The sequence below is a fragment of the Canis aureus genome, chromosome 6 (assembly GCF_053574225.1).
Source record: "Canis aureus isolate CA01 chromosome 6, VMU_Caureus_v.1.0, whole genome shotgun sequence".
NCBI lineage: Eukaryota > Metazoa > Chordata > Mammalia > Carnivora > Canidae > Canis > Canis aureus.
This window is the reverse complement of record NC_135616.1, coordinates 80,688,873-80,809,029: the sequence shown is the minus strand read 5'-3', so window position 1 is coordinate 80,809,029 and position 120,157 is coordinate 80,688,873. Positions and strand designations below refer to the sequence as shown.

The following is a 120,157-nucleotide window of genomic DNA, read 5'->3' as shown; positions in this document are numbered from 1 at the left end:
TCTTTTCAATTCGATATGATTCCAATCGATTATTTTCGATTCGATTCGATTCGATTCTTTACGATCGATTCGATTCTTTTCGATTCGATTCTTTTGGATTCGATTCGATTCAATTCTTTTCAAATCTATTCTATTCGAGTCAATTCTTTTTGATTCGATTCGATTCTTTTCGATTCCATTCTATTTGATTCTTTTCGATTCGACTGGATTCGTTTCTTTTTTATTTGATTCGATTTGATTCTTTTTGATTAGATTCTTTTCGATTCGAATTTTTTGGATTCAATTCGATTCAATTCGTTTCGATTCGATTTGATTTGATTCGATTCGATTCTTTTCGATTCAATTCGATTCGATTCTTTTCGATTCATTACATTTGATTCGATTCTTTTCGATTCGATTCGATTTTTGATTCGATTCAATTTGATTTTTTTCGATTCAATTTGATACGATTCTTTTCATTTCGATTCGATTCGATTGTTTTCGATTGGATTTGATTATTTTCGATTTGATTCTTTCGATTCGATTCAATTCGATTCGATTGAATTCAACTCTTTAATTCTATTCGATTCGATTCTTTTAGATTCGATTCGATTCGATTCTTTTCTATTCGATTCGATTCTTGTCGCTTCTATTCAATACGATTCTTTTCTATTCGAATCGATTTGATTTGATTGAATTCAAGTCTTTTCAATTCTATTTGATTCGATTCTTTTAGATTCGATTTGATTCGATTCTTTTAGATTCGATTCGATTCGATTGTTTTCATTTCGATTCGATTCTTTTCAATTCGATTCTTTTCAATTCAATTCAATTTGATTCTTTTCAATTCTATTCGATTCAATTTTTTTCGATTCTATTCGATTCTCTTCGATTTTTTCGATTCGATTCAATTCGATTCTTTTCAATTTGATTCTATTTGATTGTTTTTGATTCGATTCGATTTTTTTGTTTCGATTCGATTTTTTGATTCCTTTCTTTTCGAATCGATTCGATTCGATTCTTTTCACTTCGATTCGATTCTTTTTTATTCAATTCTTTTCGATGCGATCAATTCGATTCTTTTCGATTCTATTTGTTTCGATTCTTTTTGATTCTATTTGATTTGATGCTTTTCGATTTGTTTCGAACCGATTCGATTCTTTTCATTACGATTCGATTTGATTCTTTTCGTTTCGATTTAATTCGATTCATTTGGATATGATTCTTTTCAATTCGATTCAATTCGATTCTTTTCGATTCATTTCGATTCTTTTAGATTCTATTTGATTTGATTCTTTTTGATTCGATTCAACTGATTCAATTCTTTATGATTCGATTCTATTCTATTCTTTTCCTTTCATTTCGATTCGATTCTTTTCGATTCTGTTATTTTCGATTCGATTCGATTAAATTCTATTCTTTTCGATTCATTTTGATTCCATTGTTTTCGTTTCAATTCAATTCTTTTCGATTCGATTCTTTTCGAATCGATCGAATCGATTCTTTTCAATTCTATTCGATTCGATTTTATTCTTTTCTATACAATTCGATTAGATTCTTTTTGATTTGGTTCGTTACAATTCTTTCAATTCGATTGGATTCGATTCTTTTTGATCCGAATCTATTTGATTCTTTTGATTCGATTCGATTCTTTTCGATTCCATTCGATTCGATTCGATTCTTTTTGATAAGATTCAATTTTTTCGATTCGATTCGATTCTTTTCGTTTCAATTTGATTCTATTCTTTCGATACTTTTCGAATCGTTTCAATTTGATTCTTTTGATTTCGATTCGATTCATTTCGATTAGATGCTTTTCAATTCAATTCGATTCTTTTCGATATGATTCGATTCGATTCTTTTCGATTCGATTCAATTCTTTTCAATTTGATTCGATTCTTTTCTATTTGATTCGATTCTTTTCGATTCGATTCGATTCTTTTCAATGCGATTTGATTCTTTTCCATACGATCTCATTTGATTCCTTTTGATTCTTTTCGATTCGATTCTTTTTGATTCAGTTCGATTCGATTCTTTTCGATTCCATTAAATGTGATTCGATTCCATTCAATTCGATTCTTTTCGAATCGATTCAATTTGATCTTTTCGATTCGATTCTATTCTTTTCGATTTGATTCTTTTCGATTCAATTCGATTCTTTTTGATACAATTCGATTCTATTCTTTTCGATTCCAATCTATTGTTTTTTTATTCGATTCGATTCTTTTCGATGTGATTCGATTCTTTTCCGTTCGATCTCATTTGATTCGTTGCGATTCTTTTCGATTCGATTCTTTTCGATTCAGTTCGATTCGATTCTATTCTTTTCGATTCCATTAAATGTGATTCGATTCTTTTCGATTCAATTCGATTCGATTCCATTCAATTCGATTCTTTTCGATTCAATTCAATTTGATTCTTTTCGATTCGATTCTTTTCTATTCTATTTAATTTAATTCTTTTTTATTCGATTCGATTCTTTTGATTCGATTCAATTCTTTTCGATTCGATTCGATTCTTTTCCATTCTTTTTATTTCGATTCGATTCTTTTCGATTCAATTCTTTTCGATTCGATTCTACTCGATTCGATTGTTTTCGATTCAATTCGCTTCTTTTCTATTCTATTCAATTTGATTCTTTTCGATTTGATTTGATTCGATTCTTTTCGATTCAATTCAATTCAATTCTTTTCGATTCAATTCAATTCTTTTCGATTCGATTCAGTTCGTACTATTTGATTTGATTCTTTTTGATTCGATTCGACCGATACAATTCTTTTCGATTAGATTCGATTCGATTCTTTTCGTTTAGATTTGATTCTTTTCGATTCGATTCTTTTCGATTCAATTCAACTCGTTTCTTTTTGATTCGATTCGATTGTTTTCATTTCCATTCGATTCTTTTCGATTCGATTCAATTCTTTTCAATTCTATTCTATTCTTTTCTATTCGATTCGATTCCATTCTTTTCAATTCGATTCGTTACGATTCGTTTCAATTCGATTCGATTCGATTCTTTTTTATTCGAATCTATTCGATTCTTTTGATTCAAATCGATTCTTTTCGATTCGATTCTTTTCGATTCGATTCGATTCGATTTTTTCGTTTCAATTCGATTCTATTCGATTCGGTTCTTTTCGATTCGATTCGATTCAATTCTTTTCATTTCGATTCGATTCTTTTCGATTCGATTCGATTCTTTTCCATTTGATTCAATTCTTTTCCATTCGATTCAATTCTTTTCCATTCAATCTGATTCGATTCATTTCGATTCTTCTCGATTGGATTCTTTTCGATTCAATTCGATTCGATCGATTCTTTTCGATTCAATTCAATTCTATTCTTTTCGATTTGATTCATTTCGATTCTTTTCGATTCTCTTTGATTTGATTCTTTTCTATTCGATACAATTTGATTCTTTTCGATTCGATTCGATACAATTTTTTTCATTTTGATTCGAATCGATTCTCTTCAATTCGATTCGTTTTGATTCTTTTAGTTTCTATTCGATGCTATTCAATTTTATAGATTCTATTTGATTTTATTCTTATCAATTCGATTCAATTCGATTCTTTTCGATTAGATTACATTAGATTCTTTTCGATTCATTTTGATTCAATTCTTTTCGATTCGATTCGATTCTTTTCAATTCTATTCGATTCAATTCGCTTTTTTCAACTTCGATATGTTTTGATTCTTTTCGATTTGAATTGATTCGATTCGATTCTTCGATTCGTTTCGATTCAATTCTTTTCGCTTTGACTCGATTTTTTTGATGCGATTTTTTGATTCTATTCTTTCCTATTTGATTCGATCAATTTTTTTCACTTCGATTCCATTCTTTTTGATTCGATTCTTTTTGATTCGATTCAATTCGATTCTTTTCGATTCGATTCGTTTCGATTCTATTTGATTTGATTCTTTTCGATTCGATTCGAAACGATTCGATTCTTTTCGTTACGATTCGATTAGATTCTTTTCATTTCGATTCGATTCGATTCTTTTCGATTCGATTCTTTTCGATTTGATTCAATTCGATTCTTTTCGATTCAGTTCGATTCTTTTCGATTCTATTTGATTCCATTGTTTTCGTTTCAATTCGATTCCTTTCTATTCGTTTAGATTCTTTTCAATTCGATTCTATTCGATTCTTTTTGATTCGAATCTATTGGATTCTTTTGATTCGATTCGATTCTTTTCGATTCGATTCAATTCGATTCTTTTCAATTCAGTTCGATTCTTTTCGATTCTATTTGATTCCATTGTTTTCGTTTCAATTCGATTCCTTTCGATTCGATTCGATTCTTTTCGATTCGATTCGATTCTTTTGATTCGATTCGATTCTTTTCGATTCGATTCGATTCTTTTCGATAAGATTCGATTCTTTTCAATTCGATTCAATTCTTTTCGTTTCAATTCGATTCTATTCTTTCGATTCTTTTCGAATCGTTTCAATTCGATTCTTTTGATTTCGATTCAATTCTTTTCGATTAGATGCTTTCGATTCAAGTCGATTCTTTTCGATACAATTCGATTCTTTTCGATTTGATTCGATTCTTTTCAATGCGATTCGATTCTTTTCCATACGATCTCATTTTATTCGTTTCGATCCTTTTCGATTCGATTCTTTTTGATTCAGTTCGATTCGATTCGATTCTTTTTGATTCCATTAAATGTGGTTCGATTCTTTTTGATTCGATTCGATTCAATTCAATTCTTTTAGATATGATTTGATTAGATTCTTTTCGATTCGATTCGATTCTTTTCGATTCGATTCAATTCGATTTGATTCTTTTCAATGCGATTCGATTCTTTTCCATTCGATCTCATTTGATTCGTTTTGATTCTTTTCGATTCAGTTCGATTCGATTCTATTCTTTTCGATTCCATTAAATGTGATTCGATTCTTTTCAATTCGATTCGATTCCATTCAATTCGATTCTTTTTGATTCGATTCACATTGATTCTTTTCGATTTGATTCGATTCTTTTCTATTCTATTTGATTTGATTATTTTTTATTCGATTCGATTCTTTTGATTCAATTCGATTCTTTTCGATTCGATTCGATTCTTTTTGATTCTTTTTATTTCGATTCGATTCTTTCCGATTCAATTCTTTTCGATTCAATTCTACTCGATTCGATTGTATTCGATTCGATTTGATTCTTTTCTATTCTATTCAATTCGATTCTTTTCGATTCGATTTGATACGTTTAGATTCTTTTAGATTCGATTCAATTCGATTCTTTTCATTCCGATTTCTTTCGATTCGACTTTTTCAATTCAGTTCGATTCGGTTTGATTCTATTCGTTTCAATTTGATTTTTTCCAATTTGATTTGATTCGTTTCTTTTCGATTCTATTCGATTCGATTCGGATTGATTCGATTTGATTCTTTTCAATTTGATTCAATTCTTTTCATTGGATCTGATTTGATTCATTTCGATTCTTTTCGGTTCAATTCGATTCAAATCGATTCGATTCTTTTCTATTCAATTCGATTCGAACCGATTCTTTTCGATTCAATTAAAATTAATTTGATTCTTTTCAATTCGATTCAATTCTTTTCGATTCCATTCCATTCATTTCAATTCTGTTCTATTTGATTCGAATCGATTCTTTTCTATTCAATTTGATTCGATTCTTTTCGATTCAATTCGATTCGATTCTTTTCAAATCGATTTGATTCGATACGATTCTCTTCATTCCGTTTCAAATCTATTCTTTTTGATTCAATTCAATTCGATTCTTCTCGATTCTATTCGATTTTTTCGATTCGATTCAATTTGATTCTTTTCGATTGGATTTAATTCGATCCTTTTCGATTTCATTCAATTCAAATCTTTTCGATTCGATTCAATTCTATTATTTTCATTTAGATTTGATTCTTTTCTATTCGATTCAATTCGCTTTGATCTTTTCGATTTGATTTGATTCGATTCTTTCGATTCGATTCGATTCTTTTCGATTCGATTCGATTCGATTCGATTGGTTTCAATTCGAACCGTTTCGTTTCAATTCGATTCTATTCGATTCGATTCTTTTCGATTCGATTCGATTCTTTTCGATTCGATTCGAATCGATTCTTTTCGATTCGATTCGATTCTTTTCCATTCGATCTGATTCGATTCCTTTCGATTATTTTTGATTCGATTTTTTTCGATTCAATTCAATTCGGTTCTTTTCGATTCGATTCGATTCGATTCTTTTCAATTCGATTCGATTCTTTTCGATGCGATTCATTTTGATTCTTTTCGAATCTATTTGATTTGATTCTTTTTGATTCGATTTGAATCGTTTCGATTCTTTTCATTTCGATTCGATTCGATTCTTTTCGTGTCGATTAGATTCTTTTCGATTCAATTCGATTCTTTTCGATTCGATTCATTTCGATTCTATTTGATTTGATTCTTTTTGATTCTATTGATTCAATTCTTTTCAATTCTATTCTATTCGATTCTTTTCTATTCGATTCGATTCCATTCATTATGATTCGTTTCATTCGATTCGATTCGATTCTTTTTGATTCGATTCGATTCGATTCGGTTCTTTTCGATTCAATTCGATTCTTTTCATTTCGATTTGATTCTTTTCGATTCGATTAGATTCTTTTCGATTCGATTCGATTCTTTTCCATTCGATTCGATTCTTTTCCATTCAATCTGATTCGATTCGTTTCGATTCTTCTCGATTCGATTCTTTTTGATTCAATTCGATTCGATCGATTCTTTTCGATTCTATTCAATTCGATTCTTTTCAATTCGATTCATTTCGATTCTTTTCGATTCTCATTGATTGGATCCTTTTCGATTTGATATGATTTGATTCTTTTCATTTCGATTCGAATCAATTCTCTTCAATTCGATTCGTTTCGATGCTTTTCGTTTCTATTAGATTCTATTCTATTTTTTTCTATTCTATTTGATTTGATTCTTATCGATTCGATTCAATTCGATTCTTTTCGATTAGATTACATTCGATTCTTTTCGATTCATTTTGATTCAATTCTTTTCGATTCGATTTGATTCGTTTCTTTTCAATTCTATTCGATTCAATTCACTTCTTTTTGCTTCGATTCTTTTCTATTCGATTTGATTCGATGCGATTCTTTTCGATTCATTTCGATTCGATTCTTTTCACTTCGTTTCGATTCGATTTTTTTGTTTCAATTTGATTTTTTGATTCTATTCTTATCGATTCGATTCTTTTCGCTTTGATTCGATTCTTTTTGATTCGATTCGATTCAATTCTTTTCGATTCGATTCGATTCTTTTCCATTCGATCTGATTCGATTCATTTCGATTCTTTTCAATTCGATTCTTTTCGATTTGATTTGATTCTTTTTGATTCCATTAAAGTTGATTTGATCCTTTTCAACTCGATTCCATTCAATTCGATTCTTTTCGATTCGATTCAATTGTTTTCGTTTCGATTCGATTCAGTTCTTTTCGATTCGATTCCATTTGATTCTTATTGATTCGATTCGATACGATTCTTTTCATTTCTATTCTAATCGATTCTCTTCGATTGATTCGTTTCGATTATTTTTGATTCTATTCGATTCTATTCAAATTTTTTCGATTCAATTCGATTCTTTGCGATTGGATTGGATTCGATTCTTTTCGATTTGATTCAATTCTTTTCGATTCGATTCAATTCGATTATTTTCGTTTAGATTCGATTCGATTCCATTCTATACGATTTTTTTATTCGATTTGACTCTTTTGATTTGATTCAATTCTATTCGATTTTTTTCGATTCTTTTCTTATCGATGAGATTCGATTCTATTCGATTATTTTCGCTTAGATTCGATTCGATTCTTTTTGATTCGATTCGATTCTATTTGATTTTTTTCGATTCGATTCGATTCGATTTATTTCGATTCGATTCGATTTGATTCTTTTGTTTCGATTTGATTCTTTTCAATTCTATTATTTTCGATTCGATTCGATTCTTTTCGTTTTGATTCGATTCTTTTCGTGTGGATTCTTTTCGATTCGATTCATTTCGATTATTTTCAATTCTCTTTGATTTGATTCTTTTTGATTCGATTCGATTCATTTCGATACGATTCTTTTCTATTCGATTCTTTTTGATTGATTCGATTCTTTTCGTTTTGATTCGATTCATTTCTATACGATTCTATTCTATTCGATTCGATTCTTTTCTATTCGAGTCAATTCGATTCTTTTCTATTTTACTCGATTCGATTCCTTTCGATTCGATTCATTCAATTCGATTCTTTTCGATTCGATTTGATTCGATTCGATTGTTTTCATTTCGATTCGATTCTTTTCGATTTGATTCTTTTCAATTCGATTCGATTCTATTCTTTTTTATTCGATTCGATTCTCTTCAATTTGATTTGATTCTTTTCGCTTCAATTCGTTTCTTTTCGATGTGATTCGATTCAATTCTTTTCTACTCAATTTGATTCATTTCTTTTCTATTCTATTCAATTCGATTCTTTTTGGTTCGATTTGATATGATTGGATTCTTTTCGATTCGATTCCATACGATTCTATTCGTTTCAAATCGATTCATTTCACTTCGATGCTTTTCGTTTCAATTTGATTATTTTCTATACAATTCGATTTGATTCTTTTCAATTCGATTCGATTCGTTTCTATTCGATTCAATTCTTTTCGTTTCAATTCGATTCTTTTCGATTCAATTCTTTTATATTTGATATGATTCGATTATTTTAGATTCAATTCGATTCTTTTTGATTCGATTTGATTCTTTTCCATTCGATCTGATTTGATTCGTTTCGATTCTTTTCAATTCAATTCGATTTGATTCGATTCTTTTCGACTCAATTCCATTCAATTCGATTCTTTTCGATTCGATTCAATTTGAGTCTTTTCGATTCGATACGATTCTTTCCTTTCGATTCTAATCGATTCTCTTTGATCGATTCGTTTCGATTCTTTTCGATTCTATTAGATTCTATTCGATTTTTTTCGATTCGATTCGATTCTTTTCGATTGGATTCGATTAGATTCTTTTCGATTTGATTCAATTTGATTCTTTTCGATTCGATTCAAATAGATTATTTTTGTTTAGATTCAATTCTTTTCGATTCGATTTGTTTCGATTCGAGTCAATTAAATTCGATTATTTTCGTTTAGATTCGATTCAATTCTTTTTGATAAGAGTCTATATGATTCTTTTCATTTTGATTCGAATCGATTCTCTTTGATCGATTCTTTTTGATTCTATTCGATTTTTTTCAATTCTATTCGGTTCTTTTCTATTGGATTCGATTCGACTCTTTTCGATTTGATTCCATTCGATTCTTTTCGTTTCTATTCATTAAATTATTTTCGTTTAGATTCGACTCTTTTCGATTCGATTTGTTTCTATTTGAGTCGATTCAATTCGATTATTATTGTTTAGATTCGATTCGATTCTTTTTGATTCGATTCTATTCTATTCGATTTTTTTCTATTCGATTCGATTCTTTTGATTCGATTAAATTCTATTCGATTTTATTTATTCTTTTCTTATCGATGCGATTCGATTCAATTTGATTATTTTCGCTTAGATTAGATTCTATTTGATTCAATTCTTTTTATTCGATTCAATTCTATTCGATTTTTTTCGATTCGATTCTTATCGATTCGATTCGATTCGATTTTTTTCGATTGGATTCGATTCGATTCTTTCATTTCGATTCGATTCTTTTCGATTCAATTCTCTTCGAATCGATTCGATTTGATTCTTTTCGATTCGTTTCAATTCGATTGTTTTCAAATTGATTCGATTCTATTCTTTTGTTTTGATTCAATTCATTTCAATTCTATTCTTTTCGATTTGATTCAATTCGATTTTTTTCATTTCGATTAAATTCTTTTCGTTTTGATTCTTTTCGATTCAATTCATTTCAATTCTCTTTGATTTGATTCTTTTCGATTCGATTCAATTCATTTTGATACAATTCTTTTCTATTCGGTTCGATGCTTTTCGATTCTTTTTGATCGATTCGATTCTTTTCGTTTCGATTCAATTCATTTCTTTTTTTTTGATTCAATTCATTTCGATACGATTCTTTTCGATTCGATTCGATTCGATTAATATCGATTCAATTTGTTTCGATTCGCGCATTTTTGATTTGATTCGTTTCGAATCGATTCGATTATTTTCCATTCGATTCGATTGGATTATTTTCTATTCGATTCATTTCGATTCGTTTATTTTCGATTCGATTCGTTTCGATTAAATAGAATGAATCGAAACGAATCGAGTCGAAAATAATGGACTCGAATCAACTCGAATCGAAATTAATAGAATCGAAAAGAATCGAATCGAATCAAATCAAATCGAATCGATCGAAAATAATAGAATCGAATCGAAAAGATTCGAATCGAAAATAATGAAATCGAATCGAATCGAAAATAATCGAATCGAATCAAAATTAATCGAATCGAATCCAATCGAATCCAATCGAAAAAAATCGAGTCGAAACGAATGGAATCAAAAATAATCGAATCAAATCGAATCGAAATGAATTGAATCTAATATAATCAAATCGAATCTAATTGAATCAAATCGAATCGAAAATACTCGAATCCAGTAGAATCGAAATGAATCGAATCGAGAATAATCGAATAGAAACGAATCTAATCGAAAATAATAGAAACGAATCGAATTGAATCGATATTAATCGACTCGAATCAAAAGGAACCGAATCAAATCGAATTGAAAATAATCTAATCGAATCGAAACGAATCAATTTGAAGATAATCGAATCGAATAGAATCAATAATAATCGAATCGAATCAAATCGAAACGAATCTAATCGAATATAATCGAGTCGAATTGAATCGAAAATAATCGAATTGAAACGAATCGAATAGGAAATAATCGAATCGAATCAAATCAAATTGAAACAAATCAAATGGAAAATAATCGAGTCGAATCGAATCGAATGAAAATACTCCAATCCATGAATCGAAACGAGTCGAATCGAAAATAATCGAATCGAAATGAATCAAATTGAAAATAATCAAAACGGATGGAATGGAATAGAGTCGAAAATGATCAAATCGAATCGAATAGAAACGAATCGAATCGAAAATAATCAAATTGAAACGAATAGAATCGAAAATAATCAAATCGGGATCCCTGGGTGGCGCAGCGGTTTGGCGCCTGCCTTTGGCCCAGGGCGCGATCCTGGAGACCCGGGATCGAATCCCACATCAGGCTCCCGGTGCATGGAGCCTGCTTCTCCCTCTGCCTATGTCTCTGCCTCTCTCTCTCTCTCTCTCTCTGTGACTATCATAAAAAAAAAAAGACCAGAGCATCCTGGCTCTTTAAAAAAAAAAAATACTATAGTATATATTATAGGAAATAATTAATATCTAGATAAATAAATTTAAAAAAAAAAAGAAAATAATCAAATCGAATTGAAACGATTTGAGTCGAAAATAATCAAATCGAATTGAATCAAAATTAATCAAATCAAATCAAATCGAATAGAACCAAATCGAAATTAATCGAATCATATAAATTGAAAATAATCGAACTGAAATGAAACAAATCGTAAATAATCATATCAAATCAAATCGAAAAAATTGTATCGATTCAAATCGAATAGAAAATAATCGAATCGAAGATAATTGAATTGAAACGAATAGAGTCGAAAATAATCGAATCGAATTGAATTGATTCTAATCGAAATTAATCGAATCGAATCAAATGAATTGAATCGAATCGACATTAATCGAATCAAATAGAATCGAAAATAATCAAATCGAAATGAATCGAATCGAAAATAATAGAAAGGAATGGCATTGAAATGAATAGATTCGAAAATAATCGAATCGAAATGAATTGAATTGAAAATGATCGAATTTTATCGAATAAAATCGAATATAATCGAATCAAATCGAACCGAAAATAATCGAATTTAATCGAATCGAAACGAATCGAATCGAAAATAATTGAGTCGAATGGAATTGAATCGAAAATAAACGAATTGCATCGAATCGAAATAATCGAATCGAATCGAATCAAAACGAATCGAATTGAAAATAATCTATTCGAATCGAATCAAATCAAATCGAAAATAATTGAAAAGAATCGAAATGAATCGAAATGAAAATAACGGAATAGAATCGAATTGAATCGAATCGAAAATAATCGAATTGAATCGAATTGAATCAAAATTAATTAAATCAAATCAAATCAAAATTAATCGAATCGAATCGAATCGAAAAAAATAGAATCGAAACGAATCGAAAATAATTGAATCGAATCGAATCAAAACGAATCGAATAAAAAATAATCAAATTGAAACGAATCGAATCGGAAATAATCAAATAGAATTGAATCAAAATAATCAAATTGAATCGAATAGAAACAAATCGAGTAGAAAATAATGTAATCAATTGAATCGATTCGAAAATAATCGAATCAAAAAAAGAAAATAATCAAATCAAATCGAATCGAAATGATTTGAATCGAAAATAATTGATTCGAAATGAATCAAATTGATAATAATCGAATCGAATAGAAATTAATCGAATCGAATCGAAAAGATTCGAAATGAATCGAATTGAATATACTCAAATCGAATCGAATCGAATCGAAAATAATCGAGTCGAATCGAATCGAAATGAATCGAATCAAAAATAATCGAATCGAATCGAATCGAATCAAAATTAATCGAATCAAATCAAATCGAAATTAATCGAATCGAATCGAAAAAAATAGAATCTAAACAAATTGAAAATAATTGAATCGAATCGAATCAAAACGAATCGAATAGAAAATAATCGAATTGAAATGAATCGAATCGGAAATAATCGAATCGAATGGCATTGAAACGAATAGAATAAAAAATAATCGAATCGAAACGAATCGAATTGAAACGAATCGATTCGAAAATAATCGAATCGAATCGATTCGAAACGAATTGCATCGAAAATAATAGAATCAAATTGAAACGAATGGAATCAAAGTAATGGAATGTAAAGGAATCAAATCAAATCGAAAATAATCGAATCAAATCGAATCAAAAAAATCGAATTGAAACAAATCGAAAATAGTCTAATCGAATAAAAACGAATCGAATCGGAAATAAATTAATCGAAAATATTTGAATTGAAACGAATCGAATCGAAAATAATCAAACTGAAACAAATCGAATTGAAAATAATCAAATCGAATGGCATCGAAACAAATCGAATCGAAAATAATGCATTCGAAACAAATCGAATCGAAACAAATTGAATCGAAAATAATCGAATCGAATCTAAAATAATAGAATTGAATAGAATCGAAAGGAATTGAAACGAAAATAATCGATTCGAATCAAAACGAATCGAATCGAAAAATAATAGAATAGAATCGAAACAAATCGAACATAATGGAATGGAATCAAATCGAATCGAAAATAATCGAATCGAATCGAAATTACTCGAATCGAATCGAATCGAAATTAATTGAGTTGAATCGAATAGAAAAAAATCGAATCAAAACAAATTGAATCGAAATAATCGAATCGAATCGAATCGAAACGAATTGAATCGAATATAATTGAATCGAATTGAATCGAAAATACTCGAATCCAGTTGAATCGAAACGACTCGAATCGAGAATAATTGAATCAAAATGAATCTAATCAAAAATAATCGAAACGAATCGAAAAGAATCGAATTGATATTAATCGCCTCGAATCAAAACGAATAGAATCGAATCGAATCGAAAATAATCAAATCGAAACAAATTATATCGAAAATAATCGAATCGAATCGAATAAAAAGTAATCGAATCGAATCAAGTCGAAAATAATCGAATCGAAACGAATCGAATCGAAAATAATCCAATCGAATCAAATCAAAAATAATTGAATTGAATCGAATCGAATCGAAAATAATCGAAACGAGTCGAATCGAATAGAATAGAAATTAACCGAATTGACTCGAATCGAATCGAATTGAAAATAATAGAATCGAATCAAATAGAAATGAATCGAATCGAAAATAATCTAATTGAAATGAATTGAATCGTAAATAATCGTATCGAATCGAATCGATTCGAATCGAATCGAAATTAGTCGAATTGAATTGAAAATAATCGAATCGAATCAAATTGAACGAATTGAATCGAAAATAATCGAATCGAATCAAATCGAATTGAATTGAATCGAATCGAATGGCATCAAAACGAATCGAATCGAAATTAATCGAATCGAATCGAAATGAATCGGAATGAAATAATTGAATCGAATCGAATTGAATCAAATAGAAAATAATCGAATCGAAATGAATCGAATCGAAAATAATCAAATCGAAACGACTCGAATCGAAAATATTCGAATCGAGTCAAATCGAACCGAATCGAAAATAATCGAATCGAAACGAATCAAATAAAAAATAATCGAATCAAATAAAATCGAAACAAATTGAAAATAATCGAATCGAAACATATCAAAAATAATCAAATCGAAACGAATCGAATCGAAAATAATCGAATCGAATCAAATCGGTTCGAAACGAATTGAATCGAACCGATTTGAATAGAAAATAATTGAATAGAAACAAATCGAATGGAAAATAGGCGAATCGAATCGAATCGAAACGAATCGAATCAAAAATAATCAAATCAATCGAATCGAACCGAAATTAAACGAATCGTATCGAATCAAATCGAAATTAATCAAATCGAATAAAATCGAATCGTATCGAATCGAAAATAATTGAATCGAATTGAATCGAACATAATTGGATTGAATCGAATCGAAACGAATCAAATTGAAAATAATTGAATCGAAACGAATCGAATCGAAAATAATCGAATCAAATCGATACGAATTGAATCAAAATTATCGAATCGAATCGATTTGAAATTAATTGAATCGAATAGAATCGAAATGAATCGAATCGAAAATAATCAAAACGAATCGATTGAAATAGAAAATAATCCATTTGAAATGAATCGAATGGAAACGAATCAAAAATAATTGAATCGAATCGAATCTAAAAAAATCAAATCGAACTGAATCAAAATAATCGAATTGAATCCAATAGAAATGAATCGAGTAGAAAATAATGTAATCGAATCGAAACGATTCGAAAATAATCGAATCAAATCGAATCGAAATGATTCGAATCGAAAATAATTGATTTGAAATGAATCGAATCGATAATAATCGAACTGAATCGAATAGAAATTAATCGAATCGAATCGAAATGATTAGAAATGAATCGAATCAAATATACTCAAATCGAATAGAATCGAATCGAAAATAATCGAATCAAATCGAATCGAAATGAATCGAATCGAATATAATCGAATCGAATCGAATTGAATCGAATCGAATCGTAAATAATCGAATCGTTTCAAATCGAAACGATTCGAATAGAAAATAATTGAATCTAATCGAATCGAAATGAATCAAACCGAAAATAATCAAATCAAATCGAATCGAATCGAAACAAATTGAAACGAATCGAAAATAAACGAGTCGAATCAAATCGAATTGAAAATAGTCGAATCGAAACGAATCGAATTGAAAATAATTGAATCGAAACGAATCTAATCGAAAATACTCGAAACGAATCGAATCGATATTAATCGAATCGAATCAAAACGAATGGAATTGAATCGAATCGAAAATAACCAAATTGAATAGAATCGAAACGAATTGAATAAAAAATAATCGAATCGAATCGAATCGAAATAATCAAATCGAAATGAATCGAATTAAAAATAATCGAATCGAATCGAATCAAAGCAAATCGAATCGAAAATAATCGAGTCGAATCCAATCGAAACGAATCGAATCAAAAATAATCGAAACGAATCAAATCGAAAATATCGAATTGAAACAAATCGAATCGAAAATAATTGAAACGAATCGAATTGAATAAAAAATAATCGAAACGAATCGATTCAAATAGAAAATAATCGAATCAAATCGAATCGAAACGTATCGAAAATAATTGAATCGAATCGAATCGAAAATAATCAAAACGAATTGAATCGAAATAATCGAATTGAATCGAATAGAAACGAATCGAATCGAAAATAAAGTAATCGAATCGATCGAATCGAAATGATTCGAATTGAAAATAATTTAATCAAAACGAATCGAATCGAAAATAATCGAAATGAATCGAATCGAAAATAATCGAATCAAATCGAATCAAAATTCATCGAATCGAATTGAATCGAAAATAATTGAATCGAATCGAAACGAATTGAATCGAAAATAATCGAATTGAATAGAAATTAATCGAATCGAAACGAATCGAATTGAAAGGAAACGAAAATAATCGGATCGAATCGAATTGAGACGAATCGAATAGAAAATAATCGAATTGAATCGAATAAAAAATAATCGAATCGAATCGAATCATAAAGAATCAAATCAAATTGAAAAAATTGCATCGAATCGAATAGAAATGAATCGAAAAGCATCGAATTGAATTGAAAAGAATCGAATCAATTGAATCAAATAGAAGAGATTCGAATCAAATCGAATCAAAAAGAATCGAGTCGTATCGATCGAATCGAAAAGAATCGAATTGAAAGAAATTGAATCGAATCGAATCAAAACGAATCGAATCGAATCAAAAAGACTCAAATCGAAAAGAATCGAATCGAATTGAAGAGTCGGTTGAAAAGAATCGAATCGATTCGAAAAAAAGAATCGAATCGAATCGAATTGAAAAGAATTGAATCGAATTGAAAGGAATCGAAAAGAATCGAATCAAAAAGAATCGAATCAAAAAGAATCGCATCAAATTGAGTCGAATCGAAAATAATCGAATCAAATCGAATTGAAATTAATCGAATCGAATTGAATCGAAACGAATCGAATCGAATCGAAACGAATCGAATCGAATCGAATTGAAACGAATCGAATCGAAAATAATCGAATCCAAACGACCCAAATCGAAAATATTCGAATCGAATCAAAATAAATCAATTCGAAAATAATCGATTCGAAACGAATCTAAACGAAAATAATCGAATCAAATCGAATTGAAACAAATCGAATCGAAAATAATCGAATCGAAAAAAAAGAAAAGAAAGAAAATAATCGAATCGAATCAAATTGAGACGAATCGAATCGAAAATAATCGAATTGAATCGAATCGAAAATAAATCGAATCGTATCGAAAAAAATCGAATCGATTCAAATCAAATCGAATCGAAAAGAATCGAATCGAATTGAATTGAAAAAATCGCATCGAATAGAATCGAATAGAAATGAATCGAAAGGCATCGAATCGAAAAGACTCAAATCGAAAAGAATCGAATCGAATCAAATCGAAAAGAATCGAATCGAATTGAAGAGTCGATCGAAAAGAATCGAATCGATTCGAAAAAAAGAATCGAATGGAATCGAATCGAAAATAATCGAATCGAATTGAAAAGTATCGAAAATAATCGAATCGAATTGTAAGGAATCGAAAAGAATCGAATCTAATCAAAACGAATCAAATCGAAAATAATTGAATCGAATCGAATTGAATCGAATAGAAATTAATCGAATCGAATCGAAACAAATCGAATCGAATCGAGTCGAATCGAAAATAATTGAATCGAATCGAATTGAAACGAATCGAATCGAAAATAATCGAATCGAATGGTTCAAATCGAATCGAATCGAATCGAAAATAATCGAATTGAATCAAATTGAAACGAATCGAATCGAAAATAATCGAATTGAAATGAATCGAATCGAAAATAATCTAATTGAATCGTATTGAAATTAATCGAATCATATCGAATTGAAACGAATCGAATCGAAAATAATCTAATCGAAACGAATCAAATCGAAAATAATCGAATCAAAACGAATCAAATAGAAAATAATCGAATCGAATCGAATCGAAAATAATCGAATCGAATCGAAACGAATCAAATTGAATCGAAAAGAATCGAATCGCAAAGAATCGAATCGAATTGAAAAGGATCAAATCGACGAATCAAAAAGAATCGAATCGAAATGAATCGAATCGAATTGAAAAGTGTCGATCGAAAAGAATCGAATCGAATAGAAAAGAGTCGATCGAAAAGAATCGAATCGATTCGAAAAATCGAATTGAATCGAAAATAATCGAATCAAATCGTATTGAAAAGAATCGAATCTATTCAAATCGAATCGAAAAGAATCGAATCGAATCAAATCTTAAAGAATCGAATCGAATTGAAAAATCGCATCGAATGGAATAGAATCGAATCGAAATCAATTGAATAGCATCGAATCGAATCGAATCAAATAGAGATTTGAATCAAATCGAATCGAAAAGAATCGAATCATATCCATCAAATCGAAAAGAATCGAATCGAAAGAAATCGAATCGAATTGAATCGAAATGAATCGAATTGAATCAAAGAGTCGATCGAAAAGAATCGAATCAAATCGAAAAGAATCGAATTGAATCAAAGCGAAAATCGAATCGAATCATAAAGAATCAAATCAAATTGAAAAAATTGCATCGAATCGAATAGAAATGAATCGAAAAGCATCGAATTGAATTGAAAAGAATCGAATCAATTGAATCAAATAGAAGAGATTCGAATCAAATCGAATCAAAAAGAATCGAGTCGTATCGATTGAATCAAAAGAATCGAATTGAAAGAAATCGAATCGAATCAAATCAAAACGAATCGAATCGAATCAAAAAGACTCAAATCAAAAAGAATCGAATCGAATTGAAGAGTCGGTCGAGAAGAATCGAATCGATTCGAAAAAAAAGAATCGAATCGAATTGAAACAATCGAATCGAATTGAAAAGGATCAAATCGATGAATCAAAAAGAATCGAATCAAAATGAATCAAATCGAATCGAAAAGTGTCGATCAAAAAGAATCAAATCAAATCGAAAAGAATCGAATTGAATCGAATAGAAAAGAATCGAATCGAATAGAAAAGAGTCGATCGAAAAGAATCGAATCGATTCGAAAAAATCGAATTGAATCGAAAATAATCGAATCAAATCGTATTGAAAAGAATCGAATCTATTCAAATCGAATCGAAAAGAATCGAATCGAATCAAATCTTAAAGAATCGAATCGAATTGAAAAAATCGCATCGAATGGAATAGAATCGAATCGAAATGAATTGAATAGTATCGAATCGAATCGAATCAAATAGAGATTTGAATCAAATCAAATCGAAAAGAATCGAATCATATCCATCAAATCGAAAAGAATTGAATCGAAAGAAATCGAATCGAATTGAATCGAAATGAATCGGATCGAATCAAAAAGAGTCGATCGAAAAGAATCGAATCAAATCGAAAAGAATCGAATTGAATCAAAGCGAAAAGAATCTAATTGAATTTAAAAGAGTCGATCGAAAAGAATCGAATCGAATCGAATTGAAAAGAATTGAAAAGAATCGAATCGAATTGAAAGGAATCGAATCGAATCAAATCAAATCGAAAATACTCGAATCAAATCAAAACGAATCGAATGGAAAATTATCAAATCAAATCAAATCGAATCGAAAATAGTATTTCTGGGAAGCCGGGTGTTGGGCTCCGTATCAGTGAGACGTTTCTGAAGCTACCAGGCCGCAGCTGGAGCCTGGAAGGAGGCAGGTGCGGCCCCTGGAGTGCCTGTCACCTCCTGTACAGCCTAGTGCAGCGCCTGAGTGTCCCGCAGGGGGCGCCCGAGCCCAGGTCCCACCCAGGGGGCGCGCATGCACAGTAGGCCTCGTCTGCCTACATTAACAGGGGCCAGTCTGTGCTGGGGAGGCCTGAGGAGGAGGTGGGGACCCATCCACGCTGATGAGCCGCAGCCTCCTCAGGACCCACGGGGAGTCTTTAGGGGGAAATTGGGCTGCGTTCACGCTGACAGGAGCCCCGGTCTCCTCAGGACCTTCGGTGAGGCTTCAGGATGATGTGGGCCCGCATCCACGCTGACAAGAGCCCTGGGATGCCTCAGGACCCGCGGGGAGGCTTTTGGAAATTGTGGGCCCGCATCCATGCAGACAGGAGCCCCTGAGACGCCTCAGGACCCCCGGGGAGGCTTCAGGAAGATGTGGGCCCGCATCCACGCTGACAGGAGCCCCTGGGCCGCCTCACGACCCGAGGAGATGCTTCAGGAAAATGTGGCGCCGCGTCCACTCTGGCAGGAGCTCCCGGGCCCCTCAGGACATAAGTTGAGGCTTTGGAAGCTCTGGGCCACATTCACGGTGACAGGAGCCCCGGCCTCCTCAGAACCCTCGGTGACGCTTCGGGAGGACGTGGGGCAACAGTGACACAACAGGACACTGATTTCCTCAGGACCCCCGGTGTAGACTTGGGGAAATATGGGGATGCGTCCATGTGGACAGAAGACCCCAGCCTTGTCAGGGCCTGTGGTGAGGCCTAAGAAAAATGTGGGTACCGCATCCACACTCACAGGAGTCTCCAGCCTCCTCAGGACCCACTGTGAAGGTTTGGGAAGATTTGGGGCCACATCCATGCTGACAGGAGCCCCCAGCCTCCTCAGGTCTTATGGTGAGGCTTGAGGAAAATGTGGGGTCACGTCAACACTGACAGGACCCCCGTCCTCCTCAGGACCTGCACTTTGGCTTCGGGAAATATGGGGCTACGTCTATGCTGACAGGAACCCACAGCCTCCTCAGGACCCGCAGTGAGTTTTCTGGGGGTTGTGGGGCCATGTCCAGGCTGACAGGAGCCCCCGGTTTCCTGAGCACCTGCTGTGAGGCTTCCAGAGGATGTGAGGCATAGTCCACAGGGACAGGAGACCCAGCGTCCTCAGGACATGCTGACTATGACTCAGGAACACGTGGGGCCATGTCCCCACTCACAGGAGCCCTGCTTCCTCAGGACCCCCTGGAGGACTCTGGAGGCGTTGTTGGGGGTCACGTCCACATCAGAAGGGACTCCTCAGAACCACAGGGTAAGTGAATGAGTAGAATGAATGGTAGGGTCAGGGGAGGGGAGGCAGTTGGTGGTTAGCCTTAGGTTAGATGTTAGGGGTTAGTGATTATGCTTATGGTTAAGGATTAGAGGTTAGGTGAGGCATAAGGGTAATGGTCAATAGTTAAGAGTTAGGATGGGGGTTAGGGTTAGGGATAGGATTTAGAGTTAGGATTAGGGATTAGGCTCTAGGGATTAGGGCAGGAGGTTAGGAGTTGGGGTTAGGGTTATGTTTAGAGTTAGGGTTGGGCTTAGGTTTGCAGTTAGGGTTAGGAGTTAGGGTGTGAGTTAGGGTTAGAGTTTAGGGTGAGGGGTAAGGGTTAAAGTTAGGGCTAGGTTTAGGGTTAGGGCGAGGGTTAGGGTTAGGATAGGTGTTAGGGCTAGGGTTAGGGTTATTGTTTGGTTAGGGCTTAGGGTTAGGTCAGGGTCAGGGTCAGGGTACGGTTTTGGAAAAGGGTAAGAGATACAGTTAGGGAGTGTGTTAGGGGTTAGTTTTAGGGTACGGGTTAGGGTACAGTTTGGGGTATGAGATAGCATTAGTACTAGAGTGTTAGTGTTTGGGTACTGGTTAAGGTTAGGAATAGGATTTGAGTACATTAAGTTAAGTTTAGGGTTAGAGGTTAGGGTTAGGGTTAGATTTAAGGTAGGGGTCAGGGTTAAGGGTTTAGAATAGGTTTAGGAGTTACGGTGAGCATTGCCAGGAAGGTTCAGTGAAGGTGTTTCAGTCTTGGGGTTTGTTTGGTTGTCGATTAGTGATAGATCTTGTTTAAGGGTTAGGTTAACATTAGGATTAAGTGTAGGGTTAGGGTTATGTCTGTGTATGGTCAGAGTTTGGGTCTTGGCATGTGCCTGCACTGGGACTCCTAGTATCTTGGGCAGTTTAGTTTTAGGCACTCTATTTAGGTTTTGGGTTCAAAGATAGCCTGACTCCACCAAGTCAGTGGCCTCCCCGGAGAATCAAAATCCAGGCTTCTGCTGGCGTGAGAATAGGCATGGCAGGCTTCTCCTGAGCTGAGCTAAGGAGGGGATTTGTGGCTCTAAATACTCCATTTGGATTTTCAGTTGCCTTTCTGATTTTATCTCTTGTGCGCACATGTTTCATCAATACTACCAATAATTATTTTTAAGTTTTACTTGAATTCCTGTTTGTAAACACAGTTTCAGGTTTATAGTTTCAGGTTTACCACATAGTGATTCAAACCTTGGATACAACGCCTGGTACTGGTCATAGGTGCCCTCCACTATCCCCATCCCCTGATTCCCTCCCCCACTCCGCCTCCTCTGGTATTTATTAGTTTATTCTCTGTGGTTAAGTGTGTTTCTTGGTTTGCTTCTATCATCCCACCCTTCGCCCCTTTGCCAGTTTGTTTGGTTTCTTAAAATTCACATGTGAATGCAATTGTATGGTATTTGGTATCTGTCTTTCTCTGACTGAGTTCTTTTTTTTTTAATTTATTTATGATAGTCACAGAGAGAGAGAGGCAGAGACACAGGCAGAGGGAGAAGCAGGCTCCATGCACCGGGAGCCTGATCTGGGATTCGATCCCAGGTCTCCAGGATCTTGCCCTGGGCCAAAGGCAGGCACCAAACCGCTGCGCCACCCAGGGATCCCCTCTGACTGACTGAGATGCAATCAATGCCGGGACCCATGCACCCTAACCTTAAACCGTACCCTATCCCGTACCCTAACCCGTACCCTAACCCTAACCCAACCCTAACCCTTACCCTAAACATAACCCGTACCCTAACCCTAACCATACCCTAACCCGTACCCTAACCCTAATCCTAACCCTTACCCTAACCCGTACTCTAACCCGTACCCTAACCCTACCCCTAACCCTAACCCATACCCTTACTCTAACCCTAACTGAAAACCTAACCCTAACCCTTACCCTAACCCGTACCACAACCCTAACCCTAACTCTAACTCCTAACCCTTACGCTAACCCATACCCTAACCCGCACCCTAACCCGTACCCAAACACTAACCTGTACCCTAACGCTAATCCGTACCCTAACAGGTACACTAACCGGAACCCTAAACCCTAACTCTAACTCCTAACCCTTACCCTATCCCATACCCTAACCCGTACCCTATCCCGTACCCTAACCCGTACCCTAACCCTAACCCTAACCGCTACCCTAACCATAACCCTAAACTGAACATGACCCTAACCCTTACCCTAACCCATACCCAAACGCTAAATCTAACCCCTAAACCCCACCCCTAAACCGTACCCTAACCTTTACCCTAACCCGTAACCTAACCCTAAACCATACCCTAACCCTAAACCGTACCCTAACCCGTACCATAACCTGTACACTAACCCGTACACTAATCATAAACCTAACCCGTACCCTAACACTAACACTAACCCTAACGCATACCCTAAACCGTACCCTAAACTTAACCCTATCCCGTACACTAACCCATACCCAAACACGTACCCTAACCCTAAACCTAACCCTAACCCGTACCCTAACCGGTACCATAACCCATACCCTCACCATACCCTAACCAGTACCCTAAACCGTACTCTAACCCATACCCTAACCCTAACCTTACCCTAACCCTAACCCAACAACTAACCCTAACCTGTACCCTAACACGTACCGTAACCTGTACCCTAACCATAACCCCTACCCAAACCTGACCCGTACCCTAACCCCTACACTAACCCGTACCCTAACCCTTACCCGTAACCTATACCGTACCCCAACCCGTACCCTCACCCTAACCCTAAACCGTACCCTAACCCGTACTCTAACCCATACCCTAACCTAACCATAACCCTACCCCTAACCCTAACTTCTACCCTAAACCGTACTTTAACCCGTACCCTAACCCTAACCCTAACCGGTACCCTCACCCGTACCCTAATCCGTAGCCTAATCCGTACCCTAACCCATACCGTAACCCTAACCCTAAAGCTAACCATACCCTAACCCTAACCATAACCCCTAACCCTAACACTCTAACCCTAATCCTAACCCTAACCCTAACCCTAACCCTTAAACCCTAACCTAACCCTAACCCTAACGCATACCGAAACCCAAACACGAAACCTAACGCTAAACTAAATTTATCCCGTACCCTAATCCGTACCCGAACCCTAACCCCTACACTTACGTAACCCTAACCCTACCTGTACCCTATGCCTAACTAATACCCTAACTCTAACTCTAACCTTAACCCTAACCCTATCCCGTACCCGAACCCGTACTCTAACCCTAACCCTACCCCGTTCCCTCACCGGTACCTTAATCCGTACCCTCACTCTAACCCCTAACCCCTAACCCTAACCCTAACCCTAACCCCTTACACTAACCCTAACCCTGACCCTAACCCTAACCTGTACCCTAACCCTAACCCCTAACCCCTAACCCTAACCCTAACCCCTTACACTAACCTTAACCCTGACCCTAAACCTAACCCATACCCTAACCTAACCCTAACCCTAACCCCTAACCACTAACCCTAATCCGTATCCTAACCTGTGCCCAACCCGAACCCTAACCCGTAACCCTATCCCTAACCTAACCCTAACCCGTACCTGTACCCTAACTCGTACCCTAACCTGTACCCTAACCCGTACCCTAATCCTCACCCTAACCCTTACCCTAGCTAACCCGAACCCTAACCTAACCCTAACCTTAACCCCTAACCCTCATCCTAACCCGTACCCTAACCTGTTCCCTAACCCTAACCCTAACCGTACCCATTCCCTAAACCGTACCTTAAACCGTTCCCTAATCCGTACCCTATGCTAACCCTAAACCCTAAACCTAACCCTAAACCATACCCTAAACCGAACCTAACCCTAAACCGTACACTAACCCTAAACCTAACCCTAAACCGTACACTAACCTGTACCCTAACCTAACCTGTAACCTAACCCATACCCTAACCCTAACCCATACCCTAATCCTAACCCTAAACCCAAACCTAACCCTAAACCTAACCCTAACCTGTACTCTAACCCTCACCATACCCCTAACCCCTAACTCCTTACCCTAACCCGTAACCTAACCTGTACCCTAACCCATACCCTAACCTTAACCCATACCCTAACCCTAACCCCTAGCCAACCCTAACCCGTACCCTAACCCTAACCGTACCCTCACTAGTACCCTAACCCATAGCCTAACCCATACCCTAACCCATACCCTAAACCTAACCCGTAACCTAACCCGTAACCTAACCCTAAACCCTATCCCTAACCCTAACCTAACCCGTACCCTAACCTGTGCCCGAACCCAAACCCGTACCCTAACCGTAACCTAACCCTAACTCGTACCCTATCCCATACCCTCACCCTAACCTGTACCCTTACCCTAACCCTAACCAGAACCCTAACCCTAACACTATCCCTTACGCTAACCCATACACTAAACCTATTCTTAACCTGTTCCCTAACCCGTACCGTAACCCGTACCCTAACCCTAACCCTAACCAGAACCCTAACCCTAACCCTAACACCTAGCCCTAACCCTAACCAGTACCCCAACCCTAACCTTAAGTCCTAACCACTAACCCTAATCCATACCCTAACCCGTACCCTAACCCGTACCCTAACCTTATCCCATACCCAAAATCTAACCAATACCCAACCCTAACCGAACCCTAACCCTAACCGTAACCCGTACTCTAACCCGTATCCTAACCTGTACTATAACACTATCCCGTACCCTAAGCCTTACCCTAACCTGTCCCGTAACCGGTGCCCTAACCCTAATTCTAACCCTAACCTGTACCCTAACACTTTCCCTAAACCTAATCCTAACCCTAACCCATACCCTAACCCTAACCAATACCCTAAACCTAACCCTAGCCCTAACCTGTACCCTAACCCTAACCCTCACCCTAACCATAACCCTAACCCTGACCCCTTACCCTAACCCTAACACTCTAACCCTAACCCTAACCCCTAACCCTAACCCTAACCCCAACCCTCACCCTAACCGTAAACCTAACCCTAACCCCTAACCCTAACCTTAACCCTAACCCTAACACTCTAACCCTAACCCTAATCCTAAGCCTAACCCTCTAACCGTAACCCTCTAACTCTAAACCCTAATCCTAACCCTAACCCCTAACCCTAACCCCAACCCTAAACCGAACCCTAACCCTTAACCCCTAACCCCTAACCCTAAACCTAACCCTAACCGTAACCCTCTAACCCTAACCCTCTAACCCTAACCATAACCCTAAACCCTAAACCCCAACCCTAACCCGAATGCCCAACCCCTAACCCCTACCCAAACCCTAGCACTAACCCTCTAACCCTAACTTTCTAACTCTAAACCCTAACCCTAACCCCTAACCCTAACCCCTAACCCTAACCCCAACCCTAACCCCTAACCCTAACCCTAACTCCTAACCCCTCACGCTAACCCTAACCCTAACCCTCTAACCCTAACCCCTAACCCTAACCTTAACCCTAACCCTAACACTCTAACCCTAACCCTAACCCTACCCCTCACCCTAACCCTACCCCGTACCCTAACCCTAACCCAACCCTAATGCTAACCATAACCCTAACCCCTAACCCTAACCCTTACCCTATCCCAAACCCTAACCCCTAACCCTAACCCTAACCCTATCCACAACCCGAACTCGAACCCTAACCCCCAACCCGAACCTGAACCCCAAACCCTAACCCGAACCCCAAATCCTAACCCCGAATCCTAACCCTAACCCTGATCCCTTACCCTGAACCCTAACCCGAACCTTAACCCGAACCCGAACCGTCACCCTCCCCCTGACTTTCTCCTTGCCCTCACTCTAACCCTAACACCCTTACATTCTAACCCTATCACCCTAAACCTAATTCTTCACGGTAACACCGCAAAATGCTCACTCTAACACCCTAACAGCTTAACTGCCTAACCCCATAACCCTGTAACTCTAACCCTAACCCCTATCCCTAACCCCTGCATCTAACCCTATCCCTAACCCGTAACCGTATCCTGAGCTTAATCTATGCACTGAGTATGTATTAATAATTGTATTAATAATTTTTTTCTCCTCTGCTGAGATAGGTTCTCTCCCTAATATTAGAAGGTATTTGAGGGATCCCTGGGTGGCGCAGCGGGTTGGCGCCTGCCTTTGGCCCAGGGCGCGATCCTGGAGACCCGGGATCGAATCCCACGTCGGGCTCCCGGTGCATGGAGCCTGCTTCTCCCTCTGCCTGTGTCTCTGCCTCTCTCTCTCTCTCTCTCTCTGTGACTATCATAAATAAATAAAAATTTTAAAAAAAGAAGGTATTTGAAATTTCCAATCACGGAATTCTTAATTCTCTGTTTTATGTACATCGCATTTCCATTGTGCCTCAAGGGGTCCCTGCCTGCCCACTGATCCTTGGCATGCCCACCTATGGGTGGTCTGTCACCCTGGCCTCCCCATAAGATACCAGGGTGGGTTCCCCAGCCACAGTGCCTGGAACCCCCAGCCCCTTCTCCAAAGAGGGACAGCTGCTGGCTTAGTATGAGGTGCAAAACCCACAGCCATCCCCAGGATGGGCGGGGTTGGGGACCGCACTTCTCCCATAGTTTCTGAATGCAGATGCCAGGCATGGTGAGTTCTGGCTGGGTCGATTCCACCCGTATGTGTCCATTTGGATTATGGTTAGGCCCCAGGGCCTCATCGAATCTAGGGTTCTGGGTCATGCAGTCTAGAGCCTCTGAGGTCCTGCCGGCTCCTGCAGACAGGAGTTTGTCCAATCTCCAGTCTCCTCTGGGCAAGGAGGCACTGGCACCAGAAGTGCCTGCCGCATCCTCCCCAGCTCTGCCCTCTCCCCTACAGATCTGCTCCTGGACGGGGGCCACTGAATCAAGGACCTGAAGGTGCCCTATGCCTTCCAGGGCAACCAGTGGGTGGGTTTTGATGACGTGCAGAGCTTCAAAGCCAAAGTAAGGCCCAGCCCTGCCGGGAGGGGTGGTCCAGGATGGGCCCAAGCCTGACGATGACACTGAATGATGGCATTCAGAACCTCTCAAAGAGGAGTCTCCTTTAAAATATCTCAACATTTCACAGATCTTCATGGGATAGTATTTTGTATTTTCACCACTGATTGAATAAGAAAAGACACAATCGCAAACAGTTGTTCTACGTTGAGTACCACTCTTGAAAGTATTTGAATTTTATTACATATCTGTATTTAATAAAATGCAAATTCCACAGATACATGAAGAGGAGAAAGACATACAGGGCAGTATTTTATTCAGCTCACTGACAATATTTGGGGGCATGTTCAAATTATAGACATTTTGATTTATTTACATAACATTCCCTCCACCTCAATTCCTGCCCAATATTGGTGACTCAAAACTAGTGCATTTACGTATTTCATGCCTCTCTCCCTCATGAGATCATGAACTCCTGCAAAGGCACCTGCACTTGTTCGTCTGGACAGGTCATATCCATTATGATGCAGGGTAGATAGTGGCAGGTCTTCCTGGAGGTGTAGACAAAGGGCTCTGGGAGGATTGAGAAGGGAGCATGATCCTGGTTGGAGGAGTTGGGAAAAGGGATCTTTGGGAAAGCCTGAAAGCAGAGAATGTGGGCAGGCCCCAGACCAGCCCCCTACCTTTTAGTCCTGGCCTCTCGGCAGGGCAGGCCATAACCCCCAGGCAGGCTTAGGAGGCAGGGAAGCCCCCTTAAAAGGAACACACAGTCATTCACTGGGGACGACTTCGGGATCTAGTGGAGGAGAGAAGGCCCTCAAGGGAGGACAAAGACATAAAGGCAGGAAATTGTTCAGATCTCTGGGAAGCTAAGTCATCCCTAAGGTAACTGAATTCATTACAACTGCAGGCAGTGTCCCCAAACACAGCGGCTCAGCCCAGAAAAGATGGAGATGTTAAAGCTTCCAACCTAGGGAAGTGCACACCCATCCACTCCTCACGTCTCCACCCTCACCCTCACCCCAGGCCATGCTCCTGTTGAGACAAGAGGATTCCAGAGTCACTTATCCCATCTAAAATCTGGACCAGGGGCAGCCTGGGTGGCTCAGCAGTTTAGCGCTGTCTTCACCCCAGGGTGTGATCCTGGAGACCCAGGATCGAGTCCCATGTCGGGCTCCTTGCATGGAGCCTTCTTCTCCCTCTGCCTCCCTCTCTCTCTTTCTCTCTCTCTCTGTCTCTCATGAAAGAAAGAAAGAAAGAAAGAAAGAAAGAAAGAAAGAAAGAAAGAAAGAAAGAAAGAAAGAAAGAAACCATTCTTTTTCCAGGCTCTTTTTCCCCTTTCTAACTGCAGCAATGCCTGTGGAGGGTATTGGTTAAGTGGGGCTTCCCTCTGGGCCCTCAGCCTGGGAGCTGCAGCTTGCTCCTCCCCTTTTTTTTTTTTTTAAAGATTTTTATTCATTCATTCATTCATTCATGAGAGACACAAAGAGAGATAGAGAGAGGCAGAGACACAGGCAGAGGGAGAAGCAGGCTCCATGCAGGGAGCCCGACGTGGGATTCGATCCCGGGTCTCCAGGATCGTGCCCTGGGCCAAAGGCAGGCGCTAAACCGCTGAGCCACCCAGGGATCCCCATTGCTCCTCCCTTTTCAAAGAGCTTTCCCTCAGCCTGCGGTGCCAAACCCACGCACCCACCCACCCACCCCCCACACACCCCCAGCCCACCCCCACCCCCCCACAACCCCACAAAACCCACCCCCCACCCCACCCCCTCCAACTCCCCCAAACCCACCCCCCCGTGGCCCTTGCCTGTGCAGGTGGGAGATGGCCACTGACTGCGCCCCGTGTTTCCTGCTGAGCTGTGCTGCAGCCATAGGTGTGGGCTGGTGTCGGGCTCTCTGCCTGGGGAACCCGGCTGCGCTCTGCCTATGGGTGGGAGCTGTGGAGCTGCTGCCGGCCTGTGGGCATTGCCTGTGGGCATTGCCTGTGGGCCTGGCCCGTGGGCTGGGATCTCTTGGGAGAGAATTGGCTGATTCCTCTGTTTCCCCAGGTCTTCCCTATATGCCTCCAGGCACCCCAGAACCTGAGGTCCCCGCCCCAGGCCAGCCTTCTGAACCCGAGCATGGGCCCCGGTTGAACAGGACGCCTTCCACCAGGGCGGAGCTGCCGGGCTCACCCTAAGCCTCGGGACGGGGACCGGAGCGTCTAGGGCTGAGCAGGTGCCCGAGGAGCCTGGTGCTCAGCTCCTCCTGCAGCTCCTCCTGCAGCTGAGCACCCAGGCCCCCCACCCGGGCCGGGGTCACTCCGCAGCCTGCCCCCCCCCCCCCGCCCCCCAGCGCTCCCTGCGGACCTCTCTGCCGCCTTCCCACATCCCAGCATCCTGCTCTCAGCCCGGGGTCCTTTAGGTCTGGCCTCTTTCACTTGCGAAATACCCCGCGGTTTGCACCCCCTGCCCCCGGCTGTGTGCCTCCCGGCGCCCCTCCAGGCTGTGACGGGCCCCGCGTGTCCCACCGCGCTCCGTGGGCCGCTTTCAGGGCCCCGTGACCTCCCGGGCGCGCTCCGGCCACCCCGCCTCCGCCCAGGTGTCATTCCCAGGACCAGCACTAGGTGGCAGCAGAGAAGAGCCTTTCTTTGCCTTGGGGTGGCGGGGGGGGGGGGGGGGGGGGGGGGGGGGAAGCAGCTGGGCCAGGCCATGGGAATCCAGACCCCAGGCAGGTAGGCAGCACTCGCTTGGAGACAAGTCCTGTTTCCCCTGCCCAGGCCTTACGTCACCTACTGCCCCTATTGCCCAGAAAAGGCAGGGACCATATTATCCTCCTTTTAGAGTTATTTAAACAGAAGGCTGATTCTAACCCAGTTCTGAGTGTAAACTGAGGCCCCAATGGGCCCAGATGGGCCAGAAGAGCACACCCGTACGGCACCCGGGGTCGCTGAGCCATCCAAATGGTCCTTGCAGCTCTGGATTGAAGCTTGCTCGTTCTGTCTGAAGAAAATCTGCACATAACCTAATGGCCCATCTTCCTTACATTCACTCAACCTGGGTTTTGGGGTGGGACTCGGGCCAGCAGCCGGAGACAAGGATGGGTGAGAGAGAGGATGTGTCTGGCCCTTTGCCCAAGTGCAGCCAGTCCCAGATCCCTAGAAAAGTGGCTTCCCCACTTCTACACCCTGCCTGTCCTCAGGCCTTTACGATCTGTTCTTCTTCAGGCCCAGAGCAAGGTCTGCTCTTGCACACATTCCCTTCCTTTGAGGTCTCAACTCAAGGAAACATGCTACGTACATGCCTGACAAGAGCCTCCTGACTGCTCAGAATGGGCTCTGGGTGGTAGTTTCCTTCAGGGGAGTTCGGAGCTGCCTTCTGGCTCGGCCCCTAATAGCTGTGTGACTTTAAGCAAAGAACCTCATCATCTCATCTGTCACGTGGAGTCAACCCCTCCTCTTCACAATCGGCACTCACTCCTTTCCTCCCTCTTCCCCTCTCTGTCCTTTCTTTACCTCAGTGGGCCAGGTGAGTTGAGAATCTAGCAGAGAGGGGCATCTGGGTGGCTCAGTCGGTTAAGCATCAGGCTGCTGGTTTCTGCTTAGGTCATGACCTCAGAGTTCAGAGATGGAGCTCCGTATAGGGCTCTGCGCTCAGAAAGGAGTCTGCTTCTCTTCCTCTCCCTCTGCTCCTCCCTCCCCACCCTACTCTCTCTCTCTTAAATGAATAAGTCTTTAAAATAAAAAAGAAAAAAATTAAAAATAAAATAAAAAAGAATTTAGCAGAGAGTCTCCTTGTGCCAGAATGAATGTCCAAAGCCAAAGTCTCCCTAAATACTCAGTATGGCATCGGCACTCAGGACAGTATTAACAATGACCCCTCTCTGGTCTCCAAACCCATGGTCCCTGTGTCAGCTCAGCCCAGCACCACCTGTCACTGGTCTTCTCACTGGTATCCCTGCTCCCTGCTCATCCCCTGTCAAGGCCAACTTCCACACAGCCACCAGCTTGATCTTTCCAAATTTTGGATCGAATCCTAACATTTCCTGTGCTTAATAAACTACTAAAAGCTTCTCCTGGAGGGAAAACCAAGTCCCATCATCAGTACAGAGTCAAAACCCTTTATCAGGCCCCAGCCTCATCTCCTGGTCTCATTTAGTTTCATCCCAGTCTAATATGGTGGTCAGACCCCCAAATGCCAGTGTTGACCTCAGCCATGCCACTTTCTCACGAGAAACCCTCAGATGTCTATCATCACCACCCTGAGATTTGAGCTCCAGCCCCAAACCCAATACTACTTTTTTTTTTTTTTGATATTTTTTTTTTAAGAAGAGGTGGACAGAGGGAGGAGAGAATCTCAAGCAGACTCCCCAATGAGCATGGAGCCCAATGTGGGGTTCAACCCTATCACCCTGAGATCATGACCCAAACTGAAATCAAGAGTCAAATACTGGGGATCCCTGGGTGGCTCAGCAGTTTAGCGCCTGCCTTTGGCCCAGGGAGCGATCCTGGAGCCCCGGGATCAAGTCCCACGTCGGGATCCAGGCATGGAGCCTGCTTCTCCCTCCTCCGGTGTCTCTGCCTCTCTCTCTCTCTCTCTCTCTCTATGTCTATCATGAATAAATAAATAAATAAATAAAATCTTAAAAAAAAAAAGAGTTGAATACTTAACTGACTGAGCCACCCAGGTGCCCTAGCAAATACTACTTTTTAAAATATACTTTCTCCCTTGACCCATCAGACTGCCCCACTAGCCCCCCACACTTCACTTATAGACTAGATGATGCACCCCTGCATGTAGCAGGCCTTTCAAGTCAGGTACAAATGTCCCTTGAATTATTGTTGGGTGGGCTCTGAGCAGTATCATTTGAAAGGAATTTTTGTATCATTTGTGTTGGGGTGGCTTAACCCATGAATGTTTGGCTACTCTCCCTAACAGCGTTGACCACTCTCAGCCCCACAACATGTACAGATCCCTCTGGATCTCTCTCTGAGCACATTCACAGCATCCACACCATGACTGATACACCTGCCGGAGCCCCAGACAAATACTCAACCCCATCCCTTCTCCCAACTGGGACCCAGCTCTCCTGGTGGGCCCAGAGGCCCCTGCCCCCACATGTATCCACTTCCAAATATGCCACCGCCTCCCTAAGCAATAGGAGCTGAAACTCTTGTTTTTATTTTGTTTTAATTATCAAATCTACCACGTAGACAAAAGAGTGTTTAAAATATGTATGTTAAGTATCTCCCATGAATCCATGACCCAGGTAAGGAAACACAATGTTACCAGTACTTTCAAAGCTACTGATGCATCCTTTCCCTAATGTTACAGCCTTCCAGCTAGATTTTGGTTTTTCATTCCCTCATTTTACCAACTGTGTGTATATTCCTAAACAAGATATTGTTTAATCCAGACTGTCTTTGACCTTCCATAAGTAGAAACATACGGTGGTGTTTTCTGTGGCTCATTTCTTGTCTTCAGTTAGTTGGAACTCACTCCTTTTCGCTGCTGTAGAGGATCCCACCATGTGTCTATACCACGACTTATGCTGTGCTATCGGTAGGCATTGGTGTTGTTGCCAGTGTGGGACTAGTGTAGACAACATCGCTATGAACACTTTGAGCACATCCGTCGGTATATATGTGCAGAATTTGGGGCATGTGCAAGTTCAACTTTACGAGGTGTAGGCAGATGTTTGCCCAAAGTGGATGTACAATTGTTCCCTACCATTGCAGAGTGCCCCTCATCCTCACTGTTCCTACCCCTACTTTATGCCGACCTAAGAGGTGTAACATGGCATCTCACTTTGGTTTAAGCTCAGATCGCCTTGATTACTTATTATTTCAGTATCTTTCTATGTCTGCAAGCTAATTGTGTTTGTTCTTCTGTGAATAATCAATTATGTCACTTGCCCATGTTTCTATTGTGTTGTCTCTCTTGTTGAAATGTAGGAATTCTTTACATATTCTGAACACAGATCTTTGATAGTTACAGGTTTGGCTGTATCTTTTCCTGGTTTGAGGTTTGGCTTTTCATTCCTTGAGTATTGCTTCATGTAAAGTCACCAGGTTTGTCCTTTATGGTTTGTGCTTCCTGCATCTTAAAAAATCTTCTTCTAGGGGCACCTGGCTGGCTCAGTTGGAAGAGCATGTGACTCTTGATCTCAGGGTTGAGAGTTCGAGCCTCACACTGGATGATTTTTTTTTCAATCCTTTTCTAGTCTAAGATTAAAAAGATATTTTCCTACATTGCCATCTAAAAGTTTTATAGTTCTTTATCATTAAGTCTTTAATACTTCTGAAATTGACCCCTGAGTGTGCTGTGAGGTGGGATCCTATTCCTACTTTTTTTTCCACATAGAAATTCCGGGCATTACTTACTGAATACTGTATCCTTTTCACATTAACAAACAGATTTCTAAATATGCATAGCTATCTTTCTGTTCCTTGATCTGTTTCCATCTCTGCCCCAGTAACTGACTGACTTAATTACTAAAGCTTTATGATCAGTCTTGAAATCCAGCAGGGCAAATCCTTCTATGAAATACGCTCTCTGTTTGGAGAACATTTTGGCTATTCCTGGCCCTTACTTTTCCATGTACATACTAGAACTGTCTTGCCATGGTCGATTAAAAATTCTGTTTAGATTTCAATTAGAATCTCATTGACTCAGTAGGTTGATTTGGGGAGAATTTACATCTTTATGATATTGAGTACTTGTACTTCTAAAATACATCTTAATAAAAGTTTGTGATATTCTTCTTAAAGATCTCATACACCTTCTATTAATCCTATATTTTTAAAGTTTTTGATTACTGTTAATAGATTTCTTCTTTCTAAAATTAAATCTTTAAGCTAACTAGAAAATTTTTTATTGCTAACTTATAATAATGTCATTGGCATTTGGATATTGATGTGCCCAGCGAACTTTTCAAACCATCTTATTAATTGTAATGATCATTCTGCCAAACATTCTGTGTAGATGATCATAACATCTTTCATTCCAAACCTTATGCTTTTGTTTATTTTTCTAGTTGACTGTGGTAGTTAAGATCTCCAATACAGTGATGAATAAAAGCAGTAATAATGGGTATTTTATCTTGTTCCTGTAAGGGGTTGTTCACAACATCTCAATGCTAAGTATGCTATTTATTGTAGGTTTTTCACAGATGTCTTTTATAAGACTGAGGAAGTTTGCTTCTATTCCTGGTTTTCTGAGAGTTTCCATAAGAAGGACTGTGAATTTTGTCAAGTGGCTTTTATTTATAATAGATTTTTGCTTTTATGCTGTTAATAAAGTAAATTATGTTCATCAGTTTTCCCCTGTTACTTTCATCTTGCATTCCTAGAACAAATCCAACTTGCTCATGATAGGTTATCTTTTCTGTCCATTGCTGGATCTGAGTTTCACACTTTTGTGTTTATATATTAATGAGTAAGATGGGCCCGCATGATTTCTTACTTACACTCTAGGAGCCCTGGCAATCCCCACTGCCATCCAGGCTAAAAATAAACTGATTTAGGGCATCAATGTTTTACTAGCCTCATAAAATGAGTTGGGGAGGATCCCTCTTTCCACTGTCTGGAAGCGTTGTGTCACAGGACTTATCTGTTCCTTGCATGTTTGGTAGCTGTCACCAGGAAAGCCATTTTGGCTCCATGCTTTCTCGAGGATGATTTGGAAGTACTGATTCAATGTCTTTCAGTGGTCACAGAGTGATCACATTTCCAATTTTCCCTTTAGCATATTGAGAACTGAACTTACGATGGCTCTAAGGGGTCTAAGGGTGATCATTGGTGGCATTAAGCTTGCTTTTGTTTTACTCAGAACTTGGTATCTCTGTGTTTGGTGGATAAGAGCCCTTATTTACAATAAAGTCAGGGAGGTTGCTGGCTATCTCTGTCTTCCATCAGTCCTTCCCAGGTGGCCCTGGAGGAGGTTAGGTCAGGCTGTAAACCTGCAATTTTCCCCAGAAGTCTCAGGAGCAGACCTATGTTGTTTAAGGTCCATGGAGTGTCATGAGCCTCCTGGAAAGGTTGTTCATTGAGAGGTGCCATCCTCACCTCTTCCCATTGACAGAGTCCACAGACTTTCGTCAGGGGAATCCAAGTTCAGGTTCAATGAACCAGCTTCCTCCTTCCTCTCAGCTTCCTCCCTCCATGCTGACCACCCCCTGCCCCCACCCCCCTCCTCCCCACATGGTGAAAGCCTAGGAATGCCACTCTCTCTATGCTGTAAGGCCCACACCTGGGAGAGTCCAGCACCTCCCTTCACTCCAGGGTCTGCTGTCACTGAGTTTTGGGGGAAAATGAAGGAACCTTGACTCGGGAAGCAGCACGGTCAGAGATACATCATGGAAAATGATGGCAAAGCATTTTAGATGGAGCTACCTCTGAGAGGGCGTCAGAGGGTTTTATCAGGGATAAAGGACTGCTCTCTAAAGGACTCTCTGGCACCCTCTTGCCAGAGGGGGGTCACACACCTGCTGGGAGGCCAGCTCCTGCTCCACTGTGAAATTACTACTATGGAGCACTACTTACATTCATTCCACTGTCTGTTGCTGTAACAAAGCCCATTTTCCCAAGTTCAGAGCTTGGTGCAAAGAGAAAATGCCCAGATTCCTTTTACTTAATTCACCCATTTGAGCAAAAAAAGTTTTTTTTAAAAACTTGTCTCAAGGAGAGAAAGATGGCTTCCAAAGACCCACCGTTAAATTCCTTTTGGGCGTTGCCTTTCTGTTCAGCATGGGATCGGGGAGGAGAGAACCCAACCGACATTCCTGCCATTCCGTCCTCCCACCTAGGCCCCTGCCACATGGCATGTGAGATCTTGGGAGCTTAGGATGGCCCCAGCACCACCCGCTCCCTCCTCAGCATGTCCTTGCCATTCCCAGCTGTCGCTTAGGCCAGTAATAAACTGAGGAGGCCGAGCAGCCAAAAGCCCAGGCTTAGCTGAGGACACCCTCCCTGTCCACCCATCCCCTTGGCTCCTTCATTCCAGGAAGGGACACTGAAGGGGTTATCTGAGAAGGGGAGGAAAATGGCAGGAGGACGCAGTGCCCATAACGTCTGCCATCACCACAACTTACCCTTGATCTTCTTCTGAAGCAGAACAGCTAGGGCACTGAGGAGCCAGACCAGCCCAGACCCACTGGGGGGGGGAAGGGTCTAAGCTCCTTACTGGCATCTAATTTGAGATCCTCTAGCTGTAGCAATAGTTCATTTGACCTTATTTCAGCCTGTCTGGGGATGAAAATCTCCACCTTATTCATTCTTAAAGGTAGCTCTCAGTCTGCCACATGTGGCTTATTTGTGTCTGTGGATAAGTCTTGGGCCACCTTCCAGTGTACAGCCCTGTCCCACTGGAAGGCAGACTTTGAGTATGAGGGGCTCAGACTCTGTAACATGAGCCAAGGCAGGACTTGAAGCTAGACATCTGGGATCCCTAAAGTCAGAGCACAGAAAGGTTGTCACCCGCCCCATATTCCTAAGGCCATCACCCAGATTCAGAAGTAACCTGGTGTGGAGGAAAGTACAGTAGGCCATTACCTCTGCCTCTGTGCAGCCTGGGGCAAGTCACTTCTCAGCTTGGGTCCTCAGTGTCCTACTTGAACAGTGCACAGTTGGACTAGATGACCAACCAGCCACAGCCAGCCACCACCAGCTGCTGGATGTCCCTTCTCAGAAAGTAGGAAAGCAGAAGAGGGCGAGAACCTCTATTTGGCTTAAGTATTGGCCTCCCAGCTCTCCCAACCACAAGACGCCTTTTAATATAAACCTTGAACAAAATGTAAGGTGCTTGCTCTATAGTTTCCTACCTGACACACACACATACTCACACCCATGAAACTTGTCCTTTCTTGGCCTTTGTTCACAAGGCAGCTGCAACAATGGGAATAGGACTTCTCACATTACCCTTCATGCCAGAGCCTGTCTTTACACATCACTCCGGGCCTCCATATCCACCAGTAGACCCTGGCCAGGCCACTCTTGCCCTCCCATCTGTCCTGTTTCACATCTACAAGGGCAACCACAGACCTGAAGCTACTCAGAGGTTGAGCATGATGTCCAGGCTGTGTCTCAGAGCATCCCTGGAGTGACTCAGAGGTTACTGGCCTGTGGAAGGGCATCCAGATCCCCACTCTCCAGCCAGTGGAGATCTTCTCCCAGTGTACCAGTCCCCATATGCCTTGAGACAATCTCTTTCTAATCCTTTAATCCAGTGGTAGGAGCCATTTTCTATTAAGAGACAAGTGATCTCAGTGGAAAAAGATAATCATCCGAGGGCCATACGATCATATAAAATTACTTAGGTGTGGGCTCCTGCTAGGTTTTCATTAACAGAGATCTACACAGCATTAAACATATCTGATTTTTTAAGGAAGACAAAACCATACTCAATAATCAATATTTTAAAAAACGTCTTTATTCTAAATTTGGGGCAGTTGAGCTGACGTGATTTGAAATAATGTGGAAGAAAGTGAGAGTAAGACATTGTGGTGAGAAAAAAAAGAAATTTTGGTGAAAATAAAAAAGAAACATAAAGAGGTAAGAAAGGAATGGAAGGAGAGAGGTTGGGTAGTGACGAGAAAAAGAAAGTGAGATGAAGTTAGGACAGAGCCAGGACGCCTCGTCAGGATGACTGCTAACTGGTCCCCTCTCAGCCGTGGTTTCTTTGACATCCCCAACCCTGCAAACCTGGTGTTTGCGCTACTACCTGGATTACAGATTACCATTCTAGTTAACATGTGGGTGCTTATTTCCATTATACCATCTAATTTCGCAAGGTCTCTACAAATTCGCCATTTCATAAAGGAATAAGCTAAGACTCAGAAAAGTTGCACAAGTTCATGCATCGGTAATAATTAGAGTCAGGACCAAATCTAGACCTTGGTCCAAAGCTTATGCTCTATGCACTCCACCACCTCGTATTGACTTTCTCACTACCATCTATCTACCTATTGAACATGGATCATCTGTGTTCATCACCTCCTGTTCTCCAGGATCCGGTCACTATTGGCTTCCTTCTGTTCCTAATACCTATTTAGCTCTCCCATCTTGGTCTCTACCTTCCCTGACCTCAAGGCTTGGTCCCATCTCTTCCCCCTTCCAGGACTGCTCATGCCCAGCCCTCCCCCTGGCCATCTCTGCCTCTTTTCAGGTCTCTCCATCACTTCTTCAGAGAGCCCTTCCAACTCCTTCGTGTTCACGCAAGCACATCACTCTTATTTTTATCATGGCACTTACCATAACGTGATGTTTCCTTTGTTTATTATCTATCCCCATGGGCTAGAACAGGATCGCATGTGAGTAAGAACTGATCCAACCTTACGACTGTATCTGCAGCATCGAACACTCTTTCTAGCATAGATGCTTCATAAAGATTTGTCAGATGAATGGACGGATGGAAACAAACAACTCTCTATCCCTTCATAGACTCTCTTAGCAGAGAGGCGCTTTCCAGGGATCCAATTACATCAGGCCCTAGGCTGCATTTCCCACATTGGCACAAGTCCCTCCTACAACTTGAACCCAACCTCATCCACTCCACAAGCTCTTTGTCCAAGGCTGTGGGTGGAGATAAATGAGATTTGACCCCAGACAGAACTTTGACCTTCTGAAGTTTATAGAGTCCAGAAGGGATGATAAAACATGCCCAGGAAGCATTACAATTCAAGATTAAATGAGCCATAGGCAATGAAATAGGAATACACGAAACATATTCAAAGAGGGAGAAATCCTTTCTAGATGAGTGAGCAGTGAGGCTTTAACAAACAGAGGTGCCAGCCCTGAGACTGAGCCCGAACACAGGCTCAGACACTCCTCGGTCTCTGAGGCAGAGCATTAACCCAGGCAAGTACTGAGAGCCAGGATTCCCAGGGCTTGTCCAGACTGGACCGGGCAGGAGCACAGGAAGGAGGCAGCAGGCGATCAGGAGGAAAGGAACGGCTAGAGCCAGACCGTGTGGGTTCATGGACTCAACACAGCCTCAAGAGAGTGAACCACGAGGGCACGTGACCCTCCGGCAAAGGGACCAAGAGCAGCCCAGTGCCCCGCACTCAGCAGCTGGCGGGAGGGGCCTGGTCTGTGGAGGGCTCTTGCCGGCAGTCACAAGGGGGCTGACCTCATTTCTCTCTGAAAAGCTCAGTGAGACAGATTCTCTTTTCTTCAAGCAATGTGAAACCCAAACCGGTCAACGTGCAGGATTTCTCAACAGCAGGAAATGAAGCAACCATTTTCAAGACAACATCCCGCTTCACTGAAGGGCCAGGCTCCAGGCTATGGCGCTTCTGCTGTCAAGTCAATCCAGTTATAAAAATCAATTCTCTTCACGGGTGCTAGCCCATCAGGAAAGGGGAGAAGGCCTAGGGCCTGGAGGTGGGGTGGAAATGAGGAATGAACATGACTCCCTAGTGTTGCTCATGGCGGGGGCGGGGGCGGTAGTAGAAGGAGGCCAGAGGGTAGGAGAGGACAGCTGGGTTCTAGAGGATCCAGGGCATCTCACGGAAGGATGCTGGATCCCAAAGAGCTCCCAGCCCCTGCATCCTTTGATCCTTTGTCTCCATCTTCCCGAGGTCCATGGTGCCTTCCATAGACTCGGCCATACCTGTTTCTAGGACCTGAGATTACAGACACATCTGCTAGTACCTTCTCCTGGGCCCATCTCTAACTACTGTGCCACACTGTATTGTAAATATCGGCCTGTGTAGACTGTGAGCCCCTCGAGGTCAAGGGCTTTGTCCTACTGCCTCGGCGTCTCCAGCCTCCGCAGCGCGCGGCCCAGCCTGTCACCTGTAGGCTTGCTGTGAATGAGGAGCTTGTACCTGCCCCTCTGTGGGATCTCTGCCTGTCCTGATGCCCCAGGGCTCGCGGGCCTTCCACCCTCCCCTCCTTAGATGATCTCATCCATTTCCAAGGCTTTAAATAGCACATTTATGCTAATGACTCCCCCACCTGTATACCTCTAGCCCAGACCTCCCCTCTGAGCTCCAGATGCATATATCCACTGGCCTATTTGCTCTCTCCACTCATAGGAGGTGTAAACAGCTCATCTTTACTCTGCCCGAAATAGAAGCCCTGATTATAAAACCTCTCCGCGCTTGCAGTGTGCCTCACTTTAGAAAATTGCCAGAAGCCTCTCCACACGGCAGAGGTGGAACCCCAAAGTGATTCCTGCTTCCCCCTTTTCCCTCCACTCTTACATTCAACTCAGCAGTCAGGTGCTTTTCTGTCCAATAAAGGGCTAGAGTCTGCCCGCTTCTCTCCACCTGTCTGCCTGTGAGCTGGTCCAGGCCGCCATGAGTCCTGCCTGGAACCTCTTTGATAGCTATTCAGTATGTTTTCGCCTCTTCCACTCCAGTCCCCTCCAAATCTGGTCTCTGCAGAGAGCAAGAGGGGCTTTTCAAAACCTAAATCCTATGCCGTACCCCCCACTTACACTTTCAATGGCATCTGACCACACTGAGGGCCAAACCCCTTCATGGTTTACAAGGGCCTCTGCCCAGGCCCTTCTCTCGGGCCACTGTGCCTCTAGCCCCTCACCCTCTAGCCAGTGTGGCCTCTTTCACTGTATTATTTTATTTTGTTTTTAATATCCAAGGCTGTTTCCCACCCCCTTGGACCTTGCATATGGTGTTCTCTACCTAGATCGCTCTCCTCCTGCTTCTTGACACAGCTAACTCCCCTCTCATCCCTCAGAGTCCAGCTTCAGGCACCCCCTCTGAGAGGTCTCCCTGACCATCCAAACTAAACCCCACTCCACACCCACCCGGCTTAGCCTGGACTGGCGCCTAACAGGGGCTCAGTAGCTGTTCCTGAAAGGGTAGGTGTGGCCTTGATCCCAGGCCACCTCCTGAGAGCTCCTGTCTCCCTCCTTCTCTGCTGCCCAGAATTCAGCACCCGCTCCCTTTATTTTTACAATTTGTCAAAACTACCCACACAAACACCATATTGTAGGGTTTCTTTCTCCTCCAAAATTAGCTGCGGAACCGGACAAAGACTCCTCGGCTGCTGGCTTCCTGGCTGTCTCTCTGAGTTTCAGGGTTTAAAGGCGAGTCCTGTGGGGGGACAGTGGGGGAATGGAAATTCACCGGCAGGGAGATGTGGCTGAGTCCGGAGACCAGCTGAGCTCCGACAGTCGTGGTCGAGCTCTATAGTTAGCTCCTGACTTCCTTTCTTGGCAAGATCTTACCGGTTATCTAGGACAGTCCTCGTTTCAACTGTTCTGTTCTATTGTCTGCCTTTGTACCATGAGTTGTCTTACAATATGGTCACCCTACCCCTCTCCACCTGCTCTCCTCCGCACCCGGGCAGCCTTTCTTAAACTACCCACACGCTCAAGAGTCAAAAAGCCATCGGTTCAGGTTTCAAGTCCTGGCTCCACCACATTAAAGTCTGTGTGACTTGGAGCAAATTACCCTCCCCAAGACTGTTTACTCATCTGTAAAATAGTAATAAGAACAGTACCTTCCTCCCAGGCTTTGGCAGGGAGGTGAGTGGCATAATGTGTCAAGCATTTGGTGCTCATAGGAAGTCCCCTGCCTTCCTTCTCAGGACAGATGAATGGCATGACATTTTTAGTCAAAAGACTTCTGGGCTCTAGCAGACAATTTAGTGCCTTAACCAAACAGTGTGGGTGGGTAACTGATAGGGTGTTGACGGACAGGTGCATTCTCCCAGTTGTCCTGTGGCCTCAGCAGGGAGCCAGGTCAGGTCTGCAGGTGCAGAGCTCAGTCTTCCTGGTGAGGAAAATGCTTGATTTCCTTCCCAGGGAAAGGATGTGTCTTTATTAGGAACCAGAGCTCGGAAGATGGGCCTTGGGCAGAAGGGAAAGGGCTTCCCATCTCTGGGGATGGTCCTCCTAGGGCCCAGGATGAGAGCAGCAGTGCATCCCAGAGACTGGAAGGGGCTTCTCCACGTGGAGCCGGGATAGGAGATGGAACTCTGCCTCCGCGGCCCCCAGCTCTCAGACTCAGCTCTGTAGACACAGGGTGAGCCACCTCTGCCTGGGCCAGCACGTGAAGGGATGACCAGTGTCCCTCGGTGACAACCTTCTGAGGGGAGGGTGCATCTTGGTGAATCTGGAGACAGAGGAGGGATGGTGCAGCCTGCTGCCCCTCCCCACACGGGAGGTCCTCCCCCAGTGCCAGCCCAGCCAGGCTGTCTGCACTTTGTCTTTAAAAAGGGCGATGGTGGCACTTCCTTCAACAAGTCCGGGGTGCTCATTCCAGACCATGCAGGCTTCCCCGCCCCGAGGGCCCCACTTAGCAGGAGGAAGGGCACCTTCGGGCATGTCCGCGGTGCGAGTCTGGGCCCTGGGACAGGCAGCTGAGAGCCCTGAAACGAAGTCCCCTGCCAGACAATGCAGACCCACAGGGGGCCCTGGTTCCTTACAGAGGAGGCCCCCACGCTCCATCTGGCCCCCAGGGCCATCCCACATGGCCACGCAGAAATGGTGCCTGGGTCACTTCTCATCCTGTCTGCTTACCAAGAAACCAATGACAGGTCAGCTGAGGGGACCTGTACCACCATTTGTCCATTATCTTCATGTGGCTTCTCTAGAGAGACCCCTTTTCCTAATCCTATGAGGAACTGTTAATTTTGGTTAATTTACCAGACGTGTGTGAACACTACAGGAGCAAAAGGTGAAGCTGTGCCCGGTTTCTTGTTTGGTTGTTTTGTTTTGTTGTTTTTTCTTTTCTTTTTTTAAGATTTTATTTATTTATTCATGAGAGACACAGAGAGAGAGAGAGGCAGAGACACAGGCAGAGGGAGAAGCAGGCTCCATGCAGGGAGCCCAACGTGGGACTCGATCCCGGGTCTCCAGGATCATGCTTTGAGCCAAAGGCAGGAGCTTAACTGCTGAGCCACCCAGGCATCCCAGTGTTTTTGTTTTTTTAAAGATTTTATTTATGAGGTGCTTGGGTGGCTCAGTTGGTTAAGCACCTGTCTTCAGCTCAGCTTATGATCCCGGAGTCCTGGGGTAGAGCTTCCCATTGGCTCCCTGCTCAACGGGGAGTCTTCTTCTCCCTCTCCCTCTGCCTGCTGCTCCCCCTTACTCCTGCATGCGCTCTCTCTCTCTCTCTCACTTGCTCACTCGCTCTCGCTCTCTCTCAAATAAAGAAATTTAAAAATTGTTTACATATTCTATTTATTGGTGTATTGATTTATTTGACACAGAGAGCACAAGCAGAGTGGGAGGTGGGTAGAGGGAGAAGCAGGCTTCCCCCTGAGCAGGGAGCCCGATGAGGGGCTCCATCCCAGGACCCTGGGACCATGACCTGAGCTGAAGATGCTTAAGCGACGGAGCCACACAAGTGCCCTTTTGTTTGTTGTTCTTGTTGTTTTTTAAGATTTTTTTTAAGTAATCTCTACACCCAACATGGGGCTGGAACTCACAACCCTGAGACCCTTGGGTTGTACCCTAATGACTGAGCTAGCCAGGCGCCCCCCTATGCCCTGTTTCCAATATGACTAAGCACTTCATAGGCCACACTCAGGAAAAAAAGGAAAAAAAAAAAAAAAAACAAGCCAACAGGGCTGTCCTAACTGGCTCCGGTTCCTCCAAATAACAAGCCTTGAATACTTCTCAGAAATTTGGACTCCTAACAAAAACAGTGTTTGATCCCTGAGTTTTGCTGTGCTGAAATCCAAGGGTCTGTTATGAATATGATGGTCATGCGGGAAAGTGCCGTTTTCTACCGTGAATAGAATGGTGTAAACATGGTAATCTTGGTCATTTTTTATTTTTTTCTTTAAATACTTTTCTTTTCTATTTGGTCAGCTGGCCATCAGAAGACCAACTGACTCACACTTTCCACACCATTTACTTCTCTTTTCTAGAAGCATTGGTCTCTGGTCTTGCTCTGACAGATTATTCCTGAAGGTCCCACCGATGGTGTCAGGGTCCCATGCACCTGGCCCAGGCCTGGGGCCCTGGAGTCCTCAGCTGAGCCTCCCGTGGCTCCTTTGTGGAGTGACAAAGTCAAATCTGATTCTCGGCCAGGTTTATTTCTGGTTCCAAGGGAGAACAGCCAATTGTGCCCACATCAGTGGCAGTGGGAATAAAATATGGTCTGGCCACTGAGCCATTTCTGTCAGAGGGCAGCAGATGGGGTTTCTGGAATCAGATTCCCCTGGTAATCTCCTTTTGGTGGAGGGAATGTGATTGAGGATTCTGATATTTTCTGGCATTTGAGAATACAGAGTTGAAAAGTGGCTTTGTGTGTGTTTCTATAACTATTGGCCAAAGTTTCTGTGTTCGTGTGTTTTGTGTTGGTGTCAGTAGAAATTCTGTTCACTCTAAGTTCAGAATCTCCTCTTCAGGGCCCCCGGGGGGGCGGGGGGCTCAGCGGTGGAGCGTCTGCCTTCGGCTCAGGGCGTGATCCCGCGGTCCTGGGATCGAGTCCCACATCCCTGTCGGGCTCCCTGCATGGAGCCTGCTTCTCCCCCTGCCTGTGTCTCTGCCTCTCTCTTTCTGTGTCTCTCATGAATAAATAAATAAAATATTTTTTAAAAGATACTGGGTTTTCTTAGTTCATTCAATTTGTACAAGAGTTGATAAAATTGTCTATTTTGCAAATATAAAAAATTTGAGCAAACAAATTGATACAGTTTATTCACTTCTGATGGGAGTTAATAAATCAGATTATGGCATAAGTTCTTTTAAAATCTAATGTAATAAGCTTCTATGCCAAATATCTTGACTCTAAAAGAAATATAACCACATCAAGCACTCACATGAATGTGAAGAACTCAAGGATTTCTAAAATATTTTTCTACTTTCATGCTTTAAGTCTGTCGACTTTTTGAGAATTTTTTCCTTGCCGAAACTGTAATTTAGGGAGAAAAAGGGGGAAAAATCCCATAGTTTTGGTCATGGATTTAATTAATGACCTTGGTTACTGGGTTATAAAATAAGTAAAAGCATTACTCCTAAAACAACCTAAAAGTTTTAAAATCTAATCTATAATTATATAAGAAGAAAAAGTTATATAATACTCTAATCAAGATGATTCTCTGGAAAAATTAAACTGGTTTAATAATTCTGGTTTGTGAACAGCTTTATGTCTTCTCTCTGATTCTACCGCCATCAAAGGGCCAATGTGAAGACAATATTCTAGTCTGTCAACTCGTGGATTAATTTACTTGTAGAAAGTGTGATTAGGGATCCCTGGGTGGCGCAGCGGTTTGGCGCCTGCCTTTGGCCCAGGGCACGATCCTGGAGACCCGGGATCGAATCCCACGTCGGGCTCCCGGTGCATGGAGCCTGCTTCTCCCTCTGCCTGTCTCTGCCTCTCTCTCTCTGTGTGTGACTATCATAAATAAATAAAAAATAAAAAAAAAAAAGAAAGTGTGATTATTTTGAACTGCCTAATTTTTCTCTACTGTTTTTTTTCTGGTCATAAAAACATATAACATTAATTTATTTAAGATTATAACATTGCAAAATAAATAATTCAGCTACATTAATAATAAAAGGAGGTGTCTTTATATAGAAAAAGATTAATTTGTATTATGCTAGAAGTACACACAGTGTTAATGTGTCAAATTATAACTTCTAGAGCATTAGTTAACCTTAAGACCTTAAACTAATATTAATTTGAGTTAATAATAAAAAGTCTTTGGATACTTGAACATAATTTTAAAATATCCCTGTGGTTATTTACTACCTCATTGCCTAGGGGAGCCTGGTTGCTCGGTTGGTTAAGCGTCTTCCTTTGGGTCAGGTCGTGATCCCAGGGTCCTGGAATGGAGTCCTACCTTGTGCTCCCTGCTCAATGGGGAGTCTGCTTCTCCCTCTCCCTCTGCCCCTTCCTCTGCTCATGATCTTTCTCTCTCACCCTCTTTCTCTCAAATAAATAAATAAAATCTTTATTTATTTTTTTAAATAAAAGCTTTAAAAGAAAATATAGCATAGCATAGCCAGGAATAACAGGTTGAAAGCCTGAATAAATGCCTTTGGGTTTTGTTAATGTACATACAGATATTTTTTAAAAAGGTAAAAAATGTCTTTTATAGTAAGATGTATATGCAAGATAATGGATATGCTTTTGTTTATCAAGAGGGAAAAATGGGGTGCCTGGGTGGCCTAGTTGGTTAAGTGTCTGCCTTCAGCTCAAGTCATGATCCTGGGGTCCTGGGATCAAGCCCCATGTTGGACTCTGCTCAGTGGAGAGTCTGCTTCTCCCTCTGCTCCTCCTTCTGCTTGTGCTCACTCTTTTCTCTCTCTCCCTCTCAAATAAACAAACAAAATCTTTTTTTAAAAAGAGGGAAAAAGGGATGCCTGAGTGGTTCGGTGGTTGAGCATCTGCCTTTGGCTCAGGGCATAATCCCAGAGTCCAAGGATGGAGTCCCACATCGGACTCCCTGCAGGGAGCCTGCTTCTCCCTCTGCCTGTGTCTCTGCCCCCCTCTCTCTCTGTGTGTGTGTGTGTGTGTGTCTCTCATGAATAAATAAATAAAATATTTTTTAAAAGAGGGAAAAAGAATAATTTTATCATAAACTAAAAATATCCTTGTGCCAAAACATAAAAGAAAATAGTAAGAGACAAATTTTTTTCTAAGATTTCATTTATTTATTCATGAGAGACACAGAGAGAGAGAGAGAGAGAGAGAGAGGCAGAGACGCAGGCAGAGGGAGAAGCAGGCTCCCTGCAGGGAGCAGATGTGGGACTTGATCAATCCCAGGACCCTGGGATCACAACCTGAGCCAAAGGCAGATGCTCAACCACTGAGGCACCCAGGTGTCCCATAAGAGACAAATTTGAAGTTGTATACAAGCTTAGATGGTATGAGGAGAGGTAAAATTCATTTTCTCATGTATAAAATAGCTATAAATAATGAGTTTGAAAGGAGAAATAATGTGTTAATTTTTTTTACTCAGTTGGCTTAATGCTAATTAAGTTATTCATTAGTATTGTATTCTTTACTGTAAATTGTTACACTAATGATCTATACAAAGAACAAACCTAGAATTGAGATTTTCGGCCTGTTTTTACAACCAGTGTAACCCACTCCTAAACAATGCAAGTCCCTTTTTATAAACATATTCTGTTAATTCTCTGTCCTTTTGTCATATTTCTACATTTTAACATAAATTCCTGCTTTTTGAACATGTTAATGTTCCTAAATTATTACTACCTATTGCTGTGTATTTTTTAAATGTATTGTTTATGATTGGCTTCTGTCCTTAAATCCTTAGTAGGTCCATATCTTGTATCCTTGGACAACTCTTTCAAATTTGACCTTGCCAAAATTCAGGCCCCACATGCAGAATCTGTGAAGACATCTTTTACACCAAACTAGTTGTAGATTGCTTTTTGGCTGGCCATAGTTAACACATGGATAATGGGAGATATGGAAAGCAGTGAGTTCTCTTTGACATTCTCCAGAGGGTTGATTAGCTGGATATACAACTGTCAGAGCCATCCTATTTATTCCTGCTTATCAAAAAGAAACATTCAGCTTTACTAAGGTTAATTATTCATAAGTAAAATGTATTGATTTAAACATTTCAATGAGTCTATTGAAAACAATCATGCTCACATTTCACTTTGAAAAGAAATATTCTGATGTTCATGGACAGAAACTGACACAATAATTGTCAACACAGTCATTTACTTTAAATTTTGTTCTTAGGTTTTATTATCCTTGTCAATTGGTAACATTCTTACTTTATGGTATAAAATAAAGGCCCTGGGGATTTGTTAATGCCCTCAGTCTCACAAATTGATTGCATATTATACCTTCATAAAAGACTCCAAGTTCCTCTATTCTTGTTGATTAACCAGAACCATTTAATCTCATTATTACAGATGATAATTAATTAATTGTATAATTACAGATGATATTTCCTTTTTCCCTGCATCTACTGAAGGCCCCTGCTACAAGCTCAAGATCAGGAATTGAGTCTTCTGGAAGAAATAACAAAAGGACATCAATAAAGAACTGAACTGTTGACTTTTGATACCACAGAACATATACCCATGGGGACAAGTTTCCCTGTGTAAGCTGACATCTTTCCCAGGGACCTGGTAGGCTGAACTAAGTGACTGAGTCAGAATCTGTGGAGTGGCTTTGGTCTAAATTCGAACATGGGTCAGCAAACTGTGGCCCTCAGGACAAATCCAACTGTCTCTTTTTGTCAATAAAGTTTTATTGGAACACCATCATGCTCATTGGGTTCCTATTACCTGTGGCTGCTTTGCTACTACAACAGTAGAGCTGAGTGGTTGCAGATGCAAACAGCTGAGAAAGATTCAACTGCATAGAAGTAGACTACCTAACCCAAGAGCAACAAAATAAAAGTTAATTACCTAGAACTAAATGAACAGATTTCATTATAATTAATATTTACATTAACTCACAGAAGAAAAAAACCTTTCTTTTCCACTGATTTCTTACCCTCAACAGATTATACCTACATAAACTAGAATGAAACACTTTTTATTTATTTTTATTTTTTTTAAGATTTTATTTATTTATTCATGAGAGACACACAGAGAGAAGCAGAGACATAGGCAGAAGGAGAAGCAGGCTCCCTGCAGGGAGCCCGACGTGGGACTCAATCCCAGGACCCCGGAGTCATGCCCTGAGCCAAAGGCAGATGCTCAACCACTGAGCCACCAGGTGTCACATTTTTTTAAAACACTTTTTTAAAAAAATTGTAATAATCTGTTTAATCCAGTGAATCCACAATATTAGCATTTCAACTTATAATCAATCTAAAAAATATTAATGAGATATTTTACATGTTAAAAATTTTAGATCTTCAAATCCAGTGTTTATTTCTATACTTACAGCCCATTAAAGCACTCTCAATGTCATTTTGTCCCAATTAAACTTCCAAATTTCAAAAGAAAAAAATTCTGAGAGATCTTAATATAGATTATAAGCTAATATATCATCAGGACAATGAAAAAAATAATTTTATAGATTAATAATCTATAGATTTTATAGATCAATTAATTGGCCTCATCCACAAACCAATAGTAAATGTTAAATAATATGGAAAGTGACTTTACTGTGTTCCTTTACTTTTTGTGACCAAATTCCCTATTCTACAAGTTTGAGGGGGGGGGAATGTAACCAAATTGATAGTTTATCTGCCTCTAAAGGGAATTGATACTGACGATTATTTATATAGGTTCAATAGGAATCTGTCCTTTTTCTTCCCCGAATATAATTGGCTATTGACTATGCCAAACATTCTGCTGAATTGGGTATGACAAAACCATTATTACTGGCAGTAAAAAGTTTCACTTCTTGGCAGGCCAGAACTATTAACAAATATGGGAATCTTAGAGAAAATCGGGCTAATAAAGGTGGTAAAGGGGCGCCTGCTGGCTCAGTCGGCTGAGCATCCGGCTCTAGATTTCAGGGCAGGTCGTTCCAGAGCTGTGGAATCAGGTTCTGCGTCAGGCTCCGCGCTCAGCTTGTCCCTCTCCCTGCCCCAACTTGCACTCTTGCACTCTCTGTCTCTCGAATAAACAAACAAACAGATAAAAACTTTCTTTAAAGGATGGTGACAGCTCTTCAGGCACAGAAGAGTAAAATAAAGCCTGAGGAGCTTTTCGAAGCCCCCAGAGGCAGTTCACCGCAGTGTCAGCAGCCGCGGCTCAAAACCATTCAAAAACAAGGTGTCTGTGTCTTACTCGAGGTCTCACAGTATGCCTACAGAAATAGATTTTCATCAAATAAAACAAAATATTAATTTAATGACGTTGCATCAGAAAATTGTTAATTGACTTAAAGTTTTCTCAATAACAAGAACTTACCCACAAGGAAATAAAATCCACAGAAGCAAAAACTGACCCTGCCCTGTTCCAGACTGAATACCACTGGGGATGGCAGTGGAGGGACACTGTGCATCCAGAGAAAAACCCAAAACAACAGGTTATCCTGACTGGTTCACGGCTCCAGAATAATAAGCCTGGATTAGTTGTCATAAGTATGGACTCTCTGACAAAAACAGTTTTACCCCTGATTTGACTAGACATCCCATAAATGTGATGAACATATAAGCAAGTGGCTGATCTCCACCATGAATACGGTAGCCTTGGTCATCTTTTTTTTTCCTTTAGATACTTGTGTTTTGTATTTGATGAGCCAATCTTTCTTCCTGAAATCTGACTCTTTTTCCCTTTTCCCAAGTAATTGTTTTCTTGCCTAAACGTTTTTGTGTCCGAGTCTTTGATAACATGTATCATGTGCTAACAGCAACACTGAGCAGGAGCTGAGGATTTGGAAATGAATTTGAACTCCTACCTAGTAGTAGCAGACTTATCTGTAAAAGGGGAACTTCCCCTTCAAATATTTCGCAGGAAGTTGACACCACGTCTGTCTGCTCTGACACCCCATGCAGAGGGAAGGGATCCTCCGAACAGTTATGGCCAAGAGGCCACCTCAGGGGTCCAGGCACTTATCCCGAGAGAGGTTGTTCTGTCCACACTCCGGCTCCTGGACCAGCCTCGTCCGTGCCTCCCTCACTCCCCTCCCTGCCTCAACCTCTCTTGAGATCTTGCAGTTCCTGGAACATGGCAGCCTCTCCCTACTACCAGTTTTTTTTTTTTTTTTTCTTCTGCCCTACATGTTTTTTAGCCAAGCCAGCACCTACCCTTCTCTCCCGACACAGTTTGTGCATCACTTTCTATGGAAGCTTTCCCTGAACATCCACATCCCCTGTTATAAAGTCTCCCAACCCTTGGAATTCTATTGGTAAACTTCTCACAATTGTAATAAATTACTGATTTATGTGATTCTTTATTTAACGTCCAACTTCTCTGACAGATCATATACTTCAAGAGGACAGGGGCTGACTCTGTTTTCGCTCTTCTGTCTCTGTCATACCCTACCATGCAAGGCAATTGTGAGTGCTCAATAAGCATTGGTTGAATGAGTAATGGATGGCCAGTGTAGCATTGGGGCTTATTCAGAGTGACAAGAACTATTGAATGAGATGAAATTTCATGGACATTCAGGTTCCAAACCTCAAAATAGAAGAGTTTGGAGTTACAGACCATCTTGAGATCACTCATTCATTTATTAATCAGCCATTCAGTGAGTACTTTACTAAGAATCTACTTGATGGATTCTTAGATTCATCCCTTGGGATGGATACAACAGTGAATAAAACTGACCCAGTCCTGGTTAATATTCAAAAAATATAAGGAACTGATACAACTCAACTCCAAAAAAAAACAAGTAATCTAACTAAAAATGGGCAGAAGTCATAAACAGACATTTCTCCCAAGAAGACATACAGATGGCCAACAAACACACAAAAAGATGCTCATCATCACTCATCGTCAGATAAATGCAAATCAAATCCACTATGAGATACCACCTCACACCTGTCAGAATGGCTAATATTAACAATACAAGAAACAACAGGTGTTGGCAACGATGTGGAGAAAGCGGAACCCTTGTGCACTGTTGGTGGGAATGCAAACTGGTGCAGCCACATGGAAAACAGTATGGAGGTTCCTCGAAGAGTTAAAAATAGAATTACCATATGATGTAGTAACTCCACCACTGGGTATTTGCCCAAAGAAGATGAAAACACTAATTAAAACAGATACATGTATCCCTATGTTTATTGCAGCATTATTTACAATAGCCAAGATATGGAAGCAATCCAAGTATCCATCCATAAATGGATAGAGGATGTGAGATAGATAGATAGATAGATATGGAATATTAGCCATAAAAAAGAAAATCTTGACATTTGCAATGATGAGGATGGATCTAGAGGGTGTAATGCAAAGAGATAGAAGTCAGAAAAAGACATATACCATATTATTTCACTAATATGTGGAATTCAAGAAACAAAACAAAACAAAAAGACAAAAAGCAGACTCTTAAGTAGAACAAACTGGTGGTTACCAGAGGGGAAGTGGGCAGGGGGATGAGTGAAACAGGTGAAGGGGATTAAGAGTACATTTCCTGTGATGAGCACCGAGTAATGCACAGAGTTGTCAAATCATATACTGTACATATATCTGAAACGAATATAACACTGTATGTTAATTGTACTTGAACTTTAAAAAATATGTAAAAATAAACTTTAAAAGGATTGGTCCAGTCCTTGCCTTTACTGAGTCTATAGTCTACTGAGGGAGGCAGAGATTAATAAGACACCCACATCCACACACAAGATGTAAAATTATAACCCCGCCAAGTACCAGGAAAGGGGGTACAAAGTACTCTGACAGGCCCAGTCGGGGGGCTTCTCTTGCCAAGGAACCTGCCTTTTCTGCAAGTGCTTTGCTGAGCTGCCATCTGAAGGATGTGTAAGAGTAAGCAGGCCACACAGAAGGGGAGTACTGGGAGACAGCGCCCCATGGGTCTTTTGCATTTCTGCGTTACTTTTTTTTTAAAGATTCTATTCATTTATTCATGAAAGACAGAGAAAGAGGGAGAGAGAGAGAGGCAGAGACACAGGCAGAGGGAGAAGTGGCTCCATGCAGGGAGCCCGATGTGGGACTCGATCCTGGGTCTCCAGGATCATGCCCTGGGCTGAAGGCAGGCGCCAAACCGCTGAGTTCTATGCTACCTTTTTGATGATGTTTGTATAGCAAACAGCCTTGGAAGACAGAAACAGTACAAAAGGCAGCTTCATTGACTGTCAGTGTAATAAAGATAATGTCTCCACCCAGTTCCAAGGAGAGGCAGGCTTCCTGCTATGATAAAAGAATTGGGTTTCTTGAAGTCAGGCTTCCGTGGCTGTGCTGCAAGCCATTGCATGCCCAGTATCCACTTGGGCTGCTCCAACGTCACCCTACCGGAACTTGGGGCCAAGGGGAGGGAGATGGGAGCCCATAACCGGGAAGTTACACTAAGAATATGCAGATGATGACCCGCTGAGCGAAGAGGCACCAGCCATCCACATGAGGTTGGCAGGTGGCACCTCCAGCATCAGAGCTCCCATCTGGGGGAAGTGAAAACCCTGAGGCCATTTTGACTGAAGGCACGGTTTCAATACAGTCACCACAAGATTTTTGACTTACAAATCCCAGAAATGAGGATAAAGGACAATCATCAGGGAGAAAAGCAGTTGTCTGTCCCAGGTGACAAGCAGGCAGGAGATAGAGAACAGGCACCTGTTCTCTGGGGTTAAGGTGGTTGGGACAGGGTCATTAACTTCTCATGGGCTCAACTCTAGGTGGTTGTTTTAAAAGGGACATCAGGAAAAGCAAAGCAGGAACTTGTGGCAGGAATCATAGCTCAGGTCCTTATCTGAACGTCCAGATGCAGCGTGAGCAGGGTTGTCTGTCCCAGTAGAAAATGTCAGGACAGCAATTCAAAATAGCTGCTTTCCCTTCACAGAAAATGACACAAACAATGAAATTCATGCTTCTCGCTGTGCCATGAATGATAAGTCCGTGGTCTCTGACCTAGGATTCTCCGTTCTTCTGCAAGAATCCATGAAACTGGCTGGCTATCTAACTAGCTTGCAAGCAGCATAACACTTCAGGCCCTTCAGTTATTGATAGGCAAGTAGATGGCATATGCAAAGGCCCTGTGGTGAGCAAGAGTAGAGCAAATAAAAGGATGTGAAAGAAGGCACACATGGGCGGAGTGCAGGGATGAGGGGCCATGAGGTGAGATGAGGTTTGGAGGCCCAAGCCATGGACCCTCAGACACTGCTGCTGAGGCAGCCCCAGGGCTTTCTTGGCCATTTGTGGTGACAAAGCCACTTCCATGCAGAGCATGTAAATTAACAAACTGGCTTGGAGAAGGGCACAGGACGACAAGGCTTGGGCCAATCTGAGCCAATGAGATAATTTTTAACAAAGGAAAAGTAAAAACTGGAAGTGTTTTCTATACCTCACCCTGTAACAAAATTATTTCCTGCATGCTACTTTATAATACTTCTGTTAAAGATTAGAGGAAGTCTACTTTCCAGTGCCCATGTGAACGAGGAAAAGTGATCACTGGCCGGCATTGCTGTCTACCCTGTAGGGTCCAAAAGAAGGCAGTCACCTCAAAAGGGAGAGGTACACAGTGACTCTGCACGAACCACTTTATCTTACCCCTTGACCAATAAAGAAGAATTGTTCCAGTTTTACAGGGACGGGAAGGGAGAGGAGAGGGAGAAGGGGAGAGACCTCACTCACCAGGAGAGAGCTGTGAAACCAGGGTGGCTCGTGTCCGATTATTACCTATTGTCATGGTACAAATGAAAGGACTTTGTTAAGAAGCCCTCTGACCCACCCTGGTTTTTGGAGTTTGGAAGTTTTCACTCACCACCTATTAATTCCTTTGCAGCCTGCAATGAAGTCATCCTGGATCTCTGACCAAAGAAAGTATCTCCAAACAGGGGGCAAACCCCGCACAGCCTCCTTAAGAAGTTTCATTCTTGGGGCCCCAGGGTGGCTCAGTGCTTGAGCACCTGCCTGCGGCCCAGGGCATGACCCCGGGGTCCCGGGATCGAGTCCCACTCGGGCTCCCTGCAGGGAGCCAGCTTCTCCCTCTGCCTGTGTCTCTGCTTCTCTCTGGGTCTCTCATGAATAAATAAGTAAAATTTTTAAAAGAAGAAAGAAGAAAGAAGAAGAAGAAGAAGAAGAAGAAGAAGGAGAGGGAGAGGGAGGGGGAGGGGGAGGGGGAGGGGGAGGAGGAGGAGGAGGAGGAGGAGGAGGAGGAGGAGAAGGAGGAGGAGAAGAGAAGGAGAAGGAGGAGGAGGTTTGGTTCTTACCCTGAGAGTGATAAGGGGTCACTCAAGGACTTGGGGTGGGGGTGACATCCTTAGGTCTGGGTGTCAGATTAGGGAGGTTATCAATCTTCTGGGATTATCTGCTCCTGGGGGAGATCTGGACCTGTGGGAATTTGCTCCTTGGTTCTTCACTGCAGCCCCAAGCTTGTGAGGATCCCCATTGGCTCCCTGGAACTGGAATCCCAAAAAGGAAGCCAAATGGCATAGGGCCCCAGAGCAGCCTACGGGGTGGCTTTCCCACTCCTCCCCAGCTCTCTCTTACATAATCAGCACAGCAACTGCTAAAAGGCTGCCAACCCTCACCTGAGTCTCAGGCCAGGCTGGTGGGAAAGAGGCTTGGAGAGAGACAGCCCGAGAGGGGAGCAGATCAGGCCGGGGCTGCGGGCCGGGGAAGAGAGTAAATTGCAGCCTTGTTTGGGGCACTGCGGGTGACGGACCTCAGCGGTGCCTGGTTTCCCCCTGTGAGGCCAACGGAGAGGCTGCCAGAAAAGCCCGGAAATTGCAGGCAGAAAAGTGAAGGGGTAAAGGGGTGTGTGTGGGATAGTGCGGGAAGACGGCAAGGGAGGGAGGTGTCTCGGAATGAGGCTGGCTCACTCACGGAACCGCCGACAGGATCGTGGGTGGCAGGTGCCGCCCGCCCGAGAGCTGGCCCAGGTTTTCAAAACTCTCCAAGGTTTCTCAATCTTCCCCTGGTGGCCCCCATGCTCCTCCCAGGCCATGTCCCAGCCGGTAGTTCCGTCCTTAACACAGCTCAGTTCCCATAAATGGGATGTCTTGGGGCCAGTGGGAGTGGAATGGGACAGGTATAAAAAGGAAGTGCGAGGCCCTGGGAAGAGGCCCCGTCCAGGCAGCTGCACTCAGGAGCTGAGGTCGCAGGAGACACGGCCACACCACGGCCCCACCCACTGCAGCCAGGATGCTTCTGAGGGCGGCTCAGACAGGTGCCTGCAGCACTCAAGGCCGGCTTGGTTGTGGGTTTTCGGGCTGAGAGCCCCAGACAGCCCTCAGAGCCACTGCACACAGGGGCTGGCCTCCTCTGTCCTGGGGAGGGGAGGGAGGGGAAACAGAGTCACTGAAGGGAGGAAGGAGGGGAGAAGAGGAGGAGGAGACAGAGGCCGGGCAATTGGTGTTAAGGCCTCATTGCCTGGGTGGGGTGGAGCAGAAGGAAGGGCAGGAAGTGCTCCCAGGGGCCTGACTCTGGATTCCCCTCCAGGCTTTGTGGTCCTGATCCTGCTGCAGAGCTGTAAGTAACCCCTGGATGGGCGCGGGAGGGCGATGTGGAGGGGACGTGGGGGCCTCGGTCCTGGCAGCGGGGAGCACCTGCCAGCTGCTTCTGTGATTCAAATGGCTCAGAAACACTAACAGCTGCTAAACCAAGGCGATACGCATGTGGATGCTTACTACGCTCTTCTCTATTTTTTCCGTACATTTGAAATTTTTCAAAATAAAATCCATCCAAAGGCTCTGGTGCACTGAGGGCGCGGACCCGTCTTGGCCTGGTGGGCACCGCGGTGGGCCTAGGGGCAGCCTGGGTGAGGACGCCCACTGTTCCTCCGCAACCACGAGGGCGGGAAAGGCTCACTCCGCAGCAGGAGGGCGTAGGGTGAGGAGAGGAACGACTTCCCGGTCCTCTGTGCCTGTGCCCGCCCTGGGGGACGGGCTGAGGGGCACCGGGGACCGCCATCCCGGGTGGGTGACAAGTTAGGGACAGTTCCGCAGGAAGGCAGGGAAGCAGCGGCCAGAGCATCCCAGATGGACCACCCCTTGCAGGGGTCCTTAGTCTCCACCCTGAGGGCAGTTCTGGGCTGGGTGCCTCCTCTCCTTCCAGGCCACTGCCTCCAGGAAGCCCTCTTTACTTGCTCCGAGTCCCATTTTACCTTTAGTCACCAGCCCCCACCCTCAGGGCACGTCTGCGGGATGCTTACCCACTGCATTTTATCTGCTCAAAGCATTTTCAGAATAGGCCTTCTTCTCATCAGAGGCGGGGGCAGCTGAGCCAGCGCCTTGTGCTTAGAATTCTAACTGGACTCACATCTCAGCCCGGCCTGCGCTCAGGGCAGGGCTCAGCCGGAGGCGCCGGCTCAGGCCTGGCTCAGGCCCCACCCCAGGCTTCTTCTCCAGGCTCTGCACACAAACTGGTCTGCTACTATACCAACTGGTCCCAGTACCGGAAGGGTGATGGGAGCTGCCTTCCCGATGCCATCGACCCCTTCCTCTGCACCCACGTCATCTACAGCTTCGCCAACATAAGCAACAACGAGATCGACACCTGGGAGTGGAATGATGTCACGCTCTACGACACGCTGAACACACTCAAGAGCAGGTTGGGCCACAGACTGCCAGGACAGGAGGGAGTTGGAGGGCTAGACCGGCTGGTCTCAGGGCACGGCACCTCTGCTGGGGACGCGGGTGACGGCCCCCGGGACCCTGCTGGGGAATCCGAGGGCCCGGGCTTCCGTGGGAGCAGGTGATGAGCACCCATGCTGGGCCAGACCTGGTGATGGCGAAGGCAGGCTACAGAAGGAGCCTAGTGGAGCTCCCGGGGCAGGGTGGGGGGGGGGGGCAGCCCTCTCCCCCACTGGCGGTGCCTCTCCAGGGAACATGGGAAATGCTCACGACTCTATTTTGCCGTATCCTGGTTTCCCCACTCAGGGGATCAAACGTGGGCCGCGTACCTCAGGGTGGTTGGGAGGCCCTCCCGCCCAGCGCTGAAAGCCTTCAGCAGCCTCCCACCCCCGGGGCCACTCATGTTACAACAGCCTCATTCCACCCAGCCCTCCTGCCTCCCTGTGCCCCACAGGAACCCCAACCTGAAGACCCTCCTGTCTGTTGGAGGATGGAGCTTTGGTTCTCAAAGGTAGGAGCCAACTCCCGGAGAATGGAATGGGGGTGAGGAGGCACAGACCTTCCCCACCCACTCTGCAGGGTCCTGAGAGCCCCAGACTGATAAGGCACAGGGGCCTAAATGGTTGCCAGGCGCCAACCCCGTGAACAGCCCCAAAACCTGAGCCCGGAGAAAAGAGGGCCTTGCCAAGAGTCACATAGCCCGTTGCCAGTCGGTCTTCCGACTCTGCCCATGCTCCATTTACTGCCTCCCAAAGTTGAAAACACAGAACTTCTGGGAGAGACTGCCCTAAGCACTGGGAGGAGAGAGATGGAAAGAATGGAAAAGTTGGGAGTTAGAGAGCCTGGAGGACTCCCTGAAGTGGGTAGGGTTGGAGCAGGGTGTGAAGGGGGGGGCAGACGCAGCTCTGATATCTCCCACCTACTGAGTGACCACTGGGCATCAGGCACCCCACCCAGCCACGACCACAGGTGATCCCCCAGCAGCACCGGGCACACAGCAATTGTCCCCACTTCACAGACAAGGAAACTGAGATGTAGGCTGCGAACTTTCCGAGGTGGCTTGGCTAGTAGGCGTTAGCGCAGGGCCTGGAAACCGGAGCCGCCGCTCCAGAGCTCTGTCTCAGGGGCCCGGAGGTGGGTCCTGCCCCAGCCATGCCCTCTGGGGTGCTGGGGTTCAGGCCCCTGCTTCCCAAGGCCTCAGAAACCCCTGGAGACAGCCATGGCCCCCAGCGGGTCAGCGCTGAGCACTCTCCAGGGGTGATCTGGGCCCTAGATTTTCCAAAATAGCCTCCAAGACCCAGAGTCGCAGGCCTTTCATCAAGTCAGTGCCACCGTTTCTGCGAACCCACGGCTTCGACGGGCTAGACCTGGCCTGGCTCCACCCCGAGCGGAGAGACAAGCGCCACTTCACCACACTGGTCAAGGTGCTGGTCGGTCGGGGAGAGCGGGGGCGAGGGGGGCTGGCCCCAGGGAGCGGGGTGGGCCAGAGCTGTCTTCAGCCGCTGGCCCCCCGAGGGCAGGAGGACAGGGGTCTGAGGTCTGGGGTCTGGGACCCAGACCAGGGAAGGACCAACTGGCCTGTGCCCCGAGATCTTAGACAACAAGGGGGATATCTCGTGACTGTGCTGGAGGTGCGGTGGGGTCCGCAGAGGCCGGAGGGCACCAAGCAGAGCACCCCCCGCACCGTCACCCATCACTGCCTACTGAGCAGGGAGCATCATTACCCCCTGTTTGATCCGCAGCAGGCACTGCCTTGGCCGTATCTGAAGGGGGCGGCCCAAGCATTTCTATCACCCAGGGGCACACTGATTGTCTAAACAAATTGTCCATAGTGCCAAAATTATTTTAATTTTAAAGACCACTTTAATTTTGTGGTCTCATTTACTGGCATGAACAAAACACAAACTGAAAAACAAAGTTCTTCCAACACGATCTGTGGGCCAACGAGGACCACCGTCTGTCCTCACGGTCCCTCTGGGACAGGCAGCAGCTGAGCATCGATGGGGACGTGTGGGGTGTGCGGATGTGACTGGTCCAAATGGTTTTTTAGGAAAAGGGTGGGTGAGACCAAGGTGCGGCCACCAATGGGTCGGTTTATCACTCCCCTGAAGCCCCGTCTGATGAGGAAGATCAGCGACCTTGAGGAGACCTTGGCCTGTGTCCAGAGACTCCCTCTCACAGCCGGGGCCCCTTTCTCTCTCTTTCTCTCTGTCTCTCTCTCTCTCTCTCTCTCTCGACCAGGAAATGAAGGCTGAGTTTGCGAGGGAAGCCCAGGCGGGAGCAGGGCAGCTTCTGCTGCTCAGCGCAGCAGTGTCTGCGGGGAAGGTGACCATCGACAGTGGCTACGACGTGGCCCAGATCTCCCGGTGAGTCTCCTCCGCGCGGAGTCAGGAGACTGGCTTTCTAATCCGCCGTTCTTCCAAAGACTTGATGTATGGCCTTGAGCAAGTAGTCACTTCTGCTCTCTGTGCCTCAGTCTCCCCGTCTATCAAAGGGGGCACAGTCATCCTTGTCCCTCCTCTTTCACGCGGGTATCGTGCTACGCAGCTGAGAGGGTCTCTATGAATGCATTTGCGGAAAAGGAAGTAGGAAATGCTGCACAACCTGGCCCATCACCGCCGAGCACGTTCTCCGCCCGGGGCTTTCCTCCACGGAGTGCGGCCACTGGGGACGCGGCACAGCAGCAACAACACTGGGCATTTCTAGACCCCGAGGCACCTTCACACACATACACCTCCCTGTTCACCCCTCCTCGCCGCCCTGACTTCTTCTGCACACGAGGATGAGCAGTGCTCAGCCAGGAGGGGCTGATGTCTCAGTGGAAGCAGACACGGACCTTAGGGAGCCCAGGAGTAAAGACGAAGGCTCTTCACTATGACTTTTCAGAAGCTTCTTTATGATCTTGGGGAGGTGTAGACTCAGTGTTGAAACCGACCGTTCAGGAGGAAGGAGCTAGATGGCTCTCGACCACCTGCCCCGAACACCTGAAGCTCATGTCCACGCAATCCACATGCGTGTGTAAAGCTTCCTCCCCGCCCCAGTGGCCTGTGGGTTCAGGCCATCCTTTGCTCCAACTCTTTCCCCACCAGGCCTTGTGTTGATGCCACGTTCAATCTGCTTTCAGGAGGATGAACGTGGCAGGGGCAGACGAGGGTGGAAGGGAAACACGGAGGCCGGCTCCCGACTGTGTGCTGGGGACGTAGCAGAGCAACTCCACCCTTGCCTTGGGTGCACTTGCGGGGCCCTGAGCCCACTCCCTGGCACGGCCTGGACAGTGGATCCGGGGCTCTAGGGGTTAAAGGCCTGCCTGGCTGCCCATCACATCGTGCTGGGGAATGGACGTGAGGCTGTAAGACTTTCTAATTTCCTGCCTCGCCCTCTGACCTCTCTTCCCTAGACACCTGGACTTCATCAGCCTTATGAGCTATGACTTTCACGGAGCCTGGCGTCAGACCACCGGACACCACAGCCCCCTGTTCCGAGGCCAGATGGATGCAAGTTCTGACCGATTCAACAATGCTGTGAGCTTGGAAGGCGGGTGGGTGGCCAGGAGGGGGCCCCAGAGACCTGTCACCTGCCTGTGCTCACACACCAGCCCTGTACACCTGGGGAATCCTGCAACAGAAGACATATGGGGCCCACTCCACAGATGAGGAAACTGAGGCCCATAGTCTGTGAGTTCTCCATGGCTGCAGGAGGGAGGAGGCAAGAGTCTAGTCTAGGCCAGCCTTGTACTTGTTGGGTAACCTGAGCCCGATTGGCTGCTGACGGTAATAATCCCTTCCTCTACCTAAGATAATATTTTTAGAGAATGGAACTACAAAATGCACTCTAGACTGCTATTATCAGCTCCTGGAAGGAAGTGAATCCCGGATGCCCAGCACACCTGGAACTGCCCCTGGTCAGGGCAGCAGTGGGAGCTGTTCAGTCTTGCCCACCTTGCCCCACCAGCACACTAATAGCTCATAACCCCCCCCTCCCCAGGACTATGCCGTGAGCTACATGCTGAGGCTGGGGGTCCCAGCCAATAAGCTGCTGATGGGCATCCCCACCTTTGGAAGGAGCTTCACTCTGGCCTCCTCTGAGACCGGTGTGGGTGCCCCCATCTCAGGGCCGGGATTATCAGGCCAGTTCACCAAGGAGGAGGGGATCCTGGCCTACTATGAGGTATGAGCTAGGGAGAAGGTAAGAGCCTCACACACTCAGAGGCCCCGAGGAGGTGAGCCTCCCACCCTGCCCCCCTCTTTTTGCTCCTTTGCGAGTAAAACACTATGTTCCGGTAAACCTAGCACCCTGAGGAGGGAGAAGAGGAGAGGTCAGGCCTCTTGCTCCCGAGTCCCCTGCAGGCACACCTGGCTGCCTGCCTGGCTGGCTCCCACGCGGCCCTCTGGTCCTAGCTGAGGTCTTCCTTCCAGCCCAGGAAAGAGCGATGGCCGAAGGGCAGGTTCCCTTGCCTGGACCCCTCTGCTGCTCTCTACTGCTTTGGGCCCCTTCGTGCCACCTCCTCGTTTCCTCCCGCTCTAAGATGCCAGAAGCAAACCAGAGTCCACCCCCCACCCCAGTGGCCTCAGGCTACAGCACCCCCAGGACCCTGGGGCATTTGCATCTAGTTTGTATAAATTTGCATGAAGACTGCAGTCTGGGGGCTGGGGGCTGGGGGCAGCTGAGCAGGATGAAGCGAGGGACTGAAGGAGACTTGGGCAGTGGCATCTCCCTGTGCCCTGCAAGGTCTCACGCAGCTCTCCGTGCCACCTGCCCTGTCCTCTGCTCAGATCTGTGACTTCCTCCGCGGAGCCTCGGTCCACAGGCTCACCAGCCAGCAGGTCCCCTACGCCACCAAGGGCAACCAGTGGGTGGGGTATGATGACCAGGAGAGCGTCAAAAACAAGGTAGGCTCTCAAGGCCTCACCCCAGGATGAAGAGGGGAAGGGAGCCCGGATTCAGGTCCCTGCACGAGGTCCTGGAGGTGCCTGCTGGTCCTGTCCCTCAGGGAGCCCAGGGGAACCCAGCTCTGCCCGCTGTGGGTCTTCCCCGCAGGTGCAGTACCTGAGGAACAGGCAGCTGGCTGGCGCCATGGTGTGGGCCCTGGACCTGGACGACTTCCGGGGCACCCTATGTGGCGGGGCTGCACGCTTCCCCCTCACCAGTGCCATCAAGGATGCGCTCACGGCGGCCTAGCCTGTGTCCTGCTCACAGGGGGGGGCAGGGATGCCCTCGCCCTTGGCTCTGGCTGGCCAGGAGCCTATCGCCTGCCCTGCTGAGCACCCCCCAGCCTCAGTCTCCCTGCCTTGGGCCCCCGCAGAGGAGCCCCCAGCTCAGCTCCGGTGCACAAGCGGGTAGAGGGGGGCCCTGGGCAGCTGGGGCCTGGGGAGGGCAGAGCGCGGGACACAGCTCAGCAACCCCTTCGGATTCGTGAAAATGCTCGATGGCCCCAGCCCCACACGGAGGTGCCTTCGACCCCCTCCCCAGGCGTCCTTGCCAAAGAAGGCCATTTGGCCAGTGCTGCCCCACGCAGCCAAGCACGTCCCACGAAGCAGCCGCCGCACGAATCGCCCTCTCAGGGCCCAACTTGAAACCCTGCGGCCAGGAACATGACCATGTCCCCCCACTTCCCCTTCCTAATTCCGCAGCCGCGGCTCAATAAAGCACCAGAGCTTTCGCGTGTTGGCGCTTGCTTGGCCCGTCTCTGTGGCCCCACGGGGCTCCGGGGGCTCCCCTCCCTCGCCTCTTCCGCATTCCTCTCTGAGGCTTGGGGGCTTGGAGCTTGTAGGAGGTGCAGCAGGAGAGGCTCCCCTGGCCTCTTCTGGGCCCCAGGGAGCCCCAAAAGGGGGCCAACCCCCTCAGATCCATCCACCGAGGATTTAACCCAGGAGGACTGACGGCTTTCCAGGTATTGACGTAGTCCAGGCCTCTTGACGCAGTTCCTTGTTCAAAGAAGCCTCTTCTGTTTCCCAGAGGGTAGCAGGTGCTAGGAAGGAAGTCGCTTCATTCCAAACCCTCATCTCTGAGCACCTGGGAGGGGTAGGGAGCCAACCCAAGGCCAGGTGAGAGAGCCCCAACCCTAGCCACTCAGGGCCAGAAGAAGACCCCGGAGCCCTCCTGCACCCTCCCCCCAGCCCAGGCTGGAGCCTCTGCAGGCTCTTCGGCCTCCTCGGAGACTCCCGGAGGCCGTAGGTGGCTCATGAACTTAAGGACCCCCTCCATTGCTGGTCTGAAACAGGTGTCCTAGGGCCGCAGCTCAGCCCTCTGCCTCCCTCGTCTCTCCTCTTGGGACCCACTGGGCCCTCAGGCTGGCTGGGGACACGAGCCGGCAGGCAGTGGGATGGGACTACATGGGGTGGGCTCCAAAGACCAGCCAGGCTTCCAGCCTTGACGAGGTAGAAGTGCTCTCATCAGGTTTCTGTGCATCTCCCAGGGCCCCCGGCAGCCCTTGCGTCCAGAGCCCAGATGCACACTCCAAAGTCAAAGGGAATTTCTGTGTGGATTCCCTCCTGTGTGGACTATCCATTTGTGACACTGGTTTGAGGTGTAGGGAAGGAGGTACCTATTGGCCACCCTGAAACCTGAACCGGCTGGAGCTGGGCAGATGCAACTGATCCCAAGGTCACTAAAGGCAAAGAAAGTGAGAACGTGGCCAAAGCCGCAGGAGGGCACCTGGCAGCACATGGCGGGCCAGGTGGCCGGGTGCTCGCCAACCCCTGCCCCTTGCCCACCGCACCACACGAGGGTCTTCGAAACCCCGGGGCTGCCCACCCTCCAGGGTAGCCCAGCCCCGTCCTCCTCCCTGGAGCCACCCTTCCCCCAGCCTGGGCCAGGCTCCCCGGGCTGACTCAGGGTCCGGCAGAGTTAGTCACATTCACTTATAGCTGTGGAGTCAGAGGCCAGGGATGGGGATCGGGTCTCCGGGGCCCGCCTCCTGCCTGGCAGGACACTGAGTCACTTGGCAGAGGGCAAGGCACCCAGGCCGGGCCGGACCCCGGGGCTCCCCAGGCCCTCTGCGGCCACTCTGCCACAGATGGCCGGCAGCGACAGGAGCCCCAGGGCAAGGGGGACAGCCCGCGTGTGGCTGGGGGCCCTAAGTCAACGACATGTGTATTTATTTTTAAATGTTGGGAGATACCATACACGCTAAAGAATGTGCGAGATGGATTTGTGTCATTTAGAGAATGACTGGTGAGAACCGGTGAAACCCCACACCCCCGGGATGGGAAATGAGACCTCAGCAGTGTCCCCGAAACCCCTCCAGCTCAGACCCCCCATCCCTCCGCCTGCAGGCAGCCACTCCTGACCCCTCTGCCTCCCTCTGGGGTCTCATCATCTAGAAGCCCCTGGAGGAAGGGAGCCTGGGGGTGCCTGTGTTTGCACCGAACATGGGGGGGTCCCGCCGCTCTGTGAGCCTTCCTCCCTTCATTCGCCTGGAAGTTGTTCCATCTGTCACGTCACCGCCCCCCACCCCCGCCCAGGCAAGCTGCAGTTGGTTCGTCGGGTCCCATATTCTGGTTATGGGGGCGCGCGCTCCGCAGTGGGGGGACAGCTGCTGCCCCGGCTTGGGCTACCACAGGTGATGCTGCTGGGCGTGTCCACGAGCATGTCTCCGGGGCTTGCGGGTGACGTTTCCAGGGCTGTCGCTGTTGGGCCGCAGATGGGCCCATTTTCTGTTTTTACCAGGTGCCACCTCACTTTTTCCAAAGGGATGCCTCTGACCACCCCTCGCGCCGGCAACGGCAGCTCTGTGGCCTCCCCTCCTCCTGACACGGGGGTATGTTCAGGCTCCTTAAATGATTGCCAGCCTGAATGTCTTATTGGGTGAATGAATCAGTGAGGGGACACTCGGTGGTACTGACCCCATTACCCTCCTCGCAGATGCCCACGCCCGGCTTCGAAGAGTCAGAGTGCTGCCCTCCTCCGGGGTCTCTTCCGGCCGGGCCCGGTGACTTCACCTCACTTGCGAGGGCTAGGGGACTGTCACCGGGACTGGGGAGCCCGAGTCTGATCCAGCCTCTCCAGCAGAGGCAGTGACATAACAGGGGGCCTGGGGCCGCGGCGCTGGAAGAGCTTCCTCCAAGCAGCCTCACCCTGGGCATCCAGCCCCCTCCCTCTCCAGAACCCTCAACCCAGCACAGCGCACGTGACAGTGCGCAGGGACCGTGAGGCCAAGGGGACTGTGGGATCCCAGGAGCAAGGCCGGGCGTGCTCCCCAGGAAAGGCCGTCTCAGGCTCTCTGGGTCCCAGCACCCAGGCCGAGAAGCCCTGGGTACAAGTGGCCTCACAGAGGCCCAGACCCAAAGCCTGGTCTGGGTTCCTCCTCCAGATGGAAGCTCTTGTTCCCACTGCGCTGGTCCCTGGCACGGGCTCCCGGCAATGTCCCATCTCACCCATCTGTGCCCGCCTCCCATCCGGCACCAACACCCTGACTGCTGTGATGGACGAGGTCGCACGCTCCTCCAGGGACCCTGCGGTTCCTCCCCCAGAGCTATTCCTGGCCTAGGCGTCTCCCTGCCCCCCAGTCCCCCTGCCTGACCTGACCCCACAGCTGGGAATCATCATTTGGCTGGGGGTGGGGCAGCCCCGGACTATATAAGCCTGGACCTAGGTGTCCCGGGCACCCTGGAGGCCCAGACCCTCCCTGCTGACCCCTGCCCACTGCAGCCTGCCCGCCCCCAGCCAGCCCGGCAATGACGGAAGAAGCCACCTCGGAGGCCCCCACCTGTGGTCCGGAGGACACTGGCTCTGAGCCTGCCCAGGCACCCCCCGCAGAGCCCTCCAGAGACGGGGCAGCATCGGAGTCGACCAGGAGTCCCACCCCTCCAGAGCCTGCCTCTCAGGCAACTGCCCCCACAGCCCCTGCAGCCCCCGCAGCCACTAAAGCTGCACCTCCCAGTGAAGGTGACAAGAGGTGGGGCAGGTGGAGGAGGGGGGCAGGCATGGCAGGGAGAGTGGGGTGGGTGGACCTCCTCAGCTCCCCGTACTTCTCCCTCAGACGTGCCCAGTGCCCCGCTGCTGCTGGCCGTGGAGGATGTGAGTGACAGCTCGGTGACCGTGAGCTGGGAGCCTCCGGAGAGCCTGGGGAGGCTGGGACTCCAGGGCTACGTGCTGGAGCTCTGCCGAGAGGGAGGTGAGCTCTGGGCTAAGCCCTGCGGACACCGGGGAGGTGGGCTTGGCTGGGCCAGCCTGGGGGCAGATACAGAGGAAGGAAGTGCACGTGGGCCCCTCCAGCCACTCACCTGCCACCTGTTGCTCGCCCCATGTGCCGCTGAGGCAGGGGGTGTCCAAATGACCTTGGGAGATCCCCCACCCCGTCCTCCAGCTCCGGGGAGCCTCTGGGTGAGTAACAGAGAGAGAAGGGTTGGGGCCAGTGGGTGCTGCTCTCATGAGAAGTGGAGACGCTGGGTCGCAGAGGAGCCTGCTTGGGGAGGGCAGGCAGGAGGTAGAGGCCAGGGAAGCCAGGAGTTGAGGGGAGACAGTGGGGAGAATCAGGGGACCAGGGCCGCGGCCCACGTCCTGTTCACCCCCGTGGTGGCCGAGGTCAGCCTGGCTTCTGCCCTTGCCCACCCTGCGGTAGACTTGGCACATGTGTCCTGCCCTCTCCAGGCCGTAGCCACACCTCCCCCGGCCACCTTCCCTGGGTTTTAACACCAGGTGTCTTTGGTGCCATCTGACAAGAAGTCAGAGAAGGAGAGCAAGAGAGAAATAAGGCCCAGGATGGGAGGAGGGTCAGCTTCCCCAGGTCACCAGGGAGAAGGAAAACCCCGGTGAGTAGGGCGCCCATGGTCACGAAGCCGGGGCCTTCCGTGCCGTCGCTTTCCCCAGCCTCGGAGTGGGTGCCTGTGAACGCCCGGCCCGTGATGGTGACCCAGCAGACCGTGCGGAACCTGGCGCTGGGAGACAAGTTCTTCCTGCGTGTGGCTGCAGTGAGCTCTGCGGGGGCCGGCCCACCAGCGGTGCTCAAACAGCCCGTCCACATCCAGCAGATCATCGGTAAAGCCCATCCTTTCCTCTCCTGCCCCCCAGCCCGTCCCAGGCACCTCATCGATAGGTGGGCCAACGGGCGGAGGAAAGAGAACAGGCACCTCCCCGTTCCCCCCAGCACGTGCACAAGCCTCACGCTCTCCCCACCCTGCCTCCAGAAAGTTCCAGGTTCCTCAGCTGCAAGCCTCAGGAGGTCAAAGAGGCCGTCCGCCTGAGGGGCCCAGCCCCAAGCATTGGGAGAGGGGCTCCCTGACCCCCAGAAATGAAAGCTCAAGCTCCCCAGGTCAGCCTCCTTGGCCTCCCAGTGCTAAGAGCCGCTCTGCTCTTCCTCCCAGCTCATCTGAATCCCTCCAGCGGCCATGGGAGCTTCTTTCCTGCCCATTTTCTGCTCGTGTCACATGGCCTGAGTTCTAGGTCCTCCCAAAGGTTTTGGAGCAGAGAGAAGTCTTTGCTTGCCTCTTATCCCACCAAGTCCCTAGTGGGAGAAAGATGAGAGCCTGCGGGCCCACGGAGCCTGCTCCGTCCCCAGAGGGCAGCGGGGCGCTGGGGGGCAGCTGCCGTCCCTTTGCTGCAGTTCTATTTGCAGGGCATTAGCCTCCCACCTGCCCTCGCTCCCTTCCCAGAGCCGATCGGGTTTCAGTCTGTTAATGGCAGTGAGTCATTTGGTCTGATCCGAGGTCTCTGGGGACAGCCCAGGGCCCAAGGTGAAGAGCGACACAAGCCAGCAGGTGGCCCGAGCCCTCTCCGCCTTCCTTCTTGTTCTTCCACACCCACAGTTTTTTTTTTTTTCACACCCACAGTTTTGAACGAGGCCTCCAAAACAAGGGGGCTTCGGGGCCACGGCAGGGGTCAAGTTCGATTCAAGGAAATACTTCTCAACCTCAAGGCCCAAGAGATGGGGGCCCTGGGGCAAGGGAGGTCAGAGCCACAGGCTGTGGCTGCCGGTGCATCCAAGCCGCACCTGTCCGGGGGGCCCAGGGACCGCCTTGAGATCACCCACCCCGTTAGCAGCAACGCCAGGACCGGCCTCGCACACAGGGCCAGTGACATGCCCCCAAGAGTTATGGGGTCCTCTCGGGGACCCTCCTGCCCTTCGAGTCTGGGTGAGACAGGACCGCCCCCCCCCCCCCCCGCCCCGCCGGCAGCCACAGCAGGGACGCGTCAACTCTAGCCTGGAGGTGCTGGAGGGTCCTGGGCCTGCCCCAGGGAGCTCAGACTCGGGGGGTAGGGGGGGCGCACGGAGGCTGGGGCCCTGTACCGCATGGCCCGGCGCTCAAGGAGCCGGCCGGACTCAGCACTCACAACTCCATTAAAGTTCCTCCGGCAGGAGAGAAGGGGATTTCCTGGAGAGAAGAGGGGGGAGGATGCCACGGGCAACAGGGACCAGCCAGGCCCTCCTCGCGCGCAGGCGGGTTGGGGACTTCGCCCAGAATCCTGGGCTGCTCAGCTGTCCCTCCTTAGCCACCTGCAGCTGCCAAGCATTCCCGGCCCCCGCAGCTGCCCTTGGAGCCTCCACTCCTTAGGCTCCCGGGCCAAGCGCCTGCACAGCTAATCCTCGGAGACACAGTGTTCCTTCTCGCCACCTCCTCCCCTGCAGCCTGTGTGCCACCGACCAACTGCTGCCACCTGTTTGCTGCCGAGGAGCCTCAGCTACCACCACTCCTGCCCCCAGACCCGGGAAGGGGGGTGGAGGGCAGGGGCCGCGCAGCCTCCCCGGGAAGGCCCGATGGCTTTGGTGCTTGCACCTGATTAGGTGGTGGTCAGAGCGGGAGCTCCCTGCCATCCAGGGGACAAGGACGGAAGTGATACTTCAGTGATATTTCCAACCGTGAGACTGAAAGGTAGTGGGGGAGGTGACAGAGGAAGAAGAGGGTGCACGTGCTCGGCCTCATCTAGGGGAAGATCCCAACCCTCCCCTACGGCCTCCCACGCAGAGACGGACACATGGGTCCCACAGGAGCCTCTCTGGAGGTTCTGGGTTGCTGTGCAATGGAGGGAGCTGGGTTAGGAGGGGGAAGGCTGGCGACAGGTGCAGCACCCGCTCCCCACTGGGGGCACCAAGGAGACCGCCAGGCCCCAGCTGAGCCCTGGAATGCCTGGGCTGTGGGGCAAATGCCAGCCTGGCAGGGTCAGGGCACGGAGGGAGTGCCCGGGATGCTTACGGGTTCACACCAAGGAGCCCTGCCCTCCCGGAACCTCCCAGCTCTCAGCTCCCGGCCCGCCCTGGGGGATCCGGGCCCCTGGAGCTGCGCTTCCCACAGGCAGGCAGCCCCGCACCTGCCAGGAGCCCCCTGCCCCCCCTCCCCGGGGACCTTCCCAGGGGTTTCCTGAGCCTGCACAGTAGCTTCCAGCCAGCAACCCCATGTGTGCTAAGCCTAGACCCTCCCTCTGACGCAGAGCCCCCCAAGATCCGAGTCCCCCGCCACCTTCGTCAGACCTACATCCGCCAGGTGGGAGAGACCGTCAACCTGCAGATTCCCTTCCAGGTACGTACGGCTCCTGCCCAGGACAACAGCCTGGGTGGAAATCACAGCCACCACATGGCGTGTGTCGGAGGAGCCCAGGAAACGTCAGGGTCCCCATGAGGTCAGGCCTATGACCCACCCAGATAGCTTCACGGTCCCTCTGTTGTACACCTGCCTCAGCTGTGACTCCTCAGCCTGTGTCCCAGGCTGGCTGGACACCTGGAGAATGAGGCTGAGTGGCACCCAGGACTCCAGCCTCCGCTACCCCTCCCGGGAAGGGCTGCCGGGCCAGCTCCCCCGAGCACAACTCCAGAGATCCCCGGAGTTGAGAGGGGCTGGGGGTGCCGGTGCCTCCTGCACCTTCCCTGAGAGCTCCTCCCCGCAGGGGAGTCCCAAGCCTCAGGCATCTTGGACCCACGACGGCCACGCTCTGGACGCCCAGCGGGTGAATGTGCGCACCGGGGACCAGGACTCCATCCTCTTCATCCGCTCGGCCCAGCGCTCCGACTCCGGCTGCTACGAGCTCACCATGCGTCTGGAAGGCTTGGAGGCCAAGGCAGCCATCGACATCCTGGTGATTGGTACGGGGCCAGGGGAGGCAGGGCTGCCCGGCTGGGACCTTGAGACCCCACCTCCTACCAGAGCTGACGCTGATGGGACTGGGCCAGGGAGTGTGACAGGAGCCCGATCTTGGGGGTGGAGATTTTGCGGCAAGCCCCGGCATCCCCCTCATCCCCCCTCACGCTCTGGTCCTGCAGAGAAACCTGGACCCCCCAGCAGCATCCGGCTACTGGACGTCTGGGGCTGCAACGCTGCCCTTGAGTGGATGCCGCCTCAGGACACAGGCAACACAGAGCTCCTGGGGTACACGGTGCAGAAGGCAGACAGGAAGACAGGGGTGAGGCTGCTGGGGCCGACGGGTGGGGAAGCGACCAAGGTGGCCCCCAAGGCCCAGCCCTCCAAGAGTCCAGGGGCCGAGTTCTCCTCTAACCACTGCTAGCCTGACTCCTCACGTGGTGTTTTTTTTTAGCAAGACCCCTTCCCTCTCTGGGCCTCGTGGCCTCCTGAGGGCTGCAATGGGGGCTCTCTGAGGCCCTTCAAGGTCTAGAGCAGCTTCTGGGAGGGTAGTGTACCTATGAATCACCTGGTCTGGTGCCCTTAATTAAGTAGGTCTGGGGCTGGAGCTGAATCCTGGCTTGCAAGAGGTTCCCAGGTGATTCTGAGTCTGCAGGTCCTCTTGGAGCAGTAGGAATTTAGAATTCTCTGAGGACCCCCGGGAGGTCATCGGAGTGATCCAGGAACCCCCTCTCCCAACGCTGGATGGCTCAGCCCCCTAGGGGTAGGGCCTGGAAGGGGCCACAGGGTGAGCGAGATGGGGAGCACAGGAGTCAGAGGAGAGGGTGACGGGCCCGGGGTCCCCGCAGCAATGGTTCACGGTGCTGGAGCGCTACCACCCGACCACCTGCACCATCTCTGACCTCATCGTGGGAAACGCCTACTCCTTTCGGGTCTTCTCGGAGAACCAGTGCGGGCTCAGTGCCACGGCCGCGACCACCAAGGAGCTAGCCCGCATCCAGAAGGCAGGTAGGTCCGGGTGTGGGACCAACACCAAGCCGGGCCTGCCCCAGCCCCCAGCTCGGCCTTTGCAGAGCATCAGCTTCCCTCCCGGTGAGCCTCTCATGGGTGCTGCTCGCCAGAGCGTTCGCTGTGCCCCCTGCACGCCCACCGCACAGTTACGCACACGCTCATGCATTCACACGAGGGACTGTAAAGAAATAGGATGTGGTTGATCGATCTTAACAAACACATCACAACAAGCCCATGCAAAGGAGATGCACCCGTGGGAGGCTGTACGCTTGTTCTGAAGCTGCTGGTGGCTGCCAGCCTCACAGCGGTCACTGGGGCTCGTGTGCAGGGTCCCGGGGGAGCTCCTCCGCGGCCTAGTGTGTGCGTGGGTGGGTGGAGCCCGGTGAGTCGGCTACAACACAAGCCTCCTGACCCCAATAGAACGGCACCCAGATGGACAGGAGAGATACGGGTATTTACTGTCTCCACACGGCCCCGTGACCTGCTTGCGTCAAATACGAAATGCCAAGACCTTGCTCCCCGCCACCCTGCCATCTCCAGGCCCCCCTGCCGCACGGAGTCTGTGTGGGCTCCGGAAGGCACACTCTTTTTAACACCAGCCTGTGCTGCACAGAATTAGGAAGAAATTCTGGTTTAAAAAAGGAAAGTCAGCCAGGTTTCCAAAGACAACAGAGACGAAATGTGGTCTTTCTGGGTTGCAAGTTCCCAGCCTTGGCCAAGAGCATCTCATCTGGCCCGTTTCCCTGCTCGTTGCCTCCCGTCCCCTCCCCGACCACCTAGGCACGGTCACGGCTTTCCTCTGCCTCTCTGAGACCGTCTGTCTCTAAGTTCTCACATGGTGGCCATGCCGAGCTCCCCGAAGGCCCCGGGGGCCCAGGGTCCTGCCCGCGGCTCCTTTATCCCACGGCAGCAATGCAATGGTTTGTCTCCTGCCCCTGTGATGCCAAGATCCTCTTCCAGGCCGTCGGCTCTCTGCCCGGAGCCATGGTCATCATGTGATTTCCTATCATTTGGCCCCAAACTCACCAAGTGATGTTGGGCAACTCGCTCACCCATGAAGGGCCTTAATTTCCCATCTGTCCGGTAGCGATAACAGAGACGCCCTTGCAGAGGGATGCCATGTAGGTTAAGTGAGACGACCCAACTGTACGCTAGAGTGATTATTTTCGGAAAATGGATGAAGTCAGCTCTAAGAGGTCTATTTGCCCCCTTTGTCTCCTGAACCCAGATATTGTTGCCAAACCTAAAGGGTTTGTGGAGCGAGACTTCTCCGAAGCCCCGTCGTTTACCCAGCCCCTGGCTGACCACACCTCCACCCCTGGCTACAGCACGCAGCTCTTCTGCAGTGTCCGAGCATCGCCCAAGGTGAGGGCCAGGCCCCGCTGTGCCGGGGGGGATAGGGGGGTGGGGGGCTTGCGGAGTCTCCCAGGCAGCTCCTTCCAAGCCCAACCCAGCCCATCACCTCCTCGGCCCTCCTCTGCCCGCGCCCCCCCAGCCCAAGATCATCTGGATGAAAAACAACATGGACATCCAGGGTGACCCCAAATACCGTGCCCTCTCGGAGCAAGGCGTCTGCACTCTGGAGATCCGTAAGCCCAGCCCCTTTGATTCGGGCGTCTACACCTGCAAGGCCATCAATGTGCTAGGGGAGGCGTCTGTGGACTGCCGGCTGGAGGTCAAAGGTAAAGGTAAGAAGAAAGTCCTTCCCCAGGGGTGGTCCCTTAATAGAGGCCACCTCCTCTCCTGCTGGGCACGACGAGCCTGGGTGCCTGCAATCGAGGCAAGACAATGGGAAAGCAAAGACAGAGAGGGCCAGCTGGCAGAAGGATTTCCCAAGCGGGAGGACGGCCCCACGTGGGTGAAGGAGGTAGCTGAGTCTGCCACTTGGGCTGCTTGGAGCCCCTCTCCTCCCATGACCCCCAGCTTGGGCTTGGGTCCCCCACTCTGACTGTGGCATCTCTTCCAGCGTCAGCCACACACTGAGGAGCGACAGGAGGCTGCGATGAGGACGGTAAATGGTTGGACCCTCTGCCTCGGGGTGTGCAGAGCCCAGAACAGGGGTGGGGGGTACAGGGGAAGGTGGTAGTCGCCCATGGAGACAAACCCGCAGTCCCGGGCTGCGTGCGCATAGGACAGGCGTCCAGGCCTGGCTCTGAGTGCCCCCGGCCAGGGCATTCCCTTGGCTCCCCTTGTCAGCAAAGTGGGAACAAGGACCTGAGTCCCCCCCACCCCAAGGTGGTTGGGAGGCTCTGGACCAGTTGGGAGGCCTCCCGGAGCCGCGGTGGCCTTGTGTGCATAGGACAGGGGGCCTGGGAAGGACGGGGGGCTGCGTCCCTCTGTCCCGGCTCATGTCTTCAGCAGGGGGGTGGGGCCCAGGGCTGCCCAGCACCAGGCTCATGCAGCATGTTCTCTGGCAGGTGCTGCAGACTTGGGGAGCCGGGGCCGCCAGGCTCAGGATCAAGCGCCGCCAACGATGCCCCAGAGCCCAGTTTCCATGGTGACGGCTGATGGCTTTGCCCCCAATACCTGCCTAGCCTCTTCCCCCCCAGAGGCTGGAGCCCAGAAGCCAGGGTAGGCCTGGCAGGGCCAAGGCCAGGCTCCCTGGGCGTGAGGGGCCCGGAAGGTGCAAAGACTGGGGTGCCCTGCAGAGTCGCACTCTGGGTGAGAGCCACTCAAATAAAGGTGTGTGGTGTTACCGTGTGGGGCCTCCGTGACAGTGAGCACCCCGGTGATGGGAGGCGCCGTGTCACCGTGAGCCGGGTGAATGCGTCAGCTGAGGGGGTCTCCACACATGACACCTGGAGGAACGTGCTGGTGGGAGGGACTCCGGATGCCACGGGGCTCTCCAGATGTGAGATTTTTTAGGATCGTGCCTTCATGTTCAGGGTGTGCTCGGCCGAGAGCATAACTATAGGAACAGACGCACTGCTCTGGAACCCTCCTTGTTCTGATGCGTCCCCGCTTCCCCCCGCCCCGACCCCCGCATTGCTCCCCTCAGCCGACGGCGGTGCAGGTGGGGAGCCAAGGGTGAGCGCTCCATCAAGACCCACAGTCTTTTATTAGAAGGTGGCCCCCCTGGGAGCCAGGGAAGAGCCTACCTCTGAGAAAGGGAAGGGTCTGGAATCCAGGCCTGGAGCTGCTGTTCACACTCCGAACCCCGCCCCCACCCCCTGGACAAGGGCCCCGGGCCCTGAGCTTGGCAGAGGGCGGACCCTTCCCTGGATGCGCTAAAGCTCATCTAGACCGTGCAGAGCCCCAAAGGCCCTGGAAACTGCTAAGTGCCAGGGGTCCTGAGGGTATTTAAATGCCAGCAAGACCTTCCTGCCTCAGCCTCAGGCGGTGCAGCCTGTGCCAAGTCACACCGGGAGCGCCCACGGGCAGCGCTCGCCAGGCCGGAGGCTGCGCCCCCCTGTCCCCGGCCCAGAAGCAGCAGCCAGTGTCACTTAGGAGAGTGCAGGCATCCTCTAGGGCTAATGGGGCGGTAGCCCAGGTGGCCCCTCACAGCCCCGCTGCTCCCGCTCCTGGGGGGCTCGGCCGAGCCGGCGCGGGGCTGCCACCTGGTGGCTGTGTGTGGCAGGCCCTTCGACAGGGGCCAGGGGCTGGTGGAGGATCAAGTAAAGGTTGGGAATGATTTCTGGACCCGCTCTTCCCGCCCGTCCCAAGTGCAAACCCGGTTGCCCTGGGGCAAGAGGGGCAGGCCCCCGGCACCCAGCGTGGCTAGGAGCTCAGGGTCCCGGGAGGCAGGGGCTGAGGACCCCTGATTCCTGCCCAGGGGCTCTCCCACCTTCTACAGAACAGGAGAGGAAGCAAGACCTTGATGTCCAGCTTCTCTCCATCCCCTGCATCTCGGAGGGGACCTCCCCCGTCCTCGGGCTCTGTTCCAGGGCTTCAGCAGCAGCACCAGCGACAAGAGGGCTCCCTGACCTCCACGGGAGCCCAAGCTTGCCTTCCGGGCCCACGGGACCCCCGCAGCCCCAGTGTCCCCAGGTCCGTCCGGCCTGAAGCACCGGGCTGCCCGTGGGCCGGTCACACAGCTGGGGAGGCTCGAGCCACTTTCTCCGTCTCCTCAGGGCACCCGGTTCCTTCGCCGTGGGCCGTCCTCCCAAACCTCCTCTAGGACCCAAGGTGCAGGCGCCCACACCCCGCAACCCAGCCGGGAGGGCTCAGGAGTGGGTCAGTGGGGGGGGTGGGCCGGGGCGGAGACGCCCCCGACGTGGGCAGGCGGGAGAAGGTGGCGTCTAGTCGTGGGGCGCCTCCTCTGGGGGGTCCTCGTCGACGGGGGGCGTGGGCTGGCAGCGGAAGTGGTCATTCCAGATCTTAAGGAAGGTGACCCGGAACTTCTGGATGCGGAAGGCGTAGACGATGGGGTTCATGGCCGAGTTGCCGTGCGTGAGGAAGATGGCGATGTACATGAGGATGCTGGGCTTCCGGCAGGAGGGGCAGAAGAGGGTGATGCAGTTGAGGATGTGCAAGGGCAGCCAGCTGAGGGCGAAGAGGAAGAGGATGAGGGCCAGCGACTTGGCGATCTTCAGCTCCTTCCCGTAGTACTTCTGCGGGTCGCCAGAGGAGGCCGACACCTTCTTGCCGAGCTGCCTCCGGATCAGATAGAAGACCTCCAGGTAGATGAGGACCATGAGCAGCAGCGGGGGCAGCACCCACACGAAGAAGTTGAAGTAGACCATGTACTCCATGCTGATGACCTTCTCGAACTCGCATTTGATCACGGGCTCGCCGCCGCTGCCGTTGGCCGCCCAGGCCCGCTGCGCCTCCCCCAGCCTGTTCCAGCCGAACAGCGGGGTCAGGCCCACCACGAAGGACAGGATCCAGCAGCCGGCGATGGCCACCGCCGCCCTCCGCGGAGTCACCACCGTCTTGTACCTGGGGGGAGGGCACAGCGTGAGTCCCCACCCCAGGCTCCACCGGCCCGGGCTCTCCAGGCAGGGCTGTCCCACTGGGGCCGAGAGCGGGACGCAGGGCTCGGGCAGAGGTCGAGGCCAGGAGCTGAGATCTGGGCCAGGCGGGCGGGCGGGAACCTGCTCGGCGGGAACATCGGACGGACTAAAACTCAAGACAGAACCATCACAGAAGGTAGCCCAGGACCGCCCCGAGGAGCTCCCAGACCAGCGCAGTAAACCCCCGGCGCTCACCCCGACACGCAAGGTCATGTCACGCTGCGGCAGCAGCTCCTGGGACAAGGGGAAGCTTCGGCGATGGCGCCCGCGACAGCACTTGGCTGTGCTTCCTCGTCTACACTGGCAAAGCCAGCCAGTGAGGACTGCGCGCTCTTCCCCGGAGACCAGATGGCCCTGCACGCCTCCCCCCTGCGCTCTGACCCAGGCCCTGCCAGCGCCCCTACTCCCCTTCCCCTTCCAATCACTGCCCAGTGCTCATCTCCAGGGGGGCCGGAGCTCCCCAAGCTAACAGGGTTACCTCGGGAAGGAGAACCGACGTTCACGCAGCATCTGCTACAAGCAGGGCCCTTGCATGGACGCGTGCACGGGTGAGTCCACTCAGCCAAACCCAATGCTGGCGCCCTCCGTGCGGGGCGCTGAGGGAGGGAGGGCCCGGCCCTCTGCGCTCACATTTTGGACGAAGAGAGAGACAACACGGACATAAACACACAAGACGGCTACGGCTGTCATTGTCCCTTGAGGGAATGAACAGGTCAGTCCAGGGGATCCCCCTGCCCAGGCCTCCTCCGGTCATGACACTCAGAAAATGGAACCGCATGGCTGATACAGAAGACAGACAAGGCTGCCCGCGGGCGGCGACTGTGCCCCCCCAGGGCGGAGGGCGCCAACGTCCTGGGGGCTCCCCACTTCCCTTTACAGCAGCAGGCAGCTCGTCCTCCGCCCAGAGGCCGCCTTGGACCGGGGGTTGGGGCCCGGGGCCGCCCACTCTGCGCCCAGGAGGCACCGCGGGCCCAGTCGTTATTTTCCAGGGCAGCTCCTGAGATGGACAGGGAGCCCTCCTGAGCGTGTGAAGAGCCCCCGAGACCCAGGAGGCCTCGCTCCGACTCCTGTGCCTGCAGAATTTGTGGCTTTCCTCTCCACAGGGATGAGATACTTAAAGCCCTTCTCACCTGGACCCTTTCCCCCTGGGAAGGTTTTGCAGGTATGGGCAGGGGAACGGCTTGGGGGATGGGAGAAAGCAGCCCCCTCACCCCATCTAGGGAGCAAGAACTAGGAGGGACCTTCGGAACCTCTTTTCCAATGTCCTCATCATTCCAGTGGGGACAAGGAGGAACCTAGATGACTCCAGCACCTCAGTGTGGCGCCTCCTCACCCATTCTGCGATCATAGGGTCCTTGTGTCCCCAAAGCACCAGTTCCCTTGTACCTCTTTAACTTTTCTTACACACAATCTTTATTATCTTGTAACTGAAGCCCTTCCTGCCTCTTGGATCCCCAGTGGGATGGAGAGCCTGGTGCACACCCGGGGAGCCAGAGGTTAGAAGGTGCAACTACTACATCAATCAACTCTTGCTCTGTAAAATGAGGCAGTGAATCCCGCTTCAGAAAGTAGGACTAGGGCAGCCCTGGTGGCTCAGCGGTTTAGAGCCACCTTCGGCTCAGGGTGTGATCCTGGGGTCCTAGGATCGAGTCCCACATCGGGCTCCCTGCATGGAGCCTGCTTCTCCCTCTGCCTGTGTCTCTGCCTCTCTCTCTCTCTGTCTCTCATGAATAAATAAATAAAATCTTAAAAAAAAAAAAGAAAGTAGGACCAGATGAGACAACCTAAGTGAAAGAGTCTGTAAACACCCCACCCATGTGCTTGTGCCTGAGCTCCTCCCCTCCAAGCCCCTAGTAACACTCACACTTGGAACACCTGCGGTATCTCTAGATGCTCAGCAAACACGGTAACGTCTCTGCAAATATCTGGCTCGGGACTTGTTACTGATCTCAAAGTGCTCCCCACACATTCTGTGGTGAAAGACGCTCTAGGCGCATCTATGGAGCAAGAGCAAAGGAGCAGAGATGATTCTGCGGAGAGAGAAGGCTGAGGGACGCCGTCAGGAGGCTGCGGTCGGGAGGTGGGCTTCCCGGGTGAGCCTCAGCAGCACCTAATAGGGCTGCAGCTGCAGGAGGAAGGATGCAAGCCAGGCACCTGCCCGCACCCCCCCATTGCAGGCCGGGCACCTACCTGCACCCCCCATGGCAGGCCAGGCACCTGCCTGCACCCCCATCATGGCTCATCGCACGTTTGATTTGTATCACGTTTGCCGTTGACACAGCCCTTTGTACTCGTGCCTCAGGTCATTGCTGGAACCACCCTGTGACACAGCACACAACGGGATTACCGTTTCACAGATTAGGAACCCCAGGCCCAGAAATGGCCAATAACTTACCCGGGTCTCCTGACTCCACGGACAGCTCTCCTCCCGGGCATCAGGCTCACTGAGGTCACTTAGATATGGGATGATGGGCAGATTGGGAACGTCCCTTTCCTAAGAGCTTTAAAATGGGAACATCTGGACCCTGTTCACAGAGGGTACGCCCAGAGATAGGGGGGTGGACAAGGGGACCTCGCGCTGCCGCCAGCCTGAGGCCTGGGGGTGGGGGAAGCAGTGATGACCCACTGAGAGAAGTGGGTCCCAACGGTGACCCAGGTGCGAGAGAGGGGAGAGGCAGCTTCTCACTAGGGAGGCGCCCCCGCCCCTCCCCCTCCCCCTTCCTGATGGCCTTGGAGCTCCAGGGTTAAAGCTTTCCTGGGGCTCCTCCAGGGCCAGGTCCCAGCAGACCTGCAGCTGAGGGTATCAGTTCTCATCTGTTTTTCTTGCTATTTTCTCCATGGTGGGAAAGGGCTGGACTCAGGACCTTGGCTGAGGTGGGGCAGGCTCCCACAGGAAGGGCAGTGGAGAGGGCCCAGGGCCGAGGAGAAGCTCACCTCTCCCCACACGTGGGAAAGCGAGGCAGAGGCTGCAGGTCCTGGGTGCACACAGGGGAGAGCATGTTGAACGCATCTCCAGTGCTTGGGCTGCCCCTCCCGACTTGGGGTCTGGGGCCTCACCACCCCGGGACTGTGTTGGGAACTAGAGATGGCTGTGCCCGGGAGCGTGCAGTCTCAGGGAGACAAAGGCAGGCGAGCAAAAGAACGGAGACACTGAAGCCCCAATGGGGCCTTGTCCTCAGGCAAGCAGGGCGGGCAGGGCCTTAAGGATGTCATCGAAGGAACCAGCCCCATCACCTCCCATATCTTCCTCACAGTGCTTACAATCCCACCACTGGTGAGACGCTCCTTTGGGTTAAGAATTGGCCCCTCTGTGTGTGTGTGTGCATTTTAAAATATTTTATTTATTTATTCATGAGACACACAGAGAGGCAGATACACAGGCAGAGGGAGAAGCAGGCTCCCTGCGGGGAGCCTGATGCGGGACTCGATCCTGGGACCCCGGGGTCACGCCCTGAGCCAGAGGCAGACGCTCCACTGCGGAGACACTGGGCGTCCCTCTGTGTTATTTTTAAAAGCCAAGACAGTACTAACTCCAGAGTATGAGTTAGTTTATTAGCCAGCACCACGCTGATGATGGTGACAACATGAAGACTGTCCCTGGAGCAGTGGGGGCGACAGCGAGAGCTTGGAGAAAGGAGTGGAAGGGCGTTCGGGTCACTGAGCACTGGCCTGGCTGAGTGGGAAGGTATCTCCCATCACAGATGCTGCCAGAGTAAGAGTGGTTCAGAGGTGGATACGGTGGGGTTGGGGGGTCTGCAAATCCCACACCCAACAGGACACCCAACAGGCAGAGGACACCGTTGCCACACCCTTGCACCCTGGCAGGGCTGCCACACAGAAGAGGGAGGTTCTGAAGGCAAAGGTAGAGGGGACATTGAAAAAAAAACAGCTAACAGGGGCATCTGGGAGGCTCAGTCGGTTGAGTGCCTGACTCTTGGTTTTAGCTCAGGTCATGATCTCAGGGTCGTGAGATCAATCCCTGCATCAGGCTCTGCACTCAGCAGGAAGTCTGCTTGGGATTCTCTCCCTGCGTCCCCTCCCCTTATTCATGTGCTCTCTCTTTCTCTCATATAAATAAATAAATCTTCAAACAAAAAAGAAAAATAAAAGCTAATTGATCACTAATCATGATAACAACAATGCTAATAAGAGCTAACATTTATTAATACTTTCCCCGGGCCCAGCACTGACTATAGAGAGCCCCATGGGTTGGGTATTATTATGATCATTATTTTCATTTTCTAATTACAGTAACTGAGACTCAGATTATGAGACCTGCCCAGTCCCTTCGCCAGAAACAGGCAGAGAAAGAATTTCTAAGCTTCAGATCTTTCCAAGTCCAAAGCCCAAGCTGGACCTAGCTCTGGCCCTGCTGTAGGATGGGTGTAGGGGGTTTGGAGGGTGGAGCCTCAGGCTGGAAGGGAGCCATGGTGAGCTCCAGGCAAGCTCCTGGATCCAGCAGTTCTGAGGACGCCACTAGACCAGCCTGGGAGCCTCCATCCACCCCCCAGTCTGACCTCTTCGTGCCCCAGACCGGTCTGTTCCTGAGCTGCCTAGCTGATTAGTGGTGGGTGTTGGAGCAACTTAGCAAACAAGGTACTTCCCTTTGATTCATTAAGCAGATATTCACCGAACACCTTTAGGTGCCGGGTACCAAGTGGTAAAGGTCAGGCTCAGAAATATGAAGAGGGCAGGCTCTCATGAAAGGAACTTTCTAGAGGCAGGGGAACAGGAAATAGATGTATGAACAAATAAACAGATCATTTCAGAGAGTGGGATCAATGGGACACCCCGAGAGAGTGAGTAGCTGGTGGGCAGGGGGGCCTCCCCAGGGAGGACACGCTGAGCTGGGCCCTAAATGATCACCAAGAGCCACTCAGGCCAAGATGGGGCTGGCAGGTGTGGGGAGGGGGAGAGCCTTCCAGGCAGAGGGGACAGCCCGTGAGGGAGCTGTGGCCAGAGGGCAAGGACGGAGAAGCTGGTGAGGCCGGCAAGGTAGGGCAGTCGGTCACAGCCAGCGTCAGGGACAGCCACCCGGGGCTGGGAGAGCCACAGTCGAGGTTCTGGGGCGCATCCTAACTGCAGGGAAGCCACTGTGAGCAAAGGAGCAAGAGTCTCCAATTTTTGTTCTTAGAAGCCAACTCAGATGACCCTGTGGAGAATGTGTTACAGCAGGGAAGGCAAAGGAGCCTCAGGCAAGGCCCGAGGGGGCGCGCTCTCGCTGGCACTGCAGTGGGGGCACGTGGGACGACGCGGATAGCTTTGAGGCACGTTTGGGGATGAAGCCAACAGGACCTGCTGCTGACTCCGGCTGTCCAGGTGACCCAGAGAATCAGGATGATGCTTGGATTTCGATCCGGGCCACCGCGCAGAAGGAGATGCCATTTCCTGAGTCTCCCCAGCCCGTGTCCCCCTCCCCAACCCAGGGGCCCCTCCCCTTACTCTGAACCCCACTCCCCTTGCCCGTGAGGTCCACACCACAATGCTGGACCCTCACTTGTGTCCACCTGGGGGCCTTTGCACTTCCTGCTCATCTCCCCTCACTCAGATCTCAGATCCGATGTCACCTCCTCTGAGAAGCTTCCCCGACCACCCCGCGAAAACAGCCCCTATCGCTCTGGACCTCTTGCCATGCTTAATTTTCCTGATAGAGCGTCTCACTTCCTGTCTCTCTCATTCTCTCTCCATATATATATGCATTTATCTTCTATTTCTCTCCAGCAGAATGTAAGGTCCATTTAGGACAGGCCCGTACTTCGCAGGTTCACCACGGCAGCCCCAGGCCCTGGAGCCGTGGTCCATCACTATTTGCTGAGCACATGAGTACATACGTGTAAAAATAGGAAGGTGAATCCGTACACCCACTTATTCAATCACTTATGGTTTATTCAGCAATATATAAAACTGAATCAGAGATAAATAAAAATGTGATTTACGATCGACTGAGAACCTACCATGTGAGTACATCTCGGGGAACCAGAAATAAAGAAATGTAGCTGCTCAGTCAGAGAGGTCAGAGGAGAAAGGTACTGCCGTGGCGGAAGCAATTACGGTGTCCTGAATGCGGGAAATCGTTCCCCGTCGCGCTGGGAGCTGTGGGGAGTGCACTGCTGACCTGGGTAACTGCTGGCACCCTGCTTAGGTCCTGCGACACGAGACCACTCTGACGATGGCCGCTTACGAGACGTACGAGCAAGTGGCACGAGGTCGCCAGCCTGTCCCCAACATGTCCACAGCAGCACAGGCCCTGGCGCGGCCCCTGCACACTGTGACCCCACAGAGGTTCCCCGGCCAGAACTGGCTTCCCTGGAGTCTTCGGCCTGCAGCCCAGAGAAGCTGTGTCTGCATCTCAGGTTAAGTCTTGGGGGGGAACCATGAGTGCACGTGGGCTCCCTGTTGGTCCCACGCCTCATAAGCAGGCCCATTTCACAGACACGATCACCTCCAGTCGGAGGCCCTGGCTGTGCGTGGAGAGTGGCCTCTCCCTGCCCACGGCCTCGGAGAGGGGCTCTTCCTGGACACGCCTGGGGGACTGACTTAGGCTGACTCTGGGAACATGAACAGAAAGCTTCCTACGAGCAGGAAAGGCTCAGCACGTCAGCAGGTGATGAACAGACCCTGGGACACAGGCAGGACAGAAGCACTGGACAGAGGAAAGAGGAGGGGAGGGCATAGGGCCCTAGAGAACTCTCTTGGGTGGACAGGGCACTGCCAGGCTGAGGAAGGCAGCCGCTCCATCACTGCACGAACAAGACTGGAGTGTGCTGGTCCTGAAGCCGGATCTCCTCAGCCTCCACCCCCCCACCCCCCCACCCCCGCCCACCGCCCACCGCCCTGCTCCTAGCAGCCGAGCTGAGTCCTGCAGGCTCCGTGTCAGTGGGGCCAGAGGGCGGAGAGGAAAGCCAGGCTACTTCCAGCCCTCTCCCTGTGCCTCAGGCAGTGGCCACATCCCCTTGCTGGCTTCATCTCTAGCCAGCAGGGCCCTGGGCTCCAGCCCCGCGCTCCAGGACTGCCTCCCCCCATCACCCAGGCCCAGGGCTACCCTCCGGACCCCTCGCTATCACATCGGCCCCTCAGATCCTTCATCGCCTGCATGACCAGTTCCCCTGCCGTAAGCACCTCAGTGATTTCTGAGTTCGGGTCAGACCCCAACGGCCCAGGAGCAGAACAGTGAGCACAGAGAACCCCTGGCCGGGGCCTGAGAAAACCGACCAGATTCCTAACAAACCCGTGTTGACCCAGAAGGAGAGAGAGGCCGCGTGGGTGGTGTGGAAAAGGCTGAACGCGGCTGTCGGAGACGGAGATGAGGTGTCCTGTGAACCACTGCGACCAGCCGGGCCCTCAGGCCTCGCTGGCCCCAGGGCCTGGTCTCGGGCCCTGCAGTTTGCAGAGTCGGGGACGAATTCCCCACCCTCTGTCTCCCCTTCCTGCCTCCCTTTGTATCAAGGATCTTGGCCCCTTGCAGCTGGAAACTTGGATCCGGAGACCAGGGAAGTAAGGCTTTCAGGCTATTAAACTACTTCCTGCAGAGAAATTCTTCCTCCCAAAGGAGAACAGGAAACCAGATACAATCAGAGGCACTGGGCGGGCTCCCGGGGCCAAACATTTAACAGTAACGTTGCCCAGGGGAGTCTGGCTCAGGGGCATGGGGAGGGGCCGGGATGTCTGCATCCTAATCATCCTGCCTTGCGTCTAGCTCATCTCGCCTATGACCCTGTGGCATCAGCCACCACCTCCAGGGCCAGGGTCACTCTCCCTGACACCGGGGTCCCCCAAGGCTGCAGGGAGGAGGCGCAGATGCTCTGAGCTCCTTGAAAGAAAAGAGCCGATAAACTGATTAGGTTATCAGTGTAAATGGGCCCGGGAAACTGCTCCTGGTCACTTGCTGGAGACAAATAACTCCACGGCCTGGTAGGGAGACCAGGGAGTGCCTGCCTGTGACTGTCCCACAATCTCGCCTCCCCTCCCTGCTGCCCATCCAGAGCCTCCTCCCCCGTCCAGCAGTGAGCAGAAAAAGCAGAGCTCCTGTCCCAAGGGAACCTTCTGTCCGACAGGTGGGCACAGCGCTTGCCCCAAGGGAGCACCGGGCGTGACGAGATGCACGAAGCCCAGACACACAGGCTGCAGGGGGACCTGGCAGGGCCAGTCTGCCACGGGCCTGCATGCCTTGCGGCCAAGCTCTCTTCTCTCTGGTGTGTCCTATCCTCACAAAGAGGGACCTGGATTTGCTCAGGGCGCACAAGGGGCTGCAGCGGGCAGGGTTCTCAGACATCGGGGAGGCACGTTTTCCAACGATCTGCTTACCGTCCCCCATCCTTCCCCCAGCATGTCCCCACACGGCCACCCAGGGGCTGCCCCTGAAACGATGCCCTGGGTGGTTCCGAGATGCAGCCCCTCCCCCTCAATCTGAAGCAACCCTCCGACTCCCAGGGAGGAGGTGTTCCTGGAGGACGAGGGTGTCTGGCCGGATCCCTAAACTGGGGAGACTGGGCCCAGACCTCAATGTCCCTGCTACTTCCTGCCCTGAGACTTGATCCCCTTCTGCTCTCAGGTAAGGCCAAGGCAGCAAAAGCTCCGAGGCCAAAGGGCCCCACCTGCTTGGGCGACTTCCTGACTCATCCAGTGGGTGGGACGGAAAAACCCATCCTGTCTGCGTAGGGATTTAATGACCTGTGAGTGGCTGGCGCAGCGAGGCCTCACCATGATGACCATGGTCGTAAAGGGGCCAAATTCCTTTTCCACTGAAGTGGAAAGAGCTGCCTCTGGGGAAGGGAGCTGATCGGGTTGTTCCCATAGGCCCCTGTGGCCTCTGCAGACAGTGGCCACGTACACGTACAAGAGGCGGCCAAGGAGCCTGCGGTCTCGCTGGCACATCGGCAGGGCCAGGGCGGGAGGGTCCTGGGAACATCTGCGCCTCCCTAGGCCCAAGAGCACAGAGAGGCCCATGCTGCCCGTCGAAGGGTGCCTGCCTGCATGGCAGCAACATCAGGACCCCAGAGACGGAGGGCCGTCCCTCGGAGTACGGCCTCCAAAGCGGTGTGGGTCGGGAGACCCGGGTTCCCGTCTGGGCTCCGCTGGGAGTGAGCTGGTCTGGGTGAGGCCCTTCCCCTTGGGGGCGTCGTGTTCTCATGGAGGTGATGTGGGGCTACCCCGGACGACTCCCCAGCCCTGCGGGTCGCGTTCCCCTCTTCTGGAATGTATCTGGCCATTCCATAGGGAGAACTGAGCCTGGCGCTAATGGGAAGGAGGCAGCACCCCCGAGGACCAGTTTGTGGGGGAGGGGCCCAGGGGCTGTGGCTGTGAAGCGCCCACAGTTCCCCCGAAGGAGTCCCTCCCCTAAGGGTTCACTCTCTAGGGAAGACCAGGGTGTCGAGGAGCAGAGGCATGCCATGGGGTCACCGGAGCTCCAGCCGGGCTCTACAGTTAAGAGCTGGTGGCCCTGAGCGAGACACGACCCCCGGGGCCCGGCTCCGTCCTCACGCAGCACAGCGGCTGGCTCCCCTGGCCCTGGAGCTGGTGCTCGGCGGCACCGACCGCACCCGCGCGGCCTTACCGGCCTTCCCGCCTCGACGGAGAGCGGGGTGGCTCCCAAAGGGGAACGGAACAGGCTGCAGGCCCGCGGATAAAACAGTTACTTGTCTGACTTTGGAAGACCCGTCACACGGCTCTAGTTTCTATTTTGCAGCCAGCTCTCCCACCTACCTCGACCTGGGTGCCAACTAGCACGTGTTCCCCGGCCAAGGGGCGTGGGAGCGAGCTCAGCCCATACGGGGCCCCCGGGAAGGCGCCTCCCGGCTGGGTCCAGGGCCTCGCCTGGGGCAAGTGGCCGGTGTGGGGGCTGGAGGCAGGGGACGCTGAGCCAAGCCCCTTCCCCTGCCCTCATGCCCGAAAGAAAGCCTGTTTCCGACAAGCTTTCTTGTCGGATGTGTTTCCCGTGGGGAGAGCCCACGCCAGTGGGGAGCAGCCTGGGAGCCCCAGGAGGCGGTGCCCCTTCCAGCGCTCCCCTGGCGAGGAGGATGGGGAGGACGGGATGCTCTCCCGGGGAGCCAGCCCTTCCCACAGGGCTCGGGTTCTTTCCCCTTTTCTGCTGCCTGGGCCTTTGGGGCTTCCTAAAGTTACACCCTCTCCCTAGAAGATGTGACAGATGGCAGGATATGGAGGACAGACAGGACACGGAGGGTCGCCCACCATGGAAATCTCTCCCCACCCTGCCCTCAGGCCTCCTCTCTGGCTGCTCCTGCTTTGCTGTCTGAGGCCGCCTGGGTCCCCCAGGCTGCCTTACACCCAAGGTGGTGCTGCTCTCGGGACCTGGAAGGGGCTGCATGCTGCCCGGCCCTGGCCTCTGTCCACAGGGACCCACAGCAAGGACTGCAGCGCCCCTGGGGCTGCTCCCCATGTCCCCTCTGCTGCTGGTGTGTGTCACTGCGCCCACACATTCACCCAGCCACACGCAGCTGAGTCCCAGGTTTTGCTCTGGACCATGGAACCCCGAGAACAGGAACCAGCTGTGCCCCCAGCAGCTGCCACAGCACCTGGCGCACAGCCGGCACCCAGTAATATTCGGGGAAGGAAAATGGATGCATGTGAAATGCTCAGTTAGAACCAGGGTGAGGCGTCTGCCTTCAGCTCAGGGCATGATCTCGGGGCCCTGGGGAGAGCCCCACACGGGACGCCCGGAAGCCGCTGGGCGAGGACTGAGCCGCTCCCACTCCCCCCACTTACACGCGCGTTCTCTCTCCCTCTGTCATAAATAAAATATTAAAAAAGAAAACCAGAGAAGGCAGAAAAAGAGGGGCAGGAGGAGGGAATAAGGAATAATCCAGGGAACAGAGAGCCGTCGCAAGCACTGTAGACAGCAAGCGGATGACATCAATAATCACTTTAAATGTGGATAAAGTCGGGGCAGGTCAGGGGCCAGCCTGAGCTCCCCACCCTCCCCGCAACCTCTCCGCACCCTCCCTCCTGACGGGCACACGTAGACCAGGTGCCTCAGACAGCAGGACAGCATCCACGGGACCGCAGGTCCGCTTAGTCCCCGCGCCCTCGTCTCCCCCCCCCCTCCCCGCGCCTGCATCCCTGCACGGCTGCACCTAAGCCACTTAATGAGGTAGTTCTAGCAAGAGTCCAGCCACACTTCCTCCTGCTGCGAGACCGGTGCCCCCTCCCCCTCTTCCTCCCCCTCCCCTCCTTCCTCCCCCTCCTCCCTGCCCCGGTGGAGGACTGAACAGCCTGTTCTCTCTTCTGCTGGGAGCTGGCCGGCACCATCGTGTGCACCAGGAGGCCAAGGCCCCTGAGCCGCTGGCAGCGCCCCAGTGCCAGGCGGGCGAGGCAGCTTCTGAGGGCTGATCGATCCGCTCATTTTCAGTCATCCCACTTGTGCAAAGCCCTGTAAATCACTCACGTCTGCCGCGACCCTGGAGGGGAACCGCACATTATGATGCGTGTGGGGGAGGAGGCAGCTTATTAAATCAAAGCCTGTTTTTTTCTCCATCTACCATTCACGAAAACTTCAAAGTGCCGAGCTCAGAGCTGGAAAATGAAAATGCAGGGAGCTGGCGGTAATGGGCCTTGGGGATGCAGCCAGGCAAGAAGCCGGCAGAACACGCACTGCAGCCCCTGCAGCCCGGGGCGTGAGGGAGGTGGTTCCCTGACACCCACGCCAACCATCTGGGCCATTCAGAAGGCCGCCTTCACATCTGAGCCTTGCAGAGGCCCAAGCACCCACACCTGTCCCTCCTCTGGCCCCCACGCCACTCCTCACACCTCGGACGGGTCGCACCATGGGCCAGAAGCTCGGGCAGCACAGCACGAACAGGCCCTTGACAGGCATGTGGGGCCGTAGGGGGCCTGGCTTCCAACGGACTCTGACGTGCTGTGTCAGCAACCTGCACGGCCCTGCAGCGTCTGGATTTCTGCGTCTGTAAAATGGAGCTGAGGTCTGCGCAGCCCAGGCCCCAGGGTGTCCCTTGACACCACCTGGCACAGAGTTTGGCACACCCTCTGGTTCCCTCTCTCCTCAGTCATCCCAGGAGAAGAGTGATTTGCCCAAGGTCACAGAGCTGCTGGCCGGAACTTGACTGGCAACGCGGGCTGGCGGCCTCCGAGGGCCGTGTTGCGTGTCTCCCACACTGATGTTCCCAGGACGCCTGAGCACAGGACCACGGGCTTCCAGTCCTCGTGTCCCGTAGTGTCGGAGCTGCTCAGACTAGAGAGTGCGTGCGAGCTGGGGCCAGCGGCACTCGGCACAACATCTGGCACAAAGGTCGCCCTCTTCGCCCTTGTTTGGGAAGGAGGCTGACGGAGGAGCCCAGAAAAAGGCAAGGAGGCATTGTCTCGGATCCTACAGGAAACAGGAACACGAGTCCCCGCCAGTCCATCCATGGCAAATCCACTTGCAGGACCTGTTTCTCTTAATGGACGGCTAGGTCCGCCACGCAGAGAGAGAAAAGGCCAGGAGCCAGGCCTGGAGAAGGAGGGGGGAGAGGCTCTGCATCTGGGCAACAGGGTAACGACACAGCCCAGCACAGGCACAAAGCTCTCTGGCCAGCGGCCCACTTGCTGCAAACATCCGCTCGCCAGGCAAACAAAGGGCAGAGTGTTGCCATTTTGCAGACTGGAAAACTGAGGCCCAGGAAGGCTCAGCGAGTGCCCTAAACCACAGCCTGGCTGGTGAGCGTCAGAGCCGGCACTGAACAGGCTCCTCTGACTCCGGCCGGTGCTGTTTGTAGGATGCACTCCTGCGGGTTGGCAGAGAAGGTCCTTTGAGCCCCTCGGTGCCCAGCCCAGGATCCAGCCCAGGCCTCCTGGGGGGGGCCTCTCTAGCCCATCTCCGCCACTCTCACCTCCGTGGACCTCGTGGGATCATTTCTGCTACCGTAACGCTGCCAACACCTCCGGATTTAGCTTCCCTGGGCTTGTGCGTGGAGCAGCTGAGCAAATGAGCACAACCTGGGTCCTGAGAGGAAGTAGGCAGGGCCCCGAGGAAACCAAGCGGCAGGCCAGGCCCCGGCCCCCCTGCAGCCGCTGCCCCAGGAATCCCAGCCGTCCTAGCTCTGCCTACATGGATGTATCTCACAGTCTGCAGGATCTTGCTCTGTGTCCCTCTGGGCCTAGAAGCTCCCTGAGGACGGGCTCTGTGTGCGCAGCCTGGAAGCCCAGGGACCCGGCGCAGGGGCGGGGGTTTCCCCAGTGGCATCTGCTTTGCTACCTGGCAGGCACCTCGCTCCAGTCCGAGTGTGGCTACTTGAGCCGGGTGACAGTTTCCCGGTGACTTATCCCCTGGTACCCTGTTGTCCTATGTGTGAAATGACACTGAGCTCAGCCTCACGGAAAACCACATAAGCTGCTGAGGGAGGCACCAGCGTGCAGGCGCCGCGTCCTCCGCCCCCCACACAGGCCCACGGCCTACTGGGGCCCCCAGGGAGCCTGAGCAGGTGGGGGGGGCAGGCACTGGTGCCAGAACAGAACACTGCTCACCTGGGGCTGCGCCCTCCCAGCCTGCCTCGGCCGCTTCCCCAGGCCCGGCTCTGAGGCCTCCTGGGGAGGACGACTTGTCCTCGACCACAGCAGAGACAAAGACACACGCACACCCCACACCCCGTTATCCACCTGCCTTCCTCCCTCCCAGCAGCGGGCAGGAAAGGGGCCAGACGAGCCCGTGACCAAGCAGGGAGCTGGTGTGCTTACCCGCTCATCCTCAGTACGACGATGGACATACTCGACGGAGATCGGACCAGGGGCACCAGCGTGCCAGCCCAGCTGCCGATGCGCTCGGGGCTCTACGCCCCCAGACCCACGTGCACCCCTCGGGGCGGGTAGGGGACAGGAGTGCTCCCCAGCAAGGAGGACGCGGTCCCGCGGGCGAGGCAGGTGGCTGGGCCCTGAGGGGTCCCTCCCGGTGCCCGGCACCCTTGCCCCGTCGGCACTGGCCAGTGGGGACATCCCGGCTCCGCAGCCTCCCCGGAGGGAGGAGGCCCCTGCCTCCTTCATCCTCACAGGAGCTTCGCCTGAACTGTTTGTCCTTCAGGTGTGGCCTGCGGAGCTCAGGCCGGGCCACGACCTCACAGGCATAGTGAAGCCCGGGGAGGCCCCACCTCGCTGAGTGACCCCGGCAGGGCCTGGAGGCCCCGGGCCCCCCTGCTCCCCCTGCCCACCTACCCACAGGTGGCTGCCGGTTCCTTCCCCACGGCCCTGACGGCGCTGGCAGGTGGTGGCACCGCAACACGCCCCGGAGCCAAGTGGCTTCCTCCCTGACTGTCAGCCCCGAAGGCAGCTGGCTCCTCTGCCGGCGCAGCAGGGTCCCCCGAGAGCGGGTGCGGAGCTGCGGCCCCAGGGTGGAGGGGCTCAGCTCTCTCGGATGCCAGCCCCCCGCCACCGGAACAGGAGCGTGCAGCTCGGAGGGAGCCAGGCCAGGGTCCAGACACCGGAATCTCCCCCGCCGCTGACCTCCCGGGAATGTTTTCACGAAATAACCCTCACGCTTCAGTGCCTGCCATCCCTATGGGGTGAGTGCGACAGATCCCACGGACTCCTGACCGGGCTCAGCAGTTTAGCGCTGCCTTCAGCCCAGGGTGTGACCCCAGAGTCCTGGGATCGAGTCCCACGTCGGGCTCCCTGCGTGGAGCCTGCTTCTCCCTCTGCCTGTGTCTCTGCCTCTCTTTCTCTCTCTGTGTCTCTCATGAATAAATAAAAAAAATCTTAAAAAAAAAAAAAGTCTGAGGTAGAGGAGCTTTTTTTGCAGACAGATCTTACCCCTCGTGCCCCCGAGAGAACCATTGCCCGGTGAGTTCCCACTCCAGCCGGCGGGTGTGCATCAAAGCTCCTGGTTCTGCTGGGACAGAACCGAAGCAGCGCTCACCATGCTGTGGTCAGGGCCGCCCCCGCGGTGGAGACGGGAGGATCGGAAACCAGTGACCTCCGAGGTCAGGCTGCACGGTGACCGCCGTGAGGCCTGGCCACTGGCGTCTGTGCCGAGCCTGCAAACTGCCCTGCGGAGCGTTCTCTGCCGCACGAGGCTAAAGGAGCCGGCCTCTTTGTGGAAGGACAGACAGGGCTTCTGGGCCCAGGCGCCGGAGGCCCAGGTGGGGCTCCCCATGCTGCCTGCCCTGCCCATCAGGGCGGGGCCACAGCTGGCACCTGCTAACCTCATGCCCGGCCATCCTCTCTGCTGCCTCGGCTGAACCTGCGCGGCTCAGTGCCCCACAGTGGCTCGGGGGAGGGGAGGTGGGGGGGCTGTTGTGGGGGGGACAGCCGCTCTGGAGGGGTGATGGGATCCAGGCGGCTCCGGAGGCCCACGGAGAGTCCCGGGGCAGAGCCGCCCGAGGGACCCTGAGGATGCACAGATGCGGGGGCCCAGCTGTCCCAGAAGCCACTGTGTCTCGTTCTGGATGGAGCCTGGCAGGAAGGAAGAACCCCTCTGCTGCTCCTTCTGGAAGCTTTAGGAGGCCCAAGCCGCCTGTCCTTCCTGCTGTGCTTCCAGCCCAAGAGACCCAACAAGGGCCTCCCAAGGAGTGAGGTGAGAAGACAGTCGGCGGTGGAGCCAGAGGCACTGGGAGGCTCGCTGGACATTTGAGCGGCCCCATCCTGGGCTACGGGGGGCGGGAAGGGGCCCACCTGCCGACCTCATGAAGGCACGGAGGAGGGGAGCCAGCAAGAGACAGAAACCCGGAGGGCTCGCTGTCGCACCAGCCCCACTCGGGCCTCTGAGCCTTGCTCCACTTTCTCCCTTCCCCACCACCAGCTACCCAGTGGCGCCAACCAACCTGACCCCTTCCCCTACTCTGCACCCCCAGCCTCTACTGGGGGTCTAACCCTAACTCCCTCCAGGTCTCTCCATCTCCACCGCCTCCCGAGCCCCCGGCTGCCCCCAGCCCCGCGGACAGCCGTGACCTCCTACAGTCTCCTGCGCCCCCCAGGCAGGGCGACCTTGTACATCAATGTTGCCGAGTACGTGGAGTTCTTCCGACAAACCACCCTTGCACACGTGCAGTGACCCTATTTGGTGGTGGTGTATTAATTTTTTTATCTACCACCGGGTTTGATTTGCTAATATTTCATTGACAAATTCTGACCTTTGAAAAATGTGATTTAGATGATGTCACCCCCTGCTTAAAGCGCTCAGAGGCCTCAAAGCACACTTGGAATACAATCCAAACTCTTGACCGTGGACCACAAGGCCTACAAGGCCCCACCTAAGTCTTCAGGTGCCTTCAGGTCTGCATGGACACTGACTCAGGGTGTGGAGAAGAGCGGGGCGGCTTCCCCCCTTGAATTCTCCTCCAGGTGACCGTGGCTACCTGCTCGCTTACCTGTGTGCCGGCTCTCTCCCTCCACCTGTCCCTGAGCTCCGGGAACGGGCCCCCCCTTTGGCCGTGGCCGTGACGAGAGACACCGAGTGATGGGCACGGAATCCGGAACTTGTGGATGAATCCAGAATGACCCCTCCACGGTCGGCACGCCTGCACGGGCGCAGCTGAGCACGGCTGCTTGGAGCTCATCACCATGAACCCCAGGCGAGCCGGTAGCGCTGCCCCCAGAGACGCTGGACCTCCCGAGCATGACTGCACCCTCGCCACCCTCGCCATCCTCCCTCCCCGGGGGTGACCTCGCTCCCCACCTCCCTGAGAAAGCTGAGACACTGGGAGGACAATTCCACCTGCCGGAGGACAATTCCACCTGCCCGCACCCACGCACTCGCCCCTCCTGCCTGAAAGCCGCGCGCCAGGCCAGGCCCTCTGAGTGTGGCCGACCCGGCGGGCCCTGGGGCTCCGGCGCAGGTCTGGCACTCACTCTGGGACCATTAGCTGTGGGCACACAAACATGCTAACATCCCTCCACAACGCAAAACAAAATCTCTTGTTCCCGCTTCTGACAGCTTCTGCCCCATCGCTCTGTCCCCTTCATAACAAAATTCTTCAAAGAGTAGCCCATGCCCACTGGCGTCAAGTCCTTCCTCTCTTCTCCAGAGCTTTCTCAGTCAGGCTCCCTGCTCCACCCCACTGGCACTGTTCCTGCTAAATCCTGGTCGTTCTCAGTTCTCAGCCCTCCCCCGCCTCGCTCCACCCCTCCTTCCCCTCCACACCTTGCAAAGCTCTGCTGCCTGGAGCCACACTTACTTGGGGCTCCAGGTGTTCCTCCTACATCCACGCTGTCTCTTCCCCTCTGACCTTTCAGTGCTCTGTGTCCTCTTTAGCTGTATTTTTTGCTCTTGGAGACCTCATCAAGGCTCCTCAGTGATTTAGACCTGATCAGCACACAATGGCTCTCCCTAACCCTATTCCCAGTCCACATGTCTCCTGAAATCCATCCCTGCGTATCCATCCAACCGCCCGCTCAACATCACAGAGGTATTGGACAGATACCCCAAACTCAACGTGTCTAAATCTGAACTCCATTGCTCACAAAACCTGTACCACCCGCAGTCTTTCCCACCTCGGATAATGCCAGCTCCACCCCGCCAGTTGCTTCGGACTGAAATTCTGGTCATGCTTGACTCTTCTTTCTCTCACATCCCACATCCAATCCATAAGCAAATTCCTTGGCTCTTTCTTCAAAATTCACCCGGAATTTTAACAAATCATCGTACATTCATGCGATGGAATTCTAGCAATGAGGGAAAAAAAATCACAAGCCAACCAACAAACAAAAAAATCCTACCGTTTCCCTCAATAAGAGGGATGAGTCTCAGACATAACTTTAAGCTTCAAAAGACAGATACAAAAAAAAACTTACACTTGATTCCCTTTACAAAAGTTCAAGAACAGGCAAAAATCAGTCTATGCGGATGAAGGTCAGAGAGTAATGGTGACCTTTCAGAGGGCACGGGAGGGACACAAGGGAACCTTCGAGAGAGCTGAACAAGTTCCAAATACTGATCTGGGAGATGGTTGCATGTAAGAATTTATGGAGCAATATGCTTAAATTCATGCATTTCACTATATAAGCATTTTACCTCAATAAAAAGTAAAATTTGAAAATACATGCCCAGAATTAGCCACTTCTCCCCACCAGCTCTGTGCCATTCTGACTCTCGCCACCGCCCTCTTCCCTCCCTCATGTGGTGGCCGCAGTAGCGAACTGTCCCTGCCTGCCCCTCAGTGCCCTCTCAATACAGCAGCGGAGTGAGCCTTTAAAGTCTAAGCCATATTGAACACCAATAAAAAATAAATTTATTAATAAATAAATAAATAAAGTCTAAGCCAAATCATGCAGCTTCTGTGCTGTAAACCCTGCAAGGGCTCCCCATTTACCTCAGGGTAAAGCTGTCCTTGCAGCAGCCTCCAAGCCAGCAGGTCACTGTGTTTCCGCTCCGGGTCTCTCCGGGTCTCCGACCAGTCTCCAGCTTGATCACTCCACCCCCGCGGCACAGACCCCAACCCTTTAAGGTACACTCCTTCCTCCGGACCTTTACTCTCCCTATTTCCTCTGTGTGAAAGTTGTAATATCTGCCGGGCGTAGTCCCTCTCCTCTAAGGTTTTGCTCAAATGGCACCTCCCCAGGGGGCCTCAGCGATACCCCATTTACAGCTGCAGCCCTCTGCCCCCACCGGGCACCTCAGTTCCGCTGAGCCTGCTCCTTACCTTCTCCCGAGGGCACGTGCTACCTCCTAGCACTCCGCGTCCTAGGTATATTGTGCTAATTTATTATTTAGCATCTGTCCTCCAAACCGGTCAGCATGCAGACTCCGGGGGGTCTTTGTTCTGTTAACGAGCGTACCCCAGGTATGATAACAGATAACAATGCCTGGCGGTAGGAGGCATTCCGCAGTATAGATCTATCCATATCAGGGCCCTGGGTGAGAATGAGAAAGGGTAACAGCTGTGCTCTCTGGAAGGACAGAAGTTCTGGCCGGAAGAGTGTCCCGAAGGACCTCTCCCACGTGAGCTGGGCAGCAAGGAGCGGGTGTGGAATAGGGTCCAGCTTCCCCCCAAGCACTGCAAGGTGTCAGGGGCCAGTCTCCTGACACCCCCGCTCCCACCCCAGGCAGGTTGGGAGTTTGTGCTTGGCCACCTGGGTCTGTAGGAATCCACCATCTCAACAGGTGCTAAGGGAGAGACCAGAGCAGCCTGCTCACCTTTGTATCTGCAGGTGTAAGCCGTGCAAAGTGCCTGCGAAGTGGCAGGTGCAGAAGTCAGTTTATGAAATACATCTACGGAAGCCCCCATGTCCCTGACCTTATTATGCCTCTACCCCCGCCAGGGATAAAACTCCCAGGGCGAGGAGCTATGCAGGGGAAGGTGTCTCATCTCTTCTTTTGGGGCAGGGAAGGCCTTTGCCAGCTGCCTCCACCTCCTTGCCTGCCCCCAAGCCAGCATTTCCAAGGGGATGTGGGTGCCAACTTGCACCACCCACCTGCCTCCTCCTCCTCTCCCATCCCACCATGACCCACCAGCCTTTTCTTTGTTCTACAGCAGCTGGCAGCCTCCTCTGGGCTTGAGTTTGGGAGGCTGAGGCTCAAGAGGCAATTCACGTGGCCCATGGAACCATGTGCTTGTCCTGCCAAGTGGGGCCAACTAGAAAGTGCTGCACTCCAAGCCTCCTCCCACCCCCCACCCCGGGACTGCTCTCCTCACCAAGAGGCAAAGAAACAGAACTTCCAGGCCTCTGGGAATAGAGACTAGGCCATGAGGGGGAGTCTCAGGCAGGCAGTCCTGCCCTGCCTGGCCCCGAAGGGCAAAGGGGCAGAGGAGTACCAGGCGCGCCTCCGGGGACCTGCAGTGTCATCAAGCTGGGCAGGAGGAGTGGGCAGAGCTGGAGTAGAGAGAGACGGGAAATATTTAACCTCATTTAAAAATCCTGACGTGCGGAAGCTGTGCTGTATACCAGGACACGCACCCAGGGGTCCAGGCCGGGCCCCGACCCCACAAACAACGTGAATTGTGCGTATCACTGTCGTGTTCATCGTAATCATACCAAATTGGTAACAATCCAAACAGCCGAAAATATAAGAATGAATACGTGAAACATGAAATTCATTTATTCAAGAAATGTTTCCAGCAGGCCTACTCGGTGCCAGGCACAGGGGATACGTGGGTACGTACACGGATGTTCCTGCCCCTGATCATGTTTAGCAAAGCTCAGAAAAACAGTGGCACCATGAGGGGTTGCGAAGAAGTAGATGCCACCTGAGTACCTAACAGAGGTTAGCCTGGTCCAGGGGGAGGGGGTCGGAGGAGTCCTCCCGGGCCAGAGGCTGTTTTAGCTCAGACCCAGAAATGAACAAAAAGGCAATCCAACATTTTACCCTCATAAAATTCTTACAAAATCATCCTTATTGACATAGGGAAATACTTATGATACGGTAAGTAAATAAAGTGGGCTATAAAGCCACACTTGCTCTCCGCCACGTAAAAATCATATTGATGTCTCTGTATATTTAGAGATACGGATATATATAGAGACACACGTGGGAAAAGTCTCTGGAACACCAGAATGTGAACACCAGTCATCTGTAGGCGGGAGATTTACTGGGGACTTTATCGTCTTTATTCTTCCCTGTGTTTCTCAACATTTTCACCACGAGCACCGATTGCTTCCACGCTCAGAAATAAATACCACCTGCCGGGGCACGGCCTCCAGGCTTCGGGCCCATGAGCCTCGGTGGGGTTTCTCCAGAGCTTGCACCCGGGCACCTGGGCGGCTTGCTCCTGAAGACGACACAGCCTCCTGGAGGCCGGCGGGGAGCTTTCTTTCACCCTTGAAACGCATCCAGGTTTCTCTGGGCTAGAATCTAGGCCCCCTCCCTCAGCGGCTCCGAGCATAAGCCACCTGGAGGCTAGCCCCAAGTCAAAGACATTTCCCTTTTCATCTCAAAGTGACGTGTCTTCACTGTCTGCCTTGAGGCCGCAGCTGGTCTGCTGACTTACCTGGCTCGCTGCACACTCTGTGCTGCTCCCCGAGGACCCGAAGGCCCAGGGCTCCTCGCGCCCAAGCCTTTTACATCAGAGGTTGCGGGCGAGAGTCAGGATTGGGCAGAGGGAAGAGCTCGTAGCCGAGCCCTGGGCCCCGGTTTCCCCCTCTGCAAGAGTGAGGAAGTCAAGCTTCAGGGCTCCTCTCCCCGCAGCTGCTCTGGGCCTGTGACTCACCCACCCCTAGGGGAGCTGCAGACAGACGACCACCCCTGAGAGCAGATGGCATCACAGAGGACAAGGTTCTGGGGCCCCGGAGGCCACAGCCGGTCACCTGGTCAACTGCTGGGGTACAAGCCCAGGAGACACTCGGGTAATCAAAAAGGATCCCGGCTCACCAGGGTGGGAAGAGCTCATCTGACTTCCAACAGCAAGCCCGTCCTCATCTACCAGGTTTGTCCCCTGGCCCAGCATGCTGGCCTCCGACACTCCCCGCTGTGCTCCAGTCCGAAGCCCCGCTGGGCAGGCGTCCAGCTGAGCACAGAGGCAGGGCTGCCAGGCGCTCCCCTGCCCACTGGCGCGAAGGTGAGTGGGTCTGAGAGGGAGGCGCCCGGCGCAGCGAGCAAAATACCAAAGCCATTGGCAAAGATCAGAGGAGAAAAGTCACCCCACTGACAGCCTTGAGGAAACTCCTCCATAAATCCCACAGCTTCTTGGGGGCAGATTCCAACACATATGGGCTCCCTGGTGCAAGACATCCGTTAGGCCTGGATCCAAGGCCTCTCTCTGCTCCTGACACGATGTTTGTCTGGGCAAATCACTGAACCTCCCTGGCCCCCAGACTTCAGCTTACCTACACAAGTGTCCACGGAATAGGTCTAGCAAAACCGTCCACTAGTGAGAGGTGAGGAACAGTAAATGCGTTGAAGCACGTAAAACAACGAAAACCAAAAACCAAAAAAGCATGTAGCATCATGCCAAGCTCAGAATGACTAGGAGCTAGAAAACACACCCCAGCACAACCTTCCCAGGGTCTCAACACCACGTCAGCAGGAGCCACGATGCGAAGAACCACAGTGTTAGAGCCGAAGGGAAGCTCGGGGCCTCAGCTCGAGTCCCTTCATCTAACTGGTGAAGTGGGGGTGGAGCTCAGAGAAGGTGCCCAGTTTCGCCAAGGATGCACAGCTAGGTAGTAACGGAGCAAGGCCCCAACTCGAGGTTTCTGGCTCCCAGATGCCCACCACCCCGTCACAGCACCCCAACCTCCCCGGCCGCAGAGAGCCCTTGCTCGGCTTCCCCTCCCGCAGAGAGGGCTTTGGCCAGGGACCCCCTGCTGGCACCTTGCCCCATAACCAGCCCCCTGGAGCCACCCGGGAACTCAGGGTGCGGGGTGGTGGGTGAACGGAGACTCTAGGAGATTCCCTAGAAGTAAGAGCTCAGGGGAACAGGGTATGGATTACCAGGCCTGCGGCGCGATGCAAATAAGATGCAAAACACATGGAAATGGCCACAGGTTATGGATGAATCAACAATTTGAATTCTTTCTGTCTTTTTTTCTTTCTCTTTCTTGTAACTGGATCATACTATGTGATGTGAACCATTTTTCTCTCTTGGCTTTCTGCCAAATGGAATGAAATACGATTTGTGGTGGACTGAGCACTGCATGCTTTGCTTAGTGAGGGGCCCGAGCCCGCTCCTGTCACCCTGCTGCCCCACACATGCTTCACCCCCTCCCTGAGTGCAGCGCATCTGCATCCGGTTGGCCTGTCAGGGCAGTAAGCCAAGGGCAGGGGGACCTCGGCTGAGAGATACTCCCCCAGACCCAGCAGCTCGCTGACCAGGGCTGCGGCTCCCCCTGCAGGGGGACGTGGCAGAGACGGGCCAGGGCCCAGATTGGCCATGATGGCAGACCAGCCTCCAGGACCCTGGCTTTGGAGACAGGCCCCAGCCCCATTTCTACTGCGGAGAAGACTTCTCCATGGGGCAGGACACCCCCAGGTGCTGCTGGGGTGCGGCTCCCAAGGAATCGTGCGAGCTGCTGGGGCAGCTGTGGTCAGATCCCTGAAGGAGAATGCAGAGGAGGTCTAGTTCCCAGCAAGAAGGTTAGAGGTCAGACACCCGGAAGGCCTGCCGGAGGCTCAACCCTGTGAGCTCTGCAGACGCATCCAACACAATGGACGTTTACTGACTATCCGCCGTGTGCCAGACACTGAGCTAGGCATTCTGGAGACTTGGCAGAAAGGGGCCGCGTGCAGTCGCTGCCTGGGTCACTGCCTTGAACACGTTGACAATCCACCAGGGAAGGAAAAACATGTATAAATATAACCCGACAGTATTTTGAAACCTCCCTGGGGATGCAGCGTGTGTTCGTGGGGCGGGGGGGGGGGGGGGGCGGCATGTGTGTGGGTGTGTGAGAGCACGAGCGTGCACTGGGTGGGGTGCCAGGGCTTGCTCATTCAGACCCACTTTGAGCCATACGGTAATACTGCTGATAAAGCTACGGACACAAACATACCACGTACGGCCTGCAGGTGATACTACGTGCATTTTGTAGCCCTAAGGGTTTTCTATATAGGAGTTCATTGTATTTCTCCATTCATTTGAGGAGGAAGGTCCTATTATTAATTTTCCCTTTTATAGATGAGGAAATTGAAGGTTCACAAGATGAAGAAGTGACTTTCCCAAGGTCACACAGCTAGGACTTCACAGTTAGGATTCGAACCCAGGCCTGGACTCTATGCATTCGCCTGCCCCGGCCCGCAGAAGGCAGCTGGTCGGGGCGCCTGGTGCCTCAGTCAGTTAAGCGTCTGCTTTCGGCCCAGGTCATGATCCTGGGGGCCTGGGGTGGAGCCCGGCATCGGCTCCCTGCTCAGCGGGGGTTCGCTTCTCGCTCTGCCCCTCGCCCACTCGTGCTCTCTCTCTCTCAAATAAACAAAATCTTAAAAAAAAAATAGAGATAATAATATTAAAAGGAGAAGAAGGAGGAAGAGAAGAAGAAGAGAGGAAAGCTCCTCAAGACCCCAGCTCCTGGAGGCTGGAGCCAGGAGCAGCCACAGCTGCCCCGGGGGAGGTGGAGCCTGCGGTTCCTGCCCGCACAGCCCCCGCCCGTCCCCATGGGGCGAGTGGAGCACATTCTGAGGCCCGCAACCTCTGTCACTTAGGACCAGGCCTCTGGCTCACCTTGGCACCCGCTGAGCCACACAATTTCTGGAGCGGCCCTCCTACCTCTGCAGACCTGCGGGAGTTTCCTAACGTGGCAACACTTGGTTCTAATGGACAGGCTTGGAGGCCCAGCCCGCTCTAATGGGCTGAGACCAGCTTCCTCCGCCCCAGCCGCCTGGGACTAATGGTGGCAGCGAGGCCCCTCCTCCACCTCCACCCCCACCCCGTCCCCGCAGCACTCTTCACCCACCTGCCCTGGGAAGCTGGCGTTGCTGTGGGAGGCCGGGCACGGGCACAGGCATGACGGTGCCCGGGCAGGGGGCTCGGGAAGGAAGGGAGGTGGGCAGTGGAATCTAGGCTGCGCTCCCACCTGCTTCGGGAGACCCTCTGGGTCTTTCCCAACTTTCTCCTTTAGCAGCTCCTACTCCACCTCCCTCAGAGGATCATGGAGGACACAGGGAAGACGTGCTGCACGAAGAAAAGCTTGGAAAAGGTAAACGTGCACAAATGTACTGCAAACGGGAGAGCCGTGGGCGCCGCAGCCTTCCCCGGGCAAGCTGCCAAGCGAGGCCAGAGGCCCTGTGTCCCAGATCTGGAAGCTGCTCTGGAAGGCGGGTGCCAGACAAGGCCAGAGCTCCCTGGTAGAAGGGGAATCTGCTGGTGACAGGACTTGGAGGGGGCAAGCACGCCTCACAAGAGCAAGAGCGTCCCAGCAGGACCAGCGCTGGCAGCGCGCCCAGGCATTCACTGGCACTCGGTGGCCCAGGCACTGCCTGGTGACGACATTACGGCCTGGCAGGCCCCGGCGTGGACCGGACACCCGCATGAGGACCGCCACCCTGGTGCTGCCTGGACCCGGCGTAAGCACCTCTGCTGGGACCGGCATAGACGCACACAGTTTAGCCAGAGAACAGGGCCTGCGTCGCCCCCCCGCCCCCCCCCCCCCCCCCCCCCCCCCCGGCCTGGTGCAGAGATCCCGTAAGTGGACGCTGGGCAGAGGTAATCAGACGCCGGGGCTCAAGGGGACAGCCCCGGAGGGTGGAGCTGGCGGCCAGGGCCACAGAGAACAGGAGCCGCCAGTGCGTTCAGGACGCCTGCTGGGATCTGCCGGAGAAGCAGCACTGGGCGTCGTGGGCCACCTAGGTCATCCTCACCCCTCCGGCAGTCGGCTCCGCCCCTTCCACCTCCCTGGGGCCAGTGGGGCTCCGTTTACCCCTTTCTGCGCAAACCCTCCAGGCAGCCTGGCCTTCCCCGGCTGTATCGGAACAGCCACAGCTCCAGCTCTGGGGGCCCGGGCACCACCAGGTTCACGTTCCTCCAGCCGCCCAGCCCCCCGCAGCTTCAACTGCCGCTCAGCTCAGCTCACTGCTCCCGGGGAGAGCGGGGGACAGAGGGCAGAGCTAGGGCTGGGGCACAATCTGGCTTTCGCGGGGTCTGTTGCTCTACCTGTCATCCTCTCTAGGTGCACCCCGGCCGGGGGTGCAGGGTGGGGCGCAGCGGGTACCTTGGGCTGCTCTGGACTCACCGGAGTGGGATCTTGACGCGGAGGTAGCGGTCCACGGCAATCGCCAGCAGGGCCAGGATGGAGCTCTGGGTGAGGATGAGGACAGGGCAGGCGACCATGAGGCAGGTGTGGAAGTAGGTCCTTGGCCCGATATTGATGAGGATGGCCAGCGGGATGACCAGGGCGCCCACCGCCACGTCAGCCACCGCCAGCGACACGATGAAGCAGAAGGTGGCATCCCGCAGCGCCTGGTTCACCTTCACTGCCCAGATCACCAGCACGTTCCCGGGCACAGAGACCAGGGCGATGAGCACCTCGATGCCAATGTAGGCGGCCTGGAAGGCCGAGATGGCGGGCGGCATGGCAGGCGCGGGCCGGGCACATCAGCAGGTGGGCGCGGAGGGTTCGGGGACAGGTACCTGTGGTGGGAAGCCCGGGGTGGGGAGGCCTGCCTGGGGGGAGTCCAGGCCGCTCCGAGATCCCGCGCGCCCTGCAGCTGCACCCCACTGCGCCCTAGAGCCTGCCGGGGCTGGCGGGTACCCTGGCCCTTCCTCCGCCTAATCTTTGTCCCCTCCCCTTATCATCCCCGAAGGTTCCATTCAACAACTTAAAATAGCAGTGCTCGCTGCTCCGCCTTATCAGGTGCGCGGCGCCCCAGGCCACACCCCGCCAGGGGTCCCCGGGCCGGCTCCGCCCTCTCCCTCACCGGCCGCAGGGCGCTCACCCTCGGCCGCTGGACACCGGGGTCCGCGGGCGCCGCCCCAGTTCCGGCACCTGGATGCGCACGGGGCTGCGGGGGGCGGGGGCCGGCCGGGCAGGGCTGCGGGGGGCGGGGGCCGGCAGGGCAGGGCAGGGCACCGGCGCTCACCGGCCCGGGCTCCCGCCGCAGCTCCCGGCCTTCGAGCCGTCACATGGTCGCGGAGGCTCAGCCCCGGGCGCCTTTAAAGACGTAGCGCCCGGGTCACCCGGGCCGGGCAGGCGGCCGGCGGCGGGCTCCCCCGACCCGCCCCGCATCCCGCGCCCGCCGCCCCGCACCCCTGCGCCCCCGCCCCACAGCCCTGCGGCCCCCGCCCCACAGCCCTGTGCCCCCGGCCCCTGCGCCCTGAGGCCCCCAACCCTGCGGCCCCCCGCAGCCCTGCGCCCTGCGGCCCCCAACCCTGCGCCCCCGCCCCACAGCCCTGCGCCCCCCGCCCCTGTGCCCTGCGCCGCCCGTTCCTGTGCCCCCTGCCCCGCAGCCCTGCGCCCCCCGCCCCGCAGCCCCGCGCCCCCGCCCCGCAGCCCTGCAGCCCCCGCCCCGCAGCCCTGCAACCCCCGCCCCGCAACCTTGCGCCCCCCAACCCTGCGCCCCCCGCAGCCCTGCGCCCCCCGCCCCGCAGCCCCCTACGGTCCCGCCGCAGGGACCCTCCCGGCCCGGGCTCTCCCCGCCCCCGCCCGCCCCGAGGGGCACTCCGGTGCCCCCTCCACCCTCCCCTGCTCCCCCCACCGGCGGCAGCCGCGGCGACCCGAGGCACAGACTTACCCAAGGTCACGCGGGCGGGCAGGGCTCCGAGCACCTGCGCCGTGGCACAGCGCCCTCCCGGCCCGACGCCTCCGCGCCGCCCTCCGGGGATGCCCGCCGCGCGCCGCCGCCTGTCGGGCCCCGGGACGAGCCGAGCCGCGGGCCTGGCCTCCGGCGCCTCCGTCGCCCCCGCGGGAGCCGAGTGACGAGCGGTTGCGCGCCCCGGGAGGGAGGGGGGAGGCGGGGGCGGCGGCACCGCGGCCCCTCCCTCCTCGCCGCGCCTCCTCCCCCACCCCCTCCTCCAGACAAAGGAAGTGATTCTGGGGAGAAGCGCCGGCCCCGAGCTCCGGGCGGGGTGGTGGATGCCCCCGGGGAGGACGGGAACCTCCCGCGCCCCCAGCCCCGGCCCGGCCCCCGCGCCCCCAGGCGACCCCGGCCCGGAGCCCCCAGCCCCCAGCACAGGGCTGCAGGCTCCAGGCTCCGGCCTAAGCCACCACATCCCTCCCGCGTCCCCGCCGTCCTTCGTCCTTCGGGGCTGCTCGCTGGCCCCCAGCAAGGTCCGCTGCACGGATGGGCCTCGGGGAAGTGACCGATCTTCCCAAGAGGATCTCAGCCGCTGTCACCCCCTCCCGTGCCCCCTTCCTGCCTCCCCGCCCTCTCCATGGCCCAGCACCTAAGCCCAGGGGAACCCAGCCCAAGACTCGGGACGGAGGGGGCTTCCAAGACATCACAGAGCAGGTCTTAAGGGGACCAGAGGAAGAAAGCAGGCTCCTGACTCCCGACACAGTGCTCTCCACACTGCCCCATCCTGGCCTCTCTTGGCTGCCTCCTGCTGCAGGTGCCATCTAGGTGGCCCACTGGTGCCTCACCCAGAACCTGGTGCCTTGCAGAGACCCTGGCCTGAGAAACCCTTGTTGGTGGATATTGGAAATGGGTCTGGGAGGGCAAAGAGAACCAGTGTCACCGGACCACACCCAGGCCCCAGAGGGCACTGCCCCCTTGCTGGGTCTTGGGAGGAGGGTGAGCGAGCGTGTAGCTTCGGCTGGTGGGAAGGGGGGCACCGAAGCACAGGAGTGATGGGCTGGGGCAGGACGCCCAGCAGCGGGAGGAGAAGGTCAGATGGGGTTGATCCTGGGGGAGGAGGAGGAAGAAACCCAGGACAGGGCAAGATCGCTTCCTAAAATTGCAGTGTCCTTGGAGTCCAGCTGGAGAAATGGGGAGGGGGGCACTCTCCTTGACCGCTGTCCCTCCACACCCCTGCGTGGACTGCGTGGAGGTTAAGACTTCCCTAACACCCCCAGTGATGCTTGCCCCCCAAGCCCCACGCCAACCTGTGGGTCTATCCCCACCTGCCTTGGACCCTGGCCTTGACCCAAGTTCTTCTGGGGTCAAGGTTTTCTTCTGATTTCTCACTCAGCCCCCCGATTTTCACTCATGTAGCTGATGACAGAAAGAGCCAGGAAGCCCCCGGCAGGTCTAGCTTGGGGCGGAGGCAGGTGGTGGTGGTGGAGGCAGAGGGGTGGTGACTGCATCACCCTATGTCACCTTCCAGCATCTTCAGCTGCAGAGGACACCTGAGCCCACCCCCAACTCCTCTAACTGTGGGTGGTTGACGTTTAGTGGATACGTTTGCGCAATACCTGTACATCATTTGTTTTTCCTCGGTTCTGGGTAAAATGAACTAAAACCCTCTTCCCTCTCTCCCTTCCTCCCTCAACCTCTGCTTGTTCCCAGGGCCAGGCCTCCTGGGGGATTAGACTGGCCTGTCTGAAAACAGAGCTGGCCCAGTCAGGGTCCCTCCCAGAGTATCCTGGAAAACACACCATCCCCTCAAGTCTTTGGCAGGTCAGTGGTGAACACAACGCTCCTGGGTGACAGAGCCATTCGGTGCAGTGAGAAGAGCACTTGATCAAGAGTTGGAAGAGCTGGAAGCTGACTCACTGGATGGGGGTCCAAGCAAATCTCTTCTCCTCCCTGGGTGCCCGTTTACCCATCGGTCAGCTTAGCCGATTGACATCTTTCGTCCTCTCCTGCTCCAACAGCTGGTAAGTCCGTTCCAAGGTAGGAAACATGGAGACCACGGGTTCTGGGTCTTCCTACCTGGAAACCTTCTGAGTCCTGGCTGCCCCACGTAGGACAGACTCCAGGACGGAGTGGAGGAGAGCTCTGTGGTGGGGGAAGGGGGACGTCGGGTCTATAGTGGGAAGAAGACGACATGGGAAGGTGTGGGCAGAGCAGGGGGAACAAGATACGGAGAGTTTGCACCGAGCCAAAAACTCTGGCTTTCGAAGTCTGTCCGGGACCCCTAACTAGAGGACCCCCAAGGGTCCACTCCTGCTCTGCAGACCATGAGCCTCCATGCTTTCCCCTGCCTGGAACAGCCGAGTCTTGGTTTCCTCATCCATAAATGGGTGTGGGAACTGCACCTCGCCTCCTCGTTGTGAGGCCTTGAGCCGACTTGCGGGGTGTGGGTGGGATTTTATCCACAAGGCAAGTGGGCGGCACCAGGCAGGTGGACTCGGCTCCACGCGGCCAGTCATGCTGATCCCACAGGTTCCAGAGCTGGGGACACTCACGGAGTCCTTACCCAGCGAAAGCTTCTCTCTGGCCTGTGGCTCTGGGGGCAGGAGAATAAGATCTCAGTCCCCCTAGGGCTTTGCCCCTTCACCTCTGGTCCCACTTCTTTGCTTCTGGAGCCCCACCCTGGGCTGCTCGGGGCCTCCCACTCCTGCAGTCTCTGTGCTGCCAGCAGGGGTGTAGGGGGAAGAGAGGGGGCTGAAGTGGGAGCACCACTGAGGGCAACCCTGCATGCCCTCCTTGCTAGAGTCCTCCCAGCAAGAGAAGCCACTGCTGAGCACGCCTTCCTCCGGGTACCGGTGGGGAGGGTGTAGCCAGGCCAGGCCAGCTAGCGGCCCCACCCAAGAGCCTGCGGGAGTGGACAAGGTTATGAGCTTGGCCTCTTTCCCTTTCCAGCGGGCGGGAGGCTATCTGGTCCCTGGGTGTCTTTCGGCGTTGTTCTGGGCGGTGTGTGTCCAAGGAGGGGGAGGAGGGCTGCGCCAGGGCCTCAGGTGGGAGGAGAAGCCCCGCTCCCCCTGCCCCCGCTCCGGGGAGCGCACCTCCAGGCCCCTGCAGTGACTTCCTCCGCCTTCAGGTCTGGACTCCAGGTCTCTCTGCCTCCTCGTCCCCTCTCTGGCACCCAGGTCAGAGGCTCCTGAGGAGGAGACGCCAGGGAAGGAGCGCAGAGTGGCCTGTGTGCTCCCCGCGTGTCCTCCCACCGCTGAGGGCAGGGGAGGCATGGGCCGGGCCGGGCAGCCAGTGCGAGTTCCCGAAGGAGGCCGCCCCTCGGGTTCTGTCCCAGCCCTGGTGCCCCTGCGTGCATCCACTCCTCCTTCTGTCCTGTTCAACAAGCATTTATCAGATCCCTTTTTGGATCAGACAATGAGCCGAGCACCGGGGACAGAGAGAGAAGAAAACCAGTCTCCCCCCATAGTTTCAGAAAGCGCTCCAGTCAGGCAGAGGAGTGGGAGGTCTTTCCAGCCTCAGTCTACCCCACCTTCCTCTTGCTGAATTTCAGGAGGGATGAAGAAGCCTGATGCCAGAGCTGCAGGCTGGCCAAGCCCTCTCACCAGTGGGCGGGCAGGGCGCGGGCTGCGGGCGAGGCTTTCGGGGCTTGAGCTCTGGGACCCCCGGGGTGGGAAGGAGCCACCCCCCGTCAGCTAGAGCGCTGACCTCCCGTGTGGGTTCCTGGTGTGAGGCTTTATGTCAAGGTAAGAGTTTATTAGTTCTGTGCCTTTAAATACTAGAAAATCTGAACGTCAACCCAACCTCATCATTGTGTACAAAGGAAACCGAGACCCAGAGGAGCAGTGAACTTGGTCAGACCCACCCACGAGATGGGGGAGAGCCCGGTGCCACGGGGGAGATGGCCACAAGTGAGCCACACTCTGGCCTGGGTCCGCGGACCCCTTTGAGCACCAGCCCTTTAAACCCGCCGGGCTCTCAGCCTCACCTGCTCATCGGGAGGGAGGAGGCCCAGACGCAGCCGAGCGGCATCCGGTGGACCACGACGCCACGCCACGGTGATAGAGGTGTGGCAGCGGCACGGCAAGTTAACATCTGTGAACACGCACATTATGTTCCACGCGGAGCGGCCCCTCTAATACTCACAGCACGCCCGGCAGAGAGCAACGCCACAGTCAGCGGCACCCGGGAGGTCAGAGGGAACCGCCTGGCAGGGCCGGTACTGACCCAGATGCGGGGCCCTGTGCTCATGCAGGGGCACGGGAGGGTCAGGGTGATGGGAGTCACTGCACCCGTTGATCTGGAAGCGGTTCTTGGAGGAGAGAATCCCCAGCAGCCTCATGGATGCATTTGCTGGCTCTACCAGTATGTGTCGGAGACTTACCATGAGACGGCGCCAGTCCGAGGTGCCCTCCGAGTGCTTGCAGCGTGGGACCCAGAGGCCTGGGTCAGGCCTGCTTAGAATCAGCTGAAGCTCCAAGGGATATGTTCCGGGACCTCCCTGGGCCTGCCCGGCCCGGGTTGGGTCTTGGAGGAGGAGCAGGGTGCTCTGTGTTTGTGGAGAAGTTCTGGTGGCATGGAGGAGGGGTTTCTGGGCAAGAGCGGGGCCTTGGCCAGGGCACCGACCTCAGGCTGGGCAGCAGGGTGACGGCTGGGGGCCGTGCTGCTGGTGGCCTCCCGGGGGAGGCTGAGAAGACTCGAGTGGGCCATGCATCTAGTTAAACCCAGAAGGCCTCAGCCTCAGCCCCGGCTCCACCCGGTAGCACCAGGTGAACCCAAGCACTCACCACATCTCTCCAAGCCTCAGTCTTTTTTTCCATAAAAGAGGAATAATTACATTGCCTGTTTTTTGTTTATTTGTTTGTTTGTTTGTTTGTAAGTGCTTTTCAGGTTGTAAATCACTGGGCGAATATCATGATCTCCTCTATGGGAGACGGGAAGCCTCTGGGCCTTTTTGAGCAGGAGGCCGAAGAATCTGAAAGATGCTTTGGAAAGATCATTCTGTGACCCTGTGCAGAGCGGGCTGGAGGAGCGAGAGGTAAAACAGGAAGACCTGTCCTGGCCACAGAAGATTAGAAGCCACCATAAGAGGAAATGGTGGGAACAGAGAAAATAGACAAGAGAGATGTCACATGGGACCCCCCAGGGCTCCTTGGCCAGTCACGCAGAGCAGCCAGGGAGAATGGAGAGGCGCTGACTCGGATCCCCAACTTGGGCTCCTGGGGGGTCCTGGCCACTGTCAGGCGGACACGACACAGGAGAGGCAAGTTTCGGGGACTGAGCAAGGAGGACAGGTTGGGTGGGATGTGCGTAAGGGGACATCCAGGAGCAAGGGCCAGCAGGCTTGTGCAAGTGGCCAAGGAGGCAGTCACAGCTCCAGCTGGGTCATCTCATGAGGCAGAGGTCAAAGCCCTGGGAGAGATGAGGTCGCTCGGGGAAGCATGCAGAAGGAAAAATGGAGGGGAACAGCCAGAGGGGGAGCGGGCTAGCAGGTGTTTCAGGAAGAAGGGTGCTGAGTGCCTCAGGATCCCAGGGGGGAAGTGGTAGGATGCGGTGACAGAAGGGGAGGAGCGGGAGTAGAGGCCCCATCTGTCTCCAGGGTTAACGCTGGCGGGGGGGTGGGGGGCCTCAGGGAAGGGAATAAAAGCTGGACAGTTGGCGGCAGGAGACTGGGGTCGAGAAGAGGCTGGTTTCAGGCGGGGAGATCTGAGCATGCTCACAGCCGAGGGAGCGAAGCAGGGGCAAGGAGAGGTGAATCAGAGGGAAGAGCAACTGAGAACAGACCCTGCTTGTCAAGGACCCTAAGTGGTTGATGACAGCCGGCTGGGCACGGCGGGTGCTCACAGCCCTGGGAGTGCTAGTTCTCCAGCATCTCCCCCAGAGCACCCCCCCTGCCCGGCGCTGCCCCACCCCCACCGCGCCCAGCAGACACGTGCCAGCAGTTTGCCCGCCACATTGCACACCAATTAAAGAATCAGCCTTGTCCAGGCACCAGCATCTCCTCATCTGGCAGCGGGTGGCCCAGCCCCGCCCCTGACCCTAGCCCACAGGGCGCCAGCCACGGACTGCTTGGCTTCTCCGGCCCGATTGCAGCCAGAGTGGTACCTCTGGGCAGCCCACCTGCCCCCCTACACCACCTGGAGACGCCGAGTGGGCTCCATCACTTAACAGACTCAATAGAGCTCCCTGCCCAGCCACCCCATCCTGACCAAGACAGGCTCCCCACCTTCCCGGACTCCCCAGACACCATCTGCAGGATGCAAGGGCCAGGATCCCCTGCTTCCTCTCCCTACAGTGGGCAGAAGGGTAAATCAAGGCAGGGGAGCTCCCGTGGCTGTCGGAGGTCAGGCAGGGTGGCATCCGGACTCCCTAGTGCTTCCCTATTCCTTCCCACACATCAAACAGTGCCCTCGCACCTCAGGAAGGAGAAGGAGGCCCGTTACCTCTGTATGTTCTCAGAGGGAGAAAAAGGCCCTGAAGATCGGGGGAGAGAGGGAAGGAGGAGCACAAGTAGCATTTCTAGATTAAACTCAGGACACCCAGAGACATTTTTAAAGAGCTTTATTGGTGTGTAGTTTACACATCATGAAGTTCACCCATTTGAAGTGTAACACTCCATGATTTTTCAGCATAATTAACAGAATTGTGCGGCCATCCCCATAATTTAATTTTGGAACATTTTCATCACCCTCACTCCCTGAGCCCTCTCCAGTCCTACGCAGACCCAGCAGCCACTCCTCTGCTTGCCGTCCCTGTGGATGCTCCTGCCCTGGACCTTCCACGTGGATGGAACCATGCACTGGGGGCCCGGGCACTGGCTTCTTCCACTTGGTGTGACGTTTTCCAAGTCCCTCTCTATCGGACGTGTCCGTACCTCATTCTTTTTCAGGACTGAGTAATATTCCATCTCGTGCCTGTACCACGTTGTATTTACCCATTCGTCAGTTGATGGACGTTCGGGTGGTTTCCACTTTCAGGCTCCTATAAATAATGCTGCTATGAAATTCGTGTATGAGTTTTTGTGTGAACATATGTTTTCACTTGTTCTGGGTAGATACGGACAGAAGGAGGGGCAGGACCACAGGCCTGGGCCTTTGTCACGTCCATCCCAGGTATTGTCACGCTGCCTGGTGCAGAAGCTCTTCTGATCCTGTTCAACAGGTTAAATCACAGGCGAGAGAGGCCTGGAACCACCACGAGTTGGAACTGGGGCAGGAGCTCAGGCCTCCTATTCCCAGTCCAGGGTTCTTCATGATGAGCTGTGGTCCACGCGGGAGAACAAAACATCTGGCATTTGAAAAGCCGCATAACCCTCGTCACGCTGAAGTCCTCATTGGGTGCTTCGGGGACCGTGTCCTGGGTGAGGAGCAGACTGAAGCTGAGGCTTCGTGGAGGGGGCGAGGTGGAAAGGCCTCTCTCCTGCACCCCAGTGACCCCTGGGAGCTGTCGCCAAGCCTGGCCCAGGCTCCCACTGCGACCGGCTGACAGCAGCGGGCCTGGCGGGGACGGAGCCAGGAGCCCGCCCGAGGCACGACTCGGTCACACGGCAGCATCCGGGCTGCTCCGCGCTCTTGGGGAAAGAACAGACAGAGCCCTCTGAAAACCTCAGGCTCGGCCACGGATTCGGGGTTCAGCTCCTTCTCTGGGCCGCAGTCTTACCCTGATGTTAGGCGGGACTGAATGCTCGGCGGGTTATTCCACTCATGGCTGCCCTGAACCCGAGGTCCTGTCACCAGAGAGCCCTGGGTGTGAGGTCGCAGGCTTTGCACAGTGCATGTTCCTCGAGTCAGGGTGGGAAGGGGCTGTGGCCTGGGCGCCTTGCCCCCGCGGCCTCACCCCAAAGTCCCGAGTTCCAGGCGGGAGGACCTAGCGGGACCTGCAGCAGGTGCCCACTGACCCCAGGAGCTGCCCGCTGTGGCTCCCCCTTATCCCCCCTGTGTCCTGTCGTGTGTCCCCACCGTGTCCCCCCCGTGTCCCCCCGTGTCCCCCCGTGTCACCCCCGTGTGTCCCCCCGTGTCCTCCTGTGTCCCCCCCGTGTCCCCCCGTCTCCCCCCGAGTGGGCGGCACAGGGTCCCCGCGGCCCACGCCTCCACCCCAACCGCTTGGGTGCTGCCCCAGGGCAGGGGTGCGGCCCGGCGGAGGCCGCGGGGGGCTGCGGGGCTCAGGGACCTCAGGGCGGGGCGCCGGCGCTGCTGGAAGTCGCTTGGCCCCAGGGCTCCGCGGACGCGGGAGGGGCCGGCATTTCCGTGACTGGGCCGGGCTGGGGGTGCGGGGGACCCGCCGGGAGCTCCGCCGCTGCCCAGGCCTCGGGCTCCCCCTGCTGGCGGGACGGCGGCCGGGGCGCGGGGTGGGGGCAGGGGGGAGGGGGAGGGGGCGGGGAGCGCGGGGAGTGGGGGGAGTGGGGGAAGAGGGGTGGGGAGAGGGGCGGGGCGGTGCGGGGCGGAACCCCCTCCCCAGACGCCCCTCCCCGGCTCGGCCCCCCAACTCCCGGGTCCCCTCCCCGGATGCCCTGACCAGCTCGCCGCCTAACACCGGATCGACCCCCTTCCCTCGGGCGCCCCCCCCACCCAGTCCTCCCCCCTCCCCCCCTCCCCTGCTCCGGGCTGGGTTCCCGAGGGAGGAGGAGCCGTATGTGGGCGCAGGGTCGGGGGCCTGGCAGGTGCACTGCGCCAGGCGGCAGGTGAGCCGATCCCCCGCCCCAGCGCACCAGGGAGCCCGGGGGTGGGGGCTGCGGAGGCCGTGGACCCGCCTCGCGATGCGCGACCCAAGGCGCTCGGTGCCCTTCGGTGCCCTTCGTTCCAGGCCGAGTCTCCTAAACCAGCCCAAAGGGATAGGGGTGGGCGCCCCTGGGCGCTCCTATTCGGAAAAACCCCTCCAGAGAAAAGGATTTCTGGCTTCCTTGACTTGCCCCCGACCTCCCCGACCTCCTCTAACTGCTGGCAGTTCTGCTAATACAGGCGCATGGGCCTCTCCTGCTCCTGGAAGTGGGGGCAGCGGGCCTCAGCGGCGCTCGTGGCCCATCCAGTCCTCCTCAAAGGTTATGACAGCCTGGTCACTTGTGTCAAACAAATTTGACATCCTTAGTGTCTGGCTTTGAGCCCATTACTTAACCAAGAAGCCTCACTTTTCTCACCTGTAAAATGGAAGTTACAGGGCTTTCCGAGTGGGCTGCTGGAAGGGCACCGTGATAAATCATAAAGTCAATAGCAGGGGGCACCTGGGTGGCCCAGGGTGTGATCCCGGGGTCCTGGGATCGAGTCCCACCTCCACTCCCCACAGGGAGAATCAGCGGCACTGTGCATACAGTAGGTATTCCGTAAATGTTGCGAGCAGTTATCACTACCTCCACAGTTCTCTTACTTCTCCCAGTCTCTCACTTAACTAAAGAGAAACGGGGAGGCTGCAGCAGGCAGGTGGGAGTTCTGGGCGGAACAGTGAGGACTGTACTGTCCTGCGTCAGTGACTTCCCAACTGGTCACCTTCTCGTGCTCCGACCCCCTGTCTGAGGGGAGGGGTGGCAGCTGCTTCCCTCCCCTGCCCGGCCTGACCCAGCCGAAGGCCTGGCACAGCTGCTGGAATGGCCCAAATGCCTCGGGTTTAGGGCTAGGTAGAGGACAGCTGGGGGGGGGGGCAGGAAAGGAGCAGCACATCCCCCCCCTTGCTGTGTCCACTCAGTCTGCTGCTGCCTAAGACTTTCAGGTCAGCCTGGGACCTCTGACCTCCCTCCGGGGCCATCTCCCAATGGACAGCGGGGGTGGGGGGCAGGCCGGAGGAAGTCTCCCTCTTCCCCGCCTCCCCTCTGCCCTGAAGCCACCCGCTGCCCACCCCCAGGCCCCTGCTCCCCTCCCGCCCACGTGCTGCCCAGCTGTCCCTGGCCGTGAGCTGGACACCCCGCCTGCCTGCGCCACTCATGAATCGCCAGCATTCACACTCTGGCCCCAGAGCCTCCACCTGTTCCCCTCGGTCTGAGCAGCAAGGCTGTGCGGCCCCATCTGTTGTCCTCCATCCAGGGTTCAGTGCAAGAGACTAAACTTCAAAACCCTTAGCTTCCACCTGCCAGGCTGGGGGTGGGGAGGCCTGGCTGACGGCGGGGACGATTCGGGGCCATGCCCACGTCCTGGGAGAGCGGCCCTGCTCCCCCTACCCCCGGGCCAGCCAGCACCGCCTGAAACAACAACCCACGTACCTGGGGAAACGGCAAAAGCCCACTCTTCCCAACAGGACATTTGCAGGTTTAGCAGCCTTGTCTTACTAGTTTCATTTCTTCCCCGACAGCGCCCGGGTCGGGGCCAGTCTGTGTTCAATGCAAACATACAGACGCAGCAGTGGCAACCTTCGTTTGATTAATTTTTTGTTATACAAGCAATGGGTGAATACATTTTCCTTGATTCAAATAAAAAATGAAACCACTACCACTCAGATTCCAATTCCCTTTGACGGGTCCCCAGATCCACAGCCTGCCTCCTAAACAGAGAGGTGACCACGGTTCCCGGCCAGTCTGTACATATGCCTAATAAGATAACGGGTACTATCATGTGGGTTCAGGTTTTGCTGTTATTTTTTATGTAAATTGTAACTACAAGTATCCTGCAACTAAATTCACTAAAAAACACAGAAAGTGTCTCCCCTTCCTAAGCAGATACCTACCGAGATCCACGGCAGCCTCCTTCAGGGGTACGTAGTGTTCTGAGCGTGGACATATCGTGCTTTTCTTAGCTGTTTCCCTATCGACTGACACTTAGATCGCCTCTGTTCTTCTTCCATTACAAACATGGGGACGAGCCTTCTTTCATAAACTGCTTAATTCTTTCTTCCTACCCCTTGTGGGCATGAAGGGTTACTATTTCCACTGTTTTGGGGGCACAAAAATACCAGAAGTGACCTTAGGAGCATTTTAAAACCAAACCAATCTGTAATAATTTTTTTCTTCCAAAATCCTGGGTCCCCCTAAGATGATTTCCATACCCGCTTGGGGGCAAATTACTGTTCTAGGAGACGGCTGTGGTCCAGGAGAGAGAAGGAGACATCAGAGAGAGCAAAGAGACGAGCAGTGAGGACAAGGGACCAGGGGGGAACAAGAAACAGAAGGGAAAGGGTCTGCGGATTACAGCCATCTCTGCAGCCGGGAAGCCTGGGACCGTCCAGCAGGAAGGAAACAGTTAAGTAAAACTGGGCATATCTAGTCTGCGGAATATTATGCAACCATTAAAATGATAATTATGGAGATGATGCAGGAGCATGGAAAATGCTTCTGATATTAAGTTAAAAAGCAGACTACAAAATTAAAGCTGCATTATGATTACAACTCTGCAAAATGATACAAAGATGGGGAGGGAACCTAGACGAATGAAAACAATCAGATTGGTTGTGGTAGCAGAATTGTGGGTGCACTGTTATTACCACTTATTGCCACTACCATTGTGGTAATATTGTTTTGTGCAATATATGATTGATTAACGCTACATAGCAGCAAGAAGAAGGAAGGCAAGGAAAACGAATAAGAGAGGAGATGAAGAAGAAGAAGAAGAAGAAGAAGAAGAAGAAGAAGAAGAAGGAGGAGGAGGAGGAGGAGGAGGAGGAGGAGGAGGAGGAGGAGGAGGAGGGAGGGAGGAGGGGGGAGGAGGAGGGGGAGGAGGAGGGGGAGGAGGAGGGGGGAGGGGGGAGGAGGAGGGGGAGGAGGAGGGGGAGGAGGAGGGGGGAGGGGGAGAAGGAGGAGGGAGCACAGCACAGATGGAGAGATGACAGGAGGCTGGAAGAGAAGCCCATGGACCACCGTTAGCAGCCGTGTCGGCCACAGAACTGACTCAGGCTCTTCCTCCAGGGTCTTTGGACTGAAAACAGGTGGTGATTATTTTGTTTTGTTTTTAAGATTTTATTTATTTATTTGAATGAGAGAGAGAGAGAGGATGGGTGGGGGAGGAGCAGAGGGAGAGGCAGGCTCCCCGCTGAGCAGGGAGCCCCATGCGGGGCTCAATCCCAGGACCCCGGGATCATGACCCAAGCCTAAGGCAGACGCTGAGCGGACTGAGCCACCCAGGGGTCCCTGAATGCCATTTCCACCGTACATAGCAGATACCCACCTTCCTCCCGCTGCCTGCCAGTATCTTTTAAAGCTTCCCCAGGAGTTAGAGATACCAAGCTCCAAAGTTTAAGGGACTCAGAGTCTAGCAGGTAGGGAGAGAGCAGGCATGGATATGTGAGCAACGACAATCAACAAATGTTCGACCAGAGGTCTAATCCTCTGAAGCTGGAGGTTCCAAGGTCCCAGAAATCCTCATGAGCTGGGCATCTCAAAGGATGGGCAGGAGGTTGGCAGGTGGAGAAAAGGGGGAGCATCCTAGGTAGAAGGCACTTGTGCCAAGGCACCGGCGCCCACATTACAGTGTTTAATCAAAACAATAGCACGCTCTAAATTGTGTGTTGGAGAGATGACCCTTGAGACGATGGGGAAAGTGGTGAGAGTAAGTGGAGAGGAGGAACATCAGTTGGGAGGTTACCTGAAGAGTTCTGATGGGAAAGAGCAGGACCCTCCGTGGGGGCAGTTAATGGGGTGAGGACAGAGGGATTAAGTCAATAAATCCTTATGTAGAAATGATAGAACATTGTTCGTTCGTGCAGTGAACATCTTTTGAGGGTCTGCCATGGCACCGAGCCTTCAGCGATGGAAGACGGTCTCTGTCCTAAGAGGGGAAGACGGAGAGGGAGACAGATGGTTCCAGATGGATGTGAAAAGTGCTGCAATAGAGAGAAGCCAGTGAGGGAGAGAGCATGAGGGGCGGGGAGCAGATGGGAGGTGGGAAGGCAGGGAGGTCCTTCTAGGTCCCCGCCTCGGAGGTTGGGTGGACAGTTGAGCCGCCGCCTGTGTCCGGAAACGCATGGCAAGGGTGCGTCTGCAGGCAGATGATGGCTGTGACTTGGGCCTCTCGCTCTTGCTTTGCTCCTACCCATCATGAAGAGCCAAATGTGGCTTATGCTGCCTGTTGCCTCCCCAGTTGAATGAATCACATGGAAAGCACCTAGAATAGTTCCTGGCACAGAGTTGAGCACCCAATGCACGCTCACTTAAAGAAAACAAGCAAGAAGTGCAGAGACTTAAAGCAAGATTCACACTTACCAGACTAGGCTCTCTCCAGGGGGCCAGGAAAGGACTTGAGGCCCCTGGTCCCGCAGAGCAGTGCTCCAGAGACTTCTGATGAGACCAGCCCTCAACCTCCCAAGAGGAGTGTGACGGTAAACATGCAAAAGCAGAGTTCACTGCGGGTGGACGAGGCTCACAAACGAAGGAAGATGGGGGCAGGAGGGTGTCGGCAGCCTATCCCAGTGAAAGGACTGTGCATGGCCTCGTTCCTTTGAGGAATATGGATCGTGCACTTTGCAAATCGCATTCGTGGCATGATTCCATGGAGCAAGTCACCAAAAATGTGAATTTTCTTTCTTTATGGGCTTCTGTTGGTTTATTGGAAGTTTGGAAGAAGATGAAGCAGAGTATGGAGACACAGTTTATGTTGATGCTGTTGGGTGATGACGTCATGGAAACTTGTCGAGAAGTTTACTGAACTGCTTTCTCACCACAGGGAATTAAAAGGCTTTGAAGGACCCAACTCCTCAGACCTCGGGCGGCTCACGTCTTAGTAATGTGACAAGACGTATAAACACTCATCTTGAAAGTAAAACACTGCTGATGCATTGGGTGGAGGACGTGCTCACACTGAACTTGAGCTGGACCCACGGACAAAGTGGGGAATCTGTTGGAATCTGCCCGATACAGTGAAACCACCAGTGGTGAAGAAATGCGGGGCCATCGGGGCGCCTGGGGGCTCAGCAGTGTCGGCCTTCGGCTCAGGTCCTCATCCTGGGTCCCGGGGTGGAGCCCTGTGTCGGGCTCCCTGCTCGGTGGGGCATCTGCGTCTCCCCCTGCTTGTGCGCCCTCTCTCTCTCTCTCTCTCTCTCTCAAATAAATAAATAAGATCTTTTGGGGAAAAAAAAGGGCAGCCTGGGTGGCTCACGGTTTAGCGCCACCTTCAGCCCAGGGCCTGATCCTGGAGCCCCGGGATCGAGTTCCGTGTCGGGCTCCCTGCATGGAGCCTGCTTCTTCCTCTGCCTGTGTCTCTGCCTCTCTCTCTCTCTCTCTCTCTCTCTGTGTCTCTCATGAATAAATAAATAAAATCTTAAGAAGAAGAAATGCAATGCTATCTGATGGGCAAGAAATCCCATTTTAGGAGAAATTCTTGGATTTTGATAAGAATGAATTTTGCTTTAAGTTTCAGCATTTTTACCTTTTTAAAGCTAACGTCTTTTGAGTGCTTAATATGTTCTGGGTGCTATTCTTGTCATCTTCTGTGCACTTATTCATATAGGCTGCAAAACACAGCTGTGGGGGTAGTTCCTAGTGGTATTCTCATTTCACAATAATGAAACAGAGACTCAGGGTAAGAAGCAAAATCCACTTAAAAGTGGAGGAGCCTGGACTCTGACCCTGGCAGTCTGACCTCAGCGTTCTTGACCGCTTTTCATAAACTTGAGGATGGATCCTAATCATAGAGCATCAGCCATATCAATGGAGCTTCATCTCCAGGGAACTTTTATGATGGAAGTGAATTATGCTCACCAAGAAGACTTACTTTTCCTAGGATTTTAGAATGCACTAGGTAAGGTGCCTATTGTGTGGCCTAACTCTAGGCGATGTTTGGGTCTATTTCCTTCTTTTCATAGAACAACTGAGACTAACACTGAGGACTGCCACTAGGGATGTACATCCGGGGGCTGTGTTGACACCTGCCTCACCAAAGGACACTCCACTGCTCCCTTTGTTAAACACTTGTCCTCATGGACTTCACTGATATTCTCAAAACTGACCCACATCTAGGGTAGGTACCCAGGAGGGCACTGCTGGGTAAACCATGTTAATTTGATTTGTACTGCTTTTGTGCTGCTGTTAAAAATCCATACATTTGTTCAACTAGCTTCACGATTGTTATTAATTTCTAAAAGTGGTGGATTTCAGGTTCTTGAGTATAGATAGCAGAGGAGCTTACTGATTGATCCCCTCACTAAAGACAACTAAAAATACTGGACAAAATAATTGAAATCTTTTTACTCTTTGCCTCATCTGCTGTGAGAATGAAGACCATTCTCAGCAATCAGACTGTTGACATTCCAGGAAATGTTGACGTGACCCTAAAGGGACAAGCTGTTACTGTGAAGGACCCCAGGGGAACCCTGCAAGGGGACTACAATCACATCGATGTAGAACTCAGTATCCTTGGAAAGAAAAAGAAGAGGCTCCGAGCTGACGAATGGTGGGATCTAGAAAAGAAATTCAACTCTCTGTAGTCACGCACAGGACGTGATCAAGGGTGTCACACTGGACTTCCATTGCAGGATGAGGTCCGGGTATGCTCACTTCCCCAACAAGATTGTTATTCAGGAGAATGGTTCCCTGGTTGAAATCTGAAATTTTGTGGGTGAAAAATATATTCACAGAGTTTGGATTAGGCCAGGTGTTGCTTGTTCAGTATCTCAAGCCTAGAAAGATGAGTTAATTCTTGTAGGAATGACGTTGAACTTGTATCAAACTCAGCTATTTTGATTCAGCAAGCAACGACAGTTAAAAGCAAGGATATCAGAACATTTTTGGGTGATATCTATGTTTCTGAGCAGGTTGATGAATAAGATGTAAGTTGTCCGGCTACAGAAACAGCAAAATGCCATGTGACTTTTCAGACTTACCTGTGGTATTTTAAAGGTGCAATAAAAGCCATATTGACTTGGGGCTTTTTCTTAAACCAAACCAAACCACCCAACCAAATAGACAAGCAAAAACACCTCTTTTTAAATGCATCAATTGACTGGAAAAGAATGAAATTTGGAGGCCAAAAGTCGTGAAAACAGGAGCCAGAGAGAATCCTCACACTGATGTCAACATGTACAATGAGATTTAACTTTCACAAACCTCACAAGGCATTGGAAGGCTTGCTAAAGGTGAGGAGTCTAATAGGAGGCTGCAGTCCCAGCATAAACTTGTGAACCTGGAACCCAAAAGCTACAATTTATTATTAGGGTGAATTCAAAATAAATCCATGCTCTACCTACTTGCACTAAACAGAAGGGTGAAAAGCATCTCTCAAGAATGAATAACTACCCGCTAGCCATTGTGCAGAGTTGCTGCCCAAATTCACACTACCTAGGTGGCCCAAATAGTCAAAACCAAGAATTTTCTTTTTTGCAATCCCGAGCTGCCAGTGCCCTCAGGAGCCTAGCAGTAACAAAGGAAAAACAGTCCTGGAAGAAAACACCTTCAACCCAGGTGTCGGAGAATTTCCACGGGCATAGT

At 51.3% G+C, this 120,157-nt stretch overlaps 3 protein-coding genes, 1 long non-coding RNA gene and 2 pseudogenes across 16 annotated transcripts; 5 read left to right on the top strand and 1 right to left on the bottom strand.

Annotated features, from left to right (window-relative positions):
- The first annotated feature begins 27,211 nt into the window (after nucleotides 1-27,211).
- On the top strand, nucleotides 27,212-29,959 carry LOC144316585 (chitotriosidase-1-like; annotated as a pseudogene).
- A 26,284-nt stretch (nucleotides 29,960-56,243) lies between these two features.
- On the top strand, nucleotides 56,244-63,484 carry CHI3L1 (chitinase 3 like 1). Of its 2 annotated transcripts, none has more exons than XM_077902553.1 (10): nucleotides 56,244-56,415; nucleotides 56,688-56,717; nucleotides 57,596-57,797; nucleotides 58,275-58,331; nucleotides 59,094-59,244; nucleotides 60,062-60,186; nucleotides 61,218-61,341; nucleotides 61,805-61,987; nucleotides 62,549-62,709; nucleotides 62,858-63,484. In XM_077902553.1, the coding sequence occupies exons 1-10, from the start codon at nucleotides 56,391-56,393 to the stop codon at nucleotides 62,868-62,870; spliced, it is 1,071 nt and encodes a 356-aa protein (XP_077758679.1). In that variant the 5' UTR covers nucleotides 56,244-56,390; the 3' UTR covers nucleotides 62,871-63,484. The 2 variants fall into 2 exon arrangements, with proteins under 2 accessions (XP_077758679.1, XP_077758678.1); XM_077902552.1 differs by having other exon boundaries at nucleotides 56,250-56,415; nucleotides 62,593-62,709.
- Nucleotides 63,485-65,344: 1,860 nt separating this feature from the next.
- MYBPH (myosin binding protein H) lies at nucleotides 65,345-74,541 on the top strand. The gene is made up of 12 exons (XM_077902551.1): nucleotides 65,345-65,579; nucleotides 65,684-66,706; nucleotides 66,801-66,935; nucleotides 67,631-67,798; nucleotides 70,187-70,275; nucleotides 70,640-70,835; nucleotides 71,013-71,152; nucleotides 71,679-71,838; nucleotides 73,070-73,206; nucleotides 73,337-73,529; nucleotides 73,808-73,852; nucleotides 74,259-74,541. The coding sequence occupies exons 2-11, from the start codon at nucleotides 66,496-66,498 to the stop codon at nucleotides 73,822-73,824; spliced, it is 1,446 nt and encodes a 481-aa protein (XP_077758677.1). The 5' UTR covers nucleotides 65,345-65,579; nucleotides 65,684-66,495; the 3' UTR covers nucleotides 73,825-73,852; nucleotides 74,259-74,541.
- A 339-nt stretch (nucleotides 74,542-74,880) lies between these two features.
- Nucleotides 74,881-103,980, bottom strand: ADORA1 (adenosine A1 receptor). 5 transcript variants are annotated; one of them, XM_077902554.1, is made up of 3 exons: nucleotides 103,825-103,980; nucleotides 102,327-102,724; nucleotides 74,881-76,719 (listed from the first exon to the last, which is right to left on the bottom strand). In XM_077902554.1, exons 2-3 carry the CDS (start codon nucleotides 102,665-102,667, stop codon nucleotides 76,080-76,082), a joined length of 981 nt encoding a protein of 326 aa, XP_077758680.1. In that variant the 5' UTR covers nucleotides 102,668-102,724; nucleotides 103,825-103,980; the 3' UTR covers nucleotides 74,881-76,079. The 5 variants fall into 5 exon arrangements, with proteins under 5 accessions (XP_077758680.1, XP_077758681.1, XP_077758682.1 ...); XM_077902555.1 differs by lacking the exon at nucleotides 103,825-103,980 and adding an exon at nucleotides 103,030-103,113; XM_077902556.1 differs by lacking the exon at nucleotides 103,825-103,980 and having other exon boundaries at nucleotides 102,248-102,935.
- Nucleotides 100,736-110,828, top strand: LOC144316542 (uncharacterized). Of its 8 annotated transcripts, none has more exons than XR_013382514.1 (3): nucleotides 100,767-102,695; nucleotides 104,694-104,823; nucleotides 105,356-110,828. It is a non-coding gene; the product is annotated as an uncharacterized LOC144316542 (long non-coding RNA). The 8 variants fall into 8 exon arrangements; XR_013382518.1 differs by lacking the exon at nucleotides 100,767-102,695 and having other exon boundaries at nucleotides 103,781-104,823; nucleotides 105,356-105,474; nucleotides 105,639-110,828; XR_013382516.1 differs by lacking the exon at nucleotides 100,767-102,695 and having other exon boundaries at nucleotides 104,005-104,823; nucleotides 105,356-105,848; nucleotides 106,628-110,828.
- An 8,116-nt stretch (nucleotides 110,829-118,944) lies between these two features.
- LOC144316583 (large ribosomal subunit protein uL6 pseudogene) lies at nucleotides 118,945-119,496 on the top strand (annotated as a pseudogene).
- The last annotated feature ends 661 nt before the right edge of the window (nucleotides 119,497-120,157 follow it).

What these genes read in the sequence shown, in the direction of transcription:
- CHI3L1 (XM_077902552.1), top strand. Translation starts at nt 56,391, where the DNA reads ATGCTTCTGAGGGCGGCTCAGACAG. An exon ending in CCTGATCCTGCTGCAGAGCT is followed by an intron (nt 56,718 to 57,595) that starts GTAAGTAACCCC and finishes CTTCTTCTCCAG; the next exon opens with GCTCTGCACACAAACTGGTC. An exon ending in TGGAGCTTTGGTTCTCAAAG is followed by an intron (nt 58,332 to 59,093) that starts GTAGGAGCCAAC and finishes TCTGGGCCCTAG; the next exon opens with ATTTTCCAAAATAGCCTCCA.
- MYBPH (XM_077902551.1), top strand. Translation starts at nt 66,496, where the DNA reads ATGACGGAAGAAGCCACCTCGGAGGCCCCCACCTGTGGTCCGGAGGAC. An exon ending in AGCCCGCATCCAGAAGGCAG is followed by an intron (nt 71,839 to 73,069) that starts GTAGGTCCGGGT and finishes TCCTGAACCCAG; the next exon opens with ATATTGTTGCCAAACCTAAA. An exon ending in GTGTCCGAGCATCGCCCAAG is followed by an intron (nt 73,207 to 73,336) that starts GTGAGGGCCAGG and finishes GCGCCCCCCCAG; the next exon opens with CCCAAGATCATCTGGATGAA.
- ADORA1 (XM_077902554.1), bottom strand. Translation starts at nt 102,667, where the DNA reads ATGCCGCCCGCCATCTCGGCCTTCCAGGCCGCCTACATTGGCATCGAG. An exon ending in CGCGTCAAGATCCCACTCCG is followed by an intron (nt 76,720 to 102,326) that starts GTGAGTCCAGAG and finishes CCCTCCCCCCAG; the next exon opens with GTACAAGACGGTGGTGACTC.